We start from the raw sequence: 144,179 nt of genomic DNA on the forward strand, positions 1-144,179 counted from the left end.
TAGTCAACTAATCCTGCCAAGTAGCAAGTGTATATACAGTTTCAATTCGTAAGTCTAAAATCATGTGGTTTGTTTTTTACTAGTTTTTTGAAAATTGGGGCAATATATATTACTTCACATTTTAATTTTTTTAATTGAAGTATAGTTGATTTACAATGTGTTAGTTTCAGATTTACATCAAAGTGATTTGTTGTTATATATATATATTCTTTTTCATATTCTTTTCCATTGTAGGTTACTACAGAATATTGAATATAGTTCCCTGTACTATACAGTAGCTCCTTGTTGTATATCTATTTTATATATAGTAGTGTGTGTATATTTAATATTTTTATATCACACTATTTCTAAATTTGTACTTTGTGAATGTGGCTTCTTGGGTAAGGAAAGAGGACAATAAAGATAGATGGAGGGGCTTCCCTGGTGGCGCAGTGGTTGGGAGTCCGCCTGCCGATGCAGGGGACATGGGTTCGTGCCCCGGTCCGGGAGGATCCCACATGCCGCGGAGCGGCTGGGCCCGTGAGCCATGGCCGCTGAGCCTGCGCGTCCGGAGCCTGTGCTCCGCAGCGGGAGAGGCCACAGCAGTGAGAGGCCCAGGTACCAAAAAAAAAAAAGATAGATGGAAAAGAAATTGATCCAACCAGAAATGATCCCTTCATCTCTGGAAGTCTAAGGCAATTATCTACAAATAATTAGTAACATCTCGTCTTGCAAACATTTTAGTGAGTTATAAACAATATTTTTTTAAAATGAAAAATTAGAGGGCTTCCCTGGTGGCGCAGTGGTTGGGAGTCCGCCTGCCGATGCAGGGGACATGGGTTCGTGCCCCGGTCCGGGAGGATCCTGCGTGCCGCGGAGCGGCTGGGCCCGTGAGCCGTGGCCGGCTGGGCCTGCGCGTCCGGAGCCTGTGCTCCGCGGCAGGAGAGGCCACAGCAGTGAGACGTCCGAGTACCGCAAAAAAAAAAAAAAAAAAAAAAAAATGCTTCATGCATAACAAGAGTATCGTTTTGTGAAATTTTTGTTTCCATGATTTTAAGTACATATGTAACAAGTCACAATGTAAATGTATTTATTTTTAGTTTTAGTTTTTTGGCCGCACCGCATGGCTTGTGGGATATTAGTTCCCTGACCAGGGATCAAACCTGGGCCCTTGCGGTGAAAGCACGGAGTCCTAACCACTGGACTAAATTTAGGACTAAACCACTGGACTAAATACATTTAGGTTCCCTAAATGTATTTATTTCTTATTGTGGTTTACTTGATAAAAGTCTAAAAGGCACCACTGTAGTATCTTCTCTTTTAAAAAACAAACAAAAACAAAACAAGACAATCAAAATATTCCCTTTACCCCACTGCTTCCCTAGCCTCTGCACTTCTTTGCTCCTCTTCACAGCGACATTTCTTGAGATATTTATAGTCATTAGTCCCACTACTTCTTTACCTCACGTCTCAACGCACTTCAGAGTCAGTCCCCAATGACCTCCATGTTGCTAAATCTATTGGTTATTTCTGTGTTCCTTGACCTCTTAACACCACAACTGGTTGTTCTACTCTCTTGAAACACTTCCTTTCTTTGGTTGCTAAGACACATTTTCAGCAGGTCTCCATGGTCGCCTCTTCCCAGCCTCTTTTATTGTTTTGTTTTGTTTTTTAATCTCCCTAGGGCTCTGTCCTAGGTCAACTCCTCCATCTATCTACTCGCCCAGGTGACCTCATCCAATTCCATGACTTCATGTCATATAATTTCCCCCTCTTTTATTATGCTTAGCCATGCTGGTGGCCTCTCTGTGCCTGAACACACTAAATGTATTCTCAAGAGCCTTAGAGACTGCATTAGCTGTTCGCTCAGCTGAGAATGCTCTCCCCCAAGATCTTCATGTAGCTGCCTCCTTTCTTTTCTTTTCTTTTTTTAAATTGAAGTATGGTTGATTTACAATGTTGTGTTAATTTCAGGTGTACAGCAAAGTGATTCATATACGTATCCTTTTTCAGATTCTTTTCCATTATAGGTTATTATAAGATGTTCAATATAGTTCCCTGTGCTATACAGTAGGACCTTGTTGTTTATCTATTTTATATATAGTACTGTGTATCTGTTAATCCCAAACTCCTAATTTATCCCTCCCCCCTTTTCCCCTTTGGTAACCATAAATTTTTTTTCTATGTCTGTGAGTCTGTTTCTGTTTTGTAAATAAGTTCATTTGTATTATTTTTGTTAGATTCCACATAGAAGTGATATATTTGTCTTTCTCTGACTTACTTCACTTAGTATGATAATCTCTAGGTCCATCCATATTGCTGCAAATGGCATTATTTCATTCTTTTTTATGGCTGAGTAATCCATTGTATATATGAACCAGATCTTCTTTATCCATTCATCTGTCAGTGGACAGTTAGGTTGTCTCCATGTCTTGGCTATTGTAAATAGTGCTGCTATGAACTTTGGGGTGCATGTATCTTTTCAAATCAGAGTTTTTGTCTTTTCCAGATACATGCCCAGGAGTGAGATTGCTTGATCATATGGTAACTCTATTTTTAGTTTTTAAGAAACCTCCATACTGTTTTCCATAGTGGCTGCACCAATTCACATTGCCATCAACAGCGTAGGAGGGTTCCCTTTTCTCCATACCCTCTCCAGCATTTGTTACTCGTGGACTTTTTGATGATGGCCATTCTGACTGGTGTGAGGTGATACCTCATTGTAGTTTTGATTTGCATTTCTCTTAGAGATGTTGAACATCTTTTCATGTGCCTGTTGGCCATCTGTATGTCTTCTTTAGAGAAATGTCTATTTCGGTCTTCTGCCCATTTTTTGATTGGGTTGTTGGGTTTTTTGTTTTTTTGATATTGAGCTGTTTATATATTTTGGAAATTAAGCCCTTGTCGGTGGCATTGTTTGCAAATATTTCTCCCACGCCATAAGCTGTCTTTTCCTTTTGGTTAGCTGTCTCCTTTCTTTCATTCACTACCAACTTAAACTTTACCTCTTTGGAGAAGTTTTCCTAGGCATGCAACTAATGTAGACACCCAAGTGCTCCCAATTATACATCATCCTATCTTTTTTTTTTTTTTTTTTTCAGTACGCGGGCCCCTCTCACTGTTGTGGCCTCTCCCGTTGCGGAGCACAGGCTCCAGACGCGCAGGCTCAGCGGCCATGGCTCACAGGCCCAGCTGCTCCGCGGCATGTGGGATCCTCCCAGACCGGGGCACGAACCCGTGTCCCCTGCATCGGCAGGCGGACTCTCAACTACTGCGCCACCAGGGAAGCGCCATCATCCTATCTTAATCTTCTCCGGAATGTATCACCATCTGTGTCCCCCACTGGATTAAGCACGATTGAAACAAGAACAGTCAAAACTCTCTGTCCGGGCTTCCCTGGTGGCGTAGTGGTTGAGAGTCCGCCTGCTGATGCAGGGGACGCAGGTTCGTGCCCCGGTCCGGGAAGATCCCACGTGCCGCGGAGCGGCTGGGCGTGTGAGCCATGGCCGCTGAGCCTGCGCGAATGGAGCCTGTGCTCTGCAACGGGAGAGGCCACAACAGTGAGAGGCCCGCGTACCGCAAAGAAACAAACAAACAAACAAAAAAACTCCCTGTCCTCATGGAGTTTGTAGTCTGGTGGATGAAGTAATATAAAATAAAAAGGTAAATAATGTAGCATATTAGAATGTGGTAAATGCTAGAGAGAAATAAAGCAAGAAAGAGTGATAGGGATTGTGTGTGTGTGTGTGTGTGTTTTGAGAGGGTGTTTGTAATTTTAAATACGGTGGTCAGGAAGGGCCTCACTAAGAATCGACATTACTCACTGTCATTACTCAATTTTAAGGAGGTAAAGGAAACATCACATGCAAAAGTTCTGAGCTGGGAGTGTGACAGGCAGGCGGTAAGAACACCACAAAGGCCAGTACGGTTGTTACAGAACAAGGGAGGAGGAATGTAGTAGGAAATGAAGTCAGAGCGTGTGGAGGTGGAGGCGGGTCATGAAGTGTAAGGACTTGGATCTTTACTCAGAACGAGCAAAAGCTAGTGGAAGGTTTGAGCAAAGTAACATTGTTTAGGCTGTGTTTCCCCATGATCTCTCTGACTGTTGTGTTGAGAACAGACTGCAGGGGGAAGGGTAAAAGCAGGGAGATCTGGGCTTCCCTGGTGGCGCAGTGGTTGGGAGTCCGCCTGCCGATGCAGGGGACACGGGTTCGTGCCCTGGTCCGGGAAGATCCCACATGCCGCGGAGCGGCTGGGCCCGTGAGCCATGGCCGCTGAACCTGCGCGTCTGGAGCCTGTGCTCCGCGATGGGAGGGGCCACAGCAATAAGAGGCCCGCGTACCGCAAAAAAAAAAAGCAGGGAAATCAATGAAGAGGCTATTGTAATAATCCAAGGAAGAGGAGTGGGACTTCCGTATATTTATATCGCTTCTCTGCGTCTAGAGGGCCCGGCTCGGTACGGCAAATGTTACAAAGCCCTTTGTATACTTTTCACTGTGCCTTGTCATGGCGGACATCGAGTACATACTTGTTGATTCTAAAAGATATAAAAAACATACGGAGCTCATTGAACAAAACCGGACCAACGAAGGGGTTTTTCTAAGATAAATTCTCTGGATGTGTGGATCTTTTAATCCAGAATTATGCACCAATACAGGATTTCTGGCCCTTTTGCACAGTCCTGTTTATACCTAAATTCTACTTACCAAAGAAGTGGAGCATTGATGTGTATTTATTTCAGCTTACTTTGTATGGGGGAGGTAACCAACCCAGGCAAAGTTGTGAAGACATTCAATTGCTCCTCACTTTATCAATAACCTATCATTTCAACCTAATATTTACAGAATGTCTACTTCATGCAAAGCATTACACTAGGCATTGGGGAATATTCACGACATCCTCTTCTCAATTTAAATTCGAGTTGGATAGATAAAACAACACACAGAAAGGTAAGTACAAATCCCAGGCAGTGTATGTTAAGGGTTAAATACAGCTATTGAAGTTGGATCCCAAAGAGTGAAGCAAACTTGGAAAATGAATAGGAGAGCAAAGTAATAGGGAATCAGAATGTGAGTTCGATGGTATTGGGTGTGTAATGAATTTCTCAATTTAAATAAAAAATAATAAAACCCAAAGCTACAGAGGAGAAAGCCCAGAGTAGGGACACCAAAACATGTCTCTCAAAGGAAACGTGGATAAAAATCAAGTAGAGACAAGTAGGAAGATAAGAACTTTGTGATCCCTAACAGAAAACAAACTGTACCAGCTGTTCAAGGTAGCTTACATAACTTTATTTGTATTTCTCGCTGACGTTTTTTACAGCCAACAGGTCAAACTGGCAGTCATTATGGGCACTTGCCTGAAAAGTTGGTTATTTCTGAACATCTACCGTGCTCAGAATTGTGCTCTATACTGCTGACATTTCCCTCGGGGTAGTATATAACTTAGAAAACAACAACACACAAAATTGGCAGATAAGCCGCAGTGGCTGAAGTCCAAGTTAGACTCACTAGATAGGGGCTCCGGGCTGGACTCAGTCCAGCTATACTGAACCCATTTCCCCCCGCATTTTATTTACACCCAAAGGTGTGGCAAACAAAACACCGGGATGCCTCCAAGTCAGCTTCTCTTTTATTGCACTGTATGTACTATTTGGACTCTAACCCATGGCAGACAAGGAAGCAGACCTTGAGAAATAGCTGGCACTGACCCCGCTGAGCCGGGCAACCAGGGAAGGTCACAGACGGCCCCTCTGGCCGCGTGGGCCCCTCTCGGCCATCACCGGATCGAGGCGGGGCCTGTGCGAAGTCCACACCGGCCCTGGAGGCCGGGGACACGCGGGCCGAGGGAGCAGAAGGTCTCTCCTTCTCTCTTCCCCATTTCCCGGCCCCCCAACCCCGGCGGCGGGGCAGAGGCGGCCAGATCCACCCGGGAATTTTGGAAGCACACACTCTGCCCCCTCCCTCTCTGCTCGTCTCGCAGCAAGCCACTGGCGGTCCGAGTCCCCGAGGCCGTGCAGGGCGCCCCGCCGGGGGAGCGGCCAGCAGCGGACCAGCCACTAGCCCAGCGGAGCCGCCAGCGCGCCCCGCACGCAGACGCAAGGCCGACGGCGACGCCAGGGGCGCGCGAACCAGAAAATGGCGGCGGACTGACTCCTCTCGCTTCCCGTTCTCGCTCACGCACGCCCGGCCGGGAACCCGGACAACGCGCCGCGGCCGCAGAACAGCCTCCTACGCCGAGCGCGACGCCAGTCCCGGGGTGAGTCGGCTGGCGGTCGCGGCGGTGGGCTCGTCGGCCGAGGGGGGGATGCGGTGTTTCTGGCCCCGTGTCAGAGTCAGACGGGCGGGACCGGCTCCGGTAACCCTGTCGCGCGGGTCTTCACCGCGGAGGGTCGGGCTGGGCGGCTGGCAGTGCCCCGCGCGCTGCGACCCGGGAACGAGGGATGGTCGGGAGTCGCAGCCCTCGGGCAAACCGGCGCTGTCCCCGGAGGAAGCCCCGCTGTCGACCACCGCCTCGTCCGGTGCTGTCTTGGCTCGTGCGACCTCCTCGCCCGGGAGCGAGCGCCGCCTTCGCGCAGTGGAATCCGGGGACGTTTCTTTCTTGGTGTTTTAAATGACGGGTTCTTTAAATTTAATGACAGACCTCCGTGGCCCTCCCGGGCTCTGAACATCCTCTTTTGAGATGCAGAGTCATTTACTGCAGTGTGAAACGGTAGGAAACGTTTGTCCTCAGAATTGCAACAGCATCGTGATGGCTTCTTGGGAAGCGAACGAAGAGTTAATAACACCAGGACCCATGCCTGTGGATGTTTCTGGGAATGATTGGTTTCACGCGGGCCTGTGGCTTAAATTGGGTCACTCTCTACTAACGATGTAAATTATGAATGTGGCTGTGGCATCTCTGTATCCTTTGTTTTTGCTCTTGTTGATGCTTCCCGAGTTTGATGGAGCAAAAGTTTTGAGGTTTTGACTAATGTGTAAGTTAATAGATGGGGTTACATTTATAAACCAAGAGGGTTGCAGGGTTTTTGTTTTCCCAGCTTTATTGGGGTATATGTGACAAATAGAAATTGTATACATTTAGCGCATAAAACTTGATGTTTTGATTACACCCACTTATTTTCTTAATAGATCTTAGATCAGACATTAGGGGGACCAAAAATAAAATTAGGCAGACCAGGCTGAGTACTCTGATTAGGGTGTCACAAGCTGAAGTTCAGGTGTTATCCAGTTTGGGCTCTATTCTCTGGGGAAGAATCAACTTCCGGGATACTTTAGTTTGTTTTCCAGGTTTGTTTCCTTCTTGCAGTTTCCGTGTATGCCCACCCGCACTCCATCGAAATGCCACCAAGAATGTGTTGAATCCTTCTCAGGCTTCAAATCTCTGATTTCTTCTGCTACTGCATCTCTCAGGCTTCTTCGTTTATTAAGCGCTCATGTAATTACATTGGACCCACCAGTTAATCCAGGACAATCGCCCTATCTTGACATCAGCTGATGTTAATTACACCTGCAAAATCCCTCTTGTGAGCCCATCTGACATTGTTCAAAATAGAGTAATGCCTGTCAAAGGCCACTATCATGTCTCTTTGAGACACCCAAGGACTGAAAAATTACTGAAGACAAAAAGTTACAGATTCTCAGAAGAACCACATCCTATAGAAACACAGCAGGCCAGAATACAACTGTGGGCCAAAATAGATGTGAACCCACCCGCTCTTTCCTGCACTTTGCCCTTTGAAACCCGTTAAAAGACTCAGACCGCCACCCTTCAGGGCCGATGCCACTCTATGTGTCTGGCCCCTTTCCTCCCTTGGAAAGTGAATAAAAACTTTCTTTTCTTCCCTTGTTAATACTTCTGTGAATTCTTTCACAACCTGCATCTGCTCAGCTAACACCTCTGGCTGTAACTTAACCACTCAGTTTATGTTACATCCAGGGTTGGAGATGCAGTTTTTTCTTAATAGAGAAAAAGTAATACATGTGATCAGTGCGTATTGCCCTTTGGTATAATGACAGAATCGGAGGAAGTAAAATGTAGGAAGCTTGAGTTTCATTTCTCTTTTGGTTCTGCTTAGTCTTCAAGTCTTCCCTGGAGCTGTTATATGTAGTACTGATGGGTACTTTTACCTTTAAAGCTTTTATCTTTTTTTTAGCCACATGGAAGTTAATATTTGAGGCATTGGATTTTTTTTTCCTTTTGACTTGTTTAATTTGGAGGAGGAAGAGCAATCCCTTCTACTAATAACAATAGATAAAACTTATAAAGCACGTACTATTCCATTGCTTTATTAATTCATTTAATCTGCAGAACAAACCTGTGAGGTGAATACTGTTATTCTCATTATACAGATGAGAAAAGTTAAATGAATATCTCAGATAGCTGTACAGGAGTATTTGCTATTATTTGATATAGTATTTTTTTTTTTTTTTTTTTTTTTTTTTTGGTGGTACGCGGGCCTATCACTGTTGTGGCCTCTCCCGTTGCGGAGCGAAAGCTCTGGACGCACAGGCTCAGTGGCCATGACTTACGGGCCCAGCCGCTCTGCGGCATGTGGGATTTTCCCGGACCGGGGCACGAACCTGTGTCCCCTGCATCGGCAGGCGGACTCTCAACCACTGCGCCACCAGGGAAGCCCTGATACAGTATTTTAATAACAAATTTTTGTTTCTGTGTTTTTTGGCTGTGCCGCCTGGCTTGCGGGATCCCTGTACCCCGACCAGGGATTGAACACAGACCACAGCAGTGAAACCACTAGGCCACCAGGGAACTCCCAGTAATAAGTATTTTTAATAAATTTTCCAAATTAGAAGTTTTCTAATGATGTAGTTTTAAAATCAATATTTCCTGTACTCATAATCCAAAATTATTTAGTAAAGTACATTAGATAAGAACTGGAGTCAGATCTTTGTTATAGCATCCTGTTATTTGGTAAATATCAGTAAAATAATTTATGTACTTAAAAATAGTTATAAGAAGGGGCTTCCCTGGTGGCGCAGTGGTTGAGAGTCCGCCTGCCGATGCAGGGGACACGGGTTCGTGCTCCGGTCCAGGAAGATCCCGCATGCCGCGGAGCGGCTGGGCCCGTGAGCCATGGCCGCTGAGCCTGCGCGTCCGGAGCCTGTGCTCCGCAACGGGAGAGGCCACAACAGTAAGAGGCCCGCGTACCGCAAAAAAAAAAAAAAAAAAAATAGTTATAAGAAAAATGGTGCTTATTTTCCTTTCCCTCTATTTTGATTTTACACAGGTCAGGTGCCTCAGTTTCAATCTGGGAATTCTTTAAATGAAACTTGTTTAAACTCTTAGACCATACCCAAAAGAGAGACCCCAGTCAACAGTAAGGTGGAAAAGAATGATGTTGTCCTTAAACAGTCTACAGAATGTCGTCTGTAACCCGGTAAGTAATTTCTATAAAACCACTTTTTGCCTATGCCAGGGTTGAGAGCAAGTCCAACTGGATAGTAATTATCCACTGCTGGGGGATAGGGGCAGAAGTAAAATTCAGTAAACATAAAGCACCTGCTATGTGGTAGGACTGCAGTGGGCCCTGACTGAAAACCAGATCCAGCCCTTGGAGCTCCACAGATGTTTAAGTTCCCTAGTCAGCCCTCCTCGGTACCCAAGGTTCTGCATCTGAGGATTCAGCCAATCGCCCATCAGGTGGTGTGTGTTTATTGAAAAAAATCTGAGTATAAGTGGATTCAAACCTGCACAGTTCAAACCTGTGTTGTTCAAGGGTCAACTGTATAAGACGATAAGACGTGTTATGAACGGAGAACTTGGGAGGACAGTGGAGGGAAGGCTCAGACCATCCTAAGACATAATTTTCAGGGGAAAGTGGATTTCTTTGTCTACACATTTTAATTTTCTTTTTAAATTAGACCTGTTCACGAGAAGTTAATTTCTCAGCTTTTCCCTCTGCCTTTCAAATCCTGCTTGGTAGTTGAGCAGGGGAATGTCAAAAGCCAGTGGTGAGATGGAGAATGAGGAAAACTAATGGTCACGTCCCAGCCTCAGGCTGGTCCAGGAACCCCTGAATGTAATTGCTGGAAATTTCAGTATACGTCCTGGGAAGTAATGAACTTGTTCAGTTTCATGTGGTGTGAGAATCTTTAGAAATGTCTAGTTTCCATGTGTCTGAAGCTGAATCCTGAATTTAGGTCTGAGACAAAGTTGCTGCCATTTTTTGTTTTTTCTTGTAAACCCTTTATAGGAGATTCTTGGTAAGGCTTCAAGTAAGGCTTTAAACCAGTCTTATTAGTGTAAGTGGATTCAATTTTTTGTTATTTACTTGTAGCTGTAGCTCTTTCTTTTCCCCCTAAGGTTTACTGTCATTGTGCAGGAATGAGGCTTAGAAGAAATAGCCTTCAATCGTAGTATGTTTAAAAAGGAAGACTTGATGAATTTGAAGTCAGCTAGACATTTAAAATAATTTTGCGCATCTTAAGAGTTAAAAACATCTCAAAGTTGTAGACTGACTTTCTGCGAAGATTAAAAAAAAAAAAAACAACGCTGCCTGCCAAGGGGGACTGAAGTAATGTTGGTGCAAACCAGGAGGCTTGGATGGTCGGGTTAATGCCCTTCAGCTCTGCCCTTCATCACAGAGATGTCTTATTTGAATGTTATTTAGAAAATAATTTTATAGCTTAAAATTCCTGCATGTCTTGGTATTAGAGTGTAATGATGATTCCTGTAATTTCTGGGGTTAGCACCCTCGACTACAGAGTTGAAACAAAAATCAGCTGACGTTTCATTTCCTGAGGACAGGGGCCTGCAGAAGTAGTGCTGCTTTCGAGCAGCAGCTGCATTCAGGGCTCCCGGTGGCCTTGTGCTGTTCTGAGGATAGGTCGTGATAACTTTCCAAAGTAAATATTTCGTTGCATTCTGGTTACTTTGTTAGTGATCAGTTCAACAACAGGGAAGTGTTTATTGAGTTTCTGCTATACTCTTTATTAAGCCTTGTGAAGACAGGGAACTGCCATCTTTCTGTTTTTATTTCTTAATGTTTCCAAAGTTTTGGTCCACATTTATTGCCTCTTATACCGTAAAATGTTAAATTTTAGTTCGTATAACCCTGCATACTATTCATTAATATCAGTAAAAAACTTAGCTTTAGGGCACTTTTTTATTTTGAGAGCATGAAGTACAGAATGTGTCAATGATAAAGCTGAAGCCTCCTGCAAAATGATTTTTTAATGAAATGCATAAAATCTTTTTGAATAACATAGTATGCTCTGTTTACTTGTGTGATGTCGAAAGTGTAACTATTTTTTTAAAAAAGTGTAACTATTGTAACAATATATTCCAAAAACAAGCTGGATTACTTTGAGGATGTTGAATAGCATTCACAATGACTTTGTTTTAGTTTGGTTTGGGGCAGCTGCCAACCAGGTAAAACAGTGTTATTAAAATTAATTCAATAAAAATGACTTAAAATATATTTTAAAAATTGTGGTAGACAAATTCTGTCCATATAGATATATATATATTTTTTTGTGGTACGCGGGCCTCTCACTGTTGTGGCCTCTCCCGTTGCGGAGCACAGGCTCCGGACACGCAGGCTCAGCGGCCATGGCTCATGGGCCCAGCCGCTCCGCGGCATGTGGGATCCTCCCAGACCGGGGCATGAACCCATGTCCCCTGCATCGGCAGGCAGACTCTCAACCACTGCGCCACCAGGGAAGCCCTCTGTCCATATTAACTCTTGGAAAAGATAAATTGTATAACTGGCCTGTGTAATTTTTTCCTACTTAGTATATTTCATTGACTAGTTCAGTTGATAGAATTCCAAGACTTAAAAAAGTCCGGCTCACTTTTCTTTTCCTTTTTTTAAAAAAATTAATTTATTTTATTTTATTTTTGGCTGCGTTGGGTCTTTGTTGCTGCACGTGGGCTTTCTCCAGTTGTGGCAAGCGAGGGCTACTCTTCGTTGCAGAGCACGGGCTTCTCATTGTGGTGGCTTCTCTTGTTGAGGAGCACGGGCTCTAGGTGCATGGGCTTCAGTAGTTGTGACACGCGGGCTCAGTAGTTGTGGCTCATGGGCTCTAGAGCACAGGCTCAGTAGTTGTGGTGCACAGGGTTAGTTGCTCCGCGGCATGTGGGATCTTCCTGGACCAGGGCTCGAACCTGTGTCCCCTGCATTGGCAGGTGGATTCTTAACCACTGCACCACCAGAGGAGCCCGGCTCAGTTTTCTTTCCGCTCAAATTGAGTGAATAATTTGGAAGACGGTATCTTCATACCAGAAATGCTCTCAGTGAAATCTCTTGTTTGGCAACTCAATATCTGCTTAAATATTTTATTATTGCTGTTTATAGAGTTAAAACGTGATTAAGTGTTAGTTGAGAAGTTATTTAGAAATTAAACCGATTGGTTGTCACTCCTAATTAACAAACCACTTATTAACATTAATCCCACCTGGCCCTGAAAAGCTCATCTGTTCCAATTTCCTTCAGAACCTTACTTCCACACTGATCCTTTTTTCCTTAGTATTCTAAGTACTTCCGTTTCTACCTTGCAATTTAACCTTACAAAACAAAACAATAAAATCTTTTCTTTTTAACCTCTGAAGGTCCTTCCCCGTCTTTGTTCCCTTGTTCTTCTTTTGCTGACTTACCTTTTTTGTTTTTTTAATATTTTATTTATTTTTTATTTTTTATTTTGGCTGTGTTGGGTCTTAGTTGCAGCACGTGGGATCTTTCGTTGTGGTGCGCGGGCTTCTCTCTAGTTGTGACTAGACTTGTGTGGGTTTTCTCTCTCTAGTTGTGGGGCGCAGGCTCCAGAGCGTGTGGGCCTTGTAGTTTGTGGCACTCGGGCTTAGTTGCCCCACGGCACGTGGGACCTTAGCTCCCCCACCAGGGATCGAACCCGCGTGCCCTGCCTCAGGAGCTGCATTCTTTACCACTGGACCACCAGGGAAGTCCCTGACCTCCATCTTGAGAGAGTCGATTTCTGCTGCCTTAATTTCCTCACCATGGCTCTGCCCTCTGATTTTTTTTTTCTGAATCCTAATTCTTTTTTTTTATTCTAATTTTATATTGGAGTACGGTTGATTTACAATGTTCTTTTAGTTTTAGGTATACAGCACAGTGAATCAGTTTTACATATACACATATCTATTCTTTTTCAGATTCTTTTCCCACATAGGTTATTACAGAATATTGAGTAGAGTTCCCTGTGCTCTACAGTAGGTCCTTGTTGATTATCTATTTTATATATAATAGTGTGTATCTATTAATCCCAAGCGCCTAATTTATCCCTCCCTGCCCTCTGATTTTTTACTCTCTTAATTTCTTTATCAATCTTGTCTTCAGTGTCTGTCTTTATTTCTCTGATGTCTTTACTGACCAGAATATGAATACAGTTTGCATACAGTCTGCGTACAGTTCTGCCCTCTCACCCAGGGTGAATCTCCAGCCCTCTTAGATGCCCTGCCAGCCCTTGAAGACTGTGAGTTCAAAATGAAACTCCCATCGTCCTTCCCAAACCAGCTTCCGTTTTGTGGTTTTCCATTTCGCTCAGTGTCCTTCCACGCTGTCAAGCCCCTAACAGTTTGAAGATAATCTGTCTTTAAAATTTTAAATTCATTGATGTCATCAAACTCAGTGGCTTTTCCTTTTTTATTATTATTTTAAAAGTATAAAGAAAATATGTGTAAATCATTTTTAAAAATTCAAGCAGTATTTAAGGGTTTCATTAAAACATGAATTTTGGGCTTCCCTGGTGGCGCAGTGGTTAAGAATCCGCCTGCCAATGCAGGGGACACGGGTTCAAGCCCTGGTCTGGGAAGATCCCACATGCTGCGGAGCAGCTAAGCCCATACGCCACAACTACTGAGCCTGTGCTCTAGAGCCCGTGTGCCACAGCTACTGAAGCCCATGTGCCTAGAGCCCGTGCTCTGCAACAAGAGAAGCCATCGCAATGAGAAAACCGTGCACTGCAACTAAGAGTAGCCCCAGCTCACTGCAACTAGAGAAAGCCCGTGCACAGCAACAAAAGACGCAACACAGCCTAAATAAATAATAAAATAAATAAATTTATTTTAAAAAAAAAACATGAATTTTCCTTCTACCTGGTGCTCAGTTGCCCTCCCTAAAGGCAATCATTTCCTCCCAGATTTTTGTATATCCTTCCTGAGAATATGTGTGTTGTGTGTGCATGTGTTGTGTGTGTCACCTTTTGTATACCCTGTTTCTTTACATGCATGTATCATGCCATATAAACTGCTATACCTTGCTTTTTTTCATTTAACACATTTTGCAGATACCAGCATGTTTAGAGTTTACTCACTTATTTTTAATGGCTGCATAATTTGTCCACTGTATGGAGGTACTGTAACTTATTTAACCAGTCCCCTGTTAAAGAGCTATTTCCTTTCATGATTGTATCCAGTGCTGTGCTGTACATCCTTGTAGATGCATCTTTCTGCACATGTGCTAGTATTTTACAGGATAAATCTGTAGAAGTGGAATCACTGGATCAGAGGGTATGATATCCATTTTAGTATCATTTGGGGGGCAGCCGGGGGGATCTTCCTTATTTTTCCATGTTAAAGACATTGACAGTCCTCCCGTTTTTGAAATCAACTTCCTTGATACACCTGCCCTCTCTGGTAGATCCTTCTCTCTTCTTTCTCTTCTCACCCCCTGCATCTGAGGTCTCCCACACACCCTCAGTTTTGATGATTCACCAGCATAGAGTCATACCCATGGCTGTGATATATCCCAGTGAAAGGACGTAAAGCAAAATCACAAAGGGAAAAGGCACATGGGGCGAAGTCCAGGGGGAAACAGCGCAGGATTTCAAGGGTATTCGGCCAGTGGAGTCACACACGATGGACTTAATCTCCCAGCAACTAGTTGTGACAGCACGTGTGAAATGTTCTTTACCAGGGAAGCTCATTAGGGACTCACTGCCCAGGGTTTTTATTGAGGGCTTGATGCGTAGATAGCGTCTGCCTAGCACATACCCAAACTCCAGACTCTAAACAGGAAAGCAGGTTTTTAGCATAAACCATAGTGTTTGCACAAACAGTTTAGGTGGGTAACCCACCCTTCTCACCTAGGGTGGTGGGTGCTCTCTCCAAATCCAAGTTCCTAGACAGCAGCTATGGGCCAGCCTTGGACGGAGGCCTTTCAAAGATAGCAGCCAGGTGTGCTGTGTTAACTCTTTCTGCACACCCCCTAATCTGACAGCCTTTGAGGCTTTGCTCCTGACTTTTCCTCTCTCTCAGTTTATCTAGTAGCTCTCATTGTACTTAGTAATCATCTCTACTCTGACTTCTGAGTCTTGGCCATTCACTTAATGTTGGTCCTGAGTGTTCCGCTCCTTTCAGTATGTTCCCTCTTAGATGTCCTGCCAACCCTTTACACTAAAAGTATTCCAAGCCAAACTCAGCATCTTCCCTCTGAAATCTTTCTTCCCCAGTGTTACCATTGTAGGTGGTGGCCCGGGATAGACAGCTTCCTTTGAAATAGCTCGTGTTTATCTCCTGCCTCCCCTTCCCCCTCAGTGTCTGCCGCCATCAGCCTGGATTATGTCCTTATCTCCTTGTGCTAGGCTTCCCGGAAGGAGTCAGTCTCACAAATAATCCCCTGCCCTCCAGTGAATTTTACCCCCACTGGATTGTTGTTCCCAACCCCCGCTTTCCTTATGTCCTTCCAAAATCTGACCCTAACTCTGTCTGTCTTTAATTGCTCCCTTACTATTTACTGGCTCCCAGATACGTTTTGTCTTTTCCTGCCTCTCTGCTTTTGTAAACGGACATTTCTACCTGAACTGGCTTCCTTCTCCTCTCTGCCTAACCATATTCTTCCCAGCTCAAATCATACCTCGTTATAAACTTTGGCCACCTCAGTTATTATTTTTTATACATTTTTCTGAAGCATTTATTCGACACTTACTGCCCCATTTCTGTGGATGTTGAATTGGTCGGGGTTTGTGGTTGTAAACATGGAAGCCAACCCCCAATTTAAGCAGAAAAGAAATTTATTAAGTGATATCTATCAGCAGGCAGGACTGAAGAACCAGGCTTGTCAACTACAGCATCACAGACAACAGCCAAAATCAGGCTGCAGGGCTGTTCTAAGAGACGTCTGTCGCCACCACTGAACAAACGTGGTACTTCTTGCACTGGCGACACCACCGGTGCCACTGCTGCCTCTGACCCTAGATGTAGCTGCTGCCCCCTGGCCAGAGTGAATACTGCATGATTCTGGCTGCTGCTTGTCACGAGTCCTAACTCAGAGTCTGAGCTGGGGCTACTGATGGACAGATTTTCATCGTATGCTCTCGCCACAGTTCAGATGAGGTCTCATGTTTATAAGGTAGAGGATTTTCCACCTGTGGAAGGAGATTCCAATTTGAACCGCTAAACAGTGTCACATTTCCTCTCTAATCTTTCCATAGGTATCTGACTTCTTCCCAACTGTATCAGCTCCTCCCGGATGGACGGGACTCATACTTCTTTCCAGCTGCAGGCTACCTTAACATGACCCTGGTGTAGAGCAGACATTCAATGAATGACATAAAAAAGGCAAAGCAATATGAATCAGCTAGGATGTTTGGGCAGGTAACACCAAACCTAACTAGGGCATAAGCTTATGGTATTGTCTCTAGTGTGTTCAGATCTGTACTTTATTGTTTTACATCAATTATTTTTGAAACAACAAAGCCTCAAAGCTTGGAGTTGCCTAGAAAACCACCCTTCTTCCTTTCCTCAGGAGCAATGTTTGTGAGTAAGTGAGCGGGCTGTCGGGCATTTGTTTCCTTCACATGGTCCAAAAAAGTTGAGTATTGTTGACATAAGTTAGGGTACTTTCCTAAGTAGACAGCGTTAATATGGACAACTGAAACAGCAAATGGCCCAAGTTTGCAGCGCAGTTGTTTCTCAGACTGGAACAACTCATTAACAGTTGTAACAATCTATTAGCAGTGATGGGAATAGATGGTTGGTCTCAAAAAGCTCTTTGCACTTTGCTGTACAGCAGACATGGGGACAGCATTGTAAATCAACTATACTTAAATTAAAAAGAAAAACTCTCACCCTAAAGTTAAATATATAATAAAAAAAACTGTGGTTATAAACATTATAAGTACTTATTATATAAATCTGGAAAATATACAACTATATGAAGAAGAAAATTAAAATGTCATCCCTCAAGAAAAGTGCTGTAATATTTTTGGCTTATCTCTTTTTTTTTAACATCTTTATTGGAGTATAATTGCCTTACAATGGTGTTAGTTTCTGCTTTTTAACAAAGTGAATCAGCTATACATATGTTCCCATATCTCTTCCTTCTTGCGTCTCCCTCCCTCCCACCCTCCCTATCCCACCCCTCTAGGTGGTCACAAAGCACCGAGCTGATCTCCGTATGCTATGCGGCTGCCTCCCACTAGCTATTTATTTTACGTTTTGTAGTGTATATATGTCCATGACACTCTCTCACTTTGTCACAGCTTACCCTTCCCCCTCCCCATATCCTCAAGTCCATGCTCTAGTAGGTCTGTGTCTTTATTCCCGTCTTGCCCCTAGGTTCTTCATGACCTTTTTTTTTTTTCTTAGATTCCATATATATGTGTTACCATATGGTATTTCTTTTTCTCTTTCTGACTTACTTCACTCTGTATGACAGACTCTAGGTCCATCCACCTCACTACAAATAACTCAATTTCGTTTCCTTTTATGGCTGAGTAATATTCCATTGTATATATGTGCCACATCTTCTTTATCCATTCATCTCTTGATGGACACTTAGGTTGCTTCCATGTCCTGGCGATTGTAAATAGAGCTGCAGTGAACATTTTGGTACATGACTTTTTGAATTATGGTTTTCTCAGGCCCAGTAGTGGAATTGCTGGGTCATATGGTAGTTCTATTTTTAGTTTTTTAAGGAACCTCCATACTGTTCTCCATAGTGGCTGTATCAATTTACATTCCCACCAACAGTGCAAGAGTGTTCCCTTTTCTGCACACCCTCTCCAGCATTTATTTTTTCTAGATTTTTTGATGATGGCCATTCTGACCAGTGTGAGATGATATCTCATTGTAGTTTTGATTTGCATTTCTCTAATGATTAATGATGTTGAGCATTCTTTCATGTGTTTGTTGGCAATCTGTATATCTTCTTTGGAGAAATGTCTATTTAGGTCTTCTGCCCATTTTTGGATTGGGTTGTTTGTTTTTTTGATATTGAGCTGCATGAGCTGCTTGTAAATTTTGAAGATTAATCCTTTGTCAGTTGCTTCATTTGCAAATATTTTCTCCCATTCTGATGGCTCTTTTGGTCTTGTTTATGGTTTCCTTTGCTGTGCAAAAGCTTTTAAGTTTCATTAGGTCCCATTTGTTTATTTTTGTTTTTATTTCCATTTCTCTAGGAGGTGGGTCAAAAAGGATCTTGCTGTGATTTATATCATAGAGTGTTCTGCCTATGTTTTCCTCTAAGAGTTTGATAGTGTCTGGCCTTACATTTAGGTCTTTAATCCATTTTGAGTTTATTTTTGTGTATGGTGTTACAGAGTGTTCTAATCTCATACTTTTACATGTACCTGTCCGGTTTTCCCAGCACCACTTATTGAAGAGGCTGTCCTTTCTCCACTGTATATTCTTGCCTCCTTTATCAAAGATAAGGTGACCATATGTGCGTGGGTTTATCTCTGGGCTTTCTGTTCTGTTCCATTGATCTATATTTCTGTTTTTGTGCCAGTACCATACCGTCTTGATTACTGTAGCTTTGTAGTATAGTCTGAAGTCAGGGAGCCTGATTCCTCCAGCTCCATTTTTTGTTCTCCAGATTGCTTTGGCTATTCAGGGTCTTTTGTGTTTCCATACAAATGGTGAAATTTTTTGTTCCAGTTCTGTGAAAAATGCCAGTGGTAGTTTGATAGGGATTGCATTAAATCTGTAGATTGCTTTGGGTAGTATAGTCATTTTCACAATGTTGATTCTTCCAATCCAAGAACATGGTATATCTCTGCATCTATTTGTATCACGTTTAATTTCTTTCATCAGTGTCTTATAATTTTCTGCATACAGGTCTTTTGTCTCCCTAGGTAGGTTTATTCCTAGATATTTTATTCTTTTTGTTGCAGTAGTAAATGGGAGTGTTTTCTTAATTTCACTTTCAGATTTTTCATCATTAGTGTATAGGAATGCCAGAGATTTATGTGCATTAATTTTGAATCCTGCTACTTTACTGAATTCATTGATTAGCTCTAGTAGTTTTCTGGTAGCATCTTTAGGATTCTTTATGTATAGTATCATGTCATCTGCAAACAGTGACAGCTTTACTTTTTCTTTTCCAATTTGCATTCCTTTTATTTCTTTTTCTTCTCTGATTGCTGTGGCTAAAACTTCCAAAACTATGTTGAATAATAGTGGTGCGAGTGGGCGACCTTGTCTTGTTCCTGATCTTAGTGGAAATGGTTTCAGTTTTTCACCATTGAGGATGATGTTGGCTGTGGGTTTGTCATATATGGCCTTTATTATGTTGAGGAAAGTTCCCTCTGTGCCTACTTTCTGCAGGGTTTTTATCATAAATGGGTGTTGAATTTTGTTGAAAGCTTTGTCTGCATCGATGGAGATGATCATATGGTTTTTCTCCTCCAGTTTGTTAATATGGTGTATCACATTGATTGATTTGCATATATTGAAGAATCCTTGCATTCCTGGAATAAACCCCACTTGATCATGGTGTGTGATACTTTTAATGTACTGTTGGATTCTGTTTGCTAGTATTTTGTTGAGGATTTTTGCATCTATGTTCATCAGTGATATTGGCCTGCAGTTTTCTTTCTTTGTGACATCTTTGTCTGGTTTTGGTATCAGGGTGATGGTGGCCTTGTAGAATGAGTTTGGGAGTGTTCCTCCCTCTGCTATATTTTGGAAGAGTTTGAGAAGGATAGGTGTTAGCTCTTCTCTAAATGGTTGATAGAATTCGCCTGTGAAGCCATCTGGTCCTGGGCTTTTGTTTGTTGGAAGATTTTTTTTTTTTTTTTTTTTTGCGGTATGCGGGCCTCTCACTGTTGTGGCCTCTCCTGTTGCGGAGCACAGGCTCCAGACGCGCAGGCTCAGTGGCCATGGCTCACGGGCCCAGCCGCTCTGCGGCACGTGGGATCTTCCCGGACCGGGGCACGAACCCGTGTTCCCTGCATCGGCAGGCTGACTCTCAACCACTGCACCACCAGGGAAGCCCATGTTTGTTGGAAGATTTTTAATCACAGTTTCAATTTCAGTGCTTGTGATTGGTCTGTTCATATTTTCTATTTCTTCCTGGTTCAGGCTCGGCAGGTTGTGCATTTCTAGGAATTTGTCCATTTCTTCCTGGTTGTATCCTACTGTCCATTTTATTGGCATACAGTTGCTTGTAGTAATCTCTCATGATCCTTTTCATTTCTGCAGTGTCAGTTGTTACTTCTTTTTCATTTCTAATTCTGTTGATTTGAGTCTTCTCCCTTTTTTTCTTGATGAGTCTGGCTAATGGTTTATCAATTTTGTTTATCTTCTCAAAGAACCAGCTTTTAGTTTTATTGATCTTTGCTATCGTTTCCTTCATTTCTTTTTCATTTATTTCTGATCTGATCTTTATGATTTCTTTCCTTCTGCTAACTTTGGGAGTTTTTTTTTCTTCTTTCTCTAATTGCTTTAGATGCAAGGTTAGGTTGTTTATTTGAGATGTTTCCTGTTTCTTAAGGTAGGATTGTATCACTGTAAACTTCCCTCTTAGAAATGCTTTTGCTGCATCCCATAGGTTTTGGGTCGTCGTGTCTCCATTGTCATTTGTTTCTAGGTATTTTTTGATTTCCTCTTTGATTTCTTCAGTGATCACTTCGTTATTAAGTAGTGTATTGTTTAGCCTCCATGTGTTTGTATTTTTTACAGATCTTTTCCTGTAATTGATATCTAGTTTCATAGCGTTGTGTTCGGAAAAGATACTTGATATGATTTCAATTTTCTTAATTTTACCAGGGCTTGATTTGTGACCCAAGATAATGATCTATTGTGGAGAATGTTGCATCAGCACTTGAGAAGAATGTGTATTCTGTTGTTTTTGGATGGAATGTCCTATAAATATCAATTAAGTCCATCTTGTCTAATGTATCATTTAAAACTTGTGTTTCTTTATTTATTTTCATTTTGGATGATCTGTCCATTGGTGAAAGTGGGGTGTTAAAGTCCCCTACTATGATTGTGTTACTGTTGATTTCCCCTTTTATGGCTGTTAGTATTTGCTTTATGCATTGAGGTGCTCCTTTGTTGGGTGCATAAATATTTACAATTGTTATATCTTCTTCTTGGATTGATCCCTTGATCATTATGTAGTGTCCTTCTTTGTCTCTTCTAATAGTCTTTATTTTAAAGTCTATTTTGTCTGATACAAGAATTGCTCCTCCGGCTTTCTTTTGATTTCCATTTGCATAGAATATCTTTTTCCATCCCCTCACTTTCAGTCTGTATGTGTCCCTAGGTCTGAAGTGGGTCTCTTGTAGACAGCATATATATGGGTCTTGTTTTTGTATCCATTCAGCCAGTCTGTGTCTTTTGGTGGGAGCATTTAATCCATTTACATTTAAGGTAATTATCGATATGTATGTTCCTATTCCCATTTTCTAAATTGTTTTGGGTTCGTTATTGTAGGTCTTTTCCTTCTCTTGTGTTTCTTGCCTAGAGAAGTTCCTTTAGCATTTGTTGTAAAGCTGGTTTGGTGGTGCTGAACTCTCTCAGCTTTTGCTTGTCTGTAAAGGTTTTAATTTCTCCATCAAATCTGAATGAGATCCTTGCTGGGTAGAGTAATCTTGGTTGCAGATTTTTCTCCTTCATCACTTTAAATATGTCCTGCCAGTCCCTTCTGGCTTACAGAGTTTCTGCTGAAAGATCAGCTGTTAACCTTATGGGGATTCCCTTATGAGTTATTCGTTGTTTTTCCCTTGCAGCTTTTAATATGTTTTCTTTGTATTTAATTTTTAACAGTTTGATTAATATGTGTCTTGGCATGTTTCTCCTTGGATTTATCCTGTATGGGACTCTCTGTGCTTCCTGGACTTGATTAACTATTTCCTTTTCCATATTAGGGAAGTTTTCAACTATAATCTCTTCAAATATTTTCTCAGTCCCTTTCTTTTTCTCTTCTTCTTCTGGGACCCCTATAATTTGAATGTTGGTGTGTTTAAGGTTGTCCCAGAGGTCTCTTGAGACTGTCCTCAGTTCTAATTCTTTTTTCTTTATTCTGCTCTGTGGTAGTTATTTCCATTATTTTATCTTCCAGGTCACTTATGCTTTCTTCTGCCTCAGTTATTCTGCTATCGATCCCTTCTAGAGAATTTTTAATTTCATTTATTGTGTTGTTCATCATTGTTTGTTTGCTCTTTAGTTCTTCTAGGTCCTTGTTAAATGTTTCTTGTATTTTCTCTATTCTATTTCCAAGATTTTGGATCATCTTTACTGTCATTATTCTGAATTCTTTTTCAGGTAGACTGCCTATTTCCTCTTCATTTGTTTGGTCTGGTGGGTTTTTATCTTGCTCCTTCATCTGCTGTGTGTTTTTTTGTCTTCTCATTTTGCTTATCTTACTGTGTTTGGGGTCTCCTTTTCACAGGCTGCAGGTTCGTAGTTCCTGTTGTTTTTAGTGTCTGTCCCAAGTGGCTAAGGTTGGTTCAGTGGGTTGTGTAGGCTTCCTGGTGGAGGGGACTAGTGCCTGTGTTCTGGTGGATGAGGCTGGATGTTGTCTTTCTGGTGGGCAGGACCACGTCTGGTTTTGTGTTTTTGGGTGTCTGTGGCCTTATTATGATTTTAGGCAGCCTCTCTGCTAATGGGTGGGGTTGTGTTCCTGTCTTGCTAGTTGTTTGGCATAGGGTGTCCAGCACTGTAGCTTGCTGGTCGTTGAGTGAAGCTGGGTTTTGGCATTGAGATGGAGATCTCTGGGAGATTTTCGCCGTTTGATATGACGTGGAGCTGGGAGGTCTCTTGTGGACCAGGGTCCTGAAGTTGGCTCTCCCACCTCAGAGGCACAGCACTGACTCCTGGCAGCAGCACCAAGAGCCTTTCATCCACACGGCTCAGAATAAAAGGGAGAAAAAATAGAAAGAGGATAAAATAAAATAAAGTTATTAAACTAAAAAATATTAAGAAAAAAAATTTTAAGTAAAAAACAACAACAACAACAAAAAAATGGATGGATAGAATCCTAGCACAAATGGTGAAAGCAAAAGCTATACAGAGAAAATCTCACACAGAAGCATACACATACACACTCACAAAAAGAGGAAAAGGGGAAAAAATAATACATCTTTGCTCCCAAAGTCCATCTCCTCAATTTGTGATGATTCATTGTCTATTCAGGTATTCCACAGATGCAGGGCACATCAGGTTGATTGTGGAGATTTAATCCGCTGCTCCTGAGGCTGCTGGGAGAGATTTCCCTTTCTCTTGTTTGTTCGCACAGCTCCCGGGGTTCAGCTTTGGATTTGGCCCCGCCTCTGCGTGTAGGTTGCCTGAGGGCGTTTGTTCTTCGCTCACACAGGACAGGGTTAAAGGAGCAGCTGCTTTGGGGGCTCTGGCTCACTCAGGCCAGGAGGAGGGAGGGGTGCGGATGTGGGGTGAGCCTGCGGTGGCAGAGGCCAGCGTGATGTTGCACCAGCCTGAGGCGCACCGTGCGTTCTCCCGGGGAAGTTGTCCCTGGATCCCGGGACCCTGGCAGTGGCGGGCTGCACAGGCTCCCCGGAGCGGAGGTGTGGAGAGTGACCTGTGCTCGCACACGGGCTTCTTGGTGGCGGCAGCAGCAGCCTTAGCGTCTCATGCCCGTCTCTGGGGTCCATGCTTTTAGCCGCGGCTCGCGCCCGTCTCTGGAGCTCCTTTAAGCAGCGCTCTGAATCCCCTCTCCTGGCGCACCAGGAAACAAAGAGGGAAGAAAAAGTCTCTTGCCTCTTCGGCATCTCCAGACCTTTTCCCGGACTCCCTCCCGGCTAGCTGATGGCGCACTAGCCCCCTTCGGGCTGTGTTCACGCAGCCAACCCCAGTCCTCTCCCTGGGATCTGACCTCCGAAGCCCGAGCCTCAGCTCCCAGCCCCCGCCCACCCCGGCGGGTGAGCAGACAAGCCTCTTGCACTGGTGAGTGCTGGTCAGCACTGATCCTCTGTGCGGGAATCTCTCTGCTTTGCCCTCCGCACCCATGTTGCTGCGCTCTCCTCCATGGCACCGACGCTTCCCCCCCTCCACCGCCCGCAGTCTCCGCCCCCGGAGGGGCTCCTAGTGTGTGGAAACCTTTCCTCCTTCACGGCTCCCTCCCACTGGTGCAGGTCCCGTCCCTATTCTTTTGTCTCTGTTTATTCTTTTTTCTTTTGCCCTACCCAGGTACGTGGGGAGTTTCTTGCCTTTTGGGAGGTCTGAGGTCTTCTGCCAGAGTCCAGTAGGTGTTCTGTAGGAGTTGTTCCACATGTAGATGTATTTCTGATGTATCTGTGGGGAGGAAGGTAATCTCTGTGTCTTACTGTTCCGCCATCTTGAAGCTCCCTTTTGGCTTATTTCTTTACAGTGTTTTCTTTTTCCCTTTTAATGTTTATTATTAACTTGGTTAAGACCGTACTGTATGGGGTTTTGTAGGCCACTTTCTCACTGATAATTATATCACTGACATTTTTGTGTTATTAAATAATCTGCATAAATACAAGTTGAACATATAAAAAAATCTCAAGTCACAAAAACTGTTCTCATTTTATTAAGAGATTTAGAAAATGGAACATGCTATTTATTCTTGGGCTGTGGCCAAGAGGAGTAATTGCTTCCACATTCTCTATACATGAAAACCATCCACTCTGAGGTGCAGCTGTAGCCATGCTCTATACATCTGTTATGCTTTTCGTTTTCTGGTCTGATAAGCTTGTTCATCTCCCCCATGCTGCTTTCAGCAGTTGCCGTGACACCAGGTGACAGCTGGATTTGGTGATTTCTTGTCTTATTGCTTAAGGCAGCAACGCTCCATTCAGCAGCGGCTTAGTTGCTGCTCCTTTGCACATGTGAGGCCTGCCAGAGCCCAGCTTCCGGGCTGGTGAGAGCTCCTTCATTCACCAAGTGATTATTGATCATCCCTTGACCTCTGTCCTGGGGGTGTAAAGGTGACGACCCAGTCCTGCCCCATGCAGCTCGCAGTGTAGGCATTTGTTTGCAAGTGAACAGAGTACAGAGTGCTGTGATTGACCCTCAGAGGGCGGCTAACTCAGTTGGCCCAGGGAGTCTGAGCAAGGCTCCACAGAGGAGATTGTGCTTGAGCTGAGATCTTCAGCCGATGAGCCACTGACTTACAACTACTTTTATACGGCCTCTCTTGTTTTCTTTCTTTCTTCTTGACAATCAGAGCTACCCTGGATCAATTTTAGCATAGATGTAACCCGGGTGAGCTTGGTGTAAGGTATGCTGGTGTCTGGCCTGCTTGGTGTGGTCAGAGGCTCCCAGGGGGAAGAGGGAGGTGGTTGTGGCGCAGGAGATGCATCCACATAGCCAGTGGCCCGGGAGGATGGCGGATCCCCTGGGGGAGGGTGGAGCATCGGGGGGAGGGGAGTGACAAGATCTGATCATGTCAGGCCCCAGACAAAGAGGCTGGCTTCCAGCTGATTGGGGGGAGGGGGAGACCTGAATCCTGTGTGGGACCACCAGTCGGGGCATGGAGGTGCTGTGTCGTGAGAGATCCACAGGCACCCACAGCATGTCCTTCAGATCAAGCAGTTCTCTGGTTCCTGGCAGTACCCTGTGGGGTGCAGCTTGGAAGCCCAGCAGGGAAGGCGAGGCACGCAATCCCAGTTGCAGCAGAGCGGCTGCATTTGGAGCACCCTCTGCAGGCAGTAAGTGCTTACCATTATCTCTGTCAGCACTGGCCTAGGGCCTGGCCTCTTCTGGATCCTGCTGTTGGGATCAGTGGAACTTTAGGAAGGACGGAGGGGTGGGGTGTGGCATGTCACAGAACCCCCAGCCACATAAAAAGTACTGGGAATAATATGTGTCTTTTCCTAAAGAACTCGGAGTGGTGTGCAGGTGTTGCGAGCCTCCTAGCCGTGTTGTTCCGGTGTAGCTGTTTGAATGGTGGGGAGGAAGGACCTGGAAAATGCTAGTGTCTGAGCAGACTTGTGTGCAGCCTTTTTTTTTTTTTTAAATTAATTTTTATTGGAGTATAGTTGCTTTACAATGTTGTGTTAGTTTCTGCTCTACAGCAAAGTGAATCAGATATATATATACATATATCCCCTCCTTTTTGGATTTCCTTCCCATTTAGGTCACCACAGAGCACTGACTAGAATTCCCTGTGCTATACAGTAGGTTCTCATTGGTTATCTATTTTATGCATAGTAGTGTATATGTGTCAATCCCCTCGTCCCAATTCATCCCACCCCCCCTTTCCCGCTGTTACCCATATGTCCTCTACGTCTGTGCCTCTATTTCTGCTTTGCAAATGAGTTCATCTGTATCGTTTTTCTAGATTCCACATATAAGCGATACTATACAACATTTGTTTTTCTCTTTCTGACTTACTTCACTCTGTGTGACAGTCTCTAGGTCTAGCCACGTCTCTGCAAATGGCACAGTTTTGTTCCTTTTTATGGCTGAGTAATATTTATGTGCAGCCTTTAAGAATGTAGTCTTTTGATTCTGTAAATGAACATTTGTTAAAATTATTTTTTTCCTAGATAATCCCCTATGTTGGGACCATTTCTGAGCAGCTGGAGCCTGGAACTTTGATTGTACTACGTGGGCATGTTCCTAGTGACTCAGACAGGTAAAGTCATTCTGTTAGATGAGAAGAGAACAAGAATAAACTCGTTGTGATTGTGGGACAACAAAAAATCATGAGGGAGAGACCATTTGGATACTCGGAGGCCTGATTTTGCTTTCATAGCAGCCCCGGCCAAGGTGCTGAGGAAATTGGAATGAAAAACTGAAATACAGGTTATTTGGACTTTTTGTTGCTGTAAGTCTGATTGTAGTATAAAGAATTAGAGATACGGTTAATGAAGGGAACTGTGGTCAGATGACAGGGACACAGTCTAGTTACAGTGTAACATTCCCACACCATCTCTTAAGGCCTGTTCTGGGTGGTTTTATCTAATGCTTGCTTTGGGTAGAGTCTGGACGAGGCTGTATCAGCTAGAGTTGGGCTCGGCTCTGTGTGGTGGATGCCTGAACAACAGTGGTTTAAATAAGATGTGAACGTGACATCTAAAGGGGACAGTCTGGAGGGCTGAGGGCGCACGCCAGCAAGCTGTTGGAGGAGTGGGCCTCTTCACACACTCACCCTGCCATGCCAGGGTGAGGTCCTCTTTCTCGTGGTTCCTGGAAGCTAGGACTCTGGTCCTCACGTTGTGTTTGGGTAGCTGCCTGGGACTGTGTGCTATTTGGGGGGAAGGGGTGGGGGGTGGACAGAAGGCAGATGCCAACTGACTTTAGAGACCGTTTCCAGGAATCTTCCTTGCACACTTCACTTCTACCCCATCGGCAGAGCTTGGGGCACCTGGGCGAACGCACCTGCGGGGAGACTGGGCAATGTGGGTGCTTGTGGTGGACCGCCACCAAAAGCATGTGAGTGAACAGAAGATCCGTCAGCTGTCACTCGGCCTGGGTTTCTGCGCTGCCGGGCCTGCGAGGCCGCCTTCCTCCCTGAGTCCTCACGCAGCCTGTGTTTCCTCCCCTCCTCAGGTTCCAGGTGGACTTACAGTGTGGCAGCAGCGTGAAACCTCGAGCGGACGTGGCCTTTCATTTCAATCCACGGTTCAGAAGGGCCAACTGCATTGTTTGTAACACTCTGAAAAATGAGAAGTGGGGCTGGGAAGAGATCACCTATGACATGCCTTTCAATAAAGAAAAATCTTTTGAGATCGTGATCATGGTGCTGAAAGACAAATTCCAGGCAGGTTTTGGAGAACAGGGGTTAGATCCTCATTCATGAGAATAAGCACGAGGGAAGCTTTTCACATGAGTGAACTCACCCTTGCGTGTCCTAAATCCAGAGGAAGAGTTTGCCTTTATCATGTTCCTCTAGAGGAGGGCCCGGCGGGGACCTTGCTGTGAGGCGGGCCCAGCCAGCATCCCTGCCGGGGTCGCCATGCTGGCAGAGGGCGAGGCCAGCGCAGCGGGATTTTGTTAGATTGTTGCTCCTCGCAGGGCTGAGCTTCCTTCTGACCTGGCACAGCCTTACACTCAGGATGGGAAAGTAAACCCCAGGCAGCAGGACCCGCAGGGTGGGAGAGTCTGAACTGACAGATGGGATCCTGGCGTGGGAGTCGGGGTTTGTAAAGTTGCATCCAGCCGCAGCCTAGTCCCATAGGATCTTGAGATTCTAGACCCAGAGGAGCTCATAGCAACCCCGCTGCGTGTCGTTAGTGCTCCCGCTGCTTCCTCGGGTGTGTGTGGTCCTGGAGGCGCCTCCACCTCCTGGCCCACGAGCCTGTGGAGGACTTGACGGCTCAGGTGGAGACTCCCCACCCGAGGTGCAGACCCCTCTGACCCTCAGAGCCTGCTCCCACCAGCACTTCTCCCCTAAACCTCCTCTCTCCCTTCATCCCTCCTCTGGCCATTGGAGTACTTGGGTCTGGATCGTTCTTTTTAATGCTTGTCCGTGCTCTTGAGCTTTGTTTTTTTTCCTGTGTTTCTTTTGCCCGCCAATGGGATTTTCAGCTCCTTGAGATCAGAGACTGTACTGTGTTCGGCGTGTCTTCCCGACACTCCTACAAGTACTGACATCTGGCGGGAGAGGGAGGCGCCCTGTGCACTGGTACCCGCTAAAATGCATTTATTAACTGTTTTATTCGTGGGGGGGACCTGTCTTCTGTGTTTGTCCAGGTGGCTGTCAATGGAAAACATACCCTGATCTACGCCCACAGGATCAGCCTAGAGAAGATCGACACCCTGGGCATTTATGGCAAAGTTATCATTCACTCCGTGGGTTTCAGCTTCAGCTCGGTCAGTCCCCTTCCATGGGGGGCGGCAGGGGGTCTTTGGTGATGTTTTCTTGAAAACTGTGTAAATATGTCCCTCGTTAGTGTGTTAATTTCTTGGAAGTAAATCTTTCAGACTAGTAGGATGCTAATCATTGACCAGGGCTTGCTTGTCTGTAGGATCTCAAATCTAGCATGGTTCCAACAAAAACCCAAACAGTAACAACAAAACAAACAGCCTTTACAGCTGGAGAGCGGCCGTTTCCCTGATGCAGGAGCGTAGTGGAGCAGTTCGCTAGGATTGTTTCCTAGAAGCGGGACGTCAAAGGGTACCTGCATTTTAAGTTAGGATTGAAATTGCTAACGTGCCCTCCAAAGAGAGTAAAACAAAGTAGTCTCAAGATCTGTATTCATTTGCTTACATTCTTCTTCTTCTTCTTTTTTTTTTTTTTTTTTGCGGTACGCGGCCCTCTCACTGCTGTGGCCTCTCCTGTTGCGGAGCACAGGCTCCGGACGTGCAGGCTCAGCAGCCATGGCTCACGGGCCCAGCCGCTCTGCGGCACGTGGGATCTTCCCGGACCGGGGCACGAACCCGTGTCCCCTGCATCGGCAGGCGGACTCTCAACCACTGCGCCACCAGGGAGGCCCCTGCTCACATTCTTCTTGACATTAGTTCTGATTTTAACATTTGCCAGCTTGACAGAGGGGAGAAGGTTGCTAATGTTCATGCATTTTTGGATAATTTTCTGTCATATTTTCATGTTTAATACCATTTATAATTTTTGTTGATATGTCAAGCAGGTTATATTTAGAATTCTGATGGATGTTAAATATTAATCTGAACTTTTCTTCAGGATTTAAGAAGTAGCCAAGCATCTACTCTGGAATGGACAAAGATAAGTGAAGAAAATGTAAATATTAAATCTCTTAATCAACCACCAGTTTAAAAATGTTTTTTTAGTTGCCATGTAAATTAGGTGGCAGGCAGGCTGAGTTTTAAAAAAACTATGTTTTTAATATGAAAACTTACATTTTTAGTAATTAACAGGCTGGAAGTAATCGTTCGAAAATTGAGGCATATACTTCAGGGTGCCAGGTGCTATAAGTTTTGCTGTTTAGACTCTCAGTGGATCTGACCACTACCCACCAATCTTCTGTACAAAGAACTCTCTGAACTGCTGAATAGGCCTATCCGGAGGTGTTTATAAATAGTGAGCACAGCCAGTGCATGGGCAAACGAACTTCCACGTGTATCTTCTCCCCCTGTGGAAACAACTGCAGTTCAGACATTTTTTGCTGTTATTAGTGTGGAGAAAGTGAGGCCTTACTGATCTCAGCACGTTCCTAGACAGACTAGAATCTCAGCATTTGGGGAGCACCCTGGCAAGAACAAGGAAAATGTGTTTGAAGCCCACGTGTGGCCTTCGGGAAAGGCTCAGCTTGTGGCGGAGGCTATAGGATTCAGATGAACAGGACAGTCAGTCTGTTCCCAGCCTGAGTGGCACTCTGCAGCTCCAAAGCACTTGGTCAGGAAGCACTGGCCACCTGCATGTCCCCCCACCGGAGTGGAGCAGGCACTACCGGCCCAGGCTCTGGGTGGTACAGCCAGTAAGATCCAACTGCTCATGTTATAAAACGTATTTCTTCCCTGTCAATCATCTGTATTTTGTCTTTCTCTTCCAATAGGTACAGAAGTCTGGCATGTCACAGTTTGTAAGTATTTTTGCTATAACCTGTGGAACCTTTTATAAGATTGCCCAGGAAATGAATAGTTGAAGCCTTGGAAGACAGGTTCATTCATTCCATACCTTATTGCAGAACTGTTTCCCTACAGCCTAGTAATAGAGGAGACATTTCTAAAATCGTCCCCAGAACTGTCTACACCAAGAGCAAAGGTTCGCCAGCCAATCACACTTTGACTTGCTCCAAAATACTACCTACCGACTGTTTGTCAAAGGTTTGAAGAGCCAAAATTTTCTTAATTCTGTCTAACAAGTATTTAATGTTAGTTAGCTGATATGCGTAACTGCTACCCTCAGTACAAGCCCAAAGCAGCCACTCTGTGTTTGCACTGGTGTCCTGGACGGCTATCAGTCAACCGGACATCAGGTCCCTGAGCCGTTAGTGTGTTTCTGTAGCTCCCCCTACCTCAGCTGCTTCCCCTCCGGGCTGAAGGCAGTGCACGCTTCAGGCCAGCCGAGGTGACTTTCTCAGAGGGCATTTCACTCAGGCAGAGGATGTCAGGTCCCTCCCCACATCCATTCATTTCATTGTCTGAAAAATGGAGTGTTTGCTGTGAGCCAGGGACCCACCTGGGACCAAGGCAGACTTGGTCTGTCCCTTCATGGGGTTCATGGCCTTGAAACATTTCCCAGTGTCTTCTGGCAGTTTTCCCTCAAGATCCCTTTTTGCAGGCTTCCTGATGCTAACTGGGATTTCTTTGCAGACTCTGCCATTCGTAGCGAGGTTGAACTCCTCAATGGGCCCTGGACGGACTGTTGTCATAAAAGGAGAAGTAAATACAAACGCCAAAGGGTCAGTATCAGTAAGTGGCCGTAATAACGCGGCTGCTGCTGCGTGTCTCTTACAGCTGTAACCCTGTCAACAATCTCGTGAGGTGTAAGTCGGGCTAATGTCATAAGCTCATTTGAAAAGTGAGACTGTTAAAGCCAGATGAAGTTAGACTGCTGACAACTAGCAGCTGGCGGCACCTCGGCTTTTTGTGGCCAGACAGGAGGGTGGCATTTTTGTCCACGAGGCCCACCCTTGTAGAACTGCAGGGCAGCTCTGTGAGAGCAGATCACTTTTATTAGGGCTTGTTCCCCTTGCCATGGGTCTTATAAGATTCCTGCTTTTAGAACCTTTTCCAGAGGTGTTCAGAGTTCTGAAAGCTTGAAATGAGAGCTATTTCCTAGCAAGTAGTACACTTTGAAGAACAGGGCATTGTAAATGCTGAGACTTCCTGCTTGGAAGGACCCTGTTCTTGCAGCAGACGTGATCCTTTGGGTCGCTTGCTCTAACCGTTTAATTTCTTCCTGTAGCCTTAAATGTGGATTTTAAAGCTTTTCATATTTTTATTTTGCAAATAACATACTTATACCAACGGTGTGCTGACTCGGAATTTTAAATTTCACCTTCATCGGCATTCTGGGTCCTTGTGTGTACATGTTTTGTGTAATCATTCTGATTGTTAAAATTGCAGAAACTCGACTCCTCTCTTCTACTTGGCTAATAGTGTTTTAAAATTCTCTCAAAAGCTTTGCTGTTGATCTACTATCAGGAAAATCCAGGGATATTGCTCTCCACCTGAACCCACGCCTGAATGTTAAAGCATTTGTAAGAAATTCTTTTCTTCAGGAGTCCTGGGGAGAAGAAGAGAGAAATATTACCTGTTTCCCTTTTAGTCCTGGGATGTACTTTGAGGTGAGATGATTATCTTTTTTGAAAATGGGACAGGAAAAAGAATCCTGCGGGCAGGGGTAAGATGTAAGATAAATGGTCCATTTAAATTGAGTCCAACTTAATATGTGGAGGTTGTGTGTGGTTTTTGTTTATTTGGAGATTGTATTTTGAATGCCGTCTTTTATAACGCAAATAATCAGCATAAATGGCCAAGCCAGTCGAGTGCCACGTTATTTGCATTGGAATTATCTGACATGTTTTCATAATGACAATTTCTGTGTAACTCCATATTAGTTAATAGGAATTTGAACAGGAACCTTGTCTCAGGGCGGGAGTAGCACGTTTAATCCTAAGTGAACGTGAGGACGTAGGAGCCATGAGACTGCCGGCACTATCCGTCGTCTCGGTGACACACAGCTTAGGTGGCAGTACTCTGTTCCAGGCGGTCCTGTTTGTATATATTCAAAGAAAGACATTTAGACTACCGGGACTTGAAGGCATGTAGTCCTGAGCCCCCAAAGGTGCGAATGTTCTAACACAGCCTCTCCCCAGATGTGCTTCCGGGGAGTCTCGCCACGTGGTGCTGCAGGGTTGGCTGGGTGCCCTCACCAGCTTACGTGGCTCACTGCTCACGTGGTCATTCAGGGTCACTGATTTCGGTCGTGGCTTCTCCAGCATTTTAAACTGTCACATGCTCTGGACGGTTGGAGCTCGCAAGACTCCTCAGAGTTGTTAGAAGTGTGAACATCAGGCTGAACAGAAGGTGGTGATTTGGCATTAATATTTATCCGTAAGTTCCTGTCTAATGCAGTGCCCTGGTTTGGGGAGTGATAGACAGGAGTGAGCTCATCACAGGTTCCCTGGAAGTGGTGGGTACTCGTTTGGAATTCAGAAGGAGGTGGGGGTGTGAAGGTAATCTGGGTTTTACAGATTTCGGGGATGATATGGACAAGTCGCTGGAGGTCGGAAGGGCGGCACAGGGGTTGCTGACTAGGCGGCAGTCAGGGTGTGAAGGGTGACGTGGGTTCACTGGAGGGAGAGGTGGCTGCTCCGGCAGGAAGCTGATCCTTGTGGTTGGTGACTGGAAACTCGTGACCTGTTTTCTGGCCTATTTGAGCCCCAAGTTTGCGACTACTGTATCAAAATAAAAGAGGAAAATAACACATTCTCTTAAATAATCTTTTCCTTTTGTTAGTTTTCTACTTCAGCAAGAGTAGTTGTCCTCGTGTGGGATCACTGTTGTCAGTTTTTTTGTAGTGATAGCTTTAAACTCCTGCCTTTTTAATAGGCTTTCATTGAGATTCTCAGATCTTTCCATTAAAGCCATTGCTTTGCTTTTAAACAGTATCTTCTGTTCCGTGGCATTTCAGACTCACTTGTTAGTTCCAGCTGGAATCATTTAAAAACTATCTTTCGGTTTTGTAATGTCATCTGTGAGCTCTTTATCAAATTAATGTTCTTAGGAGCTGTTCAGGTGGTTGAGGGATCTTGGTGTTCCATGTTTGCATGTATGTACTTTGTTTTGCAACAGTGTGTCCACTAGGCTTCCTGCCATTTCTCTTCCATTTGTAACATAAGGTGCTGGCTCTGCACTTGCTCTGACTTAGTCTAGAGAACTCTTTTCCCACTGCATCCGTCTAATGCCAGTTTGTTTTCCCTTCTGAGCATAAGGCTGTGTGTTTTGTGTTCTCTTGAGATTTTGTTAAATGTCCATCACCAAAGGTCCCTTCCACCTGGTTGAAACTGGGATTTCCACCATTGTTGTGGGCATATAATCCCCAGTTATGGCTATTTTCCCCAGTTCTCTGTATAGCCCTGCGCCTTCATCTGTGTCAGTTATTGCTGTTATCCATGGAATTTCCCCCTCTTCCTAATCTCCCCCAGCAGCCATTTCCACTAGTCCTAGCAAAAGAAAAAAAGACACTCCGTTGGCTGCTTTGCAGATCCAGATTTTGTGCCTCAGTCTGGCCTCCGGGGATGGAGGCGGGGAGTGCCGGGGAGAGCACAGTGTGGGTTCACCCAACTGGCCTCTGCAGTGTGGGTGGGAAACAAATGGTAGTCAGTGGCCAGACTGGCACGGGGAACATGGTAGCAGAAGTAAGAGGTTTAGGTGTACGAGCAATTTAAAAGGATCGCAGTTAACGCTGAAGGGCTAACACCAGTGAGGACTCTGAACTGAATCTCTTCCAAAACTCAGAGGTTCATAGAACAGTGAGCTTTGAAGAGCTTTGGAGAAACAGACAAGAGGTGCTGAGCTAGGATGGGAATCAGGGTCACCAAGCAGCTCTGCAATCCCTAGCAAGTGACCTAAACTTCTGAGATTTCATATTGTCCGAGTTGCCCAAGACCCTAGAGTTTGAGGCAGCAAAGTGAGGATCCAAGCCCCTTGGTACCAGCCTGTGACTGGGAACCAGCTCTTCTGTGAACGAGTGTCACGGTCAGCCACTTTCTCCTTCCCAAGTGTCGGCGAGGAGGGCGGCTTGCCACTTCCCCAGGAGCACAGGGCAGGAGAGGGCGTGTGCTGAGGACAGGAAGCCAGCAGGCCCTGGGGACAGTGTGAGGGTCCAGGCACATGAGAGCCACTTCCTGGAGTGGGACAAGGCAGAAAGTGCCACTACAGATACACGTTAGTCAGATCCTGGAAACTGCAGCAGGGAGTCGGCGCTGGCAGGCTGGGAGAGGAAACCAAATGGTTTACTTGACACGCCTGTTCGTGTGCGGGAAACAAACTCTTAAGCCCAGGGGCACCACTAATGTTGTGTATACTTTCCTTCCAGATGATAATTTATTGTGATGTTAGAGAATTCAAGGTTGCAGTAAACGGTGTACACAGCCTGGAGTACAGACACAGATTTAAAGACCTGAGTCATATCGACACGCTGGAAATCGATGGCGATATCCACTTACTGGAAGTAAGGAGCTGGTAGCTGACAGGTGTGCTACAAAAACTGAAATACAGGTGACTTCTGTAACACTGGCCTTGTTAAAATGCATCTTACTCTCATGATACAGTTTATATATATTGTTAAAATGAGCTGTAAGTCCTACTGGGTGTCCTCAGTCCATGTCACGCAGTGAGACTTTGTCAAGCAAAAAGTGAGGACATTTGAGGCAACAGCAGCTTATAGCCATTATTATAACAGGCCTTTCTGCTCTCTCTCCTGTACCCTGGCCGCCTCTTTTTTAAACCTACTTCACATTCAACAAGTGTTTATTAAGAGCCTGCTGTAACACAGTAGCCACCCTGCATGGAGCGCTTGTCTTTTGCCAGCACTGTGCTGGGAGCTGCGAGGGCACAGTGAGGCACGTACATTCCCTGTTCTGTTCAGCTCAGAACCTTCCGTGCTTTGCCACTGTGCCGTTGTTTCTCCTTCACGCACTACATAAACTCACCAGGCACTTAAAAGAATTATTCTGTTAGATCACCTGAGGACACTATAGGCGACACCACTCTTCCTGCAGTGCTGCCTTTCATACCCAGTGTTTGATCGTATCCTGTAATTGAGAGGATTGATGTTGACCTACATCTGGCAATTTTCTTTAGCATAATATTTATATCTTCTAGCTGTAAGCATTACCAAATAATTATCATTATGAGATCGGAACACAGCACAAGATAGAGGCAAAAAACAAAGCAAAACGAACAAAACCAAATGGTACTGAAATTAACTTGATGTCAATCTCCAGGCCACTGATCTTCTGTACCAGTAAATGGTTATTTTAGAATATTGGAATTTAGGGTGAGTCAGAGGTCTCCTCTGAAAGTTTAAGGTAGACGAGAGATGGATTCAATTTGTAAAATGTTTGTGGGTAACAAAGCAATGTCAAGATTAGACTTAATGATTGATTATAGAACAGGCCCTATCAGAAAGTAAAATACACCAGCAGAGACCAGTGAAGTAGAGAGAGGCCGTGTGTGCCTGTTGCTTGTCTGCACGCAGACCAGCACTGCCTCTCTTCTTCTAAGACGACCCCGTCATCGTTAGTGACTGAGATCAAAACGCTGTTCTCCCTTCAGTGATTAAAATCAAACCTGTATCAGCAAGTTAAACTGTTGTTGCATTTCTGTAATTTTTTCTGTTATTCTTTGAAGAGAGTTGGCAGAAGTTCTTTGTAGAATTCTTACAGGTCAGATCTTGTCACAGGGAATTTCAGAGCCTTGGGAGTGGGGAGGTAAAAAGCTAAATCAGTCAGATCATTTTATATTAAATCGCTGGGCTGAATTCTGCCAGGATTTGGGAATATTTTCATAACAGCTTTTGGTTAGGTATTATTTGTATCCCTATAGTGGAAAAAATACTGTTACCAGTCTTACTTTTAAAAAGTACTCAGTGTAGCACTTAATTCTTTTCCACCTTGTCATATTAATTTATTATGCCCAGTCTTGCCAAGCTAAAACAAACAAAAAAACACTGGTGGAGGAGAGGATGTTGGGAAAGCTGTAGAAGGCAAGAAGGGTCTAGTATCCCCCAAGGTTTTTTTTCCCTCCAGAAAAGAACATCAGAGGGCCTGGCAGATGGTGGAAACGGTGGACCACTTAGGAAAAAAGAAAAGCCCACTTACCTTGTTTCCTGTAAGTCTTAAACATAGTTCATTTTCATTTTATGTGGATGATACTAAGAAGGCTGACCATTTCTTTGATAGAATAAATATAAAATCTTAAGATTTTTTTTGAAAAGAAGCCATTAGCATTTATTAATGAATCCTGTTGAGATGTTTCATAAAGAGAAATATGTGTTCCTAGCAAACTCCGTCTCCAGACTGCAAATCAGCCTTTGCTTGTCACGATGCCACACTAAGTTTCTGTATTAAATTAGATCAAGGGCTTTCAGACTTGATTTGAACACCTATGGAACAGTGCTTAGAGGCCTTAAATTTTAAAAAGGCATAAATAAATAAAATGCCTTAAACAAAATAAAGGCAGATTTGTTTACTTTTATTTGCACCCTCACTTTGCAGCTTCACCATGACATTGTATAGAGATTGGAGAACTTCAAAGCTTTGAAAAAAAATCTGTTGTTTACTTTTTTCCTCATAAAAGTAATCCTTGGTTAACCACCGATAGAAATGTGAGCATTTCTAGCCCTGAAGGGGCTCCCTCTTACCACCTGGTGTTTCTGAGCCCTCGTTATTTGTGGGAGCAGTGAGGTGTGGCTGTTTTATAAACAGCCTACTGCTTCCACCCCCTGCCCCCCAAAAGACTGAAGGATAAAGGAGAGACGATCATATTCCAGAGCAGAAAATGCATCCCACAACTACTCCCCTCCATGAGCACACGCAAAAATTAAGACTGAAGTGTCATCTACCCAAAATGAAAAGTAAAAGTCCAAATGGCTTTACAGTTGAAAGCATTCTTGTTGGGTGCTGAATAACTCTCATTTTCTTGAAGTAAAGAGCTGCTTTGAGTGAAATCTCTGACACCGATGCTACGTACAAAAGACAGTCCTTTACCAGGAAAGTTAAGGCTTTACAGTCTAAATGGGGGTTAGCTTTGGGTGCTAAAATTAATCATGTATGTAATGGTAATAACATCACTCAGAAAAGACCATCATCGACGGTCTTAATTAAACAAACAGCAGTCTGTATAAAAATACCATGTATCATTTACTCTTTTTCTATATTCTGTACAACTGGCAGGAGAGGCTTATGTGGTAGCACAAACCAGGTGGGAATTTTGTAAAGAAGTCCAAGTAGGTGTTAGCGGCACCAAAAGTAATATGGTCCTAAACACCCAAGATAAAAATATGAGAAGTCAGTCTGACCTCTGAACAGCATGAAATACCAGAGATCAGGGCTTTAGAAGTAGCTCTGGAGCGGCTCTCCCAGGATCGTTTCCAGCCGCTGAACAGTCTTCTGGCACTGATGCTCCACCTCTTCACATTCATCTAAAAACAAAATCAAAATGAGTCAGTCTTCCTGCCTCAGTTCTCAGAGCCTGGTTCCTCACATCTCGCATTCGCTGGCCGTCAGTCAGAAGAGAGAAATGAAGCACAGTCCTGAGGCGGAAGCCATCCTGGAAACCCCTCCTCTGCCTTCCTCCTTCCTGCCTTCATTCCCTTCTTTCGGTCTAGGACTGGGGAAGCAGAGTAAGACAGACCCCAAAAGAGTGGTGCACAAACGAAAATTCCAGATGCCTAGCGATGCCACTCTTAGTAGTTCACACAGCCCCTCTCCAGGAGGGAGGAAACAAAGGTGCAGGCACCTGGTTTTGGATCAGCAGTGAATCGCTAACGTGAAGGCATCTGTCTACTCGCCTCCACCACCCCGCTAATAAGCTGCACTGTTATTTCTTGGGCTGCGTGGTGGCACAGTGCTCGTTCTGCCGTCGGTCCAGAACTGCGCAAACCTGGACTTAAACCCCAGTTCCACCTGTCACACATTTTTATCAGCTAGATTACTTAATCTCTTAAAGCCTCTAGTTTTTTCCTTTATAAAAGGGGGATGACGGCATATGCCTTGTGAGGATTAACGACATCATCCACGTGGAGCACAGAGTAAGTGCTGGTCATTAACAGGCAGCCACCCCATTGCAGCCTTAGTGGCACTGGATGTTTTGGTATAATAACCCTATATCTGTGGACCAAAACATTCAATCACAGACATGCGTGAGGTTAAAGAAAAACAGTATCATAGTCTGCACCGTCAGCAAAAAAACACAAAAGTAAAGATAGTGAGATTATGCTATAAACAAATCTCAAATGACAATGAGGCAGCCCGTGCACCCCACTCAAACCAGGAGCTCAGCCTCTGCACAGAGGGCTGGAGACACGAGCTCATCACAGGCTATCCAAATGTGCATTCTCATTGGGCACATTCCCACAGAAGTTCACTCTAATTATTGCTTAATAGTTTGGGAATTACCTTCCATCAATTCAGCTAAGAAAGGAATGGATTCTGGTAACAAGACGATATAATTCTCTCTTAGTTTTTCAGCCAGTGCCAGCACCGTAATCAGAGCAGCAAATCGAACCTGAAAGGGATAAAAAAGGTGAAGAATAATTAAAAAAAAAAAAAAAAACTAGTATTCTTGTATTACTTTATGATCTAACTTGAGATCAGCTCCGAATTTTAAACTGTTAGCCTCACGTGAGTTTATTTCACTTTCTGGCCAACTTTCATCTTGGAATACCAGTTTGTTTAACAATTCGGGATCCATCTATAATATGGGCAACCTTATATATCAGTGCTTTTCAATCTGTGTTCTAGAATTACAAGCCTTTCATGTGAATGTCTTTTTATAACATTTTTCTTAAAACAAACCAGTAAAAATGCCACCTGCAAATTCAAGTGTGTCATCAAATGTGACTGCACTGGAGCCGCCAGCTGGCCTGGCCGCTGGTGATGCTGACCTGGCAGGACCGCGTCCCCGGCCACTGCAGGCAGGACTCTCGTCCTCAGGACCCTGACTGGGGTCACAGTGTGGTTGTGTGAGGGGCCAGGCGCCGGCTCTGGCCACACCCTCACCTCAGCCTGACTAAAAAACACACTCATTGTGTCATAAATGTCCTAGTTTTGGAACTTAAAAGATTGGAGTGTTGCTCACGACTTGTCTCTGACAAGGAATGCAACCAGTTGTTTGTTTTGTTAGTGATTCACTTTGAAACAAAAGCTATGTTAGTCTTCTTTCTGGTTTTGGGTAATTCTGGTAAAGAATATTTGGAAAGAGCAAAGTGAGTTGTTGAAAAAACGTTTGTTACTGCCTATGTTCAATCAGGATTTTCTTGATATTGTACTATCAAAACAACATATTACAAAACAACAAATTTAATGCTGCAACTTTGTTAAGATCCTACAATTTAAAATTTGGGGGTTCCCATCCATACATCTGTGAAGAAGAATTAGCATAATAAGAAGAAAAATACATTTTGTTAATTACATTTTACTTCCAAGACCTTTCAAGCCAATGTAGAAAAAGAAAACTTTGGGCACTGTGATCCTTTCATGTGTAAGAAGGAAACTGAACTAGAAAAAATTAAAGTAATAAAAACATTAATCTGAAAAATAATAAGTAAATAAAATAAAATTTGGGGGTTCATCGAAACAGCCTCATTGTTTTCATTACTTCCTAATAAATGCTGTGAATTTCAACTAATAAATTTATTAACAAAATTCTGCTTCAGTCTGTTTTATCCCCTGAGGTTCTAGTGTGATAATTAGCTTGAGGAATGGCGATTCATTGCTAGAACAGTTTGAAAACTTCCAAACTTCCGCTCATTCCCCCCCCCCCACGTTAATGGGCATCAACCGCTAGCCCTTACCGTGCGTTACTCCACCAAGTCCTATGCCTGAGATCGATACACAACAGGGACTCTGCTCTAACTCAAAGGAATGTTCTGTAGACAAAGCATGCTGTCTCTGGGAGCACACTGACATTTAAATGGTGCATAAGAAACATGAGGAATTCAAGTCTTTTCAATATTTAAAAGTGTAAAGTATTTTAGTGCTCGTGCCTAGCACACCATGGGGGTGGGGGAGGACTGCCATTATTTGTAAATGGCCTGTAAGAGAAAACCAAGTTTCCCAGGCTTAACCTTCTGCCTGACACAGCCAAACCCTGGTGCTAGAAGACACGCAGCAGTGCAGACCGGTGAGGCCCCAGGGAGAGCGCACAGCATCCCTGCTGGCCCTGCGGCTCCTAACCTTGGGTGAGGAGTCCCTCATCTTCAGCAGGATCTGGTAGTTCAGTGGTTTCCAAAGCGAGTCGTCTGCCATGGCCACTGCGAATTGTGCAAGGCACGGGATCAGGTGCTTCGTCACCCGTTCCTGGAACGTCTCTTCTCCTCCAAGCCTGTTTTCCAGCTGTTAACAGTGAGACAAGGACTGAGCAATGGGTCTCACTGCTGTTTGAGAAAATACTCAATGTATATAGTACTTTACTACCCTTCCTGGTATCAGCAGGCTCAAAAACCAAGGTGCTGTTTAGTCTCAAAAACCAGGTACTATTTGCTCTCAAGAGGAAGAGAGCAAATTTACTACCTTATAAGAACTCAAATGGAATCACAGCCCTTAGCATCATCCCTTTCCCCCTGCAGAACCTCTGAGAGGAGGGCAGCCAGACCCTGACACATTCTCAATGAACCCAGTTTTTAAGAATTAAAAACTTAATACACCTTACATCATATCTCTTATTTGAAAAAATTTAAAGTAAAACTCGGTAAATGCCACTACAAAGATAAATTATTAATATATCCATGAAAAATGAGAAATCAATTTTGAAATAAAAATTTCATGAAAAGGAAAAAAAACACCAGCAAACTGTGGTTCTGGTTGATATAAACCCCGCAGGCATGTAACACTGATGGCTTCCTTATCTTTTAACAAAAGATGATTCCACTGGTTACCTGATCCACCAGGGGCATCATCAAGGCTTCTGCTCTCTCTCTACTTAGAAAATGCTGGGTGTCAAAGAGGAAGATTTTATATAAACAGTTCAGAATAAACTGCAGTAGCAAGCAGCACTTTTCAGGGTCACTTTCAGAGTCAAAAAATGCTTCATCTGTAGATAGGGGCGAGAAACAAATGGAAACAAAAATAACAAAAAACTGAATTTCACAATTTGATCTCCAGTGTTTAACTTCAAATCGCTATTAACAGATAACCAGAAGGTTATTTCTAAAATGATCTAGAAATCACAATCAGGATGAAGGCAGAGCACAAATTAAATGGACGGTCTCTCGGGGTAGTGATCTGTTCTTTCAGAGTTGTTAAGATTTTTGGTTATTAAGGGCTTCCCTGGAGGTGCAGCGGTTAAGAGTCCACCTGCCGATGCGGGGGACGCAGGTTCGTGCCCCGGTCTGGGAGGATCCCACATGCCGCGGAGCGGCTGGGCCCGTGAGCCATGGCCGCTGAGCCTGCGCGCCCGGAGCCTGTGCTCCGCAACGGGAGAGGCCACAACAGTGAGAGGCCCGCGTACCGCAAAAAAAAAAAAAGATTCTTGGTTATTAAGATTGCTTAGTTTGGCAAGTGGACTGCTTATTAGCATTAAAAAATAAACCAATCTTAATGTTTTAGAGTTACTTCCAATAACACAGGACTGCCCATTTATTCTTCCTCCCAAGTGAGTCAGTTAATAACATTAATTAACTGCTAAAGGAAAAGTGCTACAACACTTCAGTGTCTGACAACTGACTATAAAGAATTCACCTTCCTTACACTTACTGCATCTCGCTAAGGTGCACAGAGCAAGGGCACCAGCTGACCTGGAGTCAGCTACCTACCTGTTTTGGAGATGTTCACCTGGTTCAAGGTGTCAGCGAAAGGCTTCACTAAGTGGCCAGCAAACAGGGTAAAAAGCCCTTTCAGTTTTTCAGCAATGCAATCTGCCAAGTTGTAAAATGTCAACAGTCTGTCCTTTGGGGCGTCCTCTGTTTTAGCCCAATCAAACAGCTAAAAGACAAAGTAGCATTAGTTTCTTCTTCAGATCTTATAACTGATACGTGAGTAAAAGGAGAAGTAGAGGAAAAGAGCTCACCTTGAAGAACAGGGGTCTGAATGTGACCTCAGAAAGTTTTACAACCATGGCCATGAGACAGTCAATGATGTAATTTTCCGTTTTTCCAATTTCCTCCAGATCATTCTGAAAACAGAAAAGCTGATTTGTTAGCCAGAGTAGTGACATCTAGCCCTAACTTTGACAAGTACAACAGATCTGAGTCAGGTGAGAAGTTTAGGACGGGGGGTCGGGGGCGGGGAACACGCCTACCTCAGAGTGCTGGGCGCGGAAGTCGAGGGCCTCCAGGAAGAACGTGGTGAGCTGGGGCTGGTGGGAGGCGAGCTCCTCCTTCCTCATCACCCCGATGTGCTCGCACAAGATGCTCATAAATGGGCCCATGAGATTCTGAAAACACAGTCAAGAGACATGCCAACTGTTAATATTCCTCTAGTTCATTAATGCATTTATAATGGAATTAAACCACCATATTCTTTTTTAAGTGAAAATCTAAACATTTCAGTACCACATCTCCCTCCTCCAAAGTCTAATAATACCCAGTACGGTCTAACCTTCCAATTCTTCTCAATCTGCTTGTATGTCTTGTTGATGGCTGGCAGTAAGACTCGGGGTGACAGCGTGGTAGCCAGGGTCTTTTTAAGGGACATGAGATGGACATTAGCCTGGGAGGCAGGAGCTATTTCACTAGTGACTTTCTCCAAGTGAATCACCTGTAGGAATATAACAACAACGATCAAGGCCACCACGGGTCCTCGCCGGGAGCATCTGTCTACACACTTACAGAAAGTCCTGGTAAGGATGGAAAAGCCAGTCCAAACGCTGGTGACTGGGAAAGCTCAGTGCACTCAGCATCAACACAGGATTCCTTTTAATGCCAACCCCGAATGTTAAAATAAATAAAAATAAATATTTATTTGTAGTATTTAATATAAATTAAATAGATAAAAATGGACAGATGCCTCTTTCGAAGAGGGAGTCAGGGATGCAGGCAGATGATGGAAGGCAGGACACAGAGCTCTCAGAACGACCATCTTAGAGAACAGGAATCCGGGGCCCGTGAGGTGAGACAGTCACGTTCTCCTTTGCTGAAGAATCTAGAAAGCTCCTCAGATGCAGAGGTCCCTTTCTATAAGAAGTCTACCTTCAAGGCCTGGCTGGAGAGTATGTGAATTGGTTAAGTCATCTGCATCACGGCACTTAAGGCTCCTAACCTCATAAACGGCCAGGGATCAATGCAACAGCACGGGGCGGGGCGGGAGGCCACTCTCGGGCGTTTGCATTCAGTTGGAAATGCCATTAGCCCGCCATCGCCTTAGGGTGGTGAAGAACTAAGTGGGCATGCCTGTTTCTACAAGAAGCTCTACCAGACCAAGGCCAAGGAGCTCACGGGGGGGGGGGGGGGGGGGGGAAGCAATGAAATACATCCTGCAAAGTCAAAAAAGAGAAGAGCCTCATGACAGAGTGACACCCATACCAACGTCACGACTAAACAGGAGGGATGATGGCAGTGAAAAAAGGGACACATTCACTAAAAACAAGCACCTCTTCTCAGAAATAAGAATCTTCCTGCCAAACGAAAGACGTCAAGCACAAATAAAACGATCAAATCTGTAAGCTTTCCCCTTCCCCCCCGTGGTCACCAGCTCACCTGCAACAAGACATCTTCCAGGTAGGGGCTGATGAAGTGCGGCAGGGTCCCAGCCACCTTCTGCAGGGCCACCAGGGCGCTGAGCAGGTAGACCTCGCCCGAGGCCAGGTCGCGGGCGCGCCTCATGGTTGTCAGTAATGGCGGCATCAGGCTGGAAAGAAAGGGCACAAGTTTCTTTGAGGAGAATGGAGCAGAAGTCACTCTGAAAAAATCCAAATAACCGTGTCCGTTACATCTCTGACGTCCCACAAAACGTCTACACGGTTTACGTGACCGAGAGCGAGAGCTCTCCCAGTGCCCACAGTACTGACACAACATCACAAATAACACCACCACCTTGCAGTTTAACACTTGCTGTGTGTCGGGCAAAAAAGCCCTGCACGCACTGCCCCACGGGCAACCTGTGAGGTTGGTGCTGCCTCGATTTGTAGACGGCAAAGCTCTAACAGGCTGCGTAACCCTGGCCAGCTGGCGAGGCTGCACGCTGGCAAACACCAGAGCCGACGAGAGAGCCAGCACCTGGCAGCTGTGGCCCAACCGGCTGGGCCCCTCTACGAAGCAGTGTTGTCACCTACTGCTTCCGAGGAACGCTGGTCAAAGGGGAGCAAAAACTGGGGGACAATACACATCAGGTAAACGAGAATGTTATTATTTTCCGGTTTGAAGAAAAGGTCACTTCTCTAACAAATCTAACTTTATGAAACTTCTACTGACACTCGGGAAAAAGTCACTAAGGTTTTATTTTCCAGCTGATACCAGAAACCTCGTGCGGTGGTCTTGTGTCCGGTCCCCTCGACATACCTGGGGAGCTGAGGGATGGCCAGGGCTTCCAGCGTGGAGACCACCTCGGCCACACACAGCAGGGCACCCCCCAGGACGTTCTTCTCCTCCTTTGTTCCTAGAGCAATCAGCCTCACGGCAGTGTTCAGCACAGGGACAAAAGGCTCTGGATTTTCTGCACCAAAATTCTTGCATAAAAGCTTTAAGGTGTATAAAGCTGTCTGTCTGTTGATTGGTTGTTCTTCTAATGTCTTTCTTTTATGCTTCACCATGGCCACAAGGACTGGGACCAGTTCCAGGAAGTGGTAAACCTGAAAAAGACAGCCCACCGTCCCACATAACTAAAGCTACAAACAAAATGCTAGTCCTTTTCTCCAGTTTTACTGCTTGAGACTCTGCCTAAATGGAGATCAGACCAAGACGTCCTGCGCCACACGATTAAACACAAGCGACCTTTTCTCCATCTGCTTTATTTACTGATAAATGGACGCATGTGCTTGTGACCGATTCTGTATTTATATAAAGCACCCTACCCGTGTGGAGTGAAAGAGGATTAGAATCGTGCTAAAGTTAAGGCAACATATGGTCCATATTAAGCAAGAATACTGCTAGGGTGCAATTCCACTCTAAGAGCTCTTATAACACGTATATACGTGGCTCCTATCAAAATTAGCATCACATTTTAAACACACACGCATCACAGCATTGTATTTGGATAATAATACACTTATTTAAATTGTACCGCTGGAGAAACTTCAAGCAGTTAAATGCAGCTCTGATAAAGCAAAGAATGGGAAATGGGTCTGTAGCACAGTCTTCACTTACAATTTTCTTCTTCCAGGAGGTTTTCTGCTGTAATTTGTTGTTCAAAAGATCCAAAGCTTTCCGGCGAACAGAAGGCAGTGGGTTCTCCAGCAGCCCTCTGATCACAGGGATGAAGGTTTCTGTGGGCAGCAAGGCATTGACCTACACAGCAGTTTTACATTTAACAAAAAAGGAAAATAAAAAATACAAAAGGGAAGATGACTCATTTAAGACAGACTTCCATTCGCTGCACACCTTCTAGGTGCGAGGCATTTTCACCACTATCTAGTTGTTAGACTAACCTTTTAGGGAGGCATTACTAACCACATTTATCAAACAACAACAAAAGGATGCTCACACTAAGTGAACTGCTCAATGCCGTGGAGCTAAGCAATTCAGCTAGACCTTAAACAGTGGTCTTGGCCAGTGACTTTACTGATGAACTAGAAACTCCACTGAATAGGTATCTTTTATTCCACTTGAATAAAGCGAACATTATACAGCGGGACATGAATCAATATTTAAAGCATCATATTTATTGAGGCACATGTTCTCATAATTGGTAGGGAAACAACTGTTTTCCAGATAAAGTGATCTCCAGTCATCAAGAGATTCTTTTCCAAGAAAAATCTGGGCTGCCTTCTGTTAAGCCATTGCTAAGTTTACTCTTAAAGTAAAACTTTCTGTTAAATAACTTTACGGTGACATAGAACAGCAACAAAACACAGAAGACAGGGAGAAATAAACACCCACCTTGTCCAGCATGTCGTACGCTTTGCTGAGGAGTGCTCGCCAAAACTTCCCGGTGAGCTTGTCTGCGTTTCTTTCCATGGACTGTGCTACAGCATTAATGTAGCCAAGAACCATTTCTAGCAACCTGAAACACAGGACACTCATAAGAGAGTCCTGTGTACTATTCTTCCAGCTTTTTGATTAAAAGTTTGAAATTATTTCCAAATACGAATTTTAAAAAGTAACATACCTCTGTTCAAGGCCTGTCAACACCTGAGGACCGCCACTTTCAACTACCTAATTTTTAAAGAAGGCATCATTAGAAAAATAAGACAGCCGATGATGAAAAATCATTTGAAGTGCAATGAAACATCAGAGACCGACCAACTCACTCCCCAGTGTTTTCTGACATTACAATTTAATCAGGTCCAGATCACCCCGTCATACTGTAATAACTCCATTTCCCTTAATTTAATTAGTCTTTTCACTTATTTTGATTACATTCTATAGATATTCAAACTATCTGTAAAGTACTACAAAGATTCAGAAAAATACAGCAAACGATTAACACCTATTAGTTTTCTAAAGTGCTAATCTTTCGTTAGCCCATATCTAATTTTAAGATATTAAACTTAAGGACACAGCTGTAGTCCCCTCTGTATCGTTCCCTAATCCCAATCTCCTTCCACCCCAAGCCCCACAAACTGGAATCTGTGGCTGAATGTTATCAAAGAGTACGTATCAGCCGGCAACATGCTTTCTTGATTATATTAGATTTTTGAGATCTATCTATGGTAACTTACGTTGTTCTAGTTCATTCGTTTTAACTGCACACAGTATTCCTCTCCATGTACCACGACTTATTTATTCATTCACCTCTCTTGGTAGATATTTAGTTTTATGGCCCTTTTTCCCCCCCTTTAGTAACAGTGCTAAAAAAGAACCTTTCTCCTTGAGCATCTAGGCAAGTTTTCATAGAGAAAGGAAACTGCTAGATAGCAGGGGTGAGCATCTTCACTTTGAATGGACACTGCCCCGCACTTTCTGAAGTGGCTGTACCAACTCCTGCTACCCACCACTGTACAAAAATGACCGTGTCCCCCCAGCCTTGCCACTTCTTGTATTAACAACTTTAAACTTCCTGCCAGTTTGATAACATCGTGGTATCCTCTATAATCTGAATTTTCCTTCTTACTAGGGAGGTTGTTTTTGTCACATTGGCCATTTGTGATTCCTCTTCAATGAATTCATATTCTTTGCCAGTTGTCCTAACAGAAACGGATACTTCTTGATTTATAAACAGCAATACCCTTCTTTTAGTCTGTGGCTTTCTTTTCATTGTTTATGGTGGCTTTTGGTTCAAGTTCTTAAGAAATTCTTTTCCACTCTCCAGGTACAACGATGTTTTCCCTTGGTTTTCTTCTCAAAGTGCTAAGTAATTCTTTTCACACTGAAGTTTTTAATCCACCTAAAACTGTCTTTTGTTTATATGTAAGATCAGTCTTTCTTCCTCCCACCTGGAAAACAGACCGTGCCAGCTCTAGTTTTTGGACCTTTTTCTCGCCCCACTGCCATGTGGTGCTACCAGCCACGGAGCACGTTTCTTACATCGCATGGGTGTGTCCGCCTGATGTCCAGTCACACTGACCCGCCTGCGAGCTTGGGAAGCACCGCCGTCCTCGGCAAGCCTGCTGGACACAGAGCAATGTCTACGCTGATCACTCTCTAGTCCAATCACACTGACCCGCCCGCGTGCTTGGGAAGCACCGCCGTCCTCGGCAAGCCTGCTGGACACAGAGCAATGTCTACGCTGATCACTCTCAAGTGAGCTTGCTGAGCTAATTACCAGTTCTACAAGTTCATCAAGTCTCTTTTTTTCTGATTCTTACACTTCATTTCTTTTGCTGAGTAGGAATAGTGACAGAGGGCACTTTTGTTCCAGACTTTAACAGGCACATGTTAATGTCTCATCATGAAGTGTGCTGTAAACCACAGGCTTCTGACAGATGTCTTTATCAGGCTGAGGAGTTCTGTCCATCTCACAGTGGTGAGGATTATTTTTCTGAAATCACGAATAAACGCTAGATTCACTAAATTCTTTCTCTAAATATTTCAATGATCATAGGTTTCCCCCCGGATCTGTTCATGCATTATAACAGAAACAGAATACAGATATTTGAATGCTCAGCCATTCTTACGTTCCTGGTCATGACCCTGGATCCTCCTTTCTGTTTCTTTATTTCTTCATTTTGTTTCTGTATTTCCTCCTTTCTAATTTAAAGTTTAGCACACAAACAGAAAGGTGCACGAACCATGTGTGTAGAGCTCACTATATTTGGGTAAAGAAACAGCATGTTATCAGCACCTCAGAATCCTTCCGCTACTTGACCCTGCCCTTTCCTCCTTCCCAAAGAGAGACACTGTTGTTACGTCTAAAACCACAGGTGTGCTTTGCCTGTTTCTGAACTTCATACAACCGGAATCATAGGATGCATTCCTGTGCGTCTGCCTTCTCTCCTTCGATGTTATGCTGATGAGTCACCAGATAGCTGTGTGTCACTGAGGTTCACCCACGTCCAGCTATGACGAGACGCTCTGTCCACTCCATGATGATGGACACTTGGGTTGTGGCCAGTTCTGGGCACCATGAACAATGCTACCACGAACATTCTTGTCGATGTCTTTTGGTGCACATGTTCACACACTTCTGCGGGTATATACTACTGGAGAACAGAACTGCTGAGCCACAGGGTTTACGTATATACAGTCTTAGTAGATCGTGCCCAACGGGTGTTCATGTTGAGGTGAAGAGCACTACCTGTTTCTATTACAGGCATGCCTCACGTTTTCATGAGAGACTTGCCGAGCTGTTTTTACTAGCCTAAAACACAGTTCCTTCAGAAAAAGCAAACACATTGAAAGAACATCTCACCTTTCTGATAAAATTATTGGAGGCCAGGAGCTGAGACATGAAGGACACTGACAAAAATTTAAAATGCCGCAGTTGCTTGCTAGTGTGAGCATCTATGTTAAAAACCTGGAGCATTTCTTCTTGTGATTCGCTCTTGTAAGATACTGATATGGGAAGGGTTTCTGAAAAAGAGCAACAAAACAAGTGACCTCACTCATCTTCGACCTGATTCTTTGGTATATAGATACAGACATAATGAGCAGGGTAATTTGAATCTGAATTCAAATTTGAATCCCACATTCAAATGCATACAATTTTTAGAGAGAAATCTGTTACTCTGTTATACACATAATATACAATATGTATATTATTACACATATGCATGTGTATATATAATTTGTTATACCCAGTTTTTCCTCTTCTAAATAAGTGAAAGATAGGAGTATATTTACCAAGAAAGTACCCAAACAGCCCTGAGAATATAGAGTATGTAAGACAAAACCAACCAAACAAAAAATAAGGTAACTGAGACAAATAAATAGAAGACAAAGATACTGCAAAAGGAGTCTGAACTGGCTTCATGCCCCATTTCCAAAGCTGAAGAGACATTTACTTTGATGGCCCACAACAGACTAAAGGAGGGTCATCCCTTGCCTTCAACATTTAACCCTAAAAGCTGCAGATGTCTGTCCTAAAACTCTGTAGAATCCCACATTCAAATGTATCAAATATGAAAGGGGTTGGGGTGCCATGGCTGGGGGTCCGTGGTGGGCCACTTAAAAACCACTGTCCTAGAGAGTGACTCAGAATGAAGGCTTCGTCCTCAGCACGTCACCACACACAGCTCACCAGCGCCTCCCAGCTCTGTCCCTCCCAAACCCGGCCAAGCAGGGCAGACAAGGTAAACGGCCGGTCACCCAGACAACAGTCCCTGCGGAGTCTTCAGACCCTTCTTTCTAATGTACCTCACTGTTCTCCAAAGGGCAGAGAACTAAGAACAGTCAACACGTCAGCCCTTTCTTAAGCCAACCTCATTGGTGCTGTAATTAGCGGAATTTTCTTCAAGACCCCTACGTGATAAAATTTTCATATTTAGTTACCACTGCTGTGGTACCTGCTTTATTTTTCTTCTTATAAAGGTCTTCACGGGAACTCCCTGGCGGGCCAGTGGTTAGGACTCCGCACTTTCACTGCCGTGGCCCAGGTTCAATCCTGGTTGGGGAACTAAGATCCCTCAAGCCACACGGCGAAGACAAAAAACAAAAAAAAAAGCTTCACATTTTAAGGGGAAACTAAGATACAGCTAATAAGATGCTGCTAACTTGCTGTCACTTTACCATCAATTCATCCCAGACACTTGGAACACTCCACAGCCCAGAGGCACAGAGGTCTGAAAGTCAACATGTGAGGAACAGCAAGCAGAAACCCCACTTACTGTTTTCCATAAACATTTGAGAAGGTAACAACCGTATACTCGAATAAAAATTACTAACTTTAAAAAATCCTTCTAAGGACGCACCATGGGTTCTGAAGACAAGCTGCATTACCTTCTGCCTCTCTCAAGCTTCCAGATTAAACAGTAATTAACATCGGACTTAATGCCCACCTTCTTTTTCCTCTGGCAGCTTCATTAAGTACTCAAGGATATTCATCAAGCTTTGGATCTGATGCTGCACAGTAAATTCACAACAGACTGAAATCCAAAATTCAGTGTCTGCCTCTAAAACAGCATCCTGTGTAGAGGAGAGAAACAGGTCGTAAACTGTACCTCTCCAATTTATGTTACTTAGTAAGTACAAATAAGGGAAACGTTTTAAAAGTACTTCTTCGCACAGAAAGCCACTCCACGCTGTTCCTTATGGTCACGTGTATGACCAGAGGAATCAGATACTGAGCTTCTTACATAAAAAAGCCAATTTATGAGAATTATGAGGCATAATTCCAGGATAAACTGCATTATGGTATCTGGCAGAAATGAACATATTACTTTACTTGGAGTAGGCTCTAGATCTATTCCTGGATCCCACGTCTAAGAAGCCATTTAAAAACAGCCCTGGACGTGTAACTTCTGCCCTCATCTCTCTTCAAAACAGGGCTCTTCAAAACTGTCACCTGCATCTCACTGACTTCAGTGACACCGACCCTCCTCCCCTGCCCCCTAAAAGGCCTTCAACACCATGTTCAGGACACAGCTTAATTCCTGTACAGCTGTACTCTTTGGGGCTTAATTAAAATACACCCACCCAGCACGGCACCAGCCTAGTTTCTTAGAAAAGTCAAGTCGCCCTCAGGAGAAGCCCTGTTGCTCCTGGGGGTATTCAGTGCCTCAGGCTCTGGAAGCAATGTCAGAGAATGCTAGAAACACCTTTAAGAGCCCTTCTGAGCACACACCGTTAAGTAGTGCACACTAAGCACCACCAGCCCCACGTTTAAAGTGGAAAGTAACACAAAATCTGTGTGAAACACCCCCCGTTTTTTCTTGTCACCGCGCCCTACGCTCTGACCTTTTCTCCAAAGGCAGCCACCAGCACTGTTTTGGTGACATACTGTTCAAACAGCAGGAGGAGGAGAACCCAGAGGAATCTCTCTGCGCCCAGGGTGCCAACAAGCTGGACGAGGACAGGCAGGCGCCTGTGCTCGGGCACGTGGGGCAGCGCGTCTACAAACACGCTCACGATCTTGACCACGATGCCCTCCACGTTCCTCGTGACTTCTGCAGAGTCGCCACCATCAGACTGCAGGACAGCAAGCAGGGACACTGAGTAGAAGCAAATAACCCTCCGAGAGACAAGCTATAAGCAGACACGAAAAGGCCTTCAGATGTGCCCCCAAAAAGTTATCAAAGGAATTCTAATAATCAAAGACCAATCGGTAAGTATCCAAGGAGCATATATAGATTATGTCCTCGGCACTCTGTGGCCCTGAGGGGACTACAAAGTGCACGGCGTGAGCACTTCCCCAAAGGAGATGTATCATCTCCACGAGACACAATACACTTGTGAAAAGGTTAACAGGAGGCACTAGATGGCAGATGCCAAAGACGGGCCCTGAGAGCAAGGCTGCTCTCGGGCCGTCCTGCAAAAACCAAGCAGGATTTGAGTTGTGCCTCGAGAAGAACGGTTTAATCTGAAGAGCAGAGTGTGGCAAGGCCATCAGCTCCCTGCTGCTTTCAGAATAAAGTTCAAACCACCTGGTGTGGGTACTCAGAAGATAACAGCCTAATGGATGAAAGGATGAAGGAACAGACACCTGCACGAACGGCTAGCCCGGTGCCCCTACTTCCACCCCCTTCGGCTCTCCACGTCCCTCACACACACTGCACACACCACCCCCAGGCCGGGACTGCCTGCCCTGTCAGGGGGCAAATCCTATCTCCTCTTCAGACCCATTCAAAGTCCACTTCTTAATAAAGTCTGTGTGGTCATCCTGGCCCACGTGGACCTTCCCCTATCCTGAACTCTTCAGTGTTTATCATATACCACTGGCATATACCATATTAACGCATATCGTTATTTTCCTTTTTATATACGTCTCCTGTAGTGGCTAACTTGCTGGACAGAGAATACCAACCTTGTACCAAGATTAAAAGGAGGAGGTGCTGGATATGGTCATCGCTGAAATGGTCAATAGCATGAGGAAAGACAGTGACAACAGTGGGGGTAGACAGAAAACGCAAGCCGACAGCCATGCCCATTCATGTGCAAGGCTACTTTTTAGTTTCAAACTCTTCACTCCTTGCCGAGACTAGTCTGGCAGAGACCAGGTCTCACTCTTCTCTTTGCGTACTGAGCTCTCAAGGGAATGCTTGGTAAATGTTTGTTGAATTGTATGTTAACACATTTGCTCGAAAACTTCCTATTTCATCGACCTACACAGGGGTCTTGTCAAACTGACGCAATGTCCTGAGATACACAGTAAATGTAAATGCACTTTGTCAGAGCAATGTTAAGGCACTTGTATAGTTATACTGGCAGTACAGCAGAACCAGCTCGGCATGTTTATAGGTATTTCCGCAAAAGACATTATTTCCAAGAGTACTCCTTAGCTTCACCACTTTAAAATTTAAGGGGCATAAATAACTGAGCATTTCAGAAAGGCTTTTCATGTCATGTATTTACCACTACTTGAATTTCATGCTATGTAAAATCTTAAAAATCAGAAAAATAACACCCATGATGGTGGAAAGACAGCTTACCTGCATAAGTGCTGGAATTACCATTTTCACTGTCTTGTTAATAACTTGAAAACTGTAAGTATCATCTAGACGCATCACACTGGCTCCCATAAATGTAAAAATAGACATGATGTTGTGTAGAACTTTATCCTGAAAGAAAACACATTTTTCCATATTTTCCATTTTAAGCACATCAAGTATCAAGATTCATTAAAATCAGCAATAAAAAGAAATAACTCAAAGTAAAAATAGGCAAAGGATTTGCAAAGACATTTCTCCACAAATAAACGGTCAATAAGCACATGAAAAGATGATCAGTATCAATTATTAAGAAAATGCAAAATCCAAATCAGAAGACACCACTTCATACCCACTAGGATGACTATTATAAGACAATAACAGCTGTGAGGGAGTGGGGACATAGAACCTCAGACACTATTTGGTGGGTACAAAATGGTACAGAGGCTCTGGCAAATAGTCTGACAGTTTCTCAGAAAGTTAAGTTGGCATATGACCCAGCAATTCCACTCCTATTGAAAATACTGAAAACATATTCACATAAAATCTCCTATACGAGTGTTCACAGCAGCGTAACTGTTAACAGCCAAAAAGTGGAAACAACTTAAATGTCTGTAAACTAATGATAAACAAAATATGGTATACACGTACAATGGTATATTATACAGCCGTAAAAAGAATACTGATTCAAGCTTCAACGGATGAACCTTGGAAACGTTACATGAAGTGCAAAACAGACACAAAAACGGCCACGTATTATAAGATTCCATTACAGGAAACGTCTAGGATAGGGAAGGTAGATCAGGGTTGCTGGTGGTAAAGGAAACAGGCAGTGAATGCTAATGCATACGGCATTTCTTTCTGGGGTTGATGAAAACGTTTAGGAAGTACATAATGGTGATGAGTGTACAATTCTGTGAATGAAGTAAAACCACTGAATCGTATACTTTAAATGGGCGGCATTTAACTATATATTCTTATGGCATACGAACTATATTTCAATGAAAACAAAAGAAAAATAGCAATGATTCTTAATTTTTTCTGGAATATCTACCCCTTTGAGATCTACTGACTCTACACCAAGGGGAAAAAAACCCATACACATTAAATCTTGTATATGATTTTAGTAGATTAAGAGACCCGCTAAAGGTCATGGAGAACGAACTCCAGGTTAAGTACATCTGACCTAAATCCCCTACATGAAAATACTTTCAATCTCTTCAAAATTTTTTAAATGACGTATTTCTATAAGGAACACAATTTCTTTAACTGAGGTACTTTATAATCAAATTAATTTTAAGTCACTGGTTGAAAGCTGTGTGAGGATTACCTGAGGATTCACGGGATTTTTTCCAAATAACACTAATACCACCACTTATTGGATAGCTACATTGCACCTAGCACCGTGCTAAGTGCTAACAATAAATTATCCAATCCCGTTCTCACAACAATCCTACGAAGAAGGTTACTATTATTCTCCACTTCACAAAAAGGGGAACCAAAGCTTAGCAAGATCAACCAGCTTACGGTCTCAGCTATCAAAGAAGCAGGGCCGAGAGTCCCATCAGCGCTGTAAGACCCAGAATGTCCACTGAGTTCAGAACAGTGCAGGCCTACGCATTTCCACGGGAAAAGTATCTGCTTAAGTCTTAAATCATTAACACTTACAGGAAACATTCCAGCAACAGCACCCAAAAGTAAAAGGGCATGGTGATGGGTCTGAGGCATCTCGGAAACGCGGATGCACTGAACTATCAATTCCACGTTGAACTTCTCCTCATCAAGAACATCTACAGGGCGAGAAATAAAAAGTCTCTAAGTGGTAGGTACATTCATACTCAGAGTAGATAATCCTTCCCCCCTTTCCTTCCAACAAATTACACACCTTTTGGTATTTTGCCGCCATCTGGAGAGAGTTTTTGGCAGATGTTAAGCAAACAACTTAGAATTAACTGTTTGGTGTATTCCATACTTCCCTGCTCCGGTGGCAAAGGCTCTAAACACCTTCAGGATGCCCGGAAGAGAAATGATGGGAAATGAAAGAGTTGTACAATTTCAGTGCTGCATTAATGACCACTGTCCAGAACATATATTAAATAAACATTTAATTTAAAATAAAACATTAACATTAAACATTTAATGTTAATAAAATATTAACATTATTTAAACATCAAGTCTAGGGCTTCCCTGGTGGCGGAGTGGTTGAGAGTCCGCCTGCTGATGCAGGGGACACGGGTTCGTGCCCCGATCCGGGAAGATCCCACATGCCGTGGAGCAGCTAGGCCCGTGAGCCATGGCCGCTGAGCCTACGCGTCCAGAGCCTGTGCTCTGCAACGGGAGAGGCCACAACAGTGAGAGGCCCGCAGACCGCAAAAAAAAAACAGAACAAAATCAAGTCTAGAGCCTGCGCTCTAAAGCCCACAAGCCACAGCTACTGAGCCCGTATGCTACAACTACTGAAGCTCACGTGCCTAGAGCCCCTGCTAGACACATCTACAGAAAGCCTGCGAGCAGCAACAAAGACCAAACGCAGCCAAAAATAAATAAATAAACTTATTAAAAAAACCAAAAAACATCAAGTCTATAAACATGATGTAAGATTTCTAACTCTGATTCTTCTAGTGCAGGCAGGCGCTTATGTCACATTACCTCTCCTCTCTATCACACCTTCCATCAACCTATTTTAAATCTCCTTAGAGGACAACCTTGGGAATTACTTTCTTTTTGGACGAGAGCACACATCCACGATGCAACGCATACACTATAGCTATCTAATAACGCACACCTAAAAAATACAGCGGGTGTCACACTATATCCTTAAATACAAGTAATGATGCCCCCGGGGACATGGTGTTGAAAGTGAGGAAGGAAAGTAGGCCGGAGAAAGCGCTCATTTATTACGTGATACAGGATGAAGGTTAGTTTCGGGCCCTGGCAACGGGTTCCTATAATCATTCTTTAAATCTTTCAACTATAGTATTCAACTTGCTCTATTTTACAGACTAGCTAAGCAAGAAGTGAATGTGAAAAGAGAATGTTAAATAAGATGGGCAAGAATTAGAATCTCATTCTCTCACAGATCAAAGGCAAGTGTCATTACCTTGACAGCAGGTTAAAAAGAGTCGGTATCAATATCTGAGGACTTTTGAGTTTCTTTTTGTGCTGCAGTAATTCTAGGATGAGGGTTGCTCTTTGCCAGTAAGAACCGCCAACTTCCTGAACAGATTCTAGATCTTGTGATTTTCTGGGAAACAGACAAGACAAAAAGTTAGAAGAGTAAACATTATCAACGCTAATAAGTAAAAATGACTGTATCCGATTATGCCCAATTGATGGGTATCAAAAAATCACAATGGTTCCAAAACATCCAAGGCCTAGGGGACAACAGTGTTCTCACTGCATTCATGACTCTTACTTCTGCTGCATTTTCTGCCTCCTTGTTTGCTGAATTGTGCCTAAGGACTTAGTTTTATCTGGTGGCTCCAGTTCTATTCTGACTTGTTCAGCATTAACGGAAATCTGGAATAGGAAGGAAGAATGGGTGATGACAGGATTCCATGGGTTAAAATTAGAGCAGTTTACGTTTATTCAAACAGATACAATGAACATGTTTCTGTCCACTTTGTCCCCCTACAACCCTACAGCCCAGTCCAATGCCCAAAGGCAAATATCACTGACAATTTCTTATGTATTGTTTGGGAAATTTTCCATATACCAACAGCTCTATAACGATTAAACACAGACAGACAGACAAACAGACAGACAGACAGACACACACACACTCACAGAGGAGCATATTATGTACACTGCTCTGTGCCTTAATTTGTTCCACTTAACTCATCTTAGAAATCTAAGTAATTATGTTAAAATTCTGAAAACTGCAGAATCTGGATACTAAGACTTTACCACACTATTATCTATTTTTGTGAAAGTATTTTCCTAAAAAAGCACAACAAAACAAAACACTAAGTAACTAGGTGGTTATTCTGATCTACAGCTAGGTTTCAATATACATATAAACCAATGAGCAGATTCTCAATTCCATTCTGTATGTCATTAAACAGCTATTTAAATCAAGCAGAATAATCCACGACCCAGCTGAACATGAAGCCACCATTCATTCCTGTTCTTGCATAAGAGGGAGATCCTCCCTAATATGAGTAAGATCCAAACTAACATACACCCTACGTGTTCAAAACTATAATTATTTCATACAATAAAAATAATGATGGGGCTTCCCTGGTGGCGCAGTTGAGAGTCCGCCTGCCGATGCTGGGGACACGGGTTCGTGCCCCGGTCCGGGAAGATCCCACATGCCGCGGAGCGGCTGGGCCCGTGAGCCGTGGCCGCTGAGCTTGCGCGTCCGGAGCCCGTGCTCCGCAACGGGAAAGGCCACAACAGTGAGAGGCCCGCGTACCGCAAAAAATAATAATAATAAAATAATGATGAAGACTTATAACATTGATTTTGCACTTTCTCTATGACTTCCTTTTCCATGATTCTGGTTAATGGGAACATCTGACTTCCTAAAAGCATTATAAAATGGAGGAAACTTAAACATGGTATTACTTGGAAGAGAGTAAACATCAATAAACAAATGGCAGGAAGTTTGCAACTTACCCCTTTAAAAACACTGCTAACAGTCTGAGCACAATGTGAGTTTTTACAGTTCACCAATAAATCAAACAATGTGCACAAAAGCTTCTGCTGAACCCTTTCATCCGAAATAGCTGCAAAAAGTGGCTTCGTAATCTAGAGGCAGAAAAAAGGGCAATTGAGATAAATGAACAAACTTCAATTCCAAACATGATCTTTCTATCATTTTCTTTTACAATGTGAAACTGGTCTCCATTTTGTCAGTTTAAATGACTCATGTACATCATTCAGTTTTGCAAAATGGGTCAAATATATCATATTCCTTTAAGGTATGCCCAGTCTATTTTCTTGAAGTAAGACATTACAGATCTTTGAAACCCTGAACATGTTTTAGTTTCTGACAGAAATCACTGACCTTTTCGAGGGCTGTAATCTGAATGGTTGGCATTCCTGTGCAAAGTTCCTTTGTTGTGTGCACAGCTTTTATAAATATATCTAGACTCTTCGGGTCCTTATGTAAAAGGGAAGCTGAATATTCATTATATTTTCCCAGAATGAGATGCAGAGCAATGACCTCATCTTTCAGGACAACTGTGGGCTCCTTCTGGATCTTTTCTAACAGTTGCTCTATCACAGGCAACAGCTGAGAAAGTACCATCTAAAGTTTGGAAAATTTATTAGTAAATAGTTATCTATATGGATACAAGTCTTTGCTAGCTGTACAAAGACATCCGAAGATATGCTGCAAGACTGGAAGCTTAGCCTGGAGAAAAAAACCCAATAAAATAATGACCTCTTAAGACACAGGGATAGCTATTAATCCAACTAAGGCACCCAGGTCCCCTCTGACAGTTCAGTCTGTAACAGTCAAAAGCTCCAAACCCTTTAGAGATGACAAGAAAAATAATCTGTGAGCATCCTAACACTTTCTGAAAATAGGAAATACAAACTCAAGTTTTGGACTATAAAAATAAATTGTACTTTTTCTACACTACATTTCCAATGCTGTGTAATTAATATTAATTCAAATTATGTATCTGAAGTCTTTAATAACTCAACCAGGAGTCAGCAAATTACGGCTTGCAGGCCAAGTCCAGAGGACCATCTGTTTTTGTCAATTTTGTTTACTGAAACACAGGCACGCTCATTTGTTTACATACTGTCTGAGGCTGCTTTCGCAATACAATGGCAGAACTAAGTGGCTGCAACACATTCTGTATGGCCCACAGAGCCTAAAATATTTACTACTTGGTTTTTTACAGACCAAGACTGTCAATTCCTTATTTATACCAGGCTGATAAAGGCCATCTGTTTGCTTACAACAAGACAATATAATCAAATGGCTTTTACTCCATTTGATTCCTCTTTTAGTTCAAGTTGCAGTCAGTCCAAGAATGGTAAGGTCCATGGGCGTTTTTGGAACACAAGGATGAGAAGCAGTTTTTCTGTACCAGCACAAACCACCACACAAACATGTGATTCACAACCTCTTTCTTTTGAATCACAGGCTTCCTTGACAACATAATGAAAGCTTTGGATTCTCCCCACAGAAAAATGTACAGCCACATACATTTTAAAAATGAGTAAATGATTTTGGAATGTGCACAGACTTTTATGTTCAAATATATTATTTTGTGGAGGATTTTCACCTGAAGAACAAACAAAAACTGACAGTTTTTCAGCAGTGCATCGCCAGTGTTTTTCCCTGTGTAACTGTAAAATTCATTTAAAATCACATCAGTGATGAGACAGAGATAACACACAATTTTAAAATGGAAAGAAACTCACTAATATTTGCTTTTTGTATCCTGTATCTCTTTTCTCCACCTCAACTCTTCCCCCTCCCAAATTAATAAAATGTTCACATCTGAGTGTATACATGCAACTCTCACAAAGTCTTACGCACATGTGAGCAGTTACAATAATCTTTAGTAACATCACATGGATTGGACAGCCCACTTAAACTGCACATACCTCACTGCTGACGTCCTGAAGTACTTTCATCAAATCTTTTGCAATATAAGATGGGCAACTATATACACAATAAAGTAGGTTTTTCAAAGTTTCAGACAACTTCTGATGAGATTTCAGCTTCTTTTCTCTCTGTAGTTCCTCAAATAAAGTAGCCAAATCCTAGTATACAAAAAAAGAAAACCGGATTGGAAAAAAAAAAGTTACATGTACTACTTATGGAAGATTCTTTGCCAAATGATGCGACACTGCTCATGATTTTCAATACCCTTAATAGGAAAGGGTATCACTACCCATCAGGTAGCTTACTATCAAAAGCTAAACACTGGCCTTTTAGCCAGTAAAAAGATAGCAGAAATGAAACATGGCATTGCTATCTTTTTAAAATGGGGGAAGAAAGACGTGCAGACATTGACATATCAATTTCTAAATTCAATGACTTAGTCAATAAAAATCCCTGCAGGGCTTCCCTGGTGGCACAGTGGTTGAGAGTCCACCTGCCGATGCAGGGGACACGGGTTCGTGCCCCGGTCCGGGAAGATCCCACGTGCCGCGGAGCGGCTGGGCCCGTGAGCCATGGCCGCTGAGCCTGCGCGTCCGGAGCCTGTGCTCCGCAACGGGAGAGACCACAACAGTAAGAGGCCCGCGTACCGCAAAAAAAAAAAAAAAAAAAAAAAAAAAAAAAAATCCCTGCAAAGCAGAATGTCAAGAAAGGAGAAAAAGGTTCATGTGTCCACACGGGCATACACACTCTCAATCTTCTTTGCTACTGAGTTTACCTGAGCAACATAGGTGGCATCTGAGGTGATCTCCTCTGCTTTAGGAACCACATGATCTATGATCAGATGAAACTGGGATGCCACTCCGCTGAGGGCCTGGAGACAATGAATGGCAGCCCTACGTACTTCTTTTATGGGGCTTCCCAGATTAACGAGTAGAGATGTCACCACTAAAACCAAAGGGAAAAAAATTTAAGTAACAATTCAAAACATTGAAACAGTGTAAAACTTCAATAGTACCAAAGGGTGCATGATGCAAGTTTTCCTCTCAACTCCAGCTCCCTCTCTGAAGACCAGTCACTGTTTGTTTTCTATTCTAGAGAAGTGTTAGACATTTTCTGTTATATTCTTTTGAAAACACACAAACGAGACCACAGCATACATACCCTGTTCTGCACCAACTGCTATCACATCTCAATGTATACTGGAAAGGTTTTCCATGTAAGTACATACATATCTGCGTTAAGTATCCTTTTAAAACCGTACACAAATGCTCCATTGTATTTTACTTTACTGGTTACTGTATTTTACCTTACTGGTAAAAGTTTAGATTGTTTCTAGTCTTTTGGCATTAAAACTGCTGCAACAAACACCCTGTACATACATCCTTGCACAAGAGTGCAGAGGAAATAACCCATCTGTGCATGACACTTTGCAGATATTTTGTCCTGAATAGATGTTTGTTTTCACTTTCTTTTTGATGCGGAAATTTTATAGCTTTATAGAAGAATTTTTCTTCCAGTTTTACATGCTGCTTTGAAAGGTGCTCCCCACTCTAAAAGAGTTTTAAAAGTATCTACCTCTAGTATTCCATATTTTCTTCTAACACTAAAACTAAGTGTTTTTTAATATGAAATCTTTAGTTCATGTGAAATTTTTGTCTAAAGAATAAGGTTGGAGTCAAGCTTCTTTAATGTTTGCAAATGGCTAGCAGATGTCCTATGTAACAGTCAACCTAAGAACCCCACAGATCTGGGATATCAGCTTTGTCATTCACACATCTCATCAGTATCTGAAACGTATCTATTTTTGCCAACTATACTTCTAGAACCATGTTCAGTAAAAATGATGCACTTAACAGGAATGCTTCTGTTTCACCAATTACGTGGCAAAAATACTAGCTTTTGATTTGAGAAGTATTTTCATCATGTTACTCCTACTCTGCTGTCACTTAATTAGGAGTAATTACTGATTTTTATCTCATGCCTTTTCAGATCTTTGGACATGATTATATGGGTTTTCTCTAGCCAGTTATATAATAGAATACCTTGTTTTGAACCAACTTTGTATTTTGGAATGAACTCTGGGGAAATGTTTATTTTCTAAAATAATGTTGCTGGACCCAGCAAGTATTTTATTTAGAATTTTTGCATCATTATTAAATACAGCGATCGCCTTTTATCTGTAAGGATGTTGTGCTGGTTTTAGACAAAGAATCTGGAAGTTTTCCTTGGTTCTATGCCCTGCCCACTTCAATAACACTGAAATAACCGGCTTCAAGGACCTGGTAGAAATCAAGTGAATCAGGGTTTTTTGAAGAAAAGTCTCCAGGATAAAGAGACATCTAAAATCCTTTTATGGTAATTAGTTATTTAAGCTTTATTCCATACTACTTACTGGGGCAAATTTTGGTGATTTTTATCTTGCTGGAAATGATCCATTCTACATACACTACTTCTGGAATGCTAAGGAAGAGTGTGATAAGCTTTCATACTCTTCCAAGAAGGTCATATGAAAGCTGGAAATCCTTCCTGGTCTCCATGACATTAATTTATAAAGTAAAGCCAAATATGAACAGCTGAGAAGTTGAATTCATACAAAGGGCAGCATCAGGCCAAGGTATCTGTTTGCTAAAATTCCCAGTAGAGTGGGGCAGAGCTTTCAGAAAAAGCCAAATTCAAAAACAAAGTACTAACTACTATGGTTACTATGCTCAAGTCAGTAACTGGAACCCAAGGTGGGTTAAACTACATTATTTAAGCAATCAGCTGTTAAGTATGTCCTCCACTTAAAAGTCTATGTGACTTCATTCTCCCAACTAATTTTTTTCAGATTTGAAATAGCATATTTTACATAAAAGCTGAAAAAAATACTTGAGTTTTGCTTTTAAACATGTAGATAAACTTACTATATTGATAAGGCATAACAAACCAACAGCAGCCTCCAGCTTACAAACGTTAAACTCTTATTCATTTAGCAAAGACTTGCTCTATGCAAGCCTGAGCTGGAATACATATTTGCAAAGAAAGTGAAAAAACTGGTTAGATTCCCAAGCCACTGACAAAAAGTTAACTCATACAATTATATTAATATTGCAAACCCTTTTTCTTTTGCACAGCATAATATTTTCTTGTAAATATATGAAAACAAATACCAGCCAACACTTCCTAGACTCCTAAGGGAAAAGGTATGGCTAGAAGCTCACTGTGGATTCACAGTGGAGTGCTCTGAGGACAGGTGCAATGAGGAAGCAGCCCTCTGCTTGAGGCCCTGGGGGACTCTAGTGGTCCTTGAGCTTCCATGAAGAACAGAGTGCATCTCTCCTGTTTTCAGTGGAGTAACTGTGACATATCTAGGCAGCATAAATGCAAAAGTACTTCAGGAAGTGGGGAGGTGACAGAAGGCAAGACAGCAGGGGTAGAAAGGGAGCCCATCTTGCAGCAATACCAGAGGAAAAGTTAGGTCCTTTGGTCATGCTATGTACAAAGAGGCATATATTCCTCAAAAGCCACTGCCTTTGATGCCAAAGGATAGCACATTTCACACCTAATTAGAAAATCTAACTACTTATGACTTCGTTTTTTTGAAAACTCGTAAGTTTAACAGTAGATAACTATTTTAATAAACTATGGTATCTTCACACAAAATATTCTGCAGACATTTAAAAAATATATATAATTCTATATTTATTAATATAGAAAGATGCTTACAATGTATTCATTCAAAAAGTTTAAAAAATGCCCAGGACATATACCCTGAGAAAACCATAATTCAAAAAGAGTCATGTACCACAATGTTCACTGCAGCACTATTTACAATATCCAGGACATGGAAGCAACCTAAGTGTCCATCAACAGATGAACGGATAAAGAAGATATGGCACATATATATAATGGAATACTCAGCCATAAAAAGAAACAAAATTGAGTTATTTGTAGTGAGGTGGATGGACCTAGAGTCTGTCATACAGAGTGAAGTAAGTCAGAAAGAGAAAAACAAATACCGTATGCTAACACATATATATGGAATCTAAAAAACAAAAAGAAAAGGTTCTGATGAACCTAAGGGCAGGACAGGAATAAAGACACAGACGTAGAGAATGGACTTGAGGACACAGGGAGGGGGAAGGGCAAGCTGGGACGAAGCGAGAGAGTAGCCTGGACATATATACACTACCAAATGTAAAATAGATAGCTAGTGGGAAGCGGCTGCATAGCACAGGGAGATCAGCTCGGTGCTTTGCAACCACCTAGAGAGGTGGGATAAGGAGGGTGGGAGAGAGACGCAAGAGGGAGTGGATATGGGGATATATGTATACATATAGCTGATTCACTTTGCTTTACAGCAGAAACTAACACAACACTGTAAAGCAATTATAGTCCAATAAAGATGTTAAAAAAAAAAAGTCCAGGAAATTCACATCCGAAAAACCTGAATAAACCTTCTTAAAAGTAAATCCACCTTAAAAAGGGACTGCAATATTTCAGTAAGTAGTGGAGAAAAAATTACATTCGTGGGATTTTATTGTGTAAGTAAAACTTAAAATTGTATATCTATCTCACATATAACAAAATTTTGGTTACAACTGTAATTATGTGCTCTTTCAAGGAGCTAATAAAAGATAAATATTGAGAAATTGTTCTGGGGAAAATGTATGATCATTCACTTTGCTTTCATAGAAAATTTATAACAAGTGATTTGGGAATAAAAACCTTAATCAAGAGCATGTTCAAATTCTCCACAGGCCACTCTCATTTCTCTGATACTTAAATGATTCCATCATCCTCATCAACTTTCTCATCGTCAATCACTATAGGGTCTAATTCTGACAGATCCTCTCATTTGTCAATAGCTTTGCAAGTCAATCCACTTCTCAACAGCATATTTATCAACTTTATGAAATTCTGCATCTTTTGCAAAATTTACAATTTACTTTATAAAAACAGAAGTTTTATTTTTGGGTGTTTCATTAGTGAGCGTCCAACCTGATAAAAGAGATACCTGATAAAAGAGATAAATCCAGGAGGGCTGCTTGAATGGAGACCAATTTAATAATTAATCAGTTGAATGCTGAATTGTATTATGATGGTTTGGCTTCCCTAGACAGCCCAGTTACTATTCAAAAAATGAACAGATGGATATTAAAAACCCATGATTAACCACCTGCCATTTTTATTATCTGTTTTGGTGAGATTTTGCCACTGACGTTTAGAACTTAAAAGCAATACTCAGAAGTAACCAAAAACAGTCTACAAATACACAAAAATAGATACGCACACAAATACATACATACACAGACAGAAAGAGTATCCACCCACACTAATAAAAAAATAAAAAGAAATTCTCCAAACTACGACCTTCACACACCACACGTGGAGAAAGAATTACCATCTGGTCACGACAGAACGGAACGATGCTACTTGTAGTACCTGGAGAAGATGCGGATGCCAGCTGATGTTTACACTGAGCTTTCTGAGAAGAGAGCATTGCAAAGCCCACATAAAGAGCTTGAGTCTGCAGCACTGTTGTCACCCTGCAGTTAAGTGGATTTGAAAGGCTAGAACCATAGGTCCATAAAACAGAAAAGAACTTGAATAACTGGAAAACATCTTCTAGATGTACCTAAATTAAAAACAAAACACAGTGAAGTTTAATTTAATTTTTACTCACATAAGCTGGTTCCAAATCCTCTTTCCACTAGTGTACAATTACAGAAGACAATTTATCGCAACGTTTTGCTTTGTCTAGTCACTTAAAATTATTCTCTGCTTGGTACTTTAACCGACTGGGAAGGGTGTGAAAGAATTCAGGCGACTCACTATAATTTTGCACTTGAACACATTTAACAACAATGGAAAGCATGAGGTTGCCAGGCAGAAAACCAAGACAAAAGTGATGTCGGGAAGCCTCACTAAGAAAGTACCGTGAGGGTGGAGTGAGCAGTGTCAACTGTGTCAAATGCTGTCGAGAGGGCAGGTAAGACAAGAGCAAAGAACTGACCACTGGGCGTGGCAGCACAGAGGTCACGGTGCCGTGATGAAATCTCTTCACCGAGCGACTGCATATCCTAAATCACCTCTCTGAACTGCAGTTTCTCATTGGTAATGACAGTAGTCAACCGAACATATCTGGCCATTGTGATTACTAAACACCTGAGCAGGCCTAACGCATGAGGAGGCCGGCAGCAATGTCAGTCTCCGTCCAACCTACCGACAGGTGTCACGAATCAGCACTGCTTTACAGGGTCTGCATCCATCACCACACGCTCGTCTAAAAGTCTACTTTCATGTTCATTAAAAACTGTCATAACTCAAAGAATCTACAACATCTTCTTCAAGGGGAGAGTCTGCCTGAAAAAGGTGAGCTAGTACCTTCATGAAAAGTTTCATCAGAACCCGAAAATGGACGGTGTCAGCACCACTGAGAACCAGCTCGAAGAGCCCAATGAGCAAGCACAAGTAGTCTCTGCTGTCTTCTTTCAGCTGCTCAGGGTTCCACCAGGTATCGTCTATGGGGACGTTAAGAGAAGGAGAAACGGTGCATAAACTTATGCAAATACACCGCTGAGAACTTCTCATTCAAGACAAAGAACAAGTTGTGGAATCAATAACTCAGTTTTCCACAGTATCACATTCAAAGGATTCACAGCTTGTCCTACCTTTAGGAAAAGATTTAGGAGCCTTTAGTGCATGAATAAAATTTTTCAGTGAAAACACGAGTAAAACTGAGTCCTCCACAGCAATCCTCCGGGCAGTCTTGAGCTGTTCTACATAATGTGCCCACAGCTCCAATGGTATCCCTCTGTCCATCATCAGCTCAAAATTCCATTCTGAGGGGATCTCCTGAAATGTTAAAGGAAGCAAAAAAAGCACAAGTTTAAAGGGGTTCTGAACATGGGTTATACAGATGGACTGCAATGGCTATATGACTGGGTAATTTGCAAAATCTTGTCTATATGTGTATTTGGGTGGGGAGAGGAATAATAGTTTTAATCAGATTTTTAAAGAGATCTAACCATCACTAGCCACAAGACACAAATAAGTTCATCATGGCTTCATTTTATCTATGTTTTCTTAAAACATCATCCCTAAAAACAAATGTTATTCATGTAATTTATCCTTGTCAAATAAAGGGTAGGCACGTTTCTAAACAGAAAAATAAGGTACTGGATTTCCAAGAGATCCTTAAGGGGACTTTTCTCATTTCATACTTTTCCTGCTTATCTGAAGAAGGTACATGGTCAAATCCCCAAACTTGCAGATGATTCTAAACAAGAAGCAAAACGTTAAGGTGTTTAGATGTTACACTACAAGCGCCAAAAGGAAGCATGAGAAATGGTGCAGGAAAACAACAAACGAGACTCCATGTAGGTGAGCGCAGAATAATAACTTGGTAGTAAAATAACCCAAAGCCAGACTTTTAAGATAATATCTCTAGTGAGGGATTTCATTGGCTCAAAGTGCTGCTACTGCCGAAAAGATGCTCGGGTCTCTCAGAAAGGGCATCAAATATAAAACCACCTGTTATCTACGTGTGTATAAAACACTCGATTTGTCCACACTTTACCACTGAGAACAAACACAGTCCGGGTCACCACACTTTCAAAAAATAAAGAAAGAAGTTAAGAAGGGCTCATCTGGGTATGTGGGTGTGTACGTATGTATTTACTTGCCACGCTACGTGGCTTGCAGGATCTTAGTTCCCCGACCAGAGATCAAACCTGGGCCCTGGCAGTAAAAGAGTGCCGAGTCCTAACCCCTGGACTGCCAGGGAATTCCCTGGGCTATTTTTTAAAATATGAAGATTCAGTCTCTTAAAGTTTACATAAATTTAGCTATAATGGCTATGACCAGAACTTATAAAATCCTGAGAGTATAAGTGAACGTTAAAAAGATGGGATTTGTTGAGCATCTCCTACAACAAGGAACCCTCTGAAGTCTGGAAAACAAATAAAAACAAGACACTATTAAATACAAGACACTATTCCATGGCAGGTATTAAAAGAAATAATCTATAACCCCAAGGTGTGGTGTTTCGTAAAAATATCAACAACTGAAACATGTTCCTTAGTAAGACTGTCAAAGATAATAGTATGCTGGCAAAATCCAAATTAAAATAATACAAAAGATCTATTCTAGTAAACAACAGAATGAAACAATACTTTATTCAAGCACTAATATATCTAGTGAATTCCTCACCACTAGACGTAGTTAAGTATAGCTTGGATACTTACCCAATAAAGATGATACAGGGGAGAGTCAACTCTCAGACACAAACACCACAAACGCGAAATTCCATGATTCAATTAAATTTCTTGCAAAAGGAAGACAGCACCTAATCCACTATCTACTGCTACCCAAGGCTGACTCACATCTCACCCCTAGAATCCAAAGACTCAGCATCTCAGCCCCCGATTTTCAGTTCTGCTGCGATTAACAGGCCAGGCAGTCACTTTTCTAACATTCAACTTTCCAGAGAGTTTGCACTCCTTACCACTGTAGTAATGACACTTTCGAGCTTCTTTATTTTTTTCTGCAACAAATTGAAGACTCTTGTCGCAAATGGAAAATGAGTTTCTTTTAAAGACGAACAGCAGGAGACAAGTACAGCCATGATCACGTGAAAAGTCACTTTCTGCTTCAGGCTAAAGGACTCCTTTTCTCCAACACTTATTAAATCCTCCACCTTGAAAAATAGACAGACTCCGTGAATGGTAGCTCTTGGTTTGCATAAAAACTATTTTTTCTACCTCTGGTATCTAGGTATCATGTATTTCATATTTAGAGTGAGATGATATATATAAAACCTTAAAAAAGTAGTAAGCATTGATTTCTGGGTAACCATAAAAATAAATAATTTCAGAAATTATAACAAACACAACTGCACTTGCCAACTGGATGTTTTTATGCCTTTAAAAGATTTACTAAGGCAAAAGAAAATTTCTCCTCTTTTAGATATTTTGCTATTTTAACAAAAAATATGACTTTCATATTTTAAATGAGAGGAAAAAAGGTTAAAAAGTAGACATTATATTCCTACTGGTCCAATATACAACCAGGATGAAATAAATTACATAAAATGTTAAGGATTTCAAACAATCTACAAAATATACTAAACACTATGTTTTTAAAACAAAACAAAGTACTCAAGAATGGAAAAGTTATTTTAAAATAACTAGAAGAATCTAGTAAAGCAATCACTGAGGATCCAATAAGATTATGAGAAGGAAACCCAGGGGGTTGACTTCGACAACATACCTACCATCTTTAACATTGAAGAGGGATCCCCTGAATTTATATTGTCAGCCAGCAACTCAATCATCTTCTGATTTGCTACACCAATTAGTTCTCCTGACTTTGTGCTTTTAATCACATTTTCAAGAGCTGTTTAAAAAAGAAAAAGGAATTGAACACCAGAGGGCCCTTATGTTACTAACACTCACCTAAATATCATGTCAAGTAATGAATTTAGGCCAAAGTTTTACAATTTTCTTACGAAGGTTTGCTTTTTATTTTTCTTTTCATAAAATTACGAATTCTTCAGTGGGTCAGTGTCCTTTTCACTGTATACTTTCCATATTAGCAAAAATTTTAAAATATCTTGCTGGCATGTAACACAATGAACAATTTCAAATAACAATCACTGCCAATTTTTAATTATGGTTATCTTTTTTTAAAGTGTCACCTGTTCACTTTTTCTAAAAAGCAACTGAATTTCTTACCTTCTTTCCAGCCTCTTAATAAAGGATGCAGAGAGCAAATTCCTGATTTTGATAAATATATAGCCATTTTCATCTCAGCAGATTCCATATCATCATTGTTGATGACCATAAATGGCAGCAGGTGCACCACCACCTGATTCGACAACTGATCATTTTCACTCAGTATCTCTGCTTTAATTAGTATGTCTGCTGCTATCTCAAGCACATTGTACCTAAAAGATACATAAACACATTTGGTTGAGACACATTAGAGACTTCAGTTCAGCAAAAAGTCATCGTTACATTTTTCCAGCTCAACTGACACCATCCTAGTCTCTTTACCAAACACATTATTGAGAAACATCAAGATAACACTTAAAATCCATGCTAACAAAGGAGTTGTTTGGGACATTAATTTTAAACCAACTCTGTCAAATCTTTCTTTTTGAGAAATCATTAGGTTAACTATAACATAAAACGTATCACACTATACATCTCAACTCCACTAGAAAGCAGAGATTCACTCATCAGTTCAAAAAATATTATCTGAACACATACTATATGCTAAGAACTAAATAGGACACAAAAACCTGTAAGACATGCTCTCATCCTCTAAGGAGCTTAGTCACTTTTCCATGCAAAAAGCTTAGGTGCCAAAAATGAAATAACAAAAGCTCATCAAAACATTACAGAAGGTATCATGTGATTCTGAGCTTATTTTTTACTTAATATATTTGTAACTGTTTTAATTATAAAGTATAATATATTATCCTTGTAAAATAGAAATACATTATATGAAGTAAAAAATTAAAGCTCCTTCCCATCCTACTTCCCAGATCTCAGTATTATATCATACATTATACACTTCTTTTTCCATTTTATTAAGAAAAATTTCAAACACAGAGAATGTTACAACAAATCCATACAAACCCAAATAAAAGTGAACTTAATATAAGAATTTCAGGCACTTCCCTAGTGGCGCAGTGCTTAAGAATCCACCTGCCAATGCAGGGGACACGGGTTCAATCCCTGGTCCGGGAAGATCCCATGTGCCGTGAAGCAACTAAGCCCGTGCGCCACAGCTACTGAGCCTGCGCTCTAGAGCCCGTGAGCCACAACGAGTGAGTCCGTGCGCCCAGAGCCCGTGCTCCGCAACAAAACAAGCCACCGCAATGAGAAGCCCACTCGCTAAAACTAGAGAAAGCCTGCGCCCATCAACGAAGACCCAACGCAGGCAAATATAAATAAATAAATAAATATATTAAAAAGAAAAGAATTTCATTAATTTATTTGTATGAGGAGATACAAATACATACCATCCCTTATTTTTTGAAAGTTCTGCTCTTTGAAAGAGATTCAGGAGATTTGAAACTGTCACTTCTGAACTAAACCGTTGTTTGAAAATCTAGAGAGAAAAAAATACCCGTAAGTAAATTTTTGCTTGCTTCAAATATGGTGCTTGTTAAACGAACTTAAAAAAATTATGAATTATAAAGAATTTATCTCCCAAGAATTCCAGTATAATTTAAAAGTTCTATGAGAGCAATTTCGCAAAAGTGCCATTCAGGATCCAATTTCCCAGGATCCCTACGTGTTTACTACTGGTAAAAACTCACAAAGCACTTTTCCTTTTTAAAAGAACTTCCAAATATATAAAGTTGTATGACCTAATTACTCCCATGTGCTTTCCCCAACCAGGCTTAAGTCTGTGCGCTCAACAGAACAAATTTCCAGTGAAAGAATAATTTCCAAATACGCTGCTGCCTAGAGCAGAGATTCATGTGAGAAGGGTAAGTAAAAATTTACAAACAAAACATGCATATCAATGAACAACAAATTCACTCACCTCAAATGCACTTATAGCTGACAAGACAACATCTATGTTATCATCACCTAATCGGGTTAAAATAGCTTCTTTAATGAAAGACTCATCGATACTCTCCTGAGCAATAGAAAAAAATATTAATTTAGTTGTTGCTAAAACCTCTGAAGACTTTACATTAGAAAGAAAGTATGGTTTTGTGAAAAGCACTCCAAAATTCCAGTTAAGGAACACAGGTTCTGCTGCCCCAGATGCGCATTCAAAACTAAGCACACTTGCGTTGAACTAGGCAAACTCTAGAAGTCCTTTTTAGATGAATAATTGTTTGGTACAAACTCTTTCCAGTTTCCATTGAAAATATAATAAGATGTGCAATTAAAATACAATTCTGCATTAAAGAGTTCATCTTGTTAAAATGAGAACCTAGATTTTGGGAGAGCACAAACTAAAGAACCAGAATGTCTAAGTTTAAATCCCAGTTCCACCACTTACTAGCTGTGCGACCTTGAGCAAGTTACATAACCTTCCTAGGTCTCATTATTCTCATCTATAAAATAGGGCTAATAATAATACCTACCTCAAAGGGTTGTTACAGGATCAAATAATACGTATCAATACTTAAAACAGTACTTTAGACATAATAAGCAGTGTTAAAAGTTAGCTTTTAATTTTCAAGGTTTTTACAAGGATGATGACAAGTGCTGATGACAGTGCAGTCTGCCCCCAAAAGTTCATATTTTTCTTTTAAGTAACAAAGAAAATAAAGCATAAAATCATTCACAATAACAGAAAAATAAGACTGCTAACCAAACTGAATATATCCCTACCTGTAGGTGGTGAAAAGAAAAAAAAACAAGTAAATAATCCCACAGAAATAATTTATGTCGGAACATTGGGAGACAAAAAGTAAAATCCCTAAAATTCATAAAACTGAAGTCAAAGTTTAATGCCAAATGCCAAAATTTTCTCAAAAGCTAACAAGTAGCCAAATAGCTCAATCTGGAATTTGAGAACAGAACAGAACCTATGTCCAGACATTAACAGTGAAGGGAAAAGGAAATCAAAGCATGCAAAGACAGACATTAACTGCAATTACAATACTAAAGCCTGTAAGTTGAATGTATACACTGCCCTTCACTGAAAAAACTAACAAATCCAGAGGAGGACAGGGTAGGACGGGATTAAGAGTAAAAGCAGGAAGGCTAAGAATGGCTTCAAGAATATTAAGAGATTCCAGGAATCTCGCTTTTTATTCTAGGCGCTGAAATCTTCCTATTACAACAAAGAACAGTATTCACTGAGTTTAATTATCCAACAAATAAATGAGACAAACCTACCAGCAATCTATGAAAGAAACATAATTTGTACCAGATCAGAAATGAATCAAGCCAAGCAATATTTTTCAAATTTGAATACGTCTACCATTTTAAAAATTATGTATAACTCTTTAAAAATATAAGAGAACAAAAATATTTTAAAATTACCAATTGAAAAGTAAAAAAACTAAAGAAAAAACAGTAAAATTTAAAATTAAATAAACTTAACATGGTAATTATGATTAGCTGAAATTAAATTCTACTTGTAATATGAATCTGGTTTTAATGGTCATGACACAAGTTTAGAGTTCAGTGTGTTTATACTACTATGTGCTATGGAGAAACTAAACTCTGGTAGCATTTTTATCTAGTCTAGAAATTTTCCAAATATGCAAACGGTAGTACATGAGATGATTTTAGATATTAACAGATGAACATTCTTATTTCAAACTGTATTACCTACAGTAAAATGTACATACAATTAGCACTTCAAACGCATGATTTAAAAGCTATGAAAAAGACGAAGAGGATAAAGAAGTATAAACTACTAGGTATAAATTAAGTTACAAGGATATAATGCATAGCACAGGGAATATAGTCAAAATTTTGTATTTACTTTGTATGAAGTATATAATCTATAAAAATACTGAATTACTATGTTGTACACTTGAAATATAATATTGTAAATCAACCATACCTCAATTTAAAAAAAAGAAAGCTATGTGAAAAAATGAGTCCATTTAAAAGAAACTAAAGAGAAATTTAAAAAAATAATAACATCAGTGGTCAGCTAATACAGCAAAATATTTGCTTGAATGACTAAAGTTTGGAAAATACTGCTCTATTTGAATCACTGCAAAGTCTTTGTAAAATATCATTTTGTTCTAAAGGCTTTATTTACAAATTAAGTCAGCTTCTGTACTTACTATTAGGAGCCACCAAAATTTTAAAGCCAAATGCAACTGGCAGGTACCGAAATCATGAACAGGGCTCCAAAAGCTATCACGCTCCAAAAGCTATCACGCTATCACGCTCATGTTAAACTTAAGACTATCAAATTCAAATTTCAAAACTAAAAAATTCTCAGATAATTTATGACCCTCTGTAAATTAATCTATAAATCCCAGGTTGAAAAACTCTCAACTAAAGCTAACCTAATCATCTGCAACGTGGAAACATATAGAGGTTAAAATGGTGGCTTCTGGCATGTATGGTCCTAAATCTTTGTCCAGTGAATGCCCATATTCTTTATTAGGCTTATCTCTATAATTAAACAGTATTGATTCTAGGTGGTAACTTCAATTTCTTATTCTAGAATTACACTGCTCATCATAAGGGTAAAAACATCACAAATGAAGGCTATCTGACACAAACCTTTGATGTTGTCATGACATTTTTCAGATGATTAACGGCCAGAAGTCTCACAGGAGCAAGTGGATGATTCAGACTGAGCATCAAGGAGGTATCAGAATCTGCTAAAAACTACAGGATTCAGCACAATTACCACATGATCTCGCCATTCAATCTGAGCAGCACATGATCAAGAAGAACCAGAGAAAACCACCCCGAGCTGCCCAACTTATTCAGTAACAACCATCTAATTTCAGAAACCAAAAAGTACACCAAACTGAAAGTAAAAAGTAAAGCAAAAATCTTTGTCTCCAGAACATAGTATGAGTAACAGCAGATAAAAATTTGTTTTGTGAATGTTGCGATTTCATGTATACTTGTGTCTACATGTAAGTTTAAATTAGTGAAGTAATTCTATGAAGTAATTTTGTATTCGGCATATATCTGATTCCAAGGTGAAAAGCACCTAAGATAAATCACTGTATTAGCGCCTAAATGAAAATATAAATCAAAAAAATTGATCACTGAAGAGAATGCAATTCATCTAAATGATGTAACAGTGACACTCAAATTAGTGACTACTTTATTTATGTATTGATAATTAGACTACGAAGGAAGTCTATCAACATATGGTTTTGGAAATGAAATACCATGAAAGACGAAAGTCTAATTATGGAAGAGAAAAACCCAAACAATCATATTTCTCTTCCTAACATTTATTTTCAAGGCTAATTATAAGAACTACTTAAATGTCTAACTTCTAGTATAAAGACTTAGGGCGAATCACCAGAAAATTTCTGAAGTTCTAACATAATCATGAAACAAAATCCACTTCTCTTTTCCTAATCAATGACTTAAAAAGCCACACGTGGCTGGTGGGTTCTGCACTGGGAAGATAAGGGTACAGGAGAAAGATAAGGAACACTAGAAACTTATGTTAGGCCATCTTTTGGTGATTGCTGATGGGCATCATATACAAAATTTCCAAACGCTTTTCCAGAAATAAGTATCAGGTTCACAGTTATCTAAAACTCACTGTACCCTTCTCCAATTATTTAATTCCTGCCTCAGAGTCTTACTTCAGCTAACTAGGCAAACTGTATAAAATCTTCTCTCTCTATGAAACTTCCCAAACAAAAGTGAAGTAGCAAATTTCCTTCCAGAGCTTTTCAACTAACCACACAAATACCCGTAAGTGTCATAATTCCCCTGAAAAAAGTTACCTGATACTTTCCACCACTTGCAGAAAGAGAGATAAATTGGTGAAAAAGCTCCTGTTTTTTTAGGTCTGTAATTTCCTTTAGGCGTTCCTCTAATACGGCATCTAATGTTTTGGGATATCTGGGATGAAATTAAAGAGTTAGTTCATTATTCGTTATTAACCACACACACCATATATGTATAAAAAATATATGTAATTTTTTAAATTACTGAGATTGAGACTTAAATTTTTGACAAATGGAACATATAAAACTAAATGATATTGATCAAGTTTGTTACTATGACTCTTTCAACAACAGAAAGTCTATATAAAAAAAATTATACTCTCCATAGTCCCCACACAACCCCTATTTTCCCTTATATTTCAAATATATTTAAATCCTATAACTGTCCCTTCCTGAAAAGGAGAACAGTATCTTTACAATTCATTCACCATATTAAGTTGTGACTTGTGAATCATCTCTTTATAAAACAAGAGGTACACATTAAGAAGGGCACAAACACACACACAACTCACCTGCTTTCTACAAGTCTGATAAGTGGAAGAAACTGCTCATTAAGCAAAGATACTTTATTAGAATCGATTTCTTCCTGTGAGCTATAGGAAATATACTCCTCAAAAAGAAGGCTGCAGAACAAAACAAATAACGCAGACATGACAGTTACTATTTATTGAATACCTACTACATTCTAGGTACTTTAGAAATATTCTCTGTCAGACATCTACAAGACAGAAATTAGACTCACTTTACAGATACAAAAACGCAGACTAAGAAGTCTTATAATTTGCCTGAGGTCAAACAAGAACAGCAACAAGAGGCAATACTCAGTGAGCCCTACTGAGCCATAAAAAGTAGAGCAGGTTTTCCACCCCTGTCTGAGTCCAGAGCCAAGCTCTCAACAGTACTTTGCATATTTAACCTCATTGAATTCACAAGCCAACTACGGGAGCAAGAGACACAAATGACACGCCCACCAGATAGGTACCTGCCCAACGGCAAACCGAGATCCACGCAGCCTGACTGTCAGAACTTACTATTCTACTAGCCGGAGGCGGTAAGATTTAAACCTACATCTGACCACCATGACTACATTCTTTTCAATGCATCGAGTTGCCCTTCAAATAAGAAAAGAAAACAGGAGGCTGAACTATCTTTACTTCATGCCAACCCTCAATATTAAGTTTCTAATGGATATTTACTGATTACCAACTGTGATGTATTGTTTCAGGCATTTTGGTCCACTTAGTACTAGGAAATTTTAAACCACCACAAATTACATGTAGTATAACCCAAATTTAGTTTCACTATTAACTTTCCATGACCACATATAAGCACTAAAGACAAACAAGAGAAATTACATTTTCTGTTGCCACAATTATTGGACTAAGTACTTATAATTAGATGAAATGGCATGGACAAAGCAAGAAATACATTATAAAGGGATACTGGAAAACTGTTAGCCAACCCTCAAAAGTATACTAAGCCACAAAAATACAAATCAAAAGCATGTCAAAAGTAACAGCTTACCTAGCCAACAAATGGTCTAAGTTGTTCTTCAGGTATATATTTGTAAGTATGGCTTCTAAGAGTCTCCTGTAGATTTGACCATCCATCTCTTCAGTTTCTTCCCCTAAGCATATACAACAAATTAAAACTGATTGGGGAAAACTTTTCCCACATGTGTATGCTATTAAGTTTTTTTACAGCAGAAAATCTTTCTACAGGAATAACTTTAAAACATATATATATAACGACATCCAGCTTTTTACCTATTTTCAAAAGTGTACTTCACCTGTTTAGTCATTTGTATCTTTTCAAACCACTTTTGTATACATTACCCTCACTTATCCTTTACCTGAAATTCTCTACATTTTTTAAAAACAAGTACTATCCATCGTAAAGCAATTATACTCCAATAAAGATGTAAAAATAAATAAATAAAAATATAAAAAACAAGTACTATCTTGCCTCTCTCGTGAATGAAACAGAAGTCCAAAGAATATAGTCTTTCCCCAGGCCACACTACAAGCGGTGAAGTTGGGATCTGAATCTACATCTCAATAAACTATCCTGAATACAGGCTAAACTTCGTCTCAAAGCCTCCTTACCGAACCAAGAGCTGTCATCTTCCATTCCACATTTATGAATGAACGTGAGCCCTGGCTTCATTACTCATCACCATCAGAACAGGAAAAGTACACTTTCATTCGTGCTAGTCATGTTTCTGAAACTCACGTTTAAACTGAGATGGAGTTAAGCAAATCTTATTTTCCAATAAATGGATATAACTTTAGAAATGACTTTCTTAGTAGTCTTTCTTAGTCCAGTAGCAACAGGACCAAGTATTTCTTCCTTGTCTTTCTATATTTATTGAAGGGTGAAACACGTATAATGCAAATAATCACCTTCTAATTAACTTTCGAGCGTTTTTAAAATTTGAATTTTCATGCATGAGATTTTCTTGATCTTGTATTTTCAATGACTCAAGGGAGAAAAACTGTTTTGGCAACTGGATATTTATTGTAAATGAATCACTAAAGTTCATTAAATACCTAAACGAGAAGGGAAAGTTGTACTGAGTAGTGTTCTGTTTTAAAATAATTCCAGTCTTTTTCATGTAGAGACTGTGTGAGAACACATATTAAAAAAAAAAAAAACTGAGCATATTACTCATTTAACAAGGATTTCCTTTAAACCTGCTCCCCACCTCAAACATTTCTCTATTCATAAAAATAGATACATTACACAAAAAAAATTAGCAGAAACTCTAAATATCTTAAAGATATTAACAAGGATATGGTTCCTATTTTAAGAGAATCGCATCTGAGAAAGGAAGTTTCTGGACACAACGTGTAAAACCACATACCTGTAACATGATTAACAATGGAGACAACCAGATGGGGAAGCATGTAACGCAGAAGAGGACTGATGTCGTATGTTTCAGAAATCCCGTGAAGTAGTGTAATAAGATCAGGAACAGTACATAAGTGAGGGAATGGCCTTTGAAGAAGCAAGACATAAGATGTTGACTTCACAAGTTAGACAATGAATGGCAATTTTTAAAAATAGTGTAAAATTTATCTTATGAAAAAAAACTATTCAAAATAACTCCATTCACTTGTAATTATTATCATTGCCAATTCAATTATACGTACTTTTTCCCCAGGCTCTCTGGCTTCTGTCTCTGCAGGAGCACTATCAAGCACCCCAATCCATCCTTGATCAGAGAGGGAATTCTGGTCAGTGTTTTGATGATCTGTGAAGCCAAGGAATTGACGAAGGTATCTTCCATGGTCACTTTCACCGAAATCTGACATATTATCATGTATGTTGCCGCTCTGTAATCTGGTAAAGATGATTTCAATCCCTAAATATATTTTAAAATATAAGGGAAAAATGACAAACTGTGTTATTGTATCCTACTTAAAATGTTACTTTACTTTGACAAATTGGAAACGTCATAAATTAGAGATTAATACAACCTAACACACACTGAGAGTCAACGCTCCTCGGAAGTGAAAAATCAAGATGTTGGCCCCTTTTCCTGAGGGGACATGGAAATGAGACAAGTCTCTTGAATGACAGAAGGGATCTCAGAAGGTCTCCCAACTCAAACCTCCACAACACATCCTAAGAGGAGCCAAGGAGTCTTCTTTTATATGAAAACATCCACCTGTGTAAGGGAGACTTCAATCAGGAACAAAACAGTGCCTAATTAAAGACAATAATTCTGGGACACTGGTGGGAAGCAAAGCAGTTCCTCCATCGGGAATCTGGGACGGTGGGACGCAAAGAGGTACTTGGGGAGAAGAAACACTGAGAAGCAGAAGTCAATGCAAACGGAATGGTAAGAGAGCCTCTGCCCTGAAGAGATTTTCTAATCCATTCTCTTTCCGCTGAGGTAACATGACTACTAAGAAAACAGATCTGGGAGAAGATGGCAGGGCCAAACAGCCAACATTCATCCCTAAGGAGCCCTAAGATCCCACTCTGGTAAGTTTTTAAGAAGTCATATTTTTTACCTATAAATTAAATCTCATTAACCACCTGAAATAAATTGTCAATGTGAAAACACTGATGTCTACGTGAAATTTTCAAAAGCAAGAAAATTCCTTCAGGTACAAAAAAATCTACTTTACACATGAGCAGGGCCAACCTTTTGAACATATGGGAACAGCTTGGCGACTATATTGTCGGATAAGTCCTCGGCGGTCACCAGAGCAGACACGATGGTAGAAGCATAGAAAGTTAAGAGCACCCTCAACTGAGCTGAGCTCCCAGGATACTCAGCAAAAACCTGGAAAAAACCACAAACCACACACAGTTTTAAGAGTGAAAGGCCAATCAGATGAAAGTATAAAAATATTTACAGCTCTCCTCAACTACTTCAGGCTGACACTTTAATTTTACCATATGTAACATTACATAAACACATCTAACAGTTCAATGAAATATGCCAAGAATGAACAACCTTCCTGACATTTTTAGACTGTGTCTTTGTTTAAACAGTCACTGTAAATAGAATCTGGCCAGGAAGAGAATAATTTATTTTTGTAGAAAAACAGCTTTGCTGATGAAAGACTGATCACTGCTCATGCTCCAAAACAGCAGATCCTTTAAAAAAAGGGCACTTCTTCAAAGTCCCACCATTTTAGAGAAGGTCTTCATTTGTTTTCTGTATGAAGAGGAAGCAACCTGCTAATGGAATTATATATTCATGAAACAATTTACTACTCACCTTCACGGATTTTGTCACCAGACTACAAATGAAATCCATGAATCCGAGATCTTTGTAGCAGTGGGTAACCAAAGTTCCCTTAGCTAAGGGCACTCCAGATTGCTATTACAGACAGAAAGGACCAGCTATTACTTAAGACATTCATCAACTCATCATTATTTTTAAAGTACCTACCAAAGTAACAGCTTCAAACTGCTGCAGTTCATAAATACGAAATATAGTCTTTCCTTATCGCTGTTGGTAAAGATGAAATTAACACATAAAATTGTGCAAACTTTAGAAATTCAAGAGAAGGCCAAGCAATGAGTGTGGATGTACTCAGTGAAAAACGCTTACTTATCACGTGTTGCATTTTGATATGTATTTATCTAAATTGGATTCTCTAGATTCTTAGTAACTCTACTGGTTAAATTTGGTTTTTGAGCCAATGTGCTATGGTTCTGTCACTGCTTCACAATAACACTAGTAATAGAAACAGAGAGGAGCACGGTCAACTTATACTGCTCTTCCCACTGCCTAGCACTGTGCATGGCATGTATTAGTGCTCAATAAATTTTGAATAAATCAATGAAAAAATAATTTGAAGTGAACTTTAATAGGTAAGGGGGGTTTGGATACCTGAAACAAGTGTGCCTAGAGAACAGCAGGGTCTGTGTGTAGACTAGGGGAAAAATAATTTTGATGTTATTAGCAGAGTGAACGTCGAGTAGTTGGATTAAGAAGCTTTATTTTAGGTTGGCCTTCTCTTCTTGAACATTCTTTAAGTTCAAGTGCTTTACATTCAAACACTTAAATTTTTCTTCTAATTAAAAATTCCCATTCCCTTTCTTTTTACTAATTCTGACCATGGACCTCCTGTCATCACCCATCAAGTTAACTCATTCCACAGGCCCAGCCTATTAACCTACTTTCATCCCCATTTGCCCTCCTGCTGGCCGGAATCGCCGTGCTCAACATTCAGTAAAACTCTTGCTAACAACATACGTCTACTTTCCTCTACTATAGATGCAAACAAAGTGATAATGGCAAGTCAGTTGTTTTACTACAAAATCATGCTATCTGATCTCAGCCAGAGCTATCCTGTAAGACAACCATCCTATTATTCATCTATAAATTAATTTTCTAGCATCTTCTTCACAACTTTAATAATTTCCAAAGTCCTTCAAGTTATCCTTACCCCTTTAATTTTTGTAAGTATTTTATGCATTTCTTCACCTCTAACTTGTTTTAAGCTTCTCAGTTCCAAAATTTAAAATGCCAGACAGCACGGTATAGTGGAAAGACAAGCTTTATAATCAGATCTGGATTCAAATCCCAACTCTGCCACTTTAGAGTTACATGAACTTTGGCAAGTAACTTAATTCTCTGAACCTGTCCTCATCTGTAAAAACAGAATTTTGTGAGAATCCAAGATAATACAAATTGCCTATCCTGATATCAGGTACTAAATGAAAGCCAGCTATTATTCATAACAGTTTCAACTGGAAGTTAGGAAATACAAGTGATGGAGGTAATACTTGGTCTACTCTCAGGAGCACCAAAAACTTAATTTTTTCCAAATTATACCTTTAATGAAGGTTTGCAATGATTATAGATACATGTCATTCAACAATCATACCTTAATTGGCAATAACCAGAACCACTTGTGCTTTGAATTATTAATTTTTAGAAGCTGTATAACCCGCACAAATATTCTTGTCTCGTGGTATGGGAGAACACAGGCAATGAGGCTATCCTGATTATAAAGATGGATGTGGAACCTGGGGGAAAAAAGCAAACACTTCTAACTGACACAAAACTTACAAGCGTGTATTTCCTTACACGTCCAAACGGTGTATCAATGAGCTAAACCCACTTAAAGCAACCATACAACTATAAGCAAGGTACAGCTCGCTTAAAGCATAGGCATGAAAGTACTCAACAGGGTTTGCCAATTCTCATGCAGTAGCATTTTAAAATATTCACTATCAAAATTGACATCCATTCACTGTCTCTCAACTTTTTTTCAAATCCATTATTACATTAACGTGACTTTGGGATCATTGCAGTCAAACCAACAGAAAACCAAACTGGTCAAGTAGGCAGCAACACTCAGCTTCTCTCCATGCTCCAAAGTTCACCTTCCACAGCTTAGTTTCCTCACCTCACCTAACTATCATAATCCTAAAACCAGAAGACTAATTATAAAGAAAATCATATTATCTTCTCTGAATAAAACAAAAAGATCAAATTACAACCATATTTAATTTGTACATGAACTTTACAAAACTTGGTATTGGTCACGCCACCCTAATAACGTAAAACAGATTTATTAACTCTGTCAGATCCATTACATCCTGTCTAGTCTTTAAGATCTAGCTCAAATGCATTCTTTTTCAAGATGCTTTTCTTAATTCTCCCAGCCAGGTGATCCCTTTTACATCTGTCTAAACTCTCCTATCCTTTCACCTGTACCTTTCTTACAGCACCACACCCCTTGCCTTTTATTAGTTCTATAATATGGCTTTAGTACTAGCCAAGACATCACTTTCTCCATGAAGCTTTCCTCAACTACTTCAGGCAGCACCACATGCCCCAAACTTTGTATACACCCTTATAGTGGCATTTCTTTCAAAATAGTAAGAAAGGGCAGCCTATTCATCCTTGTATTGAACTTACTGTTTGCTAAATAAATAAGTTACCTGAATTAATAAATGCAAAACCAAATGCAAAAAGTACTCCTTACAGTAACGATCTATTTGCGGTAAATTAAATGCTAGAAGACAGAGGGAAATAGTACAGGTTTGATTCTTTTTTTTTGTCTGATGAATCTAATGATACGATAATGAGAAGACCCAGGTTACACTTATGTTTTCTCAATGATTCACTGGCTTCCCTTACCCCCATGCCTCTAATTAATGAAGTGGAAACCTTTCTACTTTTAAAACATACATAGGAGAAAAAATTAAAATGTGTCAACTATGATGTAATACCAATGTAATACAAATAAATGAGAAAATAAACTGAATAAACTTACTGAGACAATTTCCAAAGTAAAGATCAGACCTTGGAAACAAAATTTGCATCTCTGCTTACCAGTCACGTGACTCAGCCAACTTAACTCTGCTACACCTGTCTTTTCAACTGTAAAATGGGGATAAGAGAAGCATCTCCCCACAGGAATGTCGTGAGCGCTGAGATAATGCACACAAAGTGCTTACCAGAAGGCCTGGTGTACAAATGTTCAATACATATTAGCTATTATTGTTTTTCTTAAGTTATGGTATTTTAGAGAATACTCTTACCCTCTTCCCAAACCTTTTTTTTTGTTGTTATTTTGGCAAGAAGTTTAATAACACTCTTTGCCCCAAACATGCAGTAACAATTTGTAACGGCAAACTGACACAAGCCCCTCAGAACTAATGAGGCTATTTACTCAAGATCTTCAGTAGTTCTACTTCTTAGTATCAACAGAAATGAGTTCAACAGTAGAAGGGCATGCTTACCTCACCCAATACAAATTGTGTTAATCTCAATACACCTGATTTTTCAACTTTAAACTTTAAATTTAAAAAAATCAATGTTATTAGCCCATAATTATTTCCGTAATTCCATTTGCTACCTGTGGATCAACCACTCCAGACACTTCTGTGCCGGCTTCAGCAGGAAGTAAGGAGATAGGTGGATAAGAAATAATGAAATGTTTTCATCCAGCTGTTTGTTCACTGCCTTGGTCTGAACGCTCCGCTCCAAGGTTTTTGCTAGCTGGCTGAACAACGGTGCTTCAAAACGCTCAAAGGAAGGATCGATACCAAGCAGCTCTTCCAGGCCAGTGCATCCTAGGAAAAGGCCACTTTATTTAACAATTCTTTGTGAGCAAACTCATCTCACCCCTCTTTTACAGTGTTATTTTCGCCTAAAACTCTCTGAATTCTTTTAGCATATATAATCTGTAATACAGTCCCAAACACAGATTTCTAGTTTCCAACATAGAGAATAAATTTCATCTCACCAACTAGGAGAACAGAAAGTACCTTCTGGCAGGGGGCCTTTTTTCTTTTTTCAATACAATACAATTTCAATACAATAATTAGGCCAGTCCTAGGAAGGCTCCTCCCCAACCCTCCAGCCACAGCCTCCCGCCCCTTTTGACTGTTCCTCCTTTCTACAGCTTAGACGACCCCCCAACCTTGTTTATCACCTGTGACATTCAGATGCCGCTGCCTATATACATTTCACGTATCTAGCGCATGGCTTTTTGTTATTCTCTTTCCCCTTAACAACGTAAATGAGGTTAGCAAGTTAGAAACCGGGTCAGAAAAGAAAACAAGAAAATACACCAACATCCTGGAAACACACGCTTCCCAGAGCTTTCCTAAGTTAAAGGGTAGCTCACCAATGGCAAAGGCGGTGTCCCTGTCGATGGTGGCCGCTTCCTTGGGGTCAAACAACAAAGAGGCAACTTCATCTCTAGATAAGAGGCTGGGATCACTTTGAGGGAGGGCGAGTCGTTGGAGCTGCTGAGCTAAGGACGTCATCTTTCAGGCCAGCGGATTTCTAAACACACAGGCTAAGAAACATAACCCCGTGAGAAGCCTCTACAAAATTAAGGTGGCGGCTTAACAGTAAGCAGCAAATGTCTCACGTACAAGCAACTTTCCTCCGTACTCAACGCGGTCGCGGGCACATCACCTGCTGCCCAGGGACTCGCGGACGCCGGAGGTGCAAACACTAAAGCAACAGCGTTAACAGCTAATTACAGCCCCGGGGGCCGCGCCGAACGTTTCTCAACCCCGACTCCGCGGAGACTCGAAAACCCGCGGGCACCTTACGTTCCCCTGTATACCACTCCGACCCACAGCTCCTGCTCACCCGGAGCTCGACTTCGGGCAGGACTCAGAGCCCAACGAATCTTCTCAGCAGCTCCCACGTGGTACCAATAAGTCCAGCTCTCGCCCGGAAATGTGGACCACTCCTCGGGCGAACTTCCGGTTTCAGGCACTACGGCAAGTGAAGAGGTACAAGCTTGCCGGAATGAAAAAAAGGCGACTCCGCCCCCAGGCAGTGAAGCCCCGCCCCTCCGCCGCGCGGGACTTCAGAAGGCTCAGGATCTGCGGTCCGCCAGCTGGGAGCTAGTGGTCCGTTTTTGGCTTGTGGCTGGAAGTTTCAGTTTCTGGGCGGGTCTTTTGTGTGCTTTAAGGTTCTGTAGCCGGAATCATTCATTCAACATATACGTATCCAGCTTTTACTAGGTACCAGCAGCATCGCGCAGTGATGTCACAGCCCGGGTTCGTATACCCACGCTAACGCCTTTGGGCGGTGTGAGCTACACCGAATTCTCATCTCTCTGTTTCTTACCTCCTCTATAAAACGAAAAGAAGCTACGAATTTCAGGCGATGAGCTACTGATTGCGGTGCGAGCCGCTCCGCACATTCTGGACACACCCGTCTAGGGGCTTGGGGGCCATCCCTTCCTCCACTTTGCATTCTTGGAGGCCACGCATTGTTTTTTGTTTGTTGGTTGGTTGTTTAAACTAAGCCTGGTGAGAAGTAATTTACAAATGAAATCACACACTTCAGTTTAGCAATTCGATGAGTTTTAACAAAAGAATAAGCAGGTAACAAACACTATCTCCCCATTCAAGACATAGAAAGTTTCCATCGCCCCTAAAAAGTTCCCTCTTGCCCCTTTGCTGTGATGCCCACACCACTGCCGGCCTCAGATAACCATTGGTCTTCTTGGTGTCACTATAGATTGGTGTTCCTGACGAGTGTCCCATATGGATATACAACAATCTGTTCCCAAAGCAGCAGTATGTGCCCAAGTGGAGTGAACTGGCCTCTCCAAGAAGCTGCACAGGACACAGGAGTGAAATTGGATATCCCACCTATCTTTTTTGGATGCATTCGTTTCTCTTAGGATGTGGAGCTCTTTGATGCCAGGGTGTCAGTATTCCTCCCTGGAGACTGTTGGAAACAGAGTTACAGTTTGGGGGGCTCACTTCTATACTCCGTGCCGATCTCTCCCTTTTGTGAACACAATCTTCTGTTGTGCTTTGCTTTAACAGCAACTAAAACAACCAAAAAAATCTTTTCAGTTATTTCTACAGAGTTAATAATCTCCTTTTGCATGGGGTGTTGATTGCCTTGTAGTGTGGTTTTTCAAGTTCTGGTGGTATCTCTTTCATCCTTAACAACAGATCTCTCAAAGGAATTTTTTTTTTCTTTACAAAAGCAGTCAGTTTGGGGAGAAGTGAAAGTAGTGAGAAATGAAAATCAGGCCTATTTTTATCCACAAAGACATATTTGGTTTTTTGCCTAAAAAAAAATCCTCATATTTTTAAAAGCTTCATCAAAGTGAAAATAAATGGAAAGTTACCGCAAGTATTTGGTTCAACCATTTTTATGTCAGTTCCAATGGTGGATGGTACCGTGTGAATTTTACTTTAGAAGCAAACTAGCAGGGCTTCCCTGGTGGCACAGTGGGTAAGAATCCGCCTGCCAATGCAGAGGACACGGGCCCGAGCCCTGGTCAGGGAAGATCCCGTGTGCCACGGAGCAAATGAGCCCGTGCGTCACAACTACTGAGCCTGCGCTCTAGAGCCCACGAGCCACAACTTCTGAGCCCACGTTCCACAACTACTGAAGCCCGCATGCCTAGAGCCCGTGCTCTGCAACAAGAGAAGCCACCGCAATGAGAAGCCCACGCACAGCGACAAAGACCCAACACAGCCAAAAATAAATAAATATATATTTTTAAAAAGAAGTAAACTAGCAAAGTAAAAAGAACAAGTCAGAGATCCATAAACGTAATATTCATTTCAAAAAGCTTTGATTTAAAAAAATATGCCGTGATCTTGAGTTGCATCTTTTTCTCCAGAATTTCTCTAGAATTCTCATCTAATTTCTCCAGAATTTAAAAAGAATTCTTTTGATATATTCCTAATTGTTTTCTGATTATTACCACCTCAGTTTTTGTGATTATAAGCCTGTCTCCTGGTTTGATTATTCAGCCGAGGACCAGAGCAAGTGTCCTTTCTCAGTTGTTATTTGAATTTAAAATATTGGTTATAGATCATCTGTAGCTCTGCAATTCCTCCTATCTTATAATCCTTTTAATGCCTTGTGCCATTTTACATTCATTAAATCCAAAATTTTAGCCGTAGTGATACATATTTCTTTTTTTTTCTTTTTTTTCTTTTTTTGCGGTATGCGGGCCTCTTGTGGCTTCTCCCGTTGCAGAGCACAGGCTCCGGACGCACATGGTCAGCGGCTATGGCTCACGGGCCCAGCCGTTCCGCGGCATGTGGGATCTTCCCGGACCAGGGCACGAACCCGCGTCCCCTGCATCGGCAGGCGAACTCTCAACCACTGCGCCACCAGGGAAGCCCGTGATACATATTTCTTGATGCAAGTGTAAACATTGTTTTCAGAGACGGTATTTTAACCATGCATTCTTACATCTTATGAGGGATGTCATATGGCAGAGTGATGATTCTACTCCTTATTTCAATCACTCTTCATAGCAAGGACTCTACCCCCAAAAAGCAAATTCATAAGTGATTTGAATGAATGAGTTCTTTTTAAAAGGATTTTTATAAAGGACTTTTAAAAAGCCCTTCCTCACTCCACTCCCCTTTAATCCAGAGCACGGCTACTTTGATTCATTCCATGTGTACTTTATACCAGGCTAGGCATATGGTGGTGAACAAGACAGGTAAGTTCTCTACTCTTGTGGAGCTTACATCCCACCAGGAAGACACAGATAAAAGGCAAACAGATAAATCGGAAAACCATCAGGCAATGTAATAAGGGGTCTGATGACAATAATACAAAGCCATATGATAGGGGTCACAGAGGGAGGGCATCATTAGTCTGAGTGGTTGGAGAAGTACCCTCTGAGGAGGGAACATTTATGCTAAGACCTGAGTGACAATTCTTGATAAAGTGGAGATATCTCAGCTAGGGTTGATCTTGACATTTACTCCAATCACAAGAGGGCTAATTTCTGCCCATCAAATACACCATGCTTGTATTTTCCTCATGTCACTTACAGCTACCTGAAATGATCTGATTTGTTTGCATATCTATTTATTTCTCGTATCCCCTCACTAGAATACTGTCTCCATATAGGCTGGCATGGAGCCTGCCCCTATGATATTGGAGCCAGGGCAAGGATACAGAGGGGCACACACCTGTCAGTCTAAATACTTAAGAGTTATAAATCAACCTCACACACTGTTACCTCGGATATGTTATAACCTCCAATTTTTTTTTATAACCTCCAATTTTGACAAGTAAACAATTATAAAGATAACATGAAAATGTTTTCATACGGCCGAAAGACAGCGAAATACAAAAGATGGCAGCATTTAATTACCATTGTAACTGTCTGGGTACAATATTGATTGGCTGATGATTGTGGATGAGTAATAAAGATATGTAGAGCTAATACATATCCTATATATTTAGCCCATAAAATTTTGCCTTCATTTCAGCAAAATTACCAATTATGTTGTTTAATCCAGACTTGTATTATTTGTGTTCTATTGGCACAAATGATAAAAGAGATTTAAAAATAAAATTTAATTACATTCAAAGTGTACAAAATTTGAATATATTTTCATAAAATATAAATTATGTAAAAATAAATACATTATTTTTCAAGAGAATTATCTTCAAGAACGCAAAAGTACAGATTATAATGAGAACGTTTTAAATAAAATTAAGTTAAAGTTTTTTTTAATTTTTTGGAAAATTTTATAACCTTATTTCAATAAAATATTTTCATAAAAAATTATTCACAAGTTTATTAATCCATGTCCTTCTAGTTGCCAGTGTAAAGAATCAGTATCACCCTTCATTCATGTTATATCTATATCTACCTATTTTTAAATGTAAGAGTCCTATGAATTGTTTAATGTGGTTAAAGGATCCTCAGCTACCACATCCAATTTTTGAGAACATGTAGTACAGTAATTCCTGAGTACCTCCAGAACCATAAATTGGAAAACAAAAGGAAACAAGATGGGCTTCCCTGGTGGCGCAGTGGTTGAGAGTCCACCTGCCGATGCAGGGGACAGAGATTCGTACCCCGGTCTGGGAAGATCCCACATGATGCGGAGCGGCTGGGCCCATGAGCCATGGCCGCTGAGCCTGCGCGTCCGGAGCCTGTGCTCCGCAACAGGAGAGGCCACAGCAGTGAGAGGCCCGCTTACCGCAAAAAAAAAAGGAAACAAGAAACTACATGTTTGGAACTACTTAGGAATAATACTTTACTATGCAAAAATCTAATGTGTACATGCAGTCTGAAAGGAAGATTGTGACAAGTTCATCAATTTATCCTTTCTCTTATCTAAGCACTTCCAGATTCAAATCTTCCCCCTACTCTGAAGCAGTGTCCAGAAACAGTACAATCCACAAACCAGAACATTCAAACAGGCTTTTTTCTTTTATTTGAGGACGCAGGTTAAGAGACCTGTTTCCCTGAAATTTAAATACAAAAATCAGAGACTGGAGATTCAGAGTTATAGGATGTGCAGACCTAAGTGGCAGTTTTTGAGGGACAGGCTTCCACATTAAAAAAAAAATTATTTCTTATGTATTTGTGATATCCATGTTCAGACCTTATGCTGGTCCAAGGATGGTGTTGAAGACAGGGCTTCCTCAAGTTTATGGCTGAATCCATGCTACACAGTAAAGTGCATGGTGTATGGTTGACAATAAATATTTATGAGCTGAACAAATGAATGAATGAATGTAAATGTGTGTAAGCTCTATCTGTATCTCCTTCCTGTTCAGGAAATATGTATCAGAATGCAAGTAAGAGTAGCATTGTTACAGGAATAACTTAGAATTATTCTAACTATAATAAAAGTAAATCATTCAGAAAATTCAAAATTGTATTTTTAGCAGATTATTTGCATCATATATTACAACTGATGGCATACTGTCTCCTTGAAAATGTATCTATTGATGACAAACCAAGTAAGATGTACCTAATTAGCACTGTAAATGCAGCATGTGAAATCTACATTTTAGTCAAGGGCCAACAAATACATGACTAGTTCAATGACTGAGAAGTTAAGAATTTGTTTCTTCATGTTGTGTCCCAAACAAAGTAATCTACATTATTATGAGGTTGAGCACTGTGGTCTTGCCACCCAAAATTGCAATGATTTTTCTGGTTATTTTGAAAGCCATTGGTAGGGAGCTGGGAGTTGAAAGAAGTGGTTTGGAAATCAACTGGTATAATTTCAGGAACCAGCAGATGGCACCAGAGCATTTTCCTGACCCCGGAGTGCATTCAGCTATACCTCCAGGTACCTTCTGTGGAGCAGCAGTTTTCAAACTTTTTAAATTTGAAAATTATGTACAATCATATAAAAATTGGTTCATTAACTCTTCCATATATTATAACATGTAATAAAAAATAATGTTTTCAAAATTATTTTAGAGAACCACGGGACTTTAAAATGTTTATGGTTTCTTAGCTAATGAGAAGCATTCAAAGTCATCTGTTTGATAAGTACACTAAACGGTAGGTATGGGTAGCCTGAATCCACCTCCTGCCCCTGCCCCAGGCCCATCCTAACTTAAATTCCATTGAATATTTGCCACTGGAAAGATTTTTTTTGTTGGTTAGGGTAATGGTGATGTAGAGAACCAAGAAAGCCAGCAAAGTGGAATTAATAGGGTTATCAGAAAATCCAGGAAACTTTGGGTGGTGCTGGTGGGGGAAGGACTTGGCTCTGTGTGAGCTGGATTTGAAGAAGAATGTGGGGCAGAGAGAGGAGTTTTGGGGATAAATTGAAGAGCAGTTCCCTGTGTGAGATGATATTAGATAGACAAGAAGTAAATAGAAAAAATAAAAACCTTTTGTTTTGTGTTACATTTGGATTCTTCCTTTGGTATTTTTAAAAGGATTCTATGAAGATTTCAAATTATTTTCAGTTCAATTTGGGATCCAGACTAATATTTCTTGTAGTGTAACTCTATGTTGTAGCCAGTTTCACGACCCATTTTATGGAATTATTTAAGTATTGTAAATAAAGTGACAAAAATACCATTATTTCCTAGTGACATGATTATATACCTAGAAAAGTCAAGGGTTCAGTTCTAAAAACAACTGGATATAGTATGGAATATGGGAAGCCAGATCAGTGCAAGTATATACACACAGACGCACAGGCACACATGTGGCGTCGAGAACATTTTATCTGTCATTGTAGCAAAACAAATTGACAAAATAAAGGTCAATTTCCAGGCTTCCCTGGTGGCGCAGTGGTTGAGAATCTGCCTGCTAATGCAGGGGACATGGGTTCGAGCCCTGGTCTGGGAAGATCCCACATGCCGCAGAGCTACTGGGTCCGTGAGCCACAACTGCTGAGCCTGCGCGTCTGGAGCCTCTGCTCCGCAACAAGAGAGGCCACGATAGTGGGAGGCCCGTGCACCGCAATGAAGAGTGGCCCCCGCTTGCCACAACTAGAGAAAGCCCTCACACAGAAACGAAGACCCAACACAGCAAAAATAAATAAATTAATTAATAAACTCCTACCCTCAACATGTTCTAAAAAAATTAAAAAAAATAAAGGTCAATTTCCAATAGCAAACACATACACAGAAGTACCTGAGAGAAAACTTATATTCACAAGATCTTTGTGAAGAAACTATAAAAACCTTTAGAAAATTAAAATGAAAAATTTGAATGAGTGGTGAAGATTGATAGCTATATTATGCTCCTGGATAGGAAGACAAATATTATATAAAATTTCTGTAGGCCATCCTCAAGTTAATTTCCATATTTAATTCAGTCTTAAGAAAAATCCCAGAATGGTTTTTTAAATTTGACAAAATGCCTCTTAAACGGATATAAAAGAATAACAGAATAAAATTAAAAATTCTCAGAGGAACACTTAATGGAAAAGTATAATAGGGAAGATTAGTATTATCACATATTAAAAATATATGACAAAGCACCTGTCAGTAAAAGAGCATAGCTCTGGGGCAAAATTAGACAAATAGATCCCCAGTACCCAAGAGGTGATCCAGAAATAAACCCCAATTTAAGTGCATGTTTAAAATAGTGCAATGTAAATATCAACAACAATCAGGGAAGAAAATTTTCACTAATTAATGTTGGGGTAAATAATTTGGATGGAGTAAAAAAAAAATCAAAATAGATATGCACTTCAACCCATATGAAAGAAGGGATTCCAGATACCTAAAGAAATTATAGTTCTGAACTGAATGGAGTAACACGTACCATTTTTACACTCTCACTGGAAACAACCAAAACGAGGACAAAATATATGAAACAATGGTTTTCAAGACACTGTACATCAGGCAACTAAGCTGCCAGTGATCCTAGAAAGACATGACATAAACGAGGTGAGCCCCATGGTTCTCCCAGTTTACTGCCTTGGGAGAGTCTCCTGGCTGCAGCCCAAGAAGAGGAAACCCAGGCAGAACACAATGGACCCTCAGAGTTGAAGAAATGGAGCTAAGAGTCCAGGGAGGACAAGGTGGCTGGAGATTGTGGGTCAGAGTATGAAGAAGAAAAAAACTCAGAGAGGGCTCTGAAGATATGCAGAGGGTCCGCCTCAGGTAATGGTCAGCACTTGCTTGTGAGGAAGCTATCTCAAGCTGAGGAAAGAGTCATCTGAAAGGATCAGAGGGAACAATATCTGTATTCGCCAGGAATGAAATTCTATCCAATCATGAGGCTTTCATCTCACTCATGTCACCAGCGAGATGAAAGTCTCATGACTGGGTAGAATTCATGGAAAGATCTTGCCTCAGAAGTGGGGAATAATTGCCCCTGACTGACCACTGCTCCAATCCCACCTAACATCTTAACAGCAAGACATGGAAGATGAAACTTTTCCAAGTAACCTAACCACATTCCAGAGCAAAACTCAAGCATGTCTAAAGGAAAACAAAAACAGCCAGCACCCAACAAGGTAAATTTCACAATGTCTGAGACATGCAATAAAAAAAAATTATGAGGCATGCAAAAAAAGGAAGAAAACACAACATGCAGTGAGGAGAAACATCAATTGAAACAGACACAGAACTAACACAGGTGTTAGAATTAGCAGACAAGGACAACAAACAATTGTTATAACTATATTCCGTATGTTCAATAAGTTAAAAGAGACATGGAATATTAGAAAGAAAAGAAAAAGACCTACATTGAACTACTCGAGAAGGAAACTACAATGTGTGAGATGAAAAATACACCACATGGGTATAATGGCAAAGTAGATATCACAGAAGAAAAGATTAGTGAATTTGAAAGCATAGCAATAGAAACTATTCAAATGAAACACCCAGGGCAAAGAAAATTTTTTTTAAAAATGAACAAAGCATCAGTAAACTATGGGACAACTTCAATTGGACAATGTGTTTGTAATTGGACTCCCCAAAGGAAGGGAGCAGGCAGAAAAAACATCTGAAGAGATAATGGCTGGACATTTTCCAAACTGATGAACAATGATGAATCCATAGACCCAGGAAGCTCAATAAACACCCACACAAGAAACAAGAAGAAGATGACACCAAGTCTCATCATAATCAAATGGCAAAAATTTATATAAAAACTTAAATATTAGAAAACCCAGAAAATAATGGAATTGCATATTTATCAATTTGGGGGACGTCATGAGAGAGGACTTCCTAGAAGTTTCAGAAAACAATTACTGAGGAGAAGGTCAGCAGGTATAACTACATATAAATGACAAATTTAAGTAGTTCTGCTTTTTAAAATAACATGTAACCAAACTAAACAACTTTTAAAAGACAATCAACAGAGTGAGAAAACAGCAAATATAGAAGATAAAAGATACTATATATGTATATATGTATGCTTATAACACATAGCTCATAATAACAATGAGAAAAACACTAAGATTTCAATAGACAAACAGCCAAAAATCAGAAACAAATGATTCACACACACAAAATCCAATTACTAAATTTACAGGAAAATGTTGAACTCTGTTAGAAAGCAAACAATGTAGATTAAAATAATGCACCAAATATCTACTAAATTAGCAAACTTTTTTCACAAAGTAATATTGTTTATTCCTGGAAAAAGCAGATTTTTAATTTATCTTTTCATGCATTACCAGTGATACTATAAAGTGGTGTCACCCTTTCAGAAGCAATTCGGAAATATGCATCAGGAATTCAAAATATGTCTGGACCTGTTAACTTCCTAATTCCATATCTGGAAGTCTGTAACAATCCAACATTCCACAGCTGTAAACAGACTGTTGTCACTTTATTGTGTGGAATGGTAGATTTTAAAAAGCATAATTATATATAATTAAATATACAGTTAATATAAGTATAAAATTTAGATTATAAACTTAAAACTATAATTTGATAGTTTTAAACAAAAATAATCAAAGATCAACTACAAATGAAAAATATAATCAAAGGTCTTTTTCTAATTTATCTATGCATACAAACCATTTTTACATGTCATTTTCCATTTTAAGTCAGTCTCTAATATTTAAACCTTAATATAGTTAACATTTTTCTTCATAAATAACTCCATATAATTGATTAGAGAATATCTATTAACAAGTATTTAAATAAAAATGGACATTTTGTGATATGCTATTTTTTTCCAGTTTGATTGAGAAATAATTAACCTACCACCACATTAGGTACAGCTAAAATCCATCTTCTCGTGTAGATAGATACAGTAAAAGGAAAGAAAAAAGGAAAAATTTTTCTTCTTATGATGAGAACTCAGGATTTATTCTCTTAATTTTCCTATATATCATAAAGCAGTGCTAACTATAGTCACCATGTTGTACATTACAACCTTAGTACTTATTTATTTTATAACCGGAAGTTTACACCTTATGCTATTCTTTTTTAAAGGCTTTTTCTTTAGCTTGGGAACAAACAGCATACTTTGAAAAAGACATTCCATTCTGGGAATCAGGTTTCTATTACAGACGGAGTAATGAAATGAATTAACTCCATTTAATATACTTATAAAGACACTGAGAAATTTTTCAGTATGTATCTCAGAGGACTTTTCTGTAAAAGTCATTATACTTATAAAAATTTTAAGCTATCAGCATAATTGCAGACATTAAGGAATTGAAGGCCTTAGATTAAAGGGTGAGGTATTTATGTATAGGCAGTTATTATTTTGGACTGTCAGATAGGTAGAGGGGGAATCCATTCCATTTAAGCTCCAAAATTGGTCACGTCAAAATTCTTTAAACATTTTAAAGGTTGGGGATGGTGGTATACCTTTAAAAAATTAATTGGATGAAAACTAACAAAGCAAATTGTATTTTACTTCACACGTGGTTAGTCTTGTGTTTTCATTGAATGTGCTTTCAAACAGCTCAAAAGATCACAGAATCTTTAGGGAACCATGGCTATTGTACAAGAAGTACATCAAAGAAGACTGTAAAAAGAACAGAATGAAATCTTTCTCATACCTCCTTCTCCCAGTAATAAGGGGACTAGGATCACTGTGCCACAGACGTGATTCGTTCGGAGTTTGCATGATCTATAAGTGTAGTTTATATGACAATGCTTTCTTGGAACTTATTCCATGATCGCCAATAAAATGAGTCTCCAAATACACTCAGATTTGCCACTATGTCATTCAATTCAAGTCAATTCAATGAACACGAATTACGTCTGTACAGTATGCCCGGCACTTTGATAAATGCTGGAAAGATGACCGATACACAGAGCCTGTATTTACCCAGAAAGAGGCGTTAGCAGAGTCTAGTACAGAAAGCAGCCATTGAAAATAACCTCTGCCATCTGTTTAACAGGCACGAGACCAGACATTGAGGGCACAAAAGGGGTCAGCTTTCCCTGGGGAGGTCATCTGCCCAGAGAAGGTGATATTTGAGCTGCATCTTGAAACGTTGAATAGAAACAAACAAGGGGATGACATGCCGGGGGACAAGTCATGCTGGGTAGTGGGTCCACCTGTGAAAAGGCATGGAGATACAGAATAGAGAATTCGGAGAACTACCAGGCTGACATGCCCAGAACGTGGGGTATGCTAGAAGGAAAAAGGCGAGGAAGGAAGTGGGATCGGGAGACCAAGATCAGATACGGAAGATGCTCTAAGCCAAATCTTCTATAAGGCAGGGACGTTGTAGGTTGGGTCAAAAGAGAGAAGGCTGGTGGCAGAGAGGCCAGTAGGAGGTGATTATAATGGTTCAGTCCTGGGGTTATGTTAACATTTTAATAAATTTCCCTACAGGGACTTCCCTGGTGGTCCAGTGGTTAAGAATCACCTTCCAATGCAGGGGACTGAAGTTCGATCCTTGGTCTGGGAACTCAGATCCCATATGCTGCGGGGCAACTAAACCCGCGCACAGCAACTACTGAGCCCGTGGGCCACAGCTAGAGAGCCCAGGTGCCACAACTACAGAGCTCACGCGCTCTGGAGCCTGTGCAACGCAACTAAGACCCAACTCAGCCAAAAATAAATAAATAAATAAATAAAATATTTTAAAAAATCCCTACAGGTGCCGTTTAGAAATTATTTCCTCCATTTTTATAGTATGATTGATTGAAAATTTGAAAGGTAAAAGTTTTAAAACTGCACAAGGATTTTATGAAATAAAAAGAGCTACCTGGGGCTTCCCTGGTGGCGCAGTGCTTTAGAGTCCGCCTGCAGATGCAGGGAACACGGGTTCGTGCCCCGGTCCGGGAAGATCCCACATGCCGCGGAGCGGCTGGGCCCGTGAGCCATGGCCGCTGAGCCTGCGCGTCCGGAGCCTGTGCTCCGCAACGGGAGAGGCCACAACAGTGAGAGGCCCGTGTACCGCAAAAAAAAAAAAAAGAGCTACCTGAAAGGAAAGCATTAAACAAAAACCAATGGTAATTAAGACATAAGCCTTTACCAACTTTCGGAGCTGGAGGGAAACTCAGGAGTACCTTAAATCTAGGAGACAGCTTCCAAACTGCTACTTGCAAGACGTAACTCTTTTTTTTTTTTTTTAAACATCTTTATTGGGGTATAATTGCTTTACAATGGTGTGTTAGTTTCTCGTAACTCTTAATAGAGCAATGGAGTGCCAAAGCCAGAAGGGCACATCAATCAAATTAACCTTCCCCTGGGTAGATTTTCCATTGCTCTGTCATAATCTTTTTCCCCCTAGGGCTAACTGAAAGTTTTATTAGCATTAGCCTAATATCTACATATCTAAAGTTTAGCCAGAAAGAAGACATTAACAGAGATAGTTTCATCAGTAGAATTATTACCAATAGTTAGAGTCCCTGTCAAATGCTAGATCTTAAGTACCGAGCTACTGTCCTTGGTTTATTTATAACATATAGTATTGAAGGAAGGATTATATATTTTTAGCCTTTTTGTTACTTTTTTTTGGGGGGGGTACTGTTTCCTCCCTTTTAGTTAAAATTGCTGAAAATAGCAACAATTGTCTTCGTTCACTTCAGATGAGATTGTCAGGTCCCATATCTCTAAATAGATGTCCAACCTCCTCTGGAACCCTCAGCAGAAACTCTCAGGACTGTGCATTATAGTTTTGCAGATGGGTCAGGAAGGGCTCGGAAAAGTCCATTATGATGACAGACATTTATGTCTTTAGGGAAAGCAATTATGTTTTCCACATAATTCCACATGTAACATTTTAGAACCCAGACGTCCTTAGAGATCATGCAATCCAACTCTTCCTTTTATAGATTAAGAAAGTTTCAATAAGGTTCCATTTTCACTGATCAGACTGGCAGAATATAAGAAGATATGTGATATTTAATGTTGGTTAAAGTGTGCAGGGGGAATTAGGGGAAACATCAAATGGTATGATTTTGGAGCGCAGTTTCTCACCACCTACACAAACTTAAAATATATATACCTTTTGGCTCATTTTTAAAAAGCTATCCTAACGGAACCTAATACATACACATGAGAATATATGTTCCAATGTGCTTGTTTCATGATTTTTTATTTTTTACTTTTTGGCCATGCCGCTAGGCACACAAGATCCTAGTTCCCCAACCAGGGATCAAACCCACACCCCCTGCAGTGGAAGCATGGAGCCTTAACCGTTGGACCTCCAGGGAAGTCCCTGTTTCATGACTTTTAGATGGTGAAAAATTGGGGTCAAAGTAAATGCCCATCAGTAATGGAAATTGTTTCACCAATTAGGGTATCTCTGTACCACGAAATATAAGACTGCAGTTGGAATGTCCACGAACCCTCTTGCACTGTTGGTGGGAATGTAAATTGATACAGCCACTGTGGAGAACAGTATGGAAGTTCCTTAAAAAACTACAAATAGAACTACCATATGACCCAGCAATCCCACTACTGGGCATATACCCTGAGAAAACCATAATTCAAAAAGAGTCATGTACCAAAATGTTCATTGCAGCTCTATTTACAATAGCCCGGAGATGGAAACAACCTAAGTGTCCATCATCGGATGAATGGATAAAGAAGATGTGGCACATATATACAATGGAATATTACTCAGCCATAAAAAGAAACGAAATTGAGCTATTTGTAATGAGGTGGAGAGACCTAGAGTCTGTCATACAGAGTGAAGTAAGTCAGAAAGAGAGAGACAAATACCGTATGCTAACACATATATATAGAATTTAAGAAAAAAAATGTCATGAAGAACCTAGGGGTAAGACAGGAATAAAGACACAGACCTACTAGAGCATGGACTTGAGGATATGGGGAGGGGGAAGGGTAAGCTGTGACAAAGTGAGAGAGTGGCATGGACATATATACACTACCAAACGTAAGGTAGATAGCTAGTGGGAAGCAGCTGCATGGCACAGGGAGATCAGCTCGGTGCATTGTGACCGCCTGGAGGGGTGGGATAGCGAGGGTGGGAGGGAGGGAGACGCAAGAGGGAGGAGATATGGGAACATATGTATATATATATAACTGATTCATTTTGTTGTAAAGCAGAAACTAACACACCATTGTAAAGCAATTATACTCCAATAAAGGTGTTTAAAAAAGAATATATAGAGTTTGATCCTATTTTTATTTTAAAAATATATTTAACTGCTTATAAAGAAATGTATAGAGTGATGTACACCAAATTTTAAACAGTGGTTATACCATGGAGTAGACTCAGAGAGTGAGGCAAAGTACATTTTTACTTTACATACTTAAATATTGCTTAAAATTTTACAATAAGCATGCATTATTTTTGTCTTTTCTTTTTCCTTTTTCTTTTTTTGGAAAAAAAATCTGAGCCTCAGATAAGTGAAGTAACTTGTTCAAATCACTCAAATGGTTAGTGAAGATGACAGGACGAGAACCCAGGTTTTCTAATCCCAATCAGATGCTTTTTCTCCTACAGCAAGGCCTTGAGAGACTACCTGAACATCTAGCTTCCCACAGATCTAGTCAGATCTCATATTTCTTAAGAAAGTAGGTAAAATGTGTGGTTTCCTGCTTTTATCAAGGCACATAAATTTTTGGGTCTCTTAAACAACAATACATCCTTCTCAAAAATTTTTTCTCTATGTACTATTGTAATCATCATGGAAATATTCATTGATGGTTACCATATTTTACTCAGATGACCAGTTCTGACCATTTCCCTAACCACTAGCCCACAAAGACAGGATCGAAATTAACCTGGATATTATTTCATAGTTGAACAGAAGACCCAGACTTTCCAACAGAGCTCAAAAGTCTATTCTCAAACTACAGAGGTATTTGCTATCATGCTTCCTCATCTGTCCTTAGAATATTTTCTGCAGTCTTACTATTGTTGTTATTTTTAGCTGCATTTGGTATTCATGATGAATGGCAGCATTAAGTAAAATAAAATATATGAAATCTTTGTTTAAAATCTACAGCAATAGTAGCTTTTTCCGTATGTTTAAGTTTTAAGTTACTTTTAGTGTTTAAAAATTTCCCAGTGTAGAGTTAGAATTTTCAAACTTTAGGAATGGCCATAATTATTGGGCTGATCTTTTTCCCAATTAATAGATGAAGAGAAACATCTGAAAGTAATTCAAGGGTAATTGCCTGTTTAATTGAACATTTAATTATGTTGGAAAATGTCTCTATGCTAAATAAAAAAAGATACCAAAAGTGTGTATCTCAAATTATCCCTACTCAGTAAACATGTTTTGTTTGTTTGTTTTGCGGTACGTGGGCCTCTCACTGTTGTGGTCTCTCCCGTGGCAGAGCACAGGCTCCGGCCGCGTAGGCTCAGCAGCCATCGCTCACGGGCCCAGCCGCTCCGCGACATGTGGGATCCTCCCGGACCGGGGCACAAACCCGCGTCCCCTGCATCGGGAGGTGGACTCTCAACCACTGCGCCACCAGGGAAGCCCAGTAAACATATATTTTTTTATGCAATCATACATGCATAAAATAAGATCTTGAAAGAAATGTATGCCAATATTAGCATTAACTCAGGATGATGAAACTCTGTTTTCTTCTCTGTGTTCCTTGCAGTTTCTGGTTTTGTTGAAAGAATGTTTACTTTTGACATCAGAAAAAAATGTTTGAAGACCTGGAAGCCAATTTAACTTAAAACAATACTTCCTGAATGTCATTTCTTTTTTTAAAAAATTAATTTATTTTTGGCTGCGTTGGGTCTTCGTTGCTGCACGCGGGCTTTCTCTAGTTGCAGCGAGCATGGGCTACTCTTCACTGTGGTGCGTGGTCTTCTCATTGCTGTGGCTTCTCTCGTTGTGGAGCACGGGCTCTAGGCGCACGGGCTTCAGTAGTTGTGGCTCACGGGCTCGAGAATGCAGGGTCAGTAGTTGCAGCGCACGGGCTTAGTTGCTCCGCGGCATGTGGGATCTTCCCGGACCAGGGCTCGAACCCGTGTCCCCTGCATTGGCAGGTGGAGTCTTAACCACTGCGCCACCAGGGAAGTCCCCTGAATGTCATTTCTGAGAACAACAGTCAACTTTAGGCACTCCTGGAAGGGCATGACATAACCTCATATTAATTTGTTAATATGAGGCAAGGTCTAATTGAAGTTTGACCTTTTTAAAGAAAAAGTGGACTTCAATAGAGAGAGAGAAAAGGAGACTAAAAGACAAGGAAAGAGAGAAAAGAGGTAAGTAGACTGTTGATTTGCCTGGGTGGAGCTCAGATTTCAAACACTGGACGTACAAAGCCGGGGGACTTCCAAGCAGGGACTTGTGGAAGATGGTAGAGAAAGAAGGTGTGTTATAGAGTGAAAGGGAAAGGAAAAAAATTCTGGCCACAGGAAAGCAGCAGCTGTAACTGGGTTTTCCTTTCCTCACCCCATCCTTCAGCCAGGCCTTACACAGTGTCTAGTACATGGCAGGGTCTTTTTTTTTTTTTTTAGGGATGATAAATGAGGAAAGTGCAGCAGCTGTTTGAACCTAGATGAGATTGAGGTAGTAGCTACAATTATATGGGAAAACCCAAGATGGGACACACCAGCAAACGCTTGCTGGGATCATGATGTTGGTGGACAGCTCTGTTTCTAAGCCAAGGCTGAAGAGTCTGTAACTGAAAGCCCCGTCTCGGGTCCCGAGAAAACGATTAGGCAACGAGTAGACTAAAAAGGGGAAACTGAGCTAATCATCATAAAGTATTAGGATTGTAGAAGGAAAAAGAAAAGACCAATGATCTAATTATTTATTTGTTGTTTTATTTTCCTAGGAATCAAGAAAACGTTGAGTAGCATGGATGGACCTAGAGATTATCATACTAAGTGAGGTAAGTCAGAAAGAGGAAGACAAATACCATATGATATCACTTATATGTGTCATCTAAAATAGGACACAAACGAACTTATTTACAAAATGGAAACAGACTCACAGACATAGATAACAGACTTGTTGCCAACGACGGGGAGAGAGAAGGATTGGGAGTGTGGGATTAGCAGATGCAAACTATTATATATAGAATGGATAAACAACAAGGTCCTACTGTATAGCACAAAGAACTATATTCAATATCCTGGGGTAAACCATAATGGAAAAGAATATATATATGTATAACAATCACTTCGCTGTACAGCAGAAATTAACACAACATTGTAAATCATCTATACTTCAATAAAATTAAAAATCTTTTTTCATACATTAAAAAAAGAAAGAAAACATTGAGTAGGAGGTAAAAAGGTCTTAGTCATACTAAAGACAGATTGATCAATGATATTAATAGCTATTATTTGATGGACCACTGACTTTCAAAGTAAAAATATTAATATCTATTATTTAATAGGCCATTGACTTTTCCATCTTGTAAAAATTTTTTAGCCTCTTTCCATGCTTTGATATTCCCCTCTGTAAAATAGGACCCAAGTTATACTTGCCCATATTCCTTAAAAATAGTGTAAGCATTAAAATTCAGTGCTGAAATAACAACTTATAAACATATCGTGATATGTTACCATCTAGTACTCTTGGGGAAAAATTCTCTAGCCCACTCACTCCTCGTGAAAAACAGTTTGTTTTGGGTGAAGTAAAATATAACAAGGAATTATTTATAGTAAGTTCCCAATATTACAAGGGTTATTTACTTGGTTCCTTATTTTTCCTCCTCATTCATCCTAAAGTTCAAAATCAATTGTATACTTATTACCAACTCCTAGAGTGGTGGTCCGAAATAGGAAATGTAATGACAATTCCTTCCATTTTTCTTCTTAGTACTCATTTCAGAAGTCATATCGAGGAAGACGGTTGAAACTATAGATTAAAACAAGAAAAACTAGATTATCTGTGAATTTCACTTGTCTAAACTATCCTTAACCAGGAACCATGCCATCTGCCACCTTTGCCTCCTATAATAGTTGATTGCATTGGGGAAGGTGGAGTGGAGTTGGTTCCTTAGAAGAAATGGAGTGCAAGTTTTGGAGATATTTTTTTTGTTTGTAACACTGCATATAAATTAGTATTGCTGCATATCTCCACAGAATATCTTGACATTGGTTTTAAATCTTCTGAAACCCATATGTTTGTCAAAAAACATTTATTAAGAGCTTAATATGTCCAAGGGAGTTTTGCTAGAAATACAGAGATACATAACACAGTCCTCAATCTCCAGTAGATCACACTCTCAAATAAAAATGAGCAAAAACTTCTAAAGCTTGGACTTTCAATACAAAAGTAATACATTTCACTGTATTTTTTGATATAGCTAAGTCAAAAGAAGCACTATAAAATCACCTATTATCCTTATCACCTAGAGATAACCACTTTTAACATTTATAGACACATACATGCATATATTTAAAAGGAATCATGTTTGAAATATCTACTGTTGTTTCAAACTGTTCCCCCCGCTCCAGGAACATTTTTCCATGGTAAAGTCTTAATAGCTACATGGTAAAGTGTTAATAGCTACATAATTTGAGTGTACTATAATTTATGGGTGTCAAATTTATTTAAATATTTTCCAAACACTTAAGCTGTGGAAAATATTCCATGTTACTAAAAAATATATTTAAGAGAGAATTCTGGGTATGTGCCACCTGAGGGAGGCTCACTTGTAACTTCACTTTCTGTGCCTCACCTGGGCCAGGTAGCTGTAGCAGCAGCTAGGAGAAGTAGACCCTTTGCCATGTGTGAGGTTGAGCTGCTCTCCAGGTACCAGGGAAGAGCATGGAGGCTAAGATATCAGGAAACTCTTATGTGAAGACCACAAAGGAGAGGCTCCTGGGTAGAACATGTACTGCTAAAATCGATGTTCCTTCCTATGGTAGGTTGACTTCGAATGCATGAGTGTGTCTGGTCTTCCTGGCCCCAAGAGGCAGACAGGTCCTAAAGTGGTCCCCATAGCCCCTGTACTTGTCCTCATGCCTTTATATAACACTCGCCTTTTGAGTGAAGATGAGACCTATGACTTGCTTCTAACCAACAGAATATGGCAATGGTGACAAGATATGTGTGATTACATTGCATACAATTGTGACATTAATCTTGCCAGGAGACTCTCCTCCTTGTTGGCTTTGAGGAACCAAGGAACTGTTGGGAAGACCCACCTGGCAAGGAACTTAGGGCAGCCTCCAGCTGACAGCCAGAGAGAAATGGAGGCCTTCAGTCCAATAGCCCACAAAGAAATGAATGCTGCCGACAACCACATGAGCTTGGACATGGGTCCTTCCCTTGAGCCTTAGACGAGCCCTAAGCCCCTGCTGATCCTTTTTTTTTTTCCCCCAGTACGCAGGCCTCTCACTGTTGTGGCCTCTCCCGTTGCGGAGCACAGGCTCCGGACGTGCAGGCTCAGCGGCCACAGCCCACGGGCCCAGCCGCTCCGCGGCATGTGGGATCTTCCCGGACCGGGGCACGAACCCGCGTCCCCCGTATCGGCAGGCGGACTCTCAACCACTGCACCACCAGGGAAGCCCCCCTGCTGCCGCTTTAATTGCAGGTTTGTGAGATGCTGAAGCAGATGACCCAGCCTGGCTGTGCCTGGATTTCTGACCCACAGGAAGTGTGAGGTAATAAATGTGTTGTTTTAAACCACTGTTTGCAGTAATATTGGCACCTAGCAATGGTTACTGACACACAGTTCAATAATGTCCTGAGTCATCACTGATCCTGAGGCTAGGGAATAAGAAGAAACTGAGAACAGAAAGATTTTGTCTGTGATCCCCAATGGGACTGTCCACCTACCTTGTTCTGTATTGTCAAGCCATAGGAGGAGAGACAGCTTCAGCTTTTATTACAGAGGGAGCTATCAACGTAGTCAATCTAATATCAGACCAGAGCCCAATAAGCCAACGAAGAAAAATACATCTTATTTCAGAAGAATTGCCAAAAAGAGGAGTTTAAGTCAGAACTAACAAAACACGTGTTGCTGAAGATGACAGCCAACATCTTGAATTTAAAAAAATAATAAAAGAAGTCTCACTTCCAGTACTGGTATAGTACCTAAGATGGACTAATTTTTTTGCTGATAAAAATCATTACATCTTCACAAAATATTTTTTAAAAACCTAATAATTTAAGGGACTAGAAAGACTGACCCATAGCAGGCAGACACTGCAGAGAACGTGATCCTTGAATAATGAGCCATGTACCAGTAAGATCTCTTAATGTGACCTCAGCCCATTTCCTCATTTATTAATTCTCTGCAAGAAGCCAGCCAGGCACTGCTGAACCTCTGTGTCTGGAGTTTGTTAATTCTGCCCTATGTCCTGGCCTTTCCTTGAATCTTCCTGTCTCTGTGGACTCAGGATCTCAGTGTTCCTCACTTACCCCCAGCCAAACCCTTGATCCAGTAGTGCAGCCTCTAGCCCTTCCCTTTCCATGGCTCATTTTTCCTTTTTTTGTCAGGGCTGCAGCATGCTTTTCCTAACGACTCCCAAATTACAACCATCCTTCTTATCTACACACGAGGTGAACTTGGCCTCTGAACATCACCATACCAAATTGGTGTAGTCTTATGCGTATTGTAAGTCAATGACCTATAAGGCCCTACTTACCCCTTACATTTCTTTGGCTTCTTCTCCTATTTCTCTCTTCTTTTCTCTCTTGATTTCAGCCACATTTGCCTCTTTGATGCTCGCTGCTTTTCCAACGCAAGAGATACACTTCCATCTCAGGGCCTCTGTACTTGCTGTTTCCTCTGCCTTAAATGTTCTTCCCCTAGATATCTCCATGGCTCTTTCCCTTTTTTCAGGTCTTTGCTCAAATATCACGCTTTTGGTGAGCCCTTACCTGGAAATTCCATCTAAAACTATCAACCCAACTCCTCTGTCATGACACACCTACCTCCCCTTAGCACTTATTACCTAACGTGCTAAATGTTTTACTTATTTAGCTTGTTTGCTATCTGTTGCTCCATCTAAAATATGTGTCGTGTATGCATGGATTGGTGTCTGGTTTTTTTTCTTTTGTTACTTCTGTAGAGTTTGGAACAGTGACTGACACATGTCAATCATTACTTGTTGAATTTCTCAACTTGGCTTAAAAGTTTCATTTTCTCATAGTGTAACTTCTCCCATAGATTGGTAGGCTGGTACTAAGTTGCAGAGGTGTCTTGATGATCCACAATTATGGTTTTAATATTTCAGTTCGTTTTGGCTAGAAGTATTGATACTTGATCCTAAGTGACTAAGGCAGAAGGAAATAGAATATCTAGGGCTACCCCAATGAACAAAGTCGTGGGCTCCAAAGTTCATTTATAAGTCAATTGTTTGGACATCCTGAACTTATTTTCAGAACACAATTGGGCACAGCTAGTTAACTGCAGGGAGTCTGAGAAGACTGGAAAATACCAGAACTTGGAACCAGATCTGCCCACTGAGATGGGGCAGGTCCCGAAAGGACAGGAACAGGTGCACTGCACTCCCAGGGTGTTCAACGTAGCCAGCAGGAGACATTGTCCTGAAAGCAATGGCACAGGCAGCAGTTAGGTTAGAGAGAACCCAGAGAAATGGGGGGACCCCACTGGGAAGTCGAGTTTAGCAATTGGCCATCTAGGAGTAGTGATACTTAAAAGACAAGTTTCTCGAAAAACACCACTAAGATAGTGCAAAGGCAGGCCAAAGATTAGAGAGAAAACATTTGCCATGTGTATATCTGACAAATGGCTCATATGCAGAATATTTAGGGAACGGCTTCAAATCAAAAAGAAAAGATAGACAACCCAATAGAAAACTGGGCAGAAGTCTTTAACAGTCATTTCAAAAAAGACAGTCTCTAAATGTGTAATAAATATATGGATATGTTCTTAGCATCGATTATAAACAGTCAAACTAAAGCCATGGTAGATTTTACTACATATCCCCCAGAATGGCTAACAGTGGGAAGACTGGAAATAGAATGGTATTGGAAAATAAACGGATAAATAGATCGGCGGAACAGAATTGACAACCCAGAAACAGATCTACACATATATTATCAATTAATTTATGACAAAAGAGACAAGAACGGCGGAACAGAATTGACAACCCAGAAACAGATCTACACATATATTATCAATTAATTTATGACAAAAGAGACAAGAACGTACAATAGGGAAGGGGCAGTCTCTTCAATAAATGGTCTTGGGAAAACTGTACAGCTACACGCAGAAGAATAAAACTGGACCACTCTCTTACACCACACACAAAAAGTAACTCAAAATGGTTTAAAGACTTGGACATAAGGCCTGAAACTATAAAATTCCTAGAAGAAAACATAGTCAGTAAGCTCCTTGACATCAGCCTTGGCAATGATTTTTTGGATTTGACACCAAAAGCAAAGGTGACAAAAGCAAAAATAAATAAGTGGGACTATATCAAAGTAAGAAATTTCTGCACAGCAAAGGAATCCATCAACAAAATGAAAAAGCAGCCTACCAAATGGGAGAAAATATTTGCAAAGTATATATCTGATAAGGGGTTAATATCCAAAAGAGATAAAGAACTCACACAACTCAGTAGTAAAAAAAAAAAAAAACCAGTCCAAGTTAAAAATGGTCAGAGGATCTAAATAGACATTTTCCCAAAGAAGACATACAAATGGCCAACAGGTATATGAAAATGTGCTCAGAGTCAGAAAGAGAAAGGCAAATAACATATGATATCACTTACGTGTGGAATCTAAAATATGACACAAAAGAACGTATCTATGAAACAGAAACAGAAGCAGGAACATAGAGAATAGACTGGTGGTTGCCAAGGGGGAGAGGGTGGGGGAGGAAATAATTGGGAGCTTGGGGTTAGCAGATGCAAACTGTTATATATAGAGAGAATGGATAAACAACAGGTCCTACTGTATAGCACAGGGACCTATATTCAATATCCTGTGATAAACCATAATGGAAAAGAATATGAAAAAGAATGTATATATGTGCATAACGGAGTCACTGTGCTGTACAGCAGTAATTAACACAACATTGTAATTCAATTCTACTTTAAAAAATAAATTTAAAAGAAGACAAGAAATAACAAGTGTTGGCAAGGACGTGGAGAAAATGGAACACTTGTGTGCTGTCAATGCGAGTGTAAATTGGTGCAGTCACTATGGAAAACAGTATAGACATTCCTCAAAAAATAAAAAATAGAACTACCAAATGATCCAGCAAATCCGCTTCTGGGTATTTATCCAAAGAAAACAAAAACCTTAACTTGAAAAGATACATGCACCCCAATGTTCATTGCAGCATGATTTACACCAGCCAAGATAAGGAAACAACCTAAAAGTCCATTAATGGATAAGTGGATAAAGAAAAATGTGCTATATATTATGGTGTAAAGTATATTTTATATATTTATATTTTATTACTCATAAAAATATTATGCAATGTTACTCAGCCATAAAAAGAGAAGGAAACCTTGCCATTTGCAACAGCATGGATGGATCCTGAGGGCGTTATGCTAAGTGAAGTAAGTCAGACGGAGAAGACAAATACTATATGATCTTGCTTATATGTGGAATCTGAAAACAAACAAACAACTGAACTCATAGATTGACTGGTGGTTGCCAGAGATGGGGGTGAGAGGGTGGGAGGATGGGAGAAATGGGTGAAGGGAGTCAAGAGGTACAAACTTCCAGGTATCAAATAAGTGAGCCCTGGGGATGCAATGTACGGCAAGGTGTCTATAGTTAATAAGGGAATTGGCTAGTCTCTGCCCCAGCAGTGTTAGGGCTGGGCAGCCTGGAAGGCAGGGGGGACTTGCTGTTGCCTTAACTCACACCCTGGTGGTTGATGCTGGTTGGTGGCTGGGACCTCAGTGGGGCTGGACCCCATACCTGGGGAGATCTCTCCACGTGGTCCCTCTGCCAGGGCTGGTCTGGGCTTCCTCACAACATGGCTAAGGATCCCAAGAGAACCAGGCAGAAGCTGTATCACTTTTTTCCTTGTGGTAAAAAACATATAACATAAATTCGACTATCCTAACCATTTAAAAAGAAAGAGAGAGAGAGAGAACCACTTCCCTGGCGATCCAGTGGTTAAGACTCTGAGCTTCCACGGCAGGGGGTGTGGGTTCGATTCCTGGTTGGGGAGCTAAGATCCCACATGCCACACAGCATGGCCAAAAAAACCAACCAACCAAACAAACAAAAAACACCTGTCCTCTTTTCAAGCAGAAGTTAGAGGAGGTATTTCTTGATTTGTCGGGTTGGAAAATAAAACTATTTCTTATTTTCAGCATCTCCAGCCCCTTTGAATATTGGCAGATGTGGTGGAAATGACATTCTGGGACTTCCCGTCTCAGCACTTAAAAAGGCATTGTGGCTTCTGCTTTCACCCTCTTGGGATCCAGTTACCTAAAAAGGAGTTCAAGATACACCACTAAATGATGAGAAACCACATGGATAGCAAAAGGCCCAGCCAGTCCCCAGCCATCCAGCTTCATTGGTTGCAGTGTGTGGTCCCTAACACACAGTTAACTTCTTTGTGGTTCCAGCCCCAGGGAAGCCCCCAGCTGAGCACAGCTGCATGCGGGACCTCAGCCAATACCTCATGGAACAGAGCCAAGTCATCCCCACGGAGCCCTGCCTAGACTGCAAAATCAGGAGCAAATAAATGGTGGTGTTTGCTTCAAGACACTAAAGGTTCAGATGGTTTTCGTGCAGAAAGAGATGGCTGAAATACCTAGCCCTAGGCAGCACACAGATGGTATGACATTTTCATATTCCTTACCCCAGTGCACAAGGTCCTAAAAGATCTGTTCCTCCGCCTGCTGTTCTTACTTCCTCTGGTATTAATCCCCGTGCTAGTTAGCTGGGGCTGCTATAACAAAATACCACAGACTGGGAGGCTTAAACAACAGAAATTAATTTTCTCACAGTTGCGGAGGCTGGAAGTTCAAGGTCAAGGTTCAGTTTCCGGTGAGGATGCTTCCTGGCTTGCAGACGGCCACCTTCTCGCTGTGTCCTCACAAGACAAAGAGATAAAACACATGAGCTCTCTGCTGTCTCTTCTTATGAGGTCACTGATGCCATCACAAGGGCCCCACCCTCATGACCTCATCTAACCCTAATTACCTCCCAAAGACCCCACCTCCAAATACCATCATAAAGAGAGTTAGGGCCTCAACATAGGAAGCTTGGGAGGATGTAACTCAGTCCACAGCACTCCATCTCTCATTTTTCTCCATCACCACTAAGTTTTCAGCTTCTCAAGCATGACACACTCATTCCTACCTTGGGCTGTGTAACTGCTATTCCCTGTCTGAAATATTGTGCCATCCAGACCTTCACCGTTTCCTTCTTATCATTCATCTCAGAGAAAATGTCACTAATATTTCCTCAGCATGGATTACCCTGACCACCCAGTTGTAAAGTATGCCTCCTGGCCACTCCACCACATCACCCTGTAGTATTTCATTCACAGAACTGAAGTCTCTCTGAAATGATTCTATTTGTTTGTTTACTTGTTTCTTTGCCCATCACCCCCATGTGATGACCACGACGATGGGCAACTTACCTGTCACTTTTATGGCTGTTTCTCTGATGTCTGGAATAGTTCCCAGCATGTGGTAGGTGTAAATTTTAATCTAATGAATAATCTACAATACACCTACATTGTCGAACTTTTCTTTTTTTTTTAAGATTTATTATTTATTTATTTAATTTATTTTTGGCTGCATTGGATCTTAGTTGTGGCACATGGGATCTTTGTTGAGGTATGCGGGATCTTTCATTGCGGCATGCGGGCTTCTCTCTAATTGTGGCTTGCAGGTTCTCTCTCTCCAGTTGTGGCACGCAGGCTCCAGGGTGCGTGGGCTCTGTAGTTTGCAGCACGCAGGCTCTCTAGTTGAGGCACAGGAGCTGAGCAGTTGTGGTGCACAAGCTCAGTAGGTGTGGCGCATGGGCTTAGTTGCCCCACGGCAGGTGGGATCTTAGTTCCCTGACCAGGGATTGAACCCGCATCCCCTGCATTGTAAGGCACATTCTCTACCACTGGACCACTAGGGAAGTCCCTGTCGAACTTTTTTTTTTTTTTTTTTGCGGTACGCGGGCCTCTCACTGTTGTGGCCTCTCCCATTGCGGAGCACAGGCTCCGGACGCGCAGGCTCAGCGGCCATGGCTCACGGGCCCAGCCACTCCGCGGCATGTGGGATCTTCCCGGACCAGGGCACGAATCCGTGTCCCCTGCATCGGCAGGCGGACTCTCAACCACTGCGCCACCAGGGAAGCCCGCAAACCCCACTTTGACAGAGACCTAATTCTGAATGTCAGGAACTTACGTCTCCTCCGCTGCAGTCCTAGAAATGGATTGAGAACCTCCCGGGTGTACACCACTAGCAAGGATCTCATGGCCAGGGCAGAAGTTACTGAGCCTCAGAGGCTGGGAAGAAGTGGGGAACAAGGATTGGGGACCCTAAGGAGGAAGGGACTATGGCAAGAGATGTGGGAGCAAATAAGGGCTGGGGGAAGACTGGACAAGGGTGGTGGGCAGAGGGCCCTGTGGGTGCTAATGGTGTGGTCCAGGGGGTCAGGGGCCGTGAGGGACAGCACTGTGCCCCAACCTCCTGGGGTCAATCTTTTCACATCTTCCTCTCGTTCTTCTCACCATGGACACGTGGCAGGCACGAGGTGGTGGGGAGGAGAGGGAGGTGCAGTGGCAGGACGTTGGTGAGAGACTTTCCTTTCCACATTCAATACCAGGGACTACTGTTGGGGAGAGAGGAGCAGAGGGAGTGGAGTGAGGTAGAGGTGGAGAGGGAAGCTCTCTCCCCCTTTCCTCCACCAAAGGTCTTATTTTCTATTTCTATCTATCTATCTATCTATCTATCTATCTATCTATCTATCTATCTATTTTTGGCTGTGTTGGGTCTTTGTTGCTGCGTGCGGTCTTTTCTCTAGTTGCGGCGAGCCGGGGCTACTCTTCGATGCAGTGCGCGGGCTTCTCGTTGCGGTGGCTTCTCTTGTTGTGGAGCACGGGCTCTAGGCACGTGGGTTTCAGTAGTTGTGGCACGTGGGCTCAGTAGTTGTGGCTCGCGGGTTCTAGAGCGCAGGCTCAGTACTTGTGGCGCACAGGCTTAGTTGCTCCGCAGCATGTGGGATCTTCCTGAACCAGGGCTCCAACCCGTGTCCCGCGCAGTGGCAGGCGGATTCTTAACCACTGCATCACCAGGGATGTCCGGTCCTATTTTCAACAGATACTCACAGTGGAACCAAGGAGAGGAGTTGGGGGCGGGGTTGTCATGCGGGAGACTTGGCTAACCTCAGACATGGTGCGATGCAGCGATGATTCTGCAATGGCAAAGGAACTGGGCAAAGAGAGGCAAAGCGTGTGTGTGTGCGCGCATGCACGCGAACCTCCAGGGTTATGAAGTGAGGGAGAGGGAATCTCTGGAATCACCCAGTTGGGGAGGTGGGTGGGAGGGAAAGAGGCAGGGACAAGGGGCAGCATAGATTAATGTCATGCTGTCAGGGACCGGCAGCCCAGGGCCGGAGCCACCTAGCAGATGGGAAGGCACATGACCTGGCTCCGTGGTTCTACCGCGTTGGCTTCGGAGGTTCTTGCCAAGAACTTCTTGATGCACTCCCACAGAACTGGTATTGGCTCCCCTACGGCAGGACCAAGAGGGTGTAAATTAGAGAAAAGTATGCTAGTCATTTGCTGGTCAGATTGCTTTTTTTTTTAATTAAGAAGCTTAGAAGACATATTACAAATTTGCTTTTAAGCCTTTTCACCAAACTCCTAGACTAGTTCCACATCTATGCACTGTTTTCCTAAAACAGCACAAAAAAGATTTTGGATTGCAAAAGTTGCCTTCTCCACCAAGACCTCATTCCATTACTATTAGAAGTAACTGTTTAAACTTAAATTTTAATGGAGTCAGTTTAATTATTGAAACCTCATAAATGAACAGTATTTAGATAAATATAATACGTATATATATTGTAAAGTCAAAGTATAAGAACTATGTGGTTATACAATACCAGTACTTTTTCATAGAATTGAAACATTAAAGCTGAATATATACATATATATGAATATATATATATTCATATATATATGAATCACTTTGTTGTACACCTGAAACTAACATAACATTGTAAATTAACTATACTTCAATTTAAAAAATGGTTAAAAAAAGATGGAGAAAGAGCAAAAACCTCAAAAATAAAAGATATCATCCATTCAATTATGTAAGGAATATACATAAGCTTATAACTAGGGTTTATTAATTTTTTGAGCATTATATTTCACGGTTTGTTTTGTTATACTACCAACTAATATCTATTAAAAAGAAGGTTCTGGAATCTTGCCCTGGCTTCCAGAATTCTTGGGGAAAATTTTTCTAGAAGCGTTATTTCTGTGCATCCTCCATTAAAATAGCGCTGCTCACATGTATATGATTCACTTGTTTGTGTACAACCTACTTGATGGAAGGTGCTGTGGCCACTAGTCTGAGATGTCAGATATATAAGTATATACTTATATGTGTACACGCAGAATAACACTTTATGCATATGTCCTCTCCTGCTGGCTTGTGATCCTCTTTAGGGCAGGTTCCATGTCTGTTTTATCTTTGTTATTTGTCTGATTTTTTAGGACACTGCCTTGACCATAGTTAGGACTAATTAGTTGTTTGTTGCCTGCTGGACAAAAATGGTAAAGATGACCACAGAAAAGCTGGGTTTGGACAAGTTTGGCTAAAACATACCCTTTAAATGAGTAAACTCTATCCTCTTCCAGAGTGCATTTCCAACATCAAATGGTGATGAACTAAAGCTTTATTTTCTCCTTAACGGGTAGGTTCGTTAGACAGGACACTTGAAGCAGGGAATAACAGGCGACGTCATTACATTCTCTGTCCACGATGGCGTCATATGCACTGGGCTCCAGTCCATTCAGCTTGTACAGCACTGGCTGTGAACGTCCTCTGAGGTTAAGATACCGTTCAGGCAACCCGCGTCATCACTTTCCATTCCTTCCGGCGCCTGGAGTCCCATTTTAGCTGCGGGGATCATGCAGTGTGTCTATCACGTCACTTGCAGAGATACCAGGACTGTTTTGCGTCTACTGTCCAGTGCCCCCACTCCAACACCCCGTGTCATGTACCGTGTGTGTGATTTAGAAGAAGGGCATCTGAGCAGAAGGCTTTGCCTGCAGCAAACTTTTCAAAAAGAAAGTGTGAGACATAGAGAACAAACTTATGGTTACCAAAGGGGTAGAGGGGGGAGGGATAAATTAGGAGAGTGGGATTAGCAGATATACACTACTAAATATAAAACAGATAAACAACAAGGTCCTACTGTATAGCACAGGGAACTATATTCAATATCTTGTAATAAACTATAATGGAAGTATATAGTTATAAGATATATATATAACTGAATCACTGTGCTGTACACCTGAAACTAACACAACATTGTAAATCAACTATACTTCAATAAAAAAAAATACAAAAAGGAAGTGTGAGCAAGGCAATTTCTCAGTGTTCAGCAACAAATTCAGTCCAAATACCTAGGTAGCTGTAACCCACATCATCTTTTCCCTACAATAAGAGACAGTAGGATAAAAAGTCCCCCTCTGAGTAGCCAGGGCTCCAACTGTCCTTCAAGTCCTCCTGAAATTCCATCAAGATTACCATCCCATGGGTAGCAGCAGGGGTTTTTAGTAACCTATTTTTCCACCCGGGAATATCTCTTTAGGACAATCACTTTCACTTCATTGCTATTCAGTTCCAGACACAGAAACGTAAAGACGGAAATCCAGAAATAAAATCGGAGGGACAAAGAAAGCAAGCAATGGAACAAAATACTTTCTGAGAGTTACATGGACTTTGTGGAATTTCCTTTCTTAATAATCCTCAGGATCATCAAAAATAGGTCCCGGCTGCCCTTTTGGGTCCTGCAAAGTTCTCGGTCTTGTACCCCTCCTAACTTGAACACCAAGCTGGGCAGGTGGGAGCCCTCAGGGAAGGGGTCCCTTACAGAGCAGCTGCACAGAAGCTTCAGGAGCTCAGGGTTGCCAGCACTCCCTTAGCTGGTTGCCAGGTTTCCAGAGTGCTAGAATAGTAAACAGTTGTTTCTCAGAAACAGAGATGGGGTTATCCACAGCCTCACATGCTAAATTTAAATTTAATGAAGCTCTTTCCTAACAACCCATATCAGTGATTTTCAGCCGGGCTGGTGGTGAGACAAGATCCATCTCCAGGGGGTTGGGGGAAGGAACCAGCACGTGTACTTTGAGAAAGTTCCCCAGGTGACTCTGTATCCCACCTGCAAACCCCAATGCCTCTTCAGAAAACCACTGGCACAGATCTTGGATGCTGGTGGAGGGCCTCTCTAGCTTTTTCTGCAATTTGCCCACAATGCTCCTGACATTTCAGAGTTAACTTCTGAAGCACTTAAGGAAGATGACCTAAGCCTCCCTCCCCCAATGCTGCCCTGTGAACTTTCTCACACTTAGGAGTGCGTAGCTAAGGAGGCTGAATAGCATACAGAGAATGAGGTGGGTATAATTCAATATTGACAACAATTGACTGAATGTCTTAGGTTTATTCCTTGGAGCTGCCGAAGATTTCAAATGGAAATTTGGATGTCATCAATCACGTCTTCCATAATCCCTGCAGAACACGGATGGTTGCATAGCCTGAAGCCAAGGGCTGACGGTGGAGGCAGATGCATCCTTCTACTGTCCCATCTCAGACACATCTTCCTGCTCCATATCCTTCTCTCGCCACGAGCTTGGGAGGGAAGCTTCCTTCTTGCAGAGAAGGGAAGAAGGAAAGCACAGGCAACATTTATTTGACCCATGACTGAAAAGACCCTATGACTTTCTGAATCCAAATGCATATTAGGGAAACCAAAATGGGCCTGTAACTACAAAACTGCCGGTCGTTTTCTGTTTGGTAAGCCGTTAAGAGCTGCACATAATCATGGGGAAGACTGTTCCTTGGTTCTGAGGTTAACACTTGAATTGACCATTTAGTTATGCAAATAAAAGGCAAAGCCGCAAATTGGAAAATGAGACCATGGCAGACACCCCTCGATGGCTAACCCAGGGCTTCCCAACTAAAGACCACATTTATGCTGCACTGGTTCTCAAAGTGGTCCTGGGACCCTTTCAGGGGGTCTGTGAAGCTGGAACTATTTCTTCCAACACGAAGACAGTACTTGCCTTTGCCACTCCCATCCCTTCACGAGCGTACAGTCACATTTTCCTGACGTTATATGACATGTGATAATGAAACATTGCAGGAGCCGATAGAAGAATCCAGCTGTCTTCTATTAAGATATGTAATAGGGTTTCCCTGGTGGCGCAGTGGTTGAGAGTCCGCCTGCCGATCCAGGGGACACGGGTTCGTGCCCCGGTCCAGGAAGATCCCACATGCCGCAGAGCAGCTAGACCCGTGAGCCATGACCGCTGAGCCTGCGCATCCGGAGTCTGTGCTCCGCAACGGGAGAGACCACAACAGTGAGAGGCCCGCGTACCGCAAAAAAAAAAAAAAAGATACATAATAAAGAGATGTGCAAAAAAGGCAAAACAATGCTACTGTGCCCACCCATTTTTTTTTATTTTTTTGGGAAAATAGAGTTATGGGGCTTCCCTAGTGGCTCAGTCGTTAAGAATCTGCCTGCCAATGCAGGGGACACAGGTTCAAGCCCTGGCTTGTGAAAATCCCACATGCCATGGAGCAACTAAGCCCGTGTGCCACAACTACTGACCTGTACTCTAGAGCCTGCGAGCCACAACTACTGAGCTCGCGTGCCACAACTACTGAAGCCTGCGCGCCTAGAGCCCACGCTCCACAACAAGAGAAGCCACTGCAATGAGAAGCCCGCGCACCACAACAAAGAGTAGCCCCAGCTCACGGCAACTAAAGAAAGCCTGCACACAGCAACAAAGACCCAAAACAGCCAAAAATAAAAACAAATAAATTAATTAAAAGAAAAAAATCATTTAAAAAAAGTTATGTTTCATAAAAATATTTTTTTTTAAGATGTTGGGGGTAGGAGTTTATTGATATATTTATTTATTTTTGCTGTGTTGGGTCTTCGTTTCTGCGCGAGGGCTTTCTCTAGTTGTGGCAAGCGGGGGCCACTCTTCATCGCGGTGCATGGGCCTCTCACTATCGCAGCCTCTCTTGTTGTGGAGCACAGGCTCCAGACGCGCAGGCTCAGTCGTTGTGGCTCACGGGCCCAGTTGCTCCACGGCATGTGGGATCCTCCCAGATCAGGGCTCGAACCCGTGTCCCCTGCATTAGCAGGCAGATTCTCAATCACTGCGCCACCAGGGAAGCCCATAAAAATATATTCTTTGTGTAAAACCTATATTATGGGTTTGTTACTGTTATTCTAAAATGAATTAAGAAATATTCTTAACATTTCTGAGTTTTCTTTTTAAAATTATTATTGTGATAAAATATACATCACAATTTAACATTTTAACTGTTTTAAGTGTGCAAGTTCAGTGGCATTAAGTACATTCATATTATTGTAGAACCATCACCACTATCCATATTCAGAACTTTTTCATCATCCCCAAATAAACTCTGTCCCCATGAAACAATAACTTGCCAATAGCCCTTTCTCCCAGTCCCTGGTAACCACTATTCAACTTTGTTTCCATAAATTTGACTATACCAGGTACCTCATGTAAGTGGAATCATACAGTGTTTGTCATTTTCTGTCTGGCTTCCATCACTTAACGTTTTCAAGATTCATCTGTGTTGCATCAGAATTTCATTCTTTTTTAAGGCTGAATAATATACCCGTGTAAGTACATACCACAGAATTTCTCAGTTTTTATATCTGCTATGGTAAATATTGAGAGATATAAGCCACAGAAATAAAAGCTCTTTATGGTTCCACTATAGAAAGTGGGGAAAACAAACAGGAAATAGATATTTGCGTTCCTGACTTACCTTGCATCCAGCATCCTTGCATCCAGTGGCCATGTGTCTGAGTTCTCACCAATGAGACCTAAAAGTAGGTGAGAGTTGTTTCTGAGAAAGCTTCTGCTTCCTCCCAAAAGGTCCAGGTAAGAGACAAGGACATGCTGACATGACCCCGTCCTCTCCCTCTTGCCTGGAATGCCTGGACTGAGGCAGCTGTATTGCAACTGTGAGGGGCCGCACACAGGAGAACTGGCTGCTCAACGTGCAAGATCCCGCATGCTGCATGGCACGGCCTAAAAAAAAAAAAAATCTGGGCACTAGGTAGGACTGACGTTTCCATGTAATTTGGTATTGGAAAAAGGAAATATTATAGAAAGAAAAAAATCACTGGACAAAGAAAGAAGATTAAGGGGTTTCTTTTAGGTTAATAATAAGAGACAGACTAAAAGCTAATTCTCAAAGCTATGGGAATATTCTTTTGTCCATAAGGATTACCATAAGTAACAGGAAAAATGGAACTTGAATACTTATTTTATTGTAGTTAAAGACAGCACTGAAGGAGAAGGAGGAAGGCGAAGAGGAGGAGGAAGAGAAGAAAAAGAGTAAGAAGAACAAGAAGAAAAGGGTAAGAGGAAGCAACAAGCAGAAGCAGAAATGATGCATCTAATGTGTAGTAAAATTACATTTTAAATATAACTAGTAATATACGGTAATATGCTATATATATACGTACATTCACAATCAGTATGTAATTATAAATATAATTTCCTAGATCATTTGCCATTTATGTCTAATTAGAAAATATTTAATTATAATATGTATAATTACATGTATAAATTAATAGCTTTCCTGAATTTATGGAATTACTAAGAAATGCAATTATACAGAGATGTCGGTTCAGCATACTATTGGAATGCACATGAATGCGTGACTAAGCAAAGTGAATGTTTTCTCTTTCCAATCTGCTTTTCACCATTTGATTAAATGAGGTGACATAAGCAATGCACACTGCATTGTGTTGGCACATAGTACATGCTTCATAAACTTTAGCTGTTTATGTTCTAATCTTGGGATTAACCAATCAATATGCATTTCCTGAATGGCTCAGTTACTATTGTACACTTCAGATTTGGAGGACGAAAAAGCCAATTCATAATCTATAAGGTTATTATTATTTTTTTTAATTTACTTATTTTATTTATTTTATTTTTGGCTGTGTTGGGTCTTCGTTGCTGCGCACGGGCTTTCTCTAGTTGCGGCGAGCGGGGGCTACTCTTGATTGTGGTGCACAGGCTCCTCATTGTGGTGGCTTCTCTTGTTGTGGAGCACGGGCTCTAGGCACGCGGGCTTCAGTAGTTGTGGCACACAGGCTTTAGTAGTTGTGCTGCACGGGTTTAGTTGCTCTGCGGCATGTGGGATCTTCCTGGACCAGGGCTCGAACCCATGTCCCCTGCATTGGCAGGCGGATTCTGTGCCACAAGGGAAGCCCTACAAAGTTATTTACAATCTACCTTCTGCTTTTAGAAGTGATTCCTTCATCTTCAATGTTCTTGTAGCATTTTGCTTATCCCTCTAGTGTGGTTTTTCATTCTTATTTTTGTATTATATTTTTTTGCATGTGTATCTCCTTTATTTGAATCTAAATTCCTTGAAGTCAAGCATACAGCACCATTACCTGTGATTTGCACATAGGAATAACTCAATAAATGTTTTTTGAATATAAAAATTTGATTTACAGAGTCAAACTTTATAGATGACTTTTGATATGTTTTTTTCACGCCACATGTACAATGTCCTAAAAGAATATAGTTACCGGGCTTCCCTGGTGGCGCAGTGGTTGACAGTCTGCCTGCCAATGCAGGGGACACGGGTTCGAGACCTGGTCTGGGAGGATCCCACATGCCGCGGAGCAACTGGGCCCATGAGCCACAATTGCTGAGCCTGCGCGTCTGGAGCCTGTGCTCGGCAACAAGAGAGGCCACGATAGTGAGAGGCCCGCACACCGCGATGAAGAGTGGCCCCCGCTTGCTGCAACTGGAGAAAGCCCTCGCGCAGAAACGAAGACCCAACACAGCCATAAATAAATAAATAAATAAAATTAAAAAAAAAAAGAACATAGTTACCAAATTACAAGTTTTCTTCTGATACTTATTCATAAGGTAAGGATACACAAGTGCAAGATTTTCATTTATAGTTGAAAATGTAAATCTTGACAAAAGGGTGAGATCACGATTGAATTAAGTTTAAAAAAAATTTTGGTGGGGAGGGATAAATTAGGTGTTTGGGATTAACAGATACAAACTACTATATATAAAATAGATAAACAACAAGGACCCACTCTATAGCACAGTGAGCTATATCCAATATCTTGTAAGAACATATAATGGAAAAGAATCTGAAAAAGAATACATATAAAGAATATATATATATATAAATGAATCACTTTGCTGTACACCTGAAACTAACACAACATTGTAAATAAACTATACTTCAATTAAAAAAACAACAACAAACTTTGGTACGTTATACCATGGAATAACAATACAGCAATTAGAAAAGAATGCAGAATATCTACATGGCCTGGTGTAAAAGACCTCTAAGACATGCCATTAAGCAATGCTCCTTCTAAGCTTCCCTCTTCGTGTTCACAGTAGTCCACTCTTCTAGTGACACCAGCTCACCTCCCTTTTTTTTTTCCGGTACGCGGGCTTCTCACTGCTGCAACCTCTCCTGTTGCGGAGCACAGGCTCTGGACGCGCAGGCTCAGCGGCCATGGCTCACGGGGCCAGCCGCTCCGCGGCATGTGGGATCTTCCCGGACCAGGGCACAAACCCGCGTCCCCTGCATCGGCAGGCGGGCTCTCAACCACTGCGCCACCAGGGAAGCCTCTCACCTCCCTATGTCTCCTCACATCTAGAGTCATGTAGTCCTTTCTTCAAGATCTGCCATCTTAATTCCAATCCATAGCACAGCACTCACGTTGAAGTACTACAGTCTGTTGGTTTCTAGTTCCTTCCTGTTCTGCTAGTCCATGGTGGGTCTTCCTAAGATGTGACTTCACACGTATCATCCTTCACCCACCCATATTTTTTTTCAGAAGCCTGCATTTAACAGGTTTAGCCAGCAGTCAAGACTTTGAATAATTTCACTGCTACCTAAACTGGGGTTTTAATATTATCTCCCACTATGTACTTGAGTTGTTTTCTAGACAAACTCAATTAGGTTTTGCTCCCAACAGTCCACTCTCGTTCCTGGGATTCTAGGGACCATGCTGCCCTCCTCCCTGTTGAGTGCTGTAAGAGGGCATTAGACCCCGTTTCAGAGCATCTGGTCTCTGTTCTCCATTCTGTCATTTACTAGCAGTGATGTTGGCCGGCAAATCCAAGTCCTTGGATTCTACCGTCTCACCTGTGAGACAGACAGATGATTTTCACCTTGCCAACCTCTCCAGGTTGCTATGAGGAGTAACTGAGCTATGTCTGCAGGGGTTTTAGAAAGTGTAAATAACAATACAGTGGTAAGATTTAATAACTAATAAAAATGCAGACTAATAAGAAAATGAGGAGCAATTGAGCTATGTCTGTAGTGTAAAGAACAATACAAATGTAAGATTTAATAACTAATAAAAATGTAGGGGTTTTAAAAAGTATAAATAACAATTTTAAGAGATGAAATCTAATAAATAAAAGTGTCTTCAACCAAAAATTTCTCAGCTTTTAATAATCACTTTCTTATGGTCAATGTACCTGATTCAGCTGCTTCATGGTGTATTTATTTTTTGTAAATATCTTCTCTTTCCCAACTAAATTTTAGCCTTGTATGGAAGAAAATACACTGTGTCCTCTTTGTAAATCCCAACATGTAACACAATCCCTGCATGCAAGGAGTGCTCCATCAATAGGGTACTTGTCCCTACCATAACCATTAACAGCCTCTCCTTTCACTTTCAGATGTATCCCAGTTTGGACAACAAATTTTCTGGTCACTCTATGAATAAGTGATTGTGGATGGTGATCATGGTGCAGAAGCATCCTTCACGCTGCCTTTTATCTGGCTTCTTTTTCCACTCTTCCTTTCCTTTCTCCATGTCACAGCCAGATTTTTGATGTTTGTTTTTGAAAACAAAACAACAGCATTCATTAGCGGTTCTTTCACATAGAAAGATAGAATTGTAATTTTCCTTTCAAGTCCAGCAGTATGTTAGGATGAGAGAAGCATCTCCTGACAAGCTGTATGCAAAATATGGTTGTTCTCTTTTCGGCTTAGCTGATGGAGACAAGGGCAGAAGCAGGTTGGCACAGAGGCAACCCGGAACAAACTCGATATTCTTCAAGTAGCCTGAGCTAACCCTTTGAGCCTGAATGTAAGCACAGTGTAAAATCAGCAGGTGACACAATAAGACAGCAATTAATTCTCTAATATTTTAAAACATCATTATAATGACTGGCACAAGGAAGATGTGCTTTCGGATGTCAATTATCATTGGTATCAAAGGGATTAAGAAATTAAAATTCTATTTAGTCCCTAAGCAGTCATTTAAGATGTGATCCACCCAAGCAATGTGATTTGAGGATTTAGAGTCTGGTTTCAATCCCTCTGAAAATAGCAGACATTGCTTTGATCTGAATTTAGCATGGCCCTTTTGACAATAGGCACAATTTGTGAGAAATCTCTAGCAGTGGTGGAGGCCATTTTATCCTCCATGTGCAGAGGGCTGCCTTGGAGTTGGGTACCTGTGTGAGTCTAAGAACGCTTCATGTGAGAATTGCACTCAGTTCAGACTTGGAGGAGACAAAACTGTTACACGACGGGAGGATTCAGAATTGACTCTTGTGGCCAGATTTCCCCTCCTGGAGTATGTATATTTTTGGCACAAGCAATGTTATGGTAGTGTTCAGTATGCTTAGATACATTTTGAAAAGCACAAAGTTTCAGAGGTGAGTGGTATGTTCAATTAACCCTGTGCTCCAGAATAAAAGCCAACTCTTTGCTGGAACCTAAATATCTTGTTGCTTTGGAAGATAAATCTTACCCCAGGTACCAGCATGCTGATATAAATGTTAATCCTCTTGTAACTCGGTTTGATTGAATTTTGATTCTGGGTTCTATTTTTGGTCACCTTCTTCTGGAAAATGTCTTATGTGCCCCACAAACATCATGTAAGACCCACATTCTGAAGTGGATCTCAACCTATGCTCCTGCAAAAACTCTGTTGCTCCAATGCTGAACTCAAGTGTCCTGCTGGTAAATTCAAAGAATGGTAACTGTTTCTTAACTTTCAGAAAATGATAATTTAATGGATAGGATTCTCTCAACTTCAAATTATTTTTTTCCCCTACTTTTCTTCACACTTAAGAACTTGGGTAGGGCTTCCCTGGTGGTGCAGTGGTTGAGAGTCTGCCTGCCAATGCAGGGGACACGGGTTCGTGCCCTGGTCCAGGAAGATCTGACATGCCGCAAAGCGTCCAGAGCCTGTGCTCTGCAACGGAAGAGGCCACAAGTCCACAACTTGGGTGGACAAAAGACAAAATGAATAAAAATTTAGCAAATAAATAAAAACTCACGTACTTCCTGTTTTCCTTTTTTAAGTTCATATTGATTGTTGCAATTTTACATGCATCTATTAAATAGAGTTATCCTTTCTTTTAGTCAAATTATCTTGGTTTTGGTGAAGGATTTGAATACATCAGTACGTATCAGAGCCTAGCACAGTGCAGACACTCAGTAAATGTTTGTTGAATGTCTGATTATGGGATGAATACATCATGGTCTTCCAGGGAAGCACCATGGGATTCTGCAAAGAGTATCCTGTCTCCTGAAGAAGTTGGTGAAATCACCCACCAACCAAAGGCAAGACACTGTTCTAGGCCCCTGGAGAGACAAAGAAGAGCTAGATAGTTTCCACCCTTTGGAGAATTGTTAATCTTTGGCAAAGTTTGATTGGTAAAATATGGCAAGAATACAGATTACTGTACTACCATATAAAGAAAGATGGATGTCTTGGATGGACCTAGCGATTGTCATACTAAAAGAAGTAAGTCGGAAAGAGAAAGACAAATACCATATGATATCACTTATATGTGGAATCTAAAATATGGCACAGATGAATTTATCTATGAAACAGAAACAAACTCAGGGACATAGAGAACAGATTTGTAGTTGTCAAGGGGGGGAGGGGCCGGGTAGGGAACCATTGGGAGTTTGGGATTAGCAGATGCAAACTACTGTATACAGGAAGGATAAACAACAAGGTCCTACTGTATAGCATGGAGAACCATGTTCAATATCCTGTGATAAAACATAATGGAAAAGAATATGAAAAAAGATTTGTTTATACACCATAAAATTGAATCTAAAAGAGATATTTAAATGTTCCTATGCACTTGTCTGGACTATGAAAATTCCTTAACTGTGGAAAATTACTATAATATTTCTTCTTCAAAAGGAAAAAAAAAGAAAGATGGGTGTCAGAAGAGAGGTATTTTTCAATGGCAGAGTGAATAATTATGTCTGATTGGAGATGATCAGAATAGATTTCACGGTGGTTCTAGTACTTAAACTGCACCCTGAAGGACAAACTGGATGTTGCTGAGTGAACTTAAGATGTGTAGAATGAAATGCAGGGGCAAAAGCAAAAAGTGAAGAAGCATGAAGGGCAGATCCAGCAAACCTTGAGTTCTATTTGGTGTGTGTGAATTACAGTGAATTGGGACCTTTCTGTGTGGAAAGTCCTACAGGCCTGGGTTGGGGTTATGGTTAATTAGGAAAGCAATGGAAACCCAGGAAGGTTTTGAATGGGGAAGGTGATGTTACCAGAGCTGTTCTTTAGGAAGGTCAGTATGTATGGAATGGATTTGCTCCCCCCAGGAAGCAGGTATGATCGCACAACCATCCAGCGAAGAAATGATGATTAATAGCAATGCTATGTTCTTTTGAGTTCTTTTTTTTTTTGCGGTACACGGGCCTCTCACCGTTGCGGCCTCTCCCGTTGCAGAGCACAGGCTCCGGACGCGCAGGCTCAGCGGCCATGGTTCACAGGCCCAGCCGCTCCGTGGCATGTGGTATCTTTCTGGACCAGGGCACGAACCCATGTCCCCTGCATCGGCAGGCGGACTCTCAACCACTGCGCCACCAGGGAAGCCCTCTTTTGAATTCTTATCACACAGCCATACCAAGGTCAATAGGCAGTAAGTATTAATTCTTGACAATGATCTGTACTGTTACCCGCAAGGAGATAATAGCTAACAGACCTGTCTAACATCCCCACGACTTTGGATCCTTAGAAATGGTCTTTGTTTAAAGTCTGGGTAAGTTGTACTGGCCCAACTGCAAGGAGCGCCATGCACTTCAGGACACCACAAATTTATATGGTGATGACGACAAGAAGCTGTAAAATGTCCTTAAGCAGGGGATCCCTTTTCTAAATTGCAGTCTCCTGTATGCAAAAAGTGGGGTGGCGGGTACATGATCCTTCAGAGGGAAAGACGCTTAAATTTCTTGGTATTTTTAGAGGGGCTGCTCCACGTTTGCTGAAAGCTAACTAGTGCCTTTCATTTCTAGTTTGCTAACATCCTATCATCCCAGAAACTCTTTACGAACCCTGGTAACTCAAACACCGGCTGAATCACTCCCTTCTTAGTGAGTGTGTCCTGTCCTCTTCCTACCACCTTGAGACCAAGAATCTTTCTCAGTCAGTCCAAGAAAATCTTAATTTAGGCAATGGCTCTTCCAATCTCCCATGCTTTTTGTCCTCTTGCCAAAACTTATGTAGGTTATCTGCTGCTAGCAGTTAAATGCCAGTTACCCTAGAGAAGCAAAAGAAACAGACTTTGGCTCTACGCTTCCCTACACTGTTGACATGCACAGTAATAGGACTGTATAAAACCCAAATGCTATTATTAGCTCTGACCCCCTGCCTCCCCTTCCCCCAAAAAATAAATAAAAAAAGAGGTATTCCAGGGTAGACATAAAAAAGGAAGTGGATGTCTTCATTTTATTACTCCAACCATGATCCAGTCAGTTGGCTTGGCCATGTAGTTGGTCTTACTTGGGTATTTTCAGGTCAGGCCCCTACAGGATCTCTCCTCTTAGGGATAAGATAATGTTGCAGCCCAGTCTGAGAGACAGGCTGGGCAGACAGCACTTGCCTGTTATGATTCAAAGGGTGAAGTCCTCCACCCTCAAAAAATATGTCTATTTATATAATAATATTGCTTTCTCCCTGTAAGTACAGTTACCCTTGAACAACACAAACAGTGAGGGGTGCCCACCCTCTGCTACAGTTGAAAAATCCACGTATAATTTATAGTTGGTCCTCTGTATAGGCAGTTCCTCCATGTCTGTGGTTCCTCCGTAACCCTGGTTCTGAATCCTTGGATTCAACCAAGCATGGGTCTGGACCATGTAGTACTTTAGTATTTACTACTGAAAAAAAATCCATGCATAAGTGACCCACGCAGTTCAAACACATGTTGTTCAAAGATTAACTGTATTCACCTTCTGAAACGTAGGCATTCCTGCTACAACCTGTTAAGGCTTTTCTGCCTGGGGCAGTGAGGAAGGCCCAGCCCATCTGGTGAACAGAGGAGAGGAAGGAGCAAAAGAAGGGGGAGGATAAGACTGGACCTCACCTTGCCCTAATTTTGCCAAGGGCTTGCCCACTTATGCACGTGGATTAGCAGACTGGCAAAATGCCTGTAACTAGAAGAACAATTTTTCAATAAGCCTGTTTCTTGGGGTGGAGAAGCAGCTGAAAAGTTCTTAGTGGTTTTTTAAGATGCCTTTTCCAAATGACATTTGTTCATTACCCAAAGTTTATTTGTAAAACCAAAACTATGAACAGGACCGGCTATGTAATGTATGGGGCCCAATGCAAAATGAAAATGCAAGGCCTCTTGTTTGAAAATTTAAAATTTCCAGTGGTTGGTGAGAGCAGAGCATTAAACCAAGCATGAGAGCTTCTGAGGGGAGGCAGGGAGCCTGGGGTGCTGCCCAGGTTGTGTGCCCATGAAGAGGCTTTATTCACCAACCCTCCTTGGACCAGTTTTCTCCACTGCCGAAATCTAGTGTTCTCAGGGGTGAGGTCCCTAGAAAGTGGCATCAGTGACATCCAGGAACTTGTTGGACATGCCCATCTTGGGCTCCTGTCTGTGATTTTATCAACCTTCCAGGTGATTCTGTCTCATGTTCAAGTTTGAGAACCACTGCCACGTGATGGAATTCGATGTCTAAAATGATGGATCTCGGTAAGTCAGACGGAGGACAAATACTGTATGCTATCACTACTATGTGGAATCCAAAATATAAAACAAATTAGTGAGTATAACAGAAAAGAAACAGACTCACAGATACACAGAACAAACTAGTGGTTACCAGTGAGGAGAGGGAAGGGGGAAGGGATTGAAAGGTACGAACTATTATGTATAAAATAAATAAGCTATGAGGGTATATTGTACAACACAGGGAATATAGCCAATATTTTATAATAACTATAAGTGGAGCATAACCTTTAAAAATCATAAATCACTATGTTGTACACCTGTATAATATTGTACATCAACTATATTTTTATAAAAAAATTAAAATAATAAAATGAAATAAAATACAATACCATGGGGCTTCCCTGGTGGCACAGTGGTTAAGAATCCGCCTGCCAATGCAGGGGACACAGGTTCGAGCCCTGGTCCGGGAAGATCCCACATGCCGCGGAGCAACTAAGCCCGTGCACCACAGCTACTTAGCCTATGCTCTAAAGCCCGCGAGCCACAACTACTGAGCCCATGTGCCACAACTACTGAGTCCACGTGCCACAACTACTGAGCCCGTGCGCCTAGAGCCCGTGCTCCGCAATGAGAAGCCACCGCAATGAGAAGCCCGTGCACCGCAACGAAGAGGAGCCCCCACTCGCCGCAACTAGAGAAAGCCCGCACACAGCAACGAAGACCCAACACAGCCAAAAATAAATAAATAATAAAATACAATACCATGTAAAAATAAAATAAAATGATGGATTTCGGAATGGAAGCAATCTTAGGGATCATGTGGCCTATCTTGTATTGAGGAAATGAAGCAGAGCGAGGCCTAGAGTTCGTGGTTAACTCTTTTTTTGCGTATGCGGGCCTCTCACTGTGTGGCCTCTCCCGTTGCGGAGCACAGGCTCTGGACACGCAGGCTCTGCGGCCATGGCTCACGGGCCCAGCCACTCTGCGGCATGTGGGATCTTCCCGGACCGGGACACGAACCTGTGTCCCCTGCATCGGCAGGCGGACTCTCAACCACTGCGCCACCAGGGAAGCCCCCGTGGTTAACTCTTTACTCATCCGCTGAATAATTTTTAGAGCACCAAACGGTCTACGGTTCATCACTCATGGTCACCTTCCCAGTCAAGCCAGCTCATATCCCAGTTTTAAAGATGAGGAAATCAAAATGCCAAAAGTGTTCAATGAGCCGACGAGTGGAGCTGGGATTAAAACCCTGAGTTCTTAAATCTCCTGCCCACTGTCCTCTGCTCGGCCTACAGGTAACATGATACAGGTGAGCTAAGCGGCTAGCCACTCTCCACCAGCATCAAAACCCAACACCAACCAACCCATGGGCCCAGCAAATGAGCAGCTCAGAGTGGCTCAGTTCAGTGTCATGACAAGGACTGATGGGGGCCTCGGCTGTTTTGAAGAAGCTGGTATTTGTGCTTCACGCTGTGTGTACTCGTGGATCTCAGCACTGGCACAGAAGCGAGTCTTGGGGTTTTCTACCCTAGTCTAAGCAGCCAGCAGGAGAGGGATGCAGCCTAAGTCCTCTGCACTCAAAGGTTCTTCAGGAGGCCTGTAATACCCTCCTCTGTATCCTCAGGTCTGCCCCTTGCATTCCTGGCATTCAGTCACTTTGAAAGCTTTGGCCCCAGCTTATCATTTTTTCCATTCTTAGGCCAAGGCTATTTGTAGTTTCTCCACCTGTCACCATGTGTGTTCGGCTGCAAAGGGCGAGTGCAGCTTCATGCAGCACACGATCCCAGCTCGAGCTCATTTAGAACACCATGCTTTCTTTGAATGTTCCATTTGAGGGACACTTTATGAACCTTCACAGCTTTTCAGCTGTGCCGTTTCACTTGGGTTGTGTGATACATATTGAGTTAGGTATATATGAAGTTAGTTTCACTTAGGGTCTGAATTATTTCCCATTTTTAAATGAGAAATCTTTGACTTACTAATTGCAAAATATGCTCATGATTAAAGAAGCTACTGTACAAGTCCAAACCATATAGACGTTATAAAAGGATTATTGCAGAAGAAATACCAATGGAAAGAAAGCAGAAAAGCATAGTGGAATACAAAGTAAGAACACAATTTTCAAAGCGCAATTTATAGCGTGAATGGAAAATAGCCACCAATGCAATAATTAAAATGGAAAATTATGGAGAGTATTAATTAAAAAAGAAAATAGAATGTATCACAGATCTAAATGAAAAACTCCTGGAAGATAACACAGAAAAAATCAAGGTGACCTTGGTTTGCTGATGAGTTTTAAGTACAACACCAAAAGTGCTATCTATGAAAGGAAGAAATGAGTTAACATAGAAAACAAACATGGTTACCAAAGGGGAAGGGGGAAAGGGATAAATTAGGAGTTTGGGATTAACATATACACATAACTATATATAAAACAGATAACCAGCAGGACCTACTGTAGAGCACAGGGAACTATACTCAATACTTTGTAATAACCTATAAGGGAAAAGAGTCTGAAAAAGAATATATATATATATATATATATATCTGAATCACTGTGCTGTACACCTGAAACTAACACAATATTGTAAATTAACTCTAGTTCAATAAAAAATTTTTTTTAAAGAAATAAGTTGGACTTCATTAACATTAAAAAAAAAACTTTCTGGGGCTTCCCTCGTGGCGCAGTGGTTGAGAATCTGCCTGCCAATGCAGGGGACACGGGTTCGAGCCCTGGTCCAGGAAGATCCCACATGCCACGGAGCAACTAACCTGTGCGCCACAACTACTGAAGCCCGCATGCCTAGAGCCCGTGCTCTGCAACAGGAGAAGCCACTGCAACGAGAAGCCTGCACACCGCAATGAAGAGTAGCCCCCGCTCGCCGTCAACTAGACGTCAAAGCCCGCGCATAGCAACGAAGACTCAACGCAGCCAAAAATAAAATAAATAAATAAAATGATTTTAAAAAAACCTTCTGTTTAAGTTACTATTAAAAGAATGAAAAGGCAAGCCACACACTGGGAGAAAATATTTGCAAAAGAGATCTCTCATAAAAGACCGTTATCCAAAATATACAAAGAACTCTTAAAACTTAACAATAAGCTCTGAACAGATACCTTAAGAAGTGTATGAAAATATGTTTTATATCATATTGTCATTAGGGAATTGAAAATTAAAACAATAATGAGATACCACTACATACCTGTTAAAATGGCTAACATCTAAAACACTGACAACACAAATGCTGGTGAGAATGTGGAGCAACAGGAACTCTCGTCATTGCTGGTGGGAACACAACATGGTGCAGCCACTTTGGAAGACAGAGTTTCTTACAAAACTAAACATACTCTTACCATATGATCCAGCAGTAGTGTTTACTATTTACCCAATAATTTAAAAACTTATGTCCATATGAAAACCTGCATATGAGTGTTTGTAGCAGTTTTATTCATAATTGCCAAAAGCTGGAAGCAACCAAGACATCCTTCAGAAGGTGAATGAATAAACAAATTATGGTACATTCAGATAGTGGAATATTATTCAGTGATAAAAAAGCAATGAGCTATCAAGGCATAAAAAGACATGGAGAAAGTATAAAAGCATGTTACTAAGTGAAAGAAGCCAGTCTGAAAAGGCTACATCCTACATGACTATTTATGACATTCTGGAAAAGGCAGAAGTATTGAGATAGTAAAAAGATCAGTGGTTGACAGGGATTTGGGGGGAGAAGGCAATCAATAGGTGGAGCACAGGGTATTTTTAGGTCAGTGAAACTATTCAGTATTATTCTGTAATGATGGACACAAGTCATTATACACATCTGTCAAGAGCCAAAGACTGCAGTACCAAGTATGAACCCTAATGTAAATGATGGACTTTAGTTACTAATAGCATATTAATGTTGGTGCATCAATTGTAACAAATGGACCACACCAATTGCAAGATGTTTGTATTAGGGGAAACTAGTATTAATAGGGGAAATAGGTGAGGGAGTAGATGGGAACACTCTGTACTTTCAGCTCAATTTTTCTGTAAACTTAAAACTGCTCAAAAAGTGTCTATTAATTAAAAGATTATATAAATTTACAATCGAATAAAGGATTAACCAAGCCTGAATTGCCTACCTCTGGATTTCTTGTTATGTGGGGCTATACATTCTCCTTGTTTAAGTGACTTCTAGTCAAATTTCTATTACTGGTAGCCAAAAGTGCCCCAACATAAATTTTTTTTTGTTTTTGGTGGTGTTTTAGAATTATGCCTTTTACACCACTCTGTATTGCTTTAACACATTCGTTCTCAATGAAGGGGTGAAAAAATCTTACTCTTTTTATGTGTAAAGCACAGATATACATACAGTGTCTAAACAGATTTACAGATTTTCTCTCATATTTTAATTTCACGGAGAAGGGACAGGTTTAGGAGGAAAAAGACCAAAGAAGACTCCTGGGGATATAATAATGAAAAAAGTGGTTGAGAAGCTCTGCTTTCACAGAAAAGATTGGAAATTTAGATAGCAGCATGATGTACTAAAAAGAACATTTAATTTGGTGTCAGAACACCAGCTATATGACCTCCATAAAGACACCTAAATCCTCTGGCCACATTTTCTCTGTCTAAACTATGGGATTGCACCGATGATCTCTAAAGGTGTTTTCAAGTTCCAACAGTCTATAATTTTTTTTAATTTTTACAAATGTGACATTTTCTACCATTAAAATACAGTGTTATCGAAAGCAATCTCAGTGCTAACAGCACCGTGTAACCTTAGAGTGAAGGAAACAATAGAAAAATAAAACCATGTTGTCTACACTGGAATTGATAACTCTTTTTAGTTTTCTGTCTACAGGAGCCTCTTCAAGATGAGCACTGACTAGAAAACTTTATCTTGCTGATGGAGATAGGGCTCTGAGAGCCAACTGCAACTGGTCCAAGGGTGATTGATGTGCGACAGGGCTGTTGCCAAGGTATGTGACAGCTCGCCTCTCTTCCCACTTCCACCCTCCCCCCACCCCCGAACACACAGACATAGACACAGTCACGCGCACATCCTTTTGCCTCAACCGATATGCAGCTGGAGACTGTGCTTTCTGATGAAGGTAGAAAAAAAGAGGGAGCAGAAATCAAAAAGAGAAGGGAAAGGATGCACCAGCTTCCGTTTATAAACTCAGGTGTGTGCAGGGGACTGGAAGTACTCTAGGTGGGAGAATGAATCCTGGAAGTTGAAAGAACTCTTCAAGAACAGAGCCTCTGCGTGCAAGCAGAGCTATGTGGTATTCCAGATGAGAAGGTTGGAAAGGAAGCCCATCCCCTGGCCTCTGCGCAGAACTCGACAATGCTCTGACATCCCAAGTCCTGGAAGCACTGGGGCTCGGAGGTTGGTGGTCCACGGATGGGCAATCAGTGAAAGTGTCTTTCAGGGCCATTCCACCAGCCAAGAGGCCAAGGAAAGGCAGGCCTGGCACTGGGAGGAAGTGAAGGTAACAAATTGCTTTATGAGCACTTGACAATCACTCTTTAAATTCTCCAAAAACAGCTGGGAGATGTTTTGAGGGGGGCTGAGACCCTGTTGTTATGCATATGAATGCTGTTGAGTCAGTCAGTACGTGGGTTAAGAATGATACCCTGAAATGGTACAGATGAACCTATTTGCAAAGCAGAAATAGAGACACAGATGTAGAGAACAAACGTATGGACACCAAGGGGATAAATGGGGGGGGGTGGTGGTGGAATGAATCGGGAGATTGGAATTGACATATATACACTACTATGTATAAAACAGTTAACTAGTAAGTACCTGCTGTATAGCACAGGGAACTCTACTCAGTGTTCTGTGGTGACTAAATGGGAAGAAAATCCAAAAAAGAGGGGATATATGTACACATATAGCTGATTCACTTCGCTGTACTGCAGAAACTAACACAACATTGTAAAGCAACTATACCCCAATTAAAAATAAATAAATAAAGGCAATGTAAGGAGAAAAAAAAAAAGAATGAAAGAATGATAACCTGTTTAATGGGTCCAGAGCTTTAATTTGGGAAGATGAAAACCTTCTAGAGGTGGATAGTAGCGATGGGTACACAACAAAGTGAATGTAATTTGTGCCATTGAAATGTATACTTAAAAATAGTTAAAATAGTAAATTTTAAGTTTTAAAACAATAAAAAAAGACCTGCAGAAATGCTGTCAATCATCTTGTATTGCCAGAGTCTTCTTTTTAAATAAAATTAATAAAACAGATGTATGACAATCACTTTGCTGCAGACCTGAAACACTGTAAATCACCTATACATCAATTAAATAATTAATAAAACAGAGGTCTGGGAAAGGAAAATTTGATTAATATTTCTGGGACTTTCTCCTCTGTAAAAATGATCTCCAATTTCCTCCAAGCTCGAAGATACCAAGCTTCATAGTTCTGTGACTTAATTTGACAGGGATGTTTGCAAAAGAGGAAGGTTGGATGGATAATGAAGCAAACATGAAATGGAAGCAAAAATGAAATGGATAAAGCATTTTCTGCTTTATCATTTCAAGGTGGGCTCGGCTCAGCTGTAGTTCTAAATGTCTCCACAGTCTATTGATAGAAGCAGACTTCCAGGAAACGAGACACAATTGTGAAGGGGCGAGTTTTTCTCTCTTGCCATTTGTGGTACTTTCTGCCCTTTTTGGGCAGCACTGCTGAACTCTCTCATACCCCTCGACCCCCTCCCTCTCCCTCTCAGCAGATGTCCTTGCTTCCTCCACTTCATTGGTGACTCTAAAAAGCCATCAGACAGAAGCGCCTCATCTTCCGGGGACCATGCCCACAGCCACCCAGTATCTGCACGTCTTCACCATCCCCCCACCCTGGGAGCCCCTGCCTCATCCTCATGTGCTCCAATCCCATTCCCTTCCTTTTCACACACACCTTCCTCCCTAGTTCTCATTTCTTCCTCGAATGCTTCCTCTCCTGCTCTCTTCTGGATTGTTTCCGTCCACATTCAAATTTGCTCTAATATGTTCTACTTTTCTGTTTTCCTTTCTTTTTTCTTGCCTTATAATGGATAAAATGTTTTCTTTTTTCCTCAATCCAATTTTTCCCCTTTACTACCTTGAAAGTTATAAACCATATTTCTATTCTGTTAGCAGTTAGATGGGAATTACAACATGATAAATGCTAACTTCTAAAGTTATACAACATCTTTAACTTCCTCCTGGACCATGCAAGGACTGTAGACCACTGTAATGTGGAGCACCTGTTCCTGATTTATATGCTATTGTCCTCATGCCTTTAAATATACATGACAGGGATTTCCCTGGTTGCCCAGTGGTTAAGAATCCTCCTGCCAGTGCAGGGGACACGGGTTCGACTCCTGGTCCGGGAAGATCCCACATGCCGTGGAGCAACTAAGCCTGTGCACCACAACTACTGAGCCTGCTCTCTAGAGCCTGCGAGCCACAACTACTGAGCCCACATGCCTAGAGCCTGTGCTCCGCAACAAGAGAAGCCACCGCAATGAGAATCCACCACAATGAGAAGCCTGCGCACAGCAATGAAGAGTAGCCCCTGCTCACAGCAACTAGAGAAAGCCCACGCACAGAAACAAAGACCTAATGCAGCCATAAATAAATAAATACATACATACATACATACATAAATAAAACAAAACAGAAACAGACTCACACATAGAAAACAAAGTTTTGGTTACCAAAGGGGAAAGGGGGAGGGAGGGAGGGATAAATTAGTAGTATGGGATTAACAGACACACACTACCATATATAAAACAGATAAGCAACAAAGGTTTTCTGTATAACACAGCCAAGATATTCAATATCTTGTAATAACCTAGGGTGGAAAAAAAATCTAAAAAAAAATGTATGTACATAACTGCATCACTTTGCTATAAACCTGACACTGACAGTGTATTGTAAATCAATTACACTTCAATTAAAAAATTAATTAAGTTGAATTAAAGGCTTGTTACTGAACCGGGTTCATTTACCTGACACACAACAAGCTGAACGCCGAGATGCCAAGGTCTGCAGCAGAGAAAAGGTTTATTTACGAGGCAACCAAGCGAGGAGAAGAGAGAACAAATATCAAATTGTCCTCCGCCAAGGCACAGAGCTCAGGATATTGATGGGCTGAGGCGCAGGATGGGCTGAGGCGGCGGGGGGCCCGTGGCAAGGTGAATGTAAATAAGAAAAAGGTGAGGTAATCATGGTTTTGCGCAGGTGCAATTAAGCTACAGGCATCTTCACAGAACACGTATTCAGAAATTTGGGCATTAGCATAATCTGAGTGTGGAGCTTCCAGCCCTCTGTTGTCAAAAGTTCAAAAGGTCAAAAGGTCATGGAGCGGGGCTTCCCTGGTGGCGCAGTGGTTGAGAGTCCGCCTCCCGATGCAGGCGACGCGGGTTTGTGCCCTGGTCCAGGAAGATCCCACGTGCAGCGGAGCGGCTGGGCCCGTGAGCCATGGCCGCTGGGCCTGCGCGTTCGGAGCCTGTGCTCCGCAACGGGAGAGGCTGCGACAGTGAGAGGCCCGCGTACCAAAAAAAAAAAAGGGTCATGGAGCGGACACTCGCGCATGCCGGGTTGGGGGGGGGGGGTCGGTGGTCCTAACCAGTTTTAACCGGCTCAAGCTCCAACTGGACACAGCTGACTCCAGGTTCCTAAAAATCAGCTCAGGCAAACATTGTTTCTGCCACGTGACGCTTGGAGGACAGGAAAGTCTTTTGTAGCAACAATTAAAGCGAGCTTGATCTGTGAAGGCAGGTCACAGGTGGAAAAGATCTCACTGATGACTGATTGCCGTCAGTTTCAAGCTCCCAAGATCCATAACCTTAATTACATCTGCAAAATCCCTTTTGCCGTGTAACATAACATTGTCACAGGTTCTAAGGACTGAGGTATAGACATTTGAGGGGAAGGATATTATTTGATTTACCAAAGTATATTTTCATCTGTGTTTAATCTGTTGTTAAATTCCTTTGGGTTTTGTTTTTTTGTGGGGGGCAGGGAGGTGTTTGGCATGTGGGATCTTATTTCCCCAACCAGAGATCAAACCTGCACCCCCTGCAGTGGAGGCAGGGAGTTCTTACCACTGGATCGCCAGGGAAGTTCCTCCTTTGGGTTTTAATTTTCCATTATTGTAGGCTTATTTTTTTTAACTTTTAATTTATTTCATTATTTTGCAGTATTTAAAATTATTTTACAGTCCTTTATATCTTCATGTTTTTAATTATCTTTTATTTCTTTAAACATAGGAAGCATATTTTATTTTATATTCTGATTTTGTTCATTCCAATATCTGAAATGTTAGTCTGATTTTGATACCTAATTTTTTTCCTGCAGATTTTTTTTTTCTGCCTTCCTTCCTTTGGTGTTTGGGGAGTTTCGAACATGAGCTCAGAATCCTTTGAAGCTGATTGATGGGAATTTTTCAACCCCAGTGTTTAAGGTGTCTGGTCTTCCAGACAGCATCTGGATTTACTTCTACCAGGAGACTGTGGGCCCTAGCGATTGATAGCCCTTTATATTTTGTTTTGTTTTGTTTTGCTTTGTTTAAAATACATTAAGGCATCATTAACATATAATAATGTATACACATTTAAAATGTATAATTCAATGAAGCTGACATATGTATACACCTATAAAACCATCACCACAGTCACGATAATGAACCCCTCCAAAAGTTTTCTCGTGCCCTTTGTAATGTCTCATTTCTGCCCTTCCTCACCCCCAGGCAAACACTGATCTGCTTTCTGTCTCCATAGTTTGCATTTTCTAGAATTTCACAGAATTTCATAGAAGTGGAATCATGCAACATGTACTCTTTTTTTGGTCTGGCTTCTTTCACTTGGCATAATTACTTTGAAATTTAGCCATATTATTATGTGGACGCAGTGTTCATTTCTTTTTATTACTGAATAGTATTCTCTTGTATGTATATTAGTTTCCTGGGGCTTGTGCAACAAATTACCACAAACCGGATGGCTTCAAACAACGGAAATGTATTCTTCCCGTAGTTCTGGAGGCTAAAAGTCTGAAATCCAGGAAGACCACTCTGTTTCCACGGGCTTTAGGAGAGAAACTATTCCTTGCCTTTTCCAGCTCCTGGGGAAAGTCTCCATTCCTTTACTTGTGACTGCATCACAACCTCTGCCTCTGTGGTCACAGTGCCTTCGCCTCTTCTGTTTGTCTTCTCTTCCTCGTGTCACTCTTATCATGTCACTTACGGTGGTATTTAAGGCTCATCTGGATAATCCAGCATTATCTTTTCTTCACAAAATTCTTAACTGAATCATAAAAACAAAGACCTTTTTCCCAAATAAGGTAGCATTCAGAGGTTTCAGGCATTAGACTTGGGTGTCTTTGGGGGGCAATTTTTCAGCCTACTGCAGAATGGATAGACCACAATTCTTTTATCTGCTCACCTGTTGATGGATATTTAGTTTATTTTCAACTTTTTGGCTACTACAAATACTGTAAGGACATTCATGTATAAGTCTTTGTATGTACATATTCATATTTCTTGGGTAGATATCGAGGAGTGGATTGATTGGAAGATATGGTAGGCATATATTTAACTTTTAAAGAAACGTCCAAACCATTTTTCATCAGCAATGTCTGAGAGTTCTGTTTCTTCCACATCCTGGCCAACACTTGGTATAGTAAGTCTTTTTAATTTCAGCCATTCTAACACGCATGTGATGTTATCTCATTATGCTTCTGATGTGCATTTCCATAGTAACAACTGATGTCGTGCATATTTTATGGTGCTTAGTTGCCACCCCTATATTTTTATTGGTGAAGTGTCTGTTTAAATATTTTGCCCTTTTTTTATGGGATTGCTGGTATACCTAAATATAGGTATTTTACCGATAGGATTTGTAAATATTTTCTCTCCTGTGTAATTTGTCTTTTCATTCTCTTACCAGTATCTTCTGAAAAACAGACTTTCCTAATTTTGAGGAAGCCCAATTTGTCAATTTTTTCCTTTCATGGATAATGCTTTTGGTGTCATATCTAATATAATAATGCCAGCTCATTAATGCATTTACAAAGATGTTTTAAAATAGTACGTCCAGTCTCTTAATTGATTTATTGTATTGAACTTCTTTCAATCCCAGGCTCCCATTAGAAAAATTCTGACATTTCCTGGATAAGAGAATGAAGAGGATGGAAGAAGCCTTCCCATCATTTCATAAACCTCACTGTGCAGGTAATTACCTCTCTCTATAAACAAAACCCATCCTATCAACTTCTCGAAGGTACTTTGTTCTACTATCAATAGAATCAGGATTATCCCCTTTCTTTTTTTTTTTTTTTCCCTGTACGCAGGCCTCTCACTGTTGTGGGCTCTCCCATTGCGGAGCACAGGCTCCGGACACGCAGGCTCAGCGGCCATGGCTCACGGGCCCAGCCGCTCCACGGCATGTGGGATCTTCCCGGACCGGGGCACGAACCCGTGTCCCCCGCATCGGCAGGCGGACTCTCAACCACTGCGCCACCAGGGAAGCCCTATCCCCTTTCTTAAAAGTTGCTGCTCTGTAATCAACGTTTACAAGGTTCTTTTGCTCTTCATAATACCCCTGATGAAGTACGCAAGGCAGGAATATTCACATTTTACAGCTGGGGAAGCTGGAGCTTGGGGGATAATTTGTCCAGCATCACACAAATAATAAGTAATAATTCTGGGCCTTGACTCTAAATTCTTAAGTCCTGATAATGTGAAATGTGAATTTGATCTGAACAGTAAGTAATTTGTTTATATATGCTTCTAATTTATGTTTTTTAAGTGTAAACACATTAAATGTAATGTTAATATAAATATAATACATAAATAATATAACTATAAATAAATAAAAATAAATAATATACATATAATGTTAATGTAATTAGAGTGTTTGTGATCAACACTACAGCACAGAGTGTTTAAACACAGTGCTTCTCAAACTCTAAGCCAGTAGTGGATCTTGTTAAAATGCAGAGTCTGATTCACAAGGTCTAGTCTAGGGTTTGACCCACAAGCTCTGCTGTATAATAAGCCCCCAGGTGTAGCTGAAGGTCTGCAGACAGACCACTCTTTGAGTAGCAAGGGTTTCACAATTTTTGCAAACAAGAACTTATGGTGTGAGGGGCAGTAAAGTGTGGTTAAAATGTCCTGGACGAGCGACCAGGTAATTTTGGCTCTGATCTTAAAAAAGCCACTTGGGGACTTCCTTGGTGGTTCAGTTGTTAAGACTCTGCACTACCAATGCAGTGGGTACGGGTTCAATCCCTGGTCGGGACGACCAAAAAAAAAAAAAAAAGGCACTTGACTGCTCCCCATACCCTTCCCCAGTGTGCGCCTCCCCAGCCCCGAGACCTTGGTGGCCATTTGACTGAGGCAGTGGCTCGCCCCCCCAAGTTCACATGGTGGTGCAGCACTGTGCATGCAGGCACAATTAAAATAAATAAAAAACAATGAAAAGCCCAACCAACCAACAACAACGAAAAGCCATTTTCAGGATGCTATCACTTGAAGTGATAGTAGAGATTTTATAACCCAGGTTTTTCTTTTTTACCTGGATGGAAATCTAGCTCAGAGAGGTAACTAAAGCTGCCTGAGGTCTCAGAGCAGGACCAGAAAAGCTGGGTCAAACTGGCTCTAGTACCAGTTCTTTTTCTGCCACCACACATGGCCTCTCCAGACACCAGTGATGATTAGCCCTAGGGCAGGCCCCTAAATCCATCAGCCTCAGTAAGTATATCCTCACCTGTAAAATGAGAGGGTTAGACATGATCACTATGACCCCACTACCTCTAATACTCTCTGAAAGTTGTATCTCCTTTACTTCTCATGTTGGAAAAGAATAGAAGGACAAGAGATGGGTCCCCCCTCCTACTGTAGCAATTTAGACCTAAGGCAATTAACTCAAGCACAAAGTGTTGTTTAAAATAAAATTTCAAGTGGGAATGTACTCTTTCCACTGTTAGGAGAAAGTCCCCTGATTCTCAGTCTCTGTCAAGTGAGAAAATTGTTTTGCCTTTTGCCTTGAAGCACTTGTGTTATTTTCAGCTGAGTTGCCTTAAGGACTAAATTATAGGGTGGGCTTGGAACTTGGCTTCTTTTTTGTGTCAAAGAGATAACAAAAACTCATCACCCTATTCCTTTGTCATTGCCAGACCTCCCAGGAGGGAGCTTTACTAGCCCTTCAGTTGTGGTCTTCCTACATTTCCTCCACTGCTTGACTTTTTATTTCGTTTAAACTGTCAGGGTCCATTACTAGGGATTGGGAAAGAGACAGTGGAATTGGTCTTTAGAAGATGTATTTGAAGATTTCTTTTAGATGAAGGAAATAAAAATTCCTAATGATTTTATAACTTTCTAGAAAAAAAGCATATTTGTACGAACATTCAGAAAAAAGAAACTGTATTACTCAATCCCACATACAAAATAAAGAAAAAAGAGACTAAAATAGAATAGAAAGTTTTCTGGCTTTTTGCCAAAGAAAACCAGCTAGCCTTTTGGTATATTCGGTAGATCCATGCATCCTGATTAAATTCAAACCAACAATAGCTATTTTGAATCTCTACTAATGAAAGTAGGATGCCATTAAAAAAATGATTGTCAAATCAATGAGCAAATCTGCCCACAACTAGTTAATGCTGCAGTCAGGATTCAAACATAGATCTTTCTGATTTCAAACTCCTTAGCTATTGTGGCATACTGCTTTTCTCAAGGCAGTAATCTCAGTCTATCTCATTTTAACTGGTAGATTCTGATCCAAGCTAGGCAAATATCCTCTGATGCAATTTTTTTTAATTTTACTTTTTTTTTAAAAAAGTATAGTTGATTTACAAAGTTGTGGCAATCTTTGCTGTGCAGCAAAGTGACTCAGTTACACGCATAGAGACATTCTTTTTTTTTTTGTACTCTTTTCCATTATGGTTTATCACGGGGTATTGAATATAGTTCCCTGCGCTATTCAGTAGGACCTTGTTGTTTATCCACCCTATATATAATAGTTTACATCTGCTCATCCCAATCTCCCAGCCCTTCCCTCCCGCTTCCCCTTGGCAAGCACAAGTCTGTTCTCTATGTCTGTGAGTGTGTTTCTGTTTTGCAGATAGGTTCATTTGTGCCATATTTTAGATTCCACATATAAATGATATATTACGGTATTTGTCTTTCTTTCTGACTTACTTCACTTAGTATGATAATCTCTAGTTGCAGTCTGATGCAATTTTGAATTTAGTGATTCTCCCCAAGAGAGCGTAAGGAAACCCAAGGCAAAAGAATTTGCCAGACCTGTGCTTGGGGAAAAGTAGGTTCAATTCTTGTTCTTGAATGACCCACTTCCCTGGACCACTCCAATTTAGGAATACTCCCATACAAGTGAGAAACTTCCAGAAGTTCCTCTGTTCTCTGAATCAGCTCTGTTGCAGAACAATCAGGACAAGGCAGGTCAAGAAGGTCACTTCTTTACTCAGCAAATATTTTTTGAGCAGGTTCTAAGTACCAAGGACCTGGGTAGGTGCTGGGGATACGAAGAAGAAAGCAAATTGCTCTTACCTTCAAGGAGCTCACAGACTAAAGGGGAGAGAATCACAAATGAAGGGCTACACAGTAGAATCATTTAGTAGCTGTGATGGGAGTTTGTACAAATGCATGGGTGTAAAGGAAGATGGGACTCAGGTCTGATCAGGTGAGACAAGGCAGACCTTACAGAGGAGGTGGGGTTTGAGCTGAGATGTGAAAGTTGAGCAGGAGTTTTCCAGGTCCCTAAGCTGGAGTCGGTATTAAGGAAGAAGGAAAAACACATGCAAAGGCATGGATGCCTATTAGAGCCCTGAGGGTGAGAATCTAACGTGAGGTGGTGGGGTGGGGCAGAGCAGGAAGTAAGAGCAGACACATCACAGGAGGGCTGGGGCAGACCCTGAGGAGGGGCCTCGTGTACTGCACTGGACAGTGTAGACCTGGTCTATAAGACAGGGGGGAGCTACTGGAGAATTTACTAAGGGCTCATAATTGGATTATCATGTTAGAAAGATCCAAAATTCAGGCCCTGGCACCCTGTAGAACCATAAATCTGCCAATGGCATTAGAGAGCTTTTAAGGAATTATTCCAGCCATTACCCAAGTTCTATCAAAATTACGAAGTACGTGAAAGTCTTCACCCACCTTTCTCACTTCCTTCTTCTCTTCCAGCACTGTGTTCTGTCCTTTACCATCTAACATCCTACATCCCACCCACCCAGGCATTCCCATTTTCCAAAAGTCCAAATTAAACCTTGCTACCTAGTACCTAAACTCAAATTCACAAGACTATCTCAGACATTGCCTCAATAAAACAGTTGGCACAAATGGATGTTTATGAACAGGTAGACGTAACACTGTGTCCTCCGGCCTTCTACCATCCCCCCACCAGGTGTGGGAGAATGCTGTCCTGGGGTGAACTTGGCTTGACTGAATCCAGAAGGGCAATTCTGGCAGGGAGAGGGTCTCTTCTCTGGAGATTACCTATCAAAAATTGTAAATGTGCTCTTTGACACAGAAATTCCATTTTTGTGAACCTACCCTACAGATACAGACAAATGTCCATGTGTAGGGGGTTGATTAAGGAAATTATGGAACATCTCTAAATGTTGATGTCTGTGATTTAGAAATGAAAAGCAAGTTGCAAAAGTGATTTCTTTTCTGGAAGAAAATTACATATGTCTATAAAATGTTTGTATTTAGAAGAAAACACTCCAAGCTCTTCATATCAGCAAACCATGGCAAATGGGTAGGGGATGGAAAGATGCGGGGACTTCGACTATTTATTTCATACCATTTTGTACTATTTGTATTTTTACAGAGAGTACGTCACATTTGTAATAAATGATAGCCTTTATTACTCCAGCTGTGTTCTCGCCAGCTCAGAGAACAATGCATCATCTAGAACTGAATATCACATCTATTAATCCAGTTTAACTTTGCATTTGATTTTTTTGGTCCGCCTACAGTTGGCTTCTATTGAACTTGCTGTCAGTTAAGACACCTAGGTCTTTTTCACAGAAGCAGAAAGCAGTGTGGGTAAAAAAACAAGAGATAAAATTCAGTCCAATTATTGTTACTTATTGTTAAGAACAGACTTAAAACAACGTGAAATCCTTGGCATTTCCAACATTTATTCATGCATCAACCCACATTCTCTTTCCTATTGATGATGTTTACGGTTTCCTTGAGTTACCATGAGGTTCAGAGTCTCTTAAGAGAGTGAAAAAGGGCAGGTGGGTGGTGTGTGCAGGTAGAGCTATTTGACTGTGCTGGGGGTATTTCAATTTGTTGGTTTTTTTTTATAAATGTACATTTAAAAATGTGATGCTTTTCCATAAATTTTTTTAATTTAAATAAGATTAAACTATATGAATGATTGTACAACTTCCTTTTTTTAATGTAATACTATCTTGGATATGTTTCTATATCACTGCATGTAGATCATTCTTCCTAAAGGCAGCATTGTCTCAATAATGTTGATTTAACTTCTTGACAATCAATCTTTTTTTAACTGAAGTGTCGTTGGTTGTTTTGTTAGTTTCTGGTGTACAGCAAAGTGATTCAGTTATATATATGTGTGTGTGTGTGTGTGTGTGTATTCTTTTTCAAATTCTTTGAAATACTGAACTATTGAATATACTTCCCTGTGCTATACAGTAGGTCCTTGTTATTTATTTTATATATATGGTGCGTGTTTGTGAATCCCAAGCTCC

At 41.4% G+C, this 144,179-nt stretch overlaps 2 protein-coding genes across 3 annotated transcripts; one reads left to right on the forward strand and one right to left on the reverse strand.

Moving 5' to 3' along the window:
* Window positions 1-5,735: 5,735 nt before the first annotated feature.
* On the forward strand, window positions 5,736-35,221 carry LGALS8 (galectin 8; the record flags this gene model as incomplete). 2 transcript variants are annotated; one of them, XM_082673788.1, is made up of 11 exons in its annotated part: window positions 5,736-6,237; window positions 9,227-9,376; window positions 26,649-26,737; window positions 27,655-27,865; window positions 28,798-28,917; window positions 29,747-29,803; window positions 30,579-30,605; window positions 30,727-30,849; window positions 31,339-31,427; window positions 32,150-32,315; window positions 35,072-35,221. In XM_082673788.1, the coding sequence occupies exons 2-11, from the start codon at window positions 9,332-9,334 to the stop codon at window positions 35,219-35,221; spliced, it is 1,077 nt and encodes a 358-aa protein (XP_082529914.1). In that variant the 5' UTR covers window positions 5,736-6,237; window positions 9,227-9,331. The 2 variants fall into 2 exon arrangements, with proteins under 2 accessions (XP_082529914.1, XP_082529913.1); XM_082673787.1 differs by lacking the exon at window positions 30,727-30,849 and having other exon boundaries at window positions 5,737-6,237.
* A 2,831-nt stretch (window positions 35,222-38,052) lies between these two features.
* On the reverse strand, window positions 38,053-85,471 carry HEATR1 (HEAT repeat containing 1). The gene is made up of 45 exons (XM_082673789.1): window positions 85,378-85,471; window positions 84,902-85,075; window positions 84,128-84,344; window positions 82,145-82,286; window positions 80,527-80,628; window positions 79,945-80,085; window positions 78,944-79,155; window positions 78,655-78,788; window positions 77,316-77,418; window positions 76,304-76,414; window positions 75,789-75,906; window positions 74,590-74,697; window positions 71,924-72,019; window positions 71,394-71,482; window positions 70,099-70,310; window positions 69,639-69,760; window positions 68,871-69,062; window positions 67,036-67,219; window positions 66,749-66,885; window positions 65,807-65,999; window positions 61,158-61,327; window positions 60,382-60,540; window positions 58,823-59,065; window positions 58,432-58,563; window positions 57,227-57,330; window positions 56,912-57,055; window positions 55,697-55,815; window positions 55,480-55,601; window positions 53,815-53,943; window positions 52,124-52,354; window positions 51,226-51,352; window positions 49,641-49,801; window positions 46,959-47,005; window positions 46,730-46,853; window positions 45,998-46,138; window positions 45,194-45,483; window positions 44,393-44,543; window positions 43,296-43,454; window positions 42,997-43,131; window positions 42,766-42,870; window positions 42,512-42,680; window positions 41,636-41,790; window positions 40,935-41,093; window positions 39,156-39,264; window positions 38,053-38,179 (listed from the first exon to the last, which is right to left on the reverse strand). Exons 2-45 carry the CDS (start codon window positions 85,041-85,043, stop codon window positions 38,091-38,093), a joined length of 6,429 nt encoding a protein of 2,142 aa, XP_082529915.1. The 5' UTR covers window positions 85,044-85,075; window positions 85,378-85,471; the 3' UTR covers window positions 38,053-38,090.
* Between the last annotated feature and the right edge of the window lie 58,708 nt (window positions 85,472-144,179).

This window comes from Grampus griseus (assembly GCF_964374135.1).
Source record: "Grampus griseus genome assembly, chromosome: 16".
Taxonomy (NCBI): domain Eukaryota; kingdom Metazoa; phylum Chordata; class Mammalia; order Artiodactyla; family Delphinidae; genus Grampus; species Grampus griseus.

Bases quoted from the DNA above. Each gene is read 5' to 3' on its own strand.
- HEATR1 (XM_082673789.1), bottom strand. From the start codon at position 85,043: ATGACGTCCTTAGCTCAGCAGCTCCAACGACTCGCCCTCCCTCAAAGT. The intron at 55,602-55,696 runs GTGTGTAATTTG...CTCGCCCTGTAG, and splicing joins TGGCGGCAAAATACCAAAAG to ATGTTCTTGATGAGGAGAAG. The intron at 41,094-41,635 runs GTAACCAGTGGA...CACTGTTAACAG, and splicing joins TGATGCCCCTGGTGGATCAG to CTGGAAAACAGGCTTGGAGG.